General features: G+C 38.7%; 2 protein-coding genes across 2 annotated transcripts; one reads left to right on the plus strand and one right to left on the minus strand.

Moving 5' to 3' along the window:
• The first annotated feature begins 51,230 nt into the window (after positions 1–51,230).
• SPMIP3 (sperm microtubule inner protein 3) lies at positions 51,231–80,353 on the plus strand. Its single transcript, XM_070734051.1, has 5 exons — positions 51,231–51,275; positions 74,636–74,711; positions 77,344–77,436; positions 78,788–78,963; positions 80,155–80,353. Exons 2-5 carry the CDS (start codon positions 74,644–74,646, stop codon positions 80,265–80,267), a joined length of 450 nt encoding a protein of 149 aa, XP_070590152.1. The 5' UTR covers positions 51,231–51,275; positions 74,636–74,643; the 3' UTR covers positions 80,268–80,353.
• A 1,567-nt stretch (positions 80,354–81,920) lies between these two features.
• Positions 81,921–121,470, minus strand: ADSS2 (adenylosuccinate synthase 2). Its single transcript, XM_070734050.1, is given in 15 exon segments — positions 81,921–84,114; positions 84,917–85,066; positions 85,516–85,613; positions 88,179–88,303; positions 89,524–89,678; positions 90,445–90,571; positions 92,268–92,349; positions 92,561–92,668; positions 95,548–95,614; positions 96,996–97,046; positions 97,867–97,935; positions 100,800–100,902; positions 121,040–121,333; positions 121,335–121,358; positions 121,360–121,470. Coding segments are annotated over 15 exon segments (1,617 nt in total). The 3' UTR covers positions 81,921–84,061.
• Positions 121,471–127,050: the final 5,580 nt, after the last annotated feature.

Here is a 127,050-nt window from a genome sequence, read left to right on the forward strand (position 1 = left end):
GTCTCCAAGGAAGGAAGGAAGGAAGGAGGAAGGAAGGAAGGAACTTGAAAAACATTTTGACAGTATTCAATTGTTGGCAAGATATAATACTGATTGCCAACATATAATTCTGTTTTTTTTAAACTCCATATATCTGATATATAACATGCGTTGGTATTTAGTATCTGATGACATTTAATTATCAAGCAATCAGCATTAAAATTTGCCAGTTGACTGTTTAGTGAGATCTCATATATGATGCCTACACCCATTCAAACACGAATTGCCAGTATCTAAAGTGGACTTTCCTAACCTAGTGACCACCAGATGTACTGGACGGCAAACCTGCCAGCAGAATTTATGGAAAGCTGGGCTGAAAGCATTCGCATTTCAAATGCTGTGTTCCAAATCTTAGTGAATTTTTAATATTTGCAAATATTTGTTTCATCCCTGTACAGATGAGAGAATCCTGCTGAATAGTGATGTGAATCAGGCCCTGTTCTTCTTAAGGAAGTGAAGTATATATGGGCAACAACAGATGGTGATTATGAGAAATCCTGCTCTAACAAAGTATTTCCCTTCCCTCCTACCTACTGCCAAAGCTACAAGAGTGGGTGGGGAGCTGCCCATAAATAGTCTGGCTGCTGTTTGTCAAAAACAACAGTTAAAACATCCTTTCAGAATTGCTACTTCAGCATGTGCTGGAAATGACAAAGCCATCCAGATTAAATGGCTCCACTGAGAATCTTCATTCCAAGTCACTGCAATAAAGCTATTGGTGGGTGGCCTACATCACTGATTCCCCTCATTATAATTTCATTGTGTTGATATGGCCGACTGCACTGTGGAGCTCCCTAGTATTTGACTGGGGCAGTTTGACATTCATATTTATACTTCTTTGTTGCATTTCAGTGCGTTCTTCTTTTATCCAGATCCAAGCCTTTTCTAAAGCAATGTACAGAAATGCATTCAATTCTGGGCCTGCAGTTTGGATTATAAAGAAATGAGGACAATGTTCAAATCTCTCAAGCTTGAGAAATGTTTTTTTTCTTGCCATTATTTTCAAAGTAAACAAACTTAAAAACTAAAATCCAGTGCAGGATCCATAATGTTAGTCTAAATTTAAATATTAATCAAACTCAGCCAAATGTATCGATCAGTGAAACTGTAGACAAATATGTGTCTATGAGAAGACAAGGATGCTACAATAGTACACTTTTGAATTTTGCTCCTTTTCATTAGGCTTATAGATTTGCTAAACGTTGCCATTCTAGCTATTTTGCAAGGCTAACAAGATCCCTGTTGCAAATGATATTAAAGGACAAAATGTGGCATTTCCAGTTATTAATTTCCCAGATTATACACAGTGTGGCCCTTAAATTTTGAAAACCATTAACTTAAATTGTGGTCATCTACCAAGATACCAAAAGAGATAAAATGAATCATTAATTCACCAGTGCATTATAAATCACTTTCTACTCATATCCACTCTAAAGAATGTTCTTTCAATTACTGTTTCAAAGTATTATCCAAAATCCACCAGTAGTTCAAATCTATATCTTCGGAGTCTTCGGAGAGGGGCGGCTTACAAACCTAATAAATTATTATTATTATTATTATTATTATTATTATTATTATTATTATTATTATTATTATGTCAGTACAATACAGCAAATGAGATCACTATGCTGGATTTCGTATTTCATCACCAGTCGGGCGCTTCCCAAGCACCTAGGACTGCGTGATGCAGCGGCGAATTATGTTTGCCGATCCCAGTAAAACGGCCTTTTGCAATTGACAGATGGAGATTTTGTCAATTCCAATGGTTTTCAAATGTCCGCTGAGATCCTTTGGTATTGCGCCCAGCGTGCCAAGTACCACTGGGACCACTTTTTCGGGCTTATGCCAGAGTCATTGCAGCTCAATTTTTAGATCTTCGTATTTCACTAATTTCTCTAGCTGCTTCTCCTCAATTCTGCTGTCTCCTGGGATTGCGATGTCGATGATCCATACTTTCTTTTTCTCCATGATCACAATGTCTGGTGTATTATGCTTCAGAATTTCATCAGTCTGAAGTCTGAAGTCCCACAGTAGTTTTGCTTGCTCATTTTCAACCACTTTTTCGGGCTTATGATCCCACCAGTTTTTTGCCACTGGTAAATGGTAGTTCCAGCACAAACAAGTTCCAGTGGATCATCATCATATTATTATTATTATTATTATTATTATTATTATTATTATTACTATTATTATTATTATTATGTCAATACAACACAGCAAACGAGATCACTATGCTGGATTTTGTATTTCATCACCAGTCGGGTGCTTCCCAAGCACCTAGGACTGCGTGATGTAGCGGCGAATTATGTTTGCCGATCCTAGTAAAGCGGCCTTTTGTAATTGACAGATGGAGATTTTGTCAATTCCGGTGGTTTTCAAATGTCAGCTGAGATCCTTTGGCACTGCACCCAGCGTGCCAAGTACCACTGGGACCACTTTCACTGGCTTATGCCAGAGTCGTTGCCAGTGAAAGTGGTCCCAGTGGTATTATTTATTTATTTATTTATTTATTTATTTATTTATTATTACTACTACTACTACTACTATTATGATTTGTAAAACATCAAGCTAAAACTTTATTTTAAAAGTTAGAACAAGCATGGTCACTATGTTTGTTCCTGTTGGGGACTACAGGCTCTGGCAGCTATTCAAGTAACTCATCTACTGATACGCTCATAGTTAAGACTTTCTACATATATACTGCATCTCTTCAATGGCTGTTCCTGGTCTTTAAATTTTTTCTCCTTGCTTGTTTTGTTAACAGTAAAGAAAAATATGATGATGAGATGCTATCCTTTGCCAAAAATATGAGATATGGTAAAACAAATCACAAAAGTGATTTGGCATTACAAAATAGATACCTTTGCTGAGAAGGACATGCATAAGTGCAGGGGCGTGCATAAGTGCACCTTCGTGCCTACCGTCCCTGTCCTAATGTCTTTTTATCTTTTCTATCTCTACTTTATACTTATATTATGTTAAACATACTACAATACTATATTTGTATGACAAATAAATAAATAAAATAAATAAAAAGTGAATGCCTCTCACATATTTAATCATCATCATCTTTAACATTTATGTTTATATAAATGCCCAGCATTCTTTCATAGAGAAAAATCTATCTATGTGGTTGCTAATAGTTGACAACAATTTAATGGCACATAATCAATCAAAATCAATGAACCAAACTGCTTCCTTTGCATTGTTCTAATCCAACAAAGTCTTGGCGTCTTGGCCTGTCTTTCCCACTCCCCCTTCTATTCATGCAAATAAGGTATGGAAACCTGGCCTGCCAAATCTTTGCAGACTTTATGAACGAAGTTTAAAAAGATAGGCCTTTAAAATTGTGTACGAATTTACCATTCTAATTTTTTTTCAAATTTACTTGCTCGTAAAGTTTATTTATTTAACTATAAAGTTTATTTTTAATCATTCCTGTCCTAACTCATTATTAAATAATAATCCCAAAATACATCTTGGGCTTTTTTTTTTGTATGTTCAGCCTGACCAGAAGATACAAATCTGTTTATCATTGAGGGAACCCACACATTGTAGCATCTTCAGATGTTGCCAGCTTGCCAGGAGACCGGAGTACCTCTGCCATCTTAAAGATGAAGAAAAACTGAATGCTAGTGCTGGGAAGCAAAATATTATTGAAGAATCCATCAAAAGATTTGAAAAAAAATGGTTTGGTCAAGATGAGCAGATTCCTGGAAAGCAGCTTGGGAGACTGAGGCCAGCTTTTCTGCCATTTAGTGATGGGTGTGACCACAACTTTCATTACCAATGAACAAGCATGACCTGTCTGACACTGGACCTCAGAATCACTCATCTCAGAGAAAACCCCAGAGAAATTAATCTTCAAATATCCTAATTACTAGGGCCAAAGCCTCACAAAAATGACCAATTTAAGTTCTGCATTCCATATGCCTGTACCCCTAAATGAAGTAGAAGAGAATCTCTAATCTCTGGAGGTGGAAGACTGTCAGCTTGCTTTGAGAAAGAACTAAGACCAAGAAATGGAGGAAGGAGGTGAGACACATGATTGTCAGAGGATTGTGCTTACTTGGAATTTCTGGAGTCCTTAATCCTGGGTCTATCTGCTGTACTACACTTCTCAAAAAAAAATAAATAAAGGGAACACTTAAACAACACAATATAACTCCAAATAAATCAAACTTCTGTGAAAATTGTCAAAGCGTGGAACTCATTACCAGACTCAGTAGTGTCAACCCCTAACCCCCAACATTTCTCCCTTAGACTATCCTTGATTGACCTCTCCAGGTTCCTAAGAGGTCAGTAAGAGGCATACATAAGTGCATTAGCCTGCCTTTCGTCCCCTGTCCAATTGTCTCTCCTTATCTCATATATCATATATCTTTTCTTCCTTTCATATATCTTCTCCTCTACTTTTATATCTTTTCTTTATATATAATACTTCATGTCTATCCTCTTCAATATGTATTGTGTATTGGACAAAATAAATAAATAAAAAATAAATAAAATCAAACTATCCACTAAGGAAGCAACACTGATTGACAATCAATTTCACATATTGTTGTGCATATCCAACTTGGTACAGAACAAAGTATTCAATGAGAATATTTCATTCATTCAGAATTAGGATGTGCTATTTGAGTGTTCCCTTTATTTTTTTTGAGCAGTGTATATTGTTCTCAGAGGAGTATTTTGTCTTATCAAATGCCATTGTTAGCAGACAGCAACAATATAACCCTTAGAACTGAAATCCATTCAATAGTTTACAGTATTTATTTTAAAATGTTAGTACTAGCAACAGTAACAGAGAAGGGGGAAACCAATAGCTGATATGAAAAGTTGAAGAAATCATGAATGACATTTTAAGAAAGAACCACATTTTTAAGATGTATTCCTTGCAACTCTGAAGGCTGAACCTTCAGAGGTACATAAGGTACCTAAGTTGCTGAAGAGCACTGATGATTTGAAAGGGCCAATAAGACCAAGTAAGAGGCAAAAACAAAAAAAATGTTGTAACCCTGTAATTGGTAGATGGGTTACTTTTATCATATCTGTCACTCAGTACATTATTACAACTCCGTTATTAAAGCTACACTTGTTCAGCATCTATTAACACATTTCAGAAGTTTGGTTTGTCAAACCAATGAGAGGTAGCAGAAAAGAAATAAACAAATAGTTGAATTACGTGTTTTGTCAATCATGATTTTTAGCAAGGCATGCTCTCCACTATCCCAAGAACTGTGGACTCAAACACCCAGAATTCCCCAGACAGTTGAAGTCTACATGTCTTAAAGTTGCCAAGGAAATTGGCCTGGTGTTTTATTCTAACCAGACATATGTCACTCATGCCCTCATAACCTCAAGGTTCAACTACGGTAAAGCTCTCTACATGGGGCTACCTTTGAAGAGTGTTCGGAAACTTCAGATCGTGCAGAATGCAGCTGCGAGAGCAATCATGGGCTTTCCCAAATATGCCCATGTTACTTCAACACTCCACAGTCTGCATTGGTTGCCGATCAGTTTCCAGTCACAATTCAAAGTGTTGGTTATGACCTATAAAGCCCTTCATGGCACCGGACCAGATTATCTACGAGACTGCCTTCTGCCGCATGAATCCCAGTGACTGGTTAGGTCCCACAGAGTTGATCTTCTCCGGGTCCCATCGACTAAACAATGCCGTCTGGCAGGACCCAGGGGAAGAGCCTTCTCTGTGGCGGCCCCGACCCTCTGGAATCAGCTCCCTTGGAGATTAGAACTGCCCCCACCCTCCTTGCCTTTCGTAAACTCCTCAAAACCCATCTCTGTCGTCAAGCTTGGGTAACTGAGACACTTTCCCCTTGCCTATGTAGTTTCTGTGCACAATATGACTGTATGTATGCTTTTATTTACTGGGGTTTCTCTTTTAGATTTTTTATATGTATAATTGCTATTTTAGATTCTAATTATTAGATTTGTCATTATGTATTGTTTTTATCACTGTTGTGAGCTGCCCCGAGTCTACGGAGAGGGGCGGCATACAAATCTAATTAATAATAATAATAATAATAATAATAATAATAATAATAATATGCCGATACAGATGCAATAAATGTATTGTGAAGCTACATTCTTCTCCTCATGCTCTGCTGAGTTCAGAAAGTTTAGAAGGCGTTCCAAGAAGAGAAATGGCTACCTTTTGTGAAACAAGTTCCTTGTGATTTCTCAATATGCCCTGCTGAGGACTCTTCATGTAAAGGGGATGTAGACACAAATGCTAAAAAGGCAAATGGCATTGCAGTGAAAAGTTTCTGATCCAGTCCACACAACCCAGAGGCAGGCAGCATGGTGGACACAGGACATGTTTTCAGAGCTTCATTTTTTAAGAACTTTTGAATAATTTCCCAATTTCTTCATTTGAGTTTAAGAGGAAGATCTAAACTAGGATCAGATCACAGTAACTAATAACTTGTTTTGTTAAATGCATTCCTGAATAGCTCGAGAAACAGTATAGATGTTGGAGCACACATAAATAATTAAACTGATTAAATAAATCATTAAAACATTCTTTAAAACTTGTAATGCTCTAAAGCAGAGGTCTCCAACCTTGGCAACTTTAAGACTTGTGGACTTCAACTCCCAGAATTTCTCAGACAGCAAAGCTCTGAGACCTCTGCTCTAAAAACACCCATTTCATCAGTCTGAATTCCTGAAACCTTGGGTCTGGCCCATCCTCTCCCTGAGGTATAACTTTCAAAATCTATTAGCTGAAGTTGTGTATTCCAAATTTAGAATTTGCAGATTGTCTGAGAGTCAGTTTAAGAAAACCAAACAATAATTTTGAATCTCAAAACAAAAATGTGCCTATTTGGCAGTGGTTAGGCTTTACATCTAATATCGCTATGGACAAAATTTAGATGGACAGAGGTTGCTTTCAAATTTGGCTTCACAATCTATTCCCCCAACATTAGCTATAGGTGATACCATTGAAATGGAAACTTACGTTCATATGTTTTCCAAATAAGTGGTGTCTGCACAAGTTTCATTTAAAAAAAATCTTGTTGAGGATGAATATTGGGATCATTTCTCCCCTAAGGCCTTTGTTCAAATCCTCTATCACAGTGATTTTTAACCTTTTTTGAGCTGCGGCACATTTTTTACATATACAAAATCATGGGGCACACTGAGCGGGGGGGAGTGGGGGGGCTAAAAAAAAGTTTGGACAAAAAAACTCTCTCTCTCTCTTCCTCCCTTTCGCTCTATTTCTCTCCCTCTTTCTCTCTCTTCCTTCCTCTCTCTCTCCATCCCTCTTTCTTTCTCTCTTCCTTCCTTCCTCTCTTTTTTGCTCTCTATCTCTCCCTCCTTCCCTGCCTCTCTTGCTCTCTCTCGCTCTCTCTCTCTCTTTCTTTCTTTCTTTCTTTCTCTCTCTCTCTTGCTTTCTTTCTCTCTCTTTTTCTCTCTCTCTTGCTTTCTTTCTCTCTCTCTCTTGCCTTCTTTCTCTCTCTCTTTCTTTCTTTCTCTCTCTCTCTTGCTTTCTCTCTCTCTCTCTCTCTCTCTTGCTGAGCTTCGCGGCACACCTGACCATGTCTTGCGGCACACTAGTGTGCCAGGGCACACTGGTTGAAAAACACTGCTCTATCACACCAAATCAGTTCATTTTCACCTAGAAACCTTAAAGCCCTTCCTATAATGCAGAGGTCCTTTGTGGATTATGACCTTGTCTGTCTTCTCTTATTACATAGTTGTTTATCTATCACAATTATACCCTGTTGCAATCCAATGGCTATAGTTGACTTACCTAGAACATATCTGTAAGAATCCTCTTATTTTAAAAACATATTTTCCCTCTTTATGTTATTTATATTGATTTCTAAGAATTCCTTCTTACTTAGTACTGCAGACTACTTCTGCTGATCACCAGCTGCCAGCAGTTTGGCAGATCGAATCTCACCAGCTCAAGGTTGACTCATCCTTCCATCTTAAGGTCTTAAGCATAAAACGTATCAGGAAAGACTTAATGAACTCAATCTGTATAGTCTGGAGGACAGAAGGAAAAGGGGGACATGATTGAAACATTTAAATATGTTAAAGGGTTAAATAAGGTCCAGGAGGGAAGTGTTTTTTAACAGGAAAGTGAACACAAGAACAAGGGGACACAATCTGAAGTTAGTTGGGGGAAAGATCAAAAGCAACATGAGAAAATATTATTTTACTGAAAGAGTAGTAGATCCTTGGAACAAACTTCCAGAAGACCTGGTTGGTAAATCCACAATAACTGAATTTAAACATGCCTGGGATAAACATAGATCCATCCTAAGATAAAATACAAAAAAATAGTATAAGGGCAGACTAGATGGACCATGAGGTCTTTTTCTGCCGTCAGACTTCTATGTTTCTATGTTTCTATCCTTCCAAGATGGGTAAAATGAGGACCCAGATTGTTGGGGGCAATATGCTTACTCTCTGTAAAACTGCTTAGAGAGGGCTGTAAAACACTGTGAAGTGGTATATAAGTCTCAATGCTATTGCTATTCCTTAGTAAGGAACAGGAAATTATTTAACTTATCATTTTTTGAGTGTCTTGTCCCCAGAAATGCATAGATACATGTTGAATTAACAAAGAAATACTGCGAGCATGAGTACAACAGAACTCACTTTCAACTGGCTGCATAGGGGTATGGATTCTAAACCAAGACTCTGAAATGATAGATCTCAACTCCAAGGAACCGTATTTCATTCCAAAATGATTGCTATATCAAAAGTGAGGAACAAATCACAAGTTAACCCTTTGCCCTCCCTCCCTCCCCCCAGATACATTCCAGTAACATCTAACATGGTTTTATTTCAGTGTTGCATTATATCCAACTTCTGCTGAGGAATAATCCAAGCTCACATTTAGGAAAATAATAATAATAAAACTCTATACTGGATAGTCACTTCTGGCAATTTCATTCTCTTCTTTGAACTGATGGAATGGCAATCTCTTTAATCCCTCCTCTCCGCCCCCCCCAACCCTGCTTTTCTAATTCTAAATATCAGGATCAGTTTGGATGGGCCTGTATTCACAAATGAATAAAAATGAGTAAAGTCTTCAAAATCAAAGGTAAGCCAAAACTGGAACCCAGAAGCACAAGGCAACCCAGAGAGCCCATCTGCAGCCAAATCAGGCAGCCGATCCAGACACAGCTTAAAGGCTGGCAACAAGACCGCTTGCAAAATCTGCCAAGGAGCCAGATGCTGTTGCTTCCAAAGCTTGGCATGAGGGTCCCCGATTGCCATCCAACAGAGAGGGAAAAAGAGGAATGATCTAATGTAGTGGGATACAATACATCCCACCTCAACCTATTTTATTGCTCACCTCCCCCACTACCACCAAAAAAAAGCCCAAGAAGTAGAAGATAGTATTGGAAACCTATCGTTGTTTTTGAAATACATGCATTAGCCACAACAGAACATATGCCAGTTGGGAAATGGAGCACTTGCCTAAATGTATAAGCCATGAAAAAATATTATGTACATGATACATTTGGTGTTATATATGAGTGTGAGAGAGAGGGAGAGGGAGAGAGAGAAAAATACTGTCAGAATGGTTATTCTCAGAATGAATATATGTATATCACAGATAAGATTCAGTCTTTTAATGCTAACATTTCACATTTTATTACCTTAGACAGCTGATCTCGTTCTATACATTTTTTTTTTTACTAGATTTGGAACATCAAGAAGCAAGCTGCCATTCTAAAAGTGATTGAAAGAGAGAAACACACTTGTCAAGTTCCAATATAAGCAACTGTATTTGTGATAATGATTCCAACTTTCCAATACATACATAAAATACAAATATTGATCTGGTTTATGCTTAGATCAAAAATAGCAATAAAAACCCCCAATCCTGTCATACGAGTCACCTCAAAAATATATGAACAGCAACTAATTTCCCACAAATATTTCAAATGGCTGTATTTTTCTTATTACTCCAGCAAAGTTTTTCTCTAGCATACTGTACTGTGAAAAACAATTCAAATGTAGCGTAGATAATGCCTCAAGGAATATCCCCTCTGTCTATATGGGCACCTTCATAGGGCAGAACAATTCATGGGGTGCCCATTATTAGTTATTGGGTGACTTCACTCGACACATTTGACTTTGAAAAGCTGACAAAAAACTCAATCATGGTTTGCTCGATAAACCAACGTTTCATAATATTCAGATCTACAGTCAGCTTCAGTGGCCTGCAGTACAGTACTCTACCTGCTGCGCCACCCCGGCCCTTACTTATGATGCTAAAATGTAGTTGGTCAATTTATTATTCTGTATGTTAAGCTAATATAGCCTGTGAATGCAAATTCTGGTTTTACTTCCAGCATGATTGGTTGCCTAGGTCAGCTAAGAATATGTCTATAAATTCTATGCCAGTGTTTCCCAACCTTGGCCACTTGAAGATATCTGGACTTCAATTCCCAGAATTCCCCAGCCATCATTCGCTGGCTGGGGAATTCTGGGAGTTGAAGTCCAGATATCTTCAAGTGGCCAAGGTTGGGAAAAACTGTTCTATGCAATGCTGAGCAGACCCTGAAGTCTACTTTAGACTCCTAGCATGCTTGTATGCTTTTCTTCTTAACACAAAATTAGTGTTTAGAGAGACAAGACATGCAAGGGAAGTGAGAGCAATTCAGAGGCACCACCCTTAAGGTGACTATTACATAATAAAATACATTGCATCAGCATCAGCCTGGAGTGGAATATCTTATAGCACTGCCCCTGGTCTTAGCTTTGCTGAAAAAGCTAGAAAGACTTGTAAAAAAGGAAGGAATATAGATCTAGTTTATTTGATTAAGGTTAAATTAGACACTTTATGTTGCTGTCTCTGGTAATCCTTAATGGACTTTTGCTAATCAGGACTGAATATCAAAGCTTTAAGGATTTGTTTATAGATAAGGTATGGTAGATGGAAAGAAGATACTATTTGTTGTGTTTTAAAAGAAAGTCATAAGTTACTAAAATTATTTAAACTTGCGATGAAGGGGAAAGTCATTTTTAAGATATTTCTTTTTCTTTACTGTCATCTGATGGTTGGCTCAAGAATTCTGGGAGTTGAAGTCCACAAATCATAGAAGAGCCAACTTTGCCTACCCCTGCCCTAGAAGATAGGCTCAAGATCCAGAGGGAAGTTTACAGACTTGAACGCTGGGTCCTATCTAACAAAATGAAATTCAATATAGAGAAAAGAAAAGTCCTACACAAGTTTTAAAAAACTCAAAAGTATATATATAAACTGGGTGAAACAAGGCTTAATAGCAGTGACTGTGAGAGGGATCTTGGAGACATAGTGGACAACCATCTAAACATGAGCTAGCAGTACACAGCGGCAGCCAAAAAAGCCAGTGCAATCCTAAATTGCACCAATAGAGGAATACAATCAAGATCCAGTGAGGTACTAATACCACTCTATAAAGCCTAAATTAAACCACACCTAGAGTAGTGCATCCAGTTTTGGTCACTACACTAAAAAAAATGTTTGAGACTCTAGAAAGAATGCAAGGAGAGCAACCAGGATGATTAGAGGACTGAAGACCAAGACATATGAAGAACGGTTACAGGAACTGGGCAAGATAGTCTAGTGAAGAGAAGGACCAGGGGAGACATGATAGTAATGTTCCAATATTTGAGGGCCTGCCATAGAAAGGAAGGGATCAAGCTATTTTCCAAAGCACCTGAAGGCCAGACAAGGGATAATGGATGGAAACTGATCAAGGAGAGATTCAACCTAGAAATAAGGAGGAACCTTCTGATAGTGACAACAGTCAACCAATGGAACAGCTTGCCTTTGGAAGTTTTGGGAGCTTCATCGCTTGAGACTTTCAAGAAGAGATTGGATTGCAGAAATGATGTAGGGTCTCCTGCTTGAGCGGAGCGTGGGGGTTGGACTTGATGACCTACATGATCCCTTCCAACTCTGTTAATCTGTTATCTCCTTATAAATGGTAATTTCTGCCTTTGGTTCTCAAGGTCCATTGTCCCCACCATGATGCTAGTATTAGTTTCTGCCTTTGAGAGACTATGTTCCAGAAATATCCTAATCTTCTTTTAAAATATCTAAAATAGTTGTGCCAGTCAATTACATAAATTAATGTATAATGTGATTAATTTCACTGTAGACCTCCATATTGCAGACTTAGAGGGGGGGAAGCTCTCATCATCCATTTCCCCATGTTTTTTTATCATCTGATGAACCCAAATCCCTTAGTCCTTCCATTACAGAGAGAAACCTCCAGTTTTGTTCATTCTGCTTGCTAGATTTTTTATTTATTTGTTTGGTTTTTTGATTGATTGATTGATTGGTTAATTGATTGATTGATTGATTGATTGATTGATTGATTTATAGGCCGCCCCTCTCTAAGGACTCGGGGCAGCTTATGCCATATAAAAGAAAACAATGTGATACAATGTCATAAATCTAATTAAACTAAAATCCCAATTATTAAAAAGTCAAGCATTCCCACTCAAACCACAACATTCATTGATCAGGGGGCTAGAGTCTAATAATCCCAGGCCTAGTGGCATGGAAGAGTCTTCAGGCTCTTACAGAAAGCGAGGAGGGTGAGGGCACTACAAATCTCGAGGAGAACTGATTCCAGAGGGCCAGGCCCCCCACAGAGAAGGCTCTTCCTCTAGGCACCACCAAGTGACTTTGCCTAATTGACGGGACCTGGAGAAGGCCAATTCTGTGGGACCTAACTGGTCGCTGGGACTCATATGCAGGAGGCGGTCCATAAGTAATCTGGTCCCATGCCATGTAGGGCTTTATAGGTCATAACCAACACTCTGAATTGCATCCAGAAACCTATTGGCAACCAATGTAGTCATGGAATGCTGGACAGACGTGGGCATGCCTAGGGAGGCCCTTGACCACTTACGCAGCTGCATTTTGCATGATTTGTAGATTTTATGTGACTGTATATCATTTGTAGTGGAATTTTTATTTTTATTTTTTTTGCCATATCATTCTCCATTTACCCGGCCTGGGAAGATAGTTTCCAAGCTGTTCATACTTTACTTACATTTTCATTACAGTATTCTGAAAAACCAGAGGATTAATTGCAAATAGACCATCTATTGTTCATTTCTATTTCCTGATCACTTGTGAACAACGCCTTTTGTCTCTTAATATATATTTTTGAAAGTCCCCACTGATTATTTTACTCCACTGCAAAATTTATCCCTTTCTAAAGACATACCTTCTGCTCCTTGTGTTGTGATTTTTATTAATGTGTAATAGGATTGAAAAGCTATTCAATTAGGCTCTCAGTATCATCATCCAGTTTTTCTTGGTTTGCTGAGTTCCTGACTACGTAATAATTAACTGATCGATAGAAGGGCTAAAAGATTTTCAGATCTTATTGGCATCACTATGTGTTTTGTTTAAGTAAAAGTTAATAACAATTTTAGGATTTATCTTAGTGGTAGACAGAAAATATGAGGGTAGCATTAATGAAAGATGTACTTTGTTCAACTCTGACATGGTTAGCTAAGAAAGCAAACACTGTATATTTTTACTGTAATAAACTGATGGCTAAGTATCCTGGGGCTTCTGCCTTGTAAGGCAGAGAATTAATCTCTAGGCCACCAGATCTGATCCCTTCAGCCTTGTACCAGGGAAAGGCTGTGTGTGTGTGTGTGTGTGTGTGTATTTGTTTTCGTAAATTTCGTAAATATATATATATATACAAGGCAAGGTTGCAGGTTCAAGTCCCAGTGGGTATGGCTAGCTGATGAGGCCTAAATAAGGCCGAAATAGATCTATCCTAGTCTCCCTTAATTTTCAAATTCAGCAAAAAAACATGTGACATATATATATATACTGTATGACGGTCTTAGTGTATTCGGGTTTCTTCCTGTGTAGGATTTGGGAATTTCTGGCGACGTTTCGACGAGGTCCCACTCGTCATCTTCAGGCTGGTGTTTCTGTCCTTGTTCTAAGGCGAACACTGCGAGACCTGAGCTGCCTTCCTTCTATAAATACTGGTGGTTGAGTGTGGTTTGATGGCTCAGCAATTGCCTGCTGTGTAGAAACTTCCTGGTGAGTCAGTGGGGTAACATCTGGGGTCGTTGATGTAGCTGAAGTATGCTGATATATATGAAGGTCTTGGCATATTTGGGTTTCTTCCCGTGTAGGATTTAGAGATTTGTGGCGACGTTTCGACCAGGTCCCACTCGTCATCTTCAGGCTGGTGCTTCTGTCCTTGTTTTAGGACAAACGCTACCAGAAATCTCTAAATCCTACACAGGAAGAAACCCGAATATGCCAAGACCTTCATACCTGTACCCATGAAAATCTACGAAAACACACACACACACACACACACACACACACATATATATTTACATCAATAGCTTGAGCATATAGAATTTGATATTACTTTACCAATTGTTTACATATATATATACAAACTAACATTTTTAAAAAAATAATTGTCAAAGGATCTAACAGTAATGTCCTCTAGTGTCTGAACTATTTGGAAAGAAAATAAAACATTTTAAAAAATACTTGGAATATGAATTTCATTTTCTCCAGAGCAGAGCTGACAGGACACTAACTCATCGGATTAGATCAGCTCCAATCCAAAAAGTGTACACTTCTCTTTATTCACAGCTTGAACGTGGGCTTGTTGTGTCGGAATAAGTCTACCAAACCCAAACAGATGAATGTACTTCAGTACTTGGAGAACATTTTATACTCATTATGAATGCAATGCGATATCAAAATATGTCCCTAGGACCAAAATATAAGGTAAGGACATACTATGAGCAAGGTCCTTTGCATTTTAAAAACAATATTGATAACTTAAGAACATGTACTAAAACCTGTCATTCTAACATAAAATAAGAACTATCTGAGTTTTTTAAAATGTCATTAATTTTCAAGATTTTAAATAGTGAATGCATGGCAAATAATCTGTTGGTGCTAGGATAAGAATTTTTATAAGAATCTGGATAAGATAGTCAACATAATTTACATCTGGCATGCCTTAAGTTAGCATTCTCTAGATAGAATGGATTACAAATTCCAGCATACCCAGCCAGTTTGACATTTGTAATGTAGTATACCCAAAGGACACCTTTATACAGAAGATTGCTCAATGCCAATCCCTATCATCAGAGAATTCCAGAAACAACCTCGCTAAAGATAATAGTAAGGTCAGAAGATACAGAGTAGTAGATATGCAGATGAAACAAACATTGGGTCATAAGTAAACCAAATCTTCATGTTGATCACTTCAGCCATGCTTACACTGGAAAATATCTCAAGTTTCTAAAAGCTTCCACAAACTGTCTTACCACTATTCACAAAACAGCAAAAGCATCTGTGTTCATCTTAGAAGTAGGTGGAAGTAAATCATAAACAAGAGAAGTAAGTGAAAGGAAAACATCAGATAAACCTCCCCAAATGTTATGACCTAAGCACAAAATTAATCACTGTCACAACTAAGGGACCATACATTCTGGCATGTCATGAGCTATCCATGATTTGTGTCATTGCCAAGGATGATAAATCATTGCTAAGGACATAACAACCAGCCTCATCACCACAACATAATAGATCATGATCTGAAATATTATTTACAGTTAGTAGGGGGTTGGAATGGCAACACAAAGCTGATATTAATTTTGCTTCTAATGTGCCAATGTGTGCAGCCAGATCCTTGCCTTAAGAGCCACAGAAGTCATGTTTTGCAGTTGTAATAAGAGGCATCTGTAAGGAATTTACTGTCGATCAGTATCTCTGGTATAATAAAAGTGGAGAGAACTAAAACTAATACTGTATTAGTAACACTGTCTTCTTAAATCTAATTCTATATTATAATATGATTATCTCCTTCAACCAAGGTAAAAGAAGTACAGATGAAACTTGAAAAATTAGAATATCGTGCCCAGAACAGCACAATTCCAATGAGAAAGAAAAACAAAAAAATCCAAAAGGAAAGTAGCATGGCTACACAAAGACCTCACTGACAAATTAAATATATATAAAAAAGACAAATACAAAAAATGGAAAGAGGGACACATAACTAAGGCAGAGTATCAACAGACAGCCAGAATCTGCAAAGAAAAAATCAGGATAGTTACAGCCCAGAATAAACAAAGACTTGCAACAAAAGTCAAAGATAATTTTTAAAAAAGTTTATTCCAACACATAAACAAGAGAAAAATGAAGGAAACAGTTGGTCCACTAAAAAGACAGCAAAGAAATAACTGACAATAGAGAAAAAGCAGAACTACTTAACACATTCTTTGCATCAGTCTTCACACAAAAAGAAACTGCAGATCAACAAATCAGTAACACAACAGCAAAAAACAGAGTTGAAACAAAATTCATCATAAGCAAAAATACAGTAAGAGACCACCTGTCTGAACTTAATGAATACAAATCACCAGGACCAGAGTCCTAAAGGAACTAGCAGACATCAATCATTTCAGAACCATTGCACCACATCTTCCAAAAATCCTGGAACACAGGAGAACTACATGAAGAAAGGAAACAAGCTGACATGGTCCCATCTACAACATAGGCAAAAACCCAGACCCGGGTAACTACAGACCAATCAGCTTAACTTCAATACCTGGGAAAATACTGAAAAAAATAATTAAGAAACAGATTTGCCACCATTTAGAAACAAAGTAATAACCAACAGCCAATATGGGTTTGTTAAGAACAAATCATGCCAAACCAATCTCATTTCATTCTTCAACACTGACCAAATTAATAGACAAGACAAACACAGTGGACATAGTATACTTGGACTTCAGCAAAGCATTTGACAAAGTGGACCACAAGCTTTAAAAAAGTAGCATAGACAGCTGCACAACCAGGTGGATTAACAATTGGCTGACCAACCACAGGCAACGAGTAGTCTTCAATGGGTCCAAGTCCACATGGAAAGAAGTAAGCAGTGGGGTACCACAAGGTTCCATCCTAGGCCCAGCACTCTTTAATATCTTCATTAATGTCCTAGATGAGGAAATAGAAGGGGACCTAACCAAATTTGCAGATGACACAAAGCTGGCGGGAGTAGCCAATACCACAGAGGACAGGCTCAGGATCCAGATGGATCTTAACAGATTTGTACACTGGGCCCCAACAAATAAAATGAAATTCAATGCAGAGAAAAGAAAAATCCTACACCTAGGTAAGAGAAACCAAAGATATACATATAAACATATAAAGTGAAACCACACTCAATAGCAGTGACCACGAGAGGGATCTTGGAGTCTTGGTGGACAGCCAACTAAATATGAGCCAGCAATCTGCAGCAGCAGTCAAAAAGGCCAATACAATCCTGAGTTGCATTAATGGAGGGGTACAGTCTAGGACTAGGGAGATACTAATATCACTCTATAAAGCCTTAGTTAGACCACACCTAGAGTACTGCATCCAGTTTTGGTCACCGTGCTACAAAAAAGACATTGAAACTGTAGAGAAAGTGCAGAAGAGAGCCTGATTAGCACAAGCCACCGTTATCTACCTCCCAACACTCAGCTGATTGGTTAAAGTAACAGGCAAGCCCAGTGCTAAAATGAAAGTGAAACTAAAGCAAAACAGACAAATTGCTCCATGGAGACGCAAAGGCTGAAACTGGCTGTTTGTTTTTTGCTTACAAGGAGGTAAGTCAATAACTATAAATTCCTATAGAATGTCCAAATTATTAGACTTATTTTTTTAAAGATTGCTTTATTATTGTTTAGACAATTTAACAAAATGAAGAAGCTTTTAAAAATAAATGCATGATCTGAAGAGGCCCAGTGTTATGGTTTATATTTTAAATAGCAGAGAATACTTCCAGAAAGCCACATCAATTTTAAAGATCTGTAAAAGTATAATCTGAAATGTACTGTTTTAGTATTAAGTATTAGTATTGAGATAAAGCAGCTGAATTAAACCCTGACTTAATCGTGTTTGGAATAGATCTATTTAAATAATTGGGAGGAGTTAGTGTGATTATATTTAAGAAAATTTTCTGGGATTAATATACTGCCATAATGTACATTTCTCCAATTCTTTGCTATTTCTATGGGTCAGGCACGAATACACAGAAATACACAGCAAACAGTGTATATTATCTGTGCTGTTTGCTGTTTGGCAAATTGCTTGGGGGGCAGAGGCCTTTTTTCCTTGTTTTCCTCCCTCAAAACTAAGATGCGTCCTGTACTCTGGTGCATCTTATATTCCAAAAAATACGGTACCTCAATTTATATTAACTTTTCCTAAAGGAATTATAATTGCTTTGGACAGTACAGTTTCCTGTAGAATCTTTAACTGTCTTGTCATATGTAAATCTTCAAAGCTTAACTATATAAAGGGGGCATTAGAAAATATGTTGGGAACAATCCAGGTTTAATAAATGTGCAAAGAGAAATTATGCATAATGGGAATGTGTTAACAGAAATAGTTCCAGGAAAAAGAGCTTTTTTTCTACATTTAGGGAAGTGTGCATGTGTAAGAAAGAGATTAATTCACACAGGAGGAAGCTGCAAAAAATGTGCTTCGAACTTTTTACCCACTATTTGCTGTATTTCACTTGATTATTTTTCTCTCTCTAGGTTGGATGGAATTAAGGCTCAGCACAGGCCACCTCCCCACTTAGTTTTATAATCGTAGAATTTGAAGCAAAGAAAAAGTGTGTTTCAAGTTCTCAATGTTCTATATTTCAAACACCCAAGATTTGCTCTATCAGAAAATACATTTTTATTCTTCTTCTGTTGGAGCCTGCCCGGCTCCCCTCCAGCCTCACATGGCCACCTCCCGCCTAAGGTACAAGCAAAAGGCGTGAGTGGAAGCGGCACTGGCAGCATTTATGTTTCTTGCAGCAGTCGTTCACCTGCCTGAGGTAGGGGGGCGACCCAGGAAGGAGAGCACGGGAAATGCGAAGCAAATTGTCACCCCAGCGAGCGACACTGGTAAGGTTGTAAGTCGATGAGTTAACAGTTTACTTGAACGATGATGATGGTTAAAGCAACTCCCACCTGGTCACATGACTGGCAAGCTACTCCTACCCAGTCACATGACCATTAAGCCACACCCACAAAATAAGCCACACCCACAGTGTGGCAGTAAAAAATTTGTCTGCTCATTATTGGAGCAGGGGTCCCCAATTCCTAGTCCATGGACTGGCACTGGGCCACAGCATGCCAGAAACTAGGCCGCACAAACAAGCAAATCCCCATCTTCAGGATGCACGCACTGCACAAAATCATGCTCCCTCCAGTCTACAGAAAACCTTTCTTCATGGAACCAGTCTCTGGTGCCCCAAAGGTTGAGAGCTACTGGTATAGAGATTGACCCAGAGATATATTTTTTTAATCACAACTTGTTACTGTTTTGCTGTTAAGAAAGAAGTACATTTGAACTTGCTTTAAATAGTGAGATGGGTGGCATATAAATTTTACAAGTTATCTTTTCTTCAAGGTGAATGAATTTAAGGTAGAGAAGAGCCAAGTTAAAATATTTCTAAATGAGTCAGTGGGCTCATTGGGTTCAAAATGACAAACATATCAGACTTATTACATGCAAGAGGCTTGAAAGAGCTTGTCATAGTCATCCTAGTCCCCTTTCTGTGACAAATTATGCAGGACCGGTATAATACCTGACAACTGGAGAAGGACAATTTTTCTTCCCATCTTCAGATAATGGAAAAAGAAAACAGCCAACCATAGACTGGTTAGGTTAGGTTGAGATTGATCATGGAAAAAAATTTGGAAGTGATGATCAAGCAGTTGGTTTGTGAGCATTTATAAAATAATGCATTGCTTGGCCGAAATTAGCATGGGCTTATGCCAACAAACCCAATTTCTTTTTATTAGAGCAATCAATTTAGTTGACTACAGGAATGCAATGGTCATGGTGTAGCTGATCTCGATGAAGCATTCAACAAAAGCAGTTCTCATGGTTCAATAATGTTGTGTTTTACATAGTTCTAATTAATAAAACATAGTTATGCGATTTGAAATCTGACCATGTAGCCTTAGGAACATACAGCTATTAGGATGAATTTAAATTAGCTATTAGGAGGATTTTAACCCATGCTCCATATGAGACACCACATCTGTTTACACATCTTTTTCCAATCCTCTTTTAAAGCAAGTAAATAGTACCGTAAAATACATACAATCACTCAGTATAACAATAGTTACAATATTTTTAATAAGCTACTTGTAGAAAAAAGGGAGTTGTTTTATACATTTCCATCTGTAGAATTGAAATGGGCCTACATGCCAGTTTTCTTTTGATTTTCAGACCTTACTTTCTAATTGGACACAAACCTTCGCTAATGATGCTGCTTAAGACTTTACAGTCCTAATTGTCTACAGTCCCTCATTTGTTTTCCTCTAAATTATCCATCTTTTGTTCAGATTCATGAAGTTTAATTTTTGTTCCCTTCACAGAAATAGGGAGAACATCCAATTTTTGTTTTGTCATGAAGAGCAGAATACAAAAACAAAAATGTCTTTGCTTCATTGTCCCAGACTGAATTTAAAACATGAAGTAACAAAATCTCCAGTTTCTAGACAGTTCAATTGACTATATATTACACTGACAAACATTTTTTTTTCGCATGGTAAACCTACTTTTTTTTTCCAATTTTTTTTATTAATTTTCATAAAATAGACAAACAGACATACATACATTCAACATAGAAGGTGGGGATGTATTTTCCCCACTTATCTCAAAAGTATAAATTCAAATACAGAAAAAGAATACATAGTTGAATACATAATGAATGTTAAAGAGTAATTTTGTTAAACTTTTCATTAGAGTTTTTTATATTTAATCTAATACTAAAATAAAATCAAAATTCTTCTCATAATAGTTCTTTGTATATAAACTAATTCTAACATGTTTCTAAACCAAACTTAATTTATCTAATACTATTATAACCTAACAATCTTATCTTTACCAAAACAATTTACGCATTTATTTGTTTACATATCTTAATTTTCTATTGTTTTTTCTTATCTATCCATATATAAACTTTGTTCCATGTTTCATAAAATTTCGTATCTTCTTGATCATTTAAGCGTCTTGTCATCATATCCATTTCGGCGCAATCTAATATTTTTGTGATGACTTCTTCTGGTAAGAATACTTTTTAAAAGCCCACCTTTCACTGACTTGAAAATGGTCTTTACATTTCGAAGCTGTTGTTCCAAAAATTTTGTGGCAATCCAACATCGCCTGAAATGACTGCAACAGTGGATGATTACAACATTGCATCAAGCAAGATGAAACTGAAATATGTGACATTGCCTATGCAATTCTTTTAACCAGACTAACCATCTTCCACATGAATTAATTCGATTCTTGCACAGTAAGATAACAATCTTCTAATGCATATCTCATTTTTTTGCCATGATCATCTGTTATTACATTGGTAAAAATGAAGCAATAATTATCTATCATTGTTAATACCAAAAAACCAACCCAAAATCTACAATTTTCTCTTAGCATCCATTATTTACATAGAATCCATTATAATTATTTCAGTAACTATACAGCCATAAAGTTATAGAAACATAGAAGACTGATGGCAGAAAAAGACCTCATGATCCATCTAGTCTGCCCTTATACTATTTTTCTGTATTTTATCTTAGGATGGATATGTTTATCCCAGGCATGTTTAAATTCAGTTACTGTGGATTTACCAACCACGTCTGCTTGAAGTTTGTTCCAAGGATCTACTACTCTTTCAGTAAAATAATATTTTCTCAGGTTGCATTGGATCTTTCCCCCAACTAACTTCAGATTGTGTCCCCTTGTTCTTGTGTTCACTTTCCTATTAAAAACACTTCCCTCCTGAATCTTATTTAACCCTTTGACATATTTAAATGTTTCAATCATGTCCCCCCTTTTCCTTCTGTCCTCCAGACTATACAGATTGAGTTCATTAAGTCTTTCCTGATACGTTTTATGCTTAAGATCTCCCACTATTCTTGTAGCCTGTCTTTGGACCCATTCAATTTTGTCAATATCTTTTTGTAGGTGAGGTCTCCAGAACTGAACACAGTATTCCAAATGTGGTCACACCAGCGCTCTATATAGCGGGATCACAATCTCCCTCTTCCTGCTTGTTATGCCTCTAGCTATGCAGCCAAGCATCCTACTTGCTTTTTCTACCGCCCGGCCACACTGCTCACCCATTTTGAGACGGTCAGAAATCACTACCCCTAAATCCTTCTGAAGTTTTTACTAACACAGAACCGCCAATACAATACTCCGATTGAGGATTCCTTTTCCCCAAGTGCATTATTTTACATTTGGAAACATTAAACTACAGTTTCCATTGCTTTGACCATTTATCTAGTAAAGCTAAATCATTTAACATATTACAGACGCCTCCAGAAATATCAACCCTATTGCACACTTTAGAGTCATCGGCAAATAGGCAAACCTTCCCTACCAAACCTTCCCCTATGTCACTAGCAAACATATTAAAAAGAATAGGACCCAGAACAGACCCTTGTGGCACACCGCTTGTAACCTGTCTCTGCTCAGAATACTCACCATTAACAATAACTCTGGTGTCTACGCTTCAGCCAGCTGCAAATCCACTGAACTATCCAGGGATTAAGTCCAATCTTCACTAATTTATCTATCAGCTCTTTATGTGGAACCGTATCAAAGGCTTTGCTGAAGTCCAGATAGGAAATATCCACAGCACCACCTTCATTCAACATCTTTGTGATATAGTCAAAGAAATCAATGAGATTAGTCTGACATGATTTGCCTTCAGTAAAGCCATGTTGATTATATATACCCATAAGGGTATATATTCAACTGTATGTCCAGTATTTATCCAAATGTGCCAGTTGTTAAAAGTGTTAGTTGAAACTATCAAGAACTTCACTTTTCAAAACAGAGTCATGCTTAAGTTTTAACTGGAATACTAACCAGTTAATTTGCCAAATTCCAAATAGTAAAAGAAGGCATGTCAAAAATAAAACGAATAAGAGCAATACCAAAACAAATAATTATTATTATAGTTGCTAGGATGATTCCTTATATATGCAATGATTTTATTCCTTCTTTCATGCTAAAAACTGCAAATCAGGGGAAACCTTTTGGTAGGTTCTTAAGGTTACGCCAATAGTTTTTGAAAATCATTTGAGCTGCTGATTTGGTGCTCCTGGTTTAATATATGGAAATTAAATGAAACTGCAGTCTTCCACTTAGCTTTAGGAATAAACATGTTTAAACTTGGTGGGGCTTATTTTTGAAGTTGTACTATGTACACAGGCACTGAAATTCTCCAGATCATATTTCAGTCACATTATTTGACCATCATAACTGCACGCTATCCTGATAGTGTTTCAGAATAAAGAGGTTGGCACTATGTCTCACATACCTCAGTATCCATGGATATTGCAAGAGTAATCCATGAGAGATATCGAGGAAATAAAAAGTACAGTGTATACCAAACAGCTTTTTCCACACCCCCAAATAGTTATGCGGTTGCCTGTAACTATGGCAACTCCTTCTTTACTCTTCCTCTGCCTTTTCCAGGTCTACGCAACCTTACTAAGGATTAAAGATTGGGCACATTAATATTATTTGTGGGCAGTTTAAGACAAGGTAATATTCTATCATCTTTAATCTGTATCAAATAAGTAAAATCTCAAATCTGGCTCTCTCCCTAGGCTTTGGTTTAGGGCAGTGATGGTGAACCTTTTTTGGTGCATGTGCCAAAGGGAGGGGGGCGCAGGCTGTGGCACATGTGATGCCCACACCCATAATTCCATGTAGACATGGAATCTTCATAGATGTATTTTAACATCCCAGTCAATTCTTCATAAATACACACCTCCATCTTGTCAAGTTCACAAATCACAAAGTTCATAGATTTTTTTTTTACTTGCAACTTAAATTCATATAATCTCTTTGTATTTCATTTCAATTCAGTTCAAAAACCTCTTATCTTCTATCATCAAAACGGTGCACCATCAAACACAATAGCCACAAGACCTTAAAAGATGTAGAGTAATCAGGTCAACAGATAAGTTGACACTATTTATGACATTTGATAAACTCATAGATGAACTTATTTCTTCTTTCTTTCTTCTTTTATTTTTAATTTTTTCTTCCCTCTTTCTCCCCCTTTTCTCTCTTTTTCTTTCTCTCTTTAGCTTTTCCTCCTTATTCTCTTCCTTTATGTAAGTGTGTATTTTATTTTATAACTGCATACTCTAAATTCATATAAATTTGTACTAATATTTACATAGTCCTTTTGCTTTCTGTATCCCCTCCCCTATTTATTTTCAATAAAGATTATATTTTATTTTTTTTAAAAACACACACTAGCACAACAAACACTGCTTTCAAGTCCTTTCAAGCTCCTAATTATCTTCTTATGGGCAAGGTCAGTCTCCAACTGTCAGCTAATTCAAGCTTTCCACAGTATGTTGCAATATTTTCTTTTAACCAGCAGATGGAGTTATGTTCTCAACATAACAAAACAGCTCTTTTACAAAAGTCTCCAAAGTATTTTAAGTTCACTTAGCACTTATAAGATATTTTCTTCAAAGTCTTAATTCTTTTTCAATCTTTTTAACTTCTACCAAGTCCAATTAGAGAGACATCCTCAAATTTGGGCTTTTAAATTTGTTCCTTTAATTCTCTCTATGGTATCTACAATTGTTAGATAGCTACTCATTCCATTTTATAATCACTCTTATCTCATTTAGAATTTTAAATTTCTTCTTTTGTCATTAAATTGGCCAAACACTCAACCAGCTTCAGTACTTTTTCACCTCTCTCCACCACAATGTTTAGATATTGTCACCCAGGCAATCCACGATCTCTCCATTTCAATCATTTCAATCATGGCCATCCCAGTTAATGATGACAGAGTTGTTCACAGCTGCTGGCCAAGAGGTTGGTGCCAGCTACCTGAGGGTTTTGCAACCACCCCCAAAGCCAACAACTGGTGCCTCTCTTCTTCAACGCCTCTTCAGGGTGTATCTGACCTGGTTCCAATCTGGTTCCAGGTCTCCAAACAGCTGGAATTTTGCATTTCCCATGGAGCAAGGGAGACACCTGTAGTGCTGCAGTGTTGGCCACACCTCCACCCAAACAATTCAGTTCCATCTGTGACAAAAAAAATGTGGCTTTCCAATGTTACTTCATGTTCTGTCGAGCTCTCTGGTAGAATCCTCCCAAAATAGCGCCGGCGGACTTACCCGCCAGCGGCGTTTGCGGGAGGGGCCGGGAAGACACCGGACCCCATGGCGGCCGCCATCTTTGTTCTCAGGCGAAGTCTCGCGACGCGAGACTTCGCCCGAGAGTTGGGCCTGCATAGGCCCGGCTGCTGATTGGTCCGGGCGGGGCTTGCTCGCCCTATTTAAGGGCGGGCAGGCCCGAGGCTCTGCCTTTTCGCCCGGACAATTGCCCCGAGCAGACGCTTGCCAGTTCTGCTCGCGGCGGCCATTTTGGGTGCGGCCTCGTGCGCGGCCGCCATTTTATGGCCTGGTTGGTTCGGCGAAGAGGGCCTCTCGAGTGTCGGCGGCATTTTGGGCGGCAGGAGCAGCTTCTACAATAGCGGAGCCAGCATCGGCTGGGCTCCGCTCCGGTTTTACCCTCCGGTTGCCCCGGGATCGGGGGCGTGGGGGGGGTGCCCTTTGGGGGGTGCGGCCTGGTTTTCCCTTCAAGGTTGGGGGGGGCATTTCTTCGCATCCAGGGAGCCCTTAGGGTGGGCTAGTTTCTCCAGGCCCCCTTGCTGAAGCGGTGGGCGGTGAGGCCTTGCTCCCACTGCTGAGGGGGGAGTGGATTGGCCTTCCTGGTGAGGCCTACTGTACTTAGGCCAGCCTTGCTTCCTGGCTCAGGCCTTTTTTGGGTCAGGGTTTTTTCATTGGATCGTATTAACTGTGAAGGTATGGCCCCAAAGAAGAGGCAAGCTCAGGGGCCCCCCGGCCCAACCGGTGGTGCGGCCTAGGAGGGCTTTGAGGCCTTCTGCCCTGGCTTGGGCTGGTATGGAGGGGCCCCCTGGGGTGGCCCCGTCTGAGGGGGCGGTGGGATTTATGCCCGCAGCCACTCAACCCGAGGTTTCTCCCTCTCTCTCTTGGGCCAGGGTCCTGGAGAGGCTTGATGACCTGGAGCGCTGGCGGTCCGGAGCGGGCCCAGGCGGACTCCCCCTGGCGGCGGCGGCGGCCTGGGGAAGGGATCCAGAAGAGGAGGCGGCCCAGGCCAGGCAGATGGCCCAGACTGAGCAGATGGCCCAAACCGGGCAGATGGCCCAAACCGGGCAGATGGCCCAAACCGGGCAGATGGCCCAAACCGGGCAGATGGACCAGGCCGGGCAGATGGACCAGTCGGGGCAGATGTCAGCTTTCCAGGGCCCAGCTCGGATGGGCCCTCCGTGGATGTCTTCCACCCCATATGGGGCAGGTGAGGTTGCACCACACTTAGCCAATACACCGCTCCTCCCCGTGCGGGGTCCGGGGTTTAGCCCGCCTGCGTTGGGGAGTGGCACTAGTTTTTTGGGGTCCACTTCGGGCACATGTGGTCAGGTGTGGGCTCCGCCGGCCCCGCCAGCAGTAGCACCGGGGATAGCTTTCCCACCTGGGGCAGGGGTGGGGGGTTGGATCCCTCCAGCGCCTGCTATTATGCCCCCGCCCCCTTTGGTGTATCCACTGGGGCTAGGATTGCTGGGAACAGGGGTATCCACCGTGTGGGACCCGTTCGCCAGCATCAAGCCTGGGGCCATCCCATGCGGACTCCCCGCTACGCCTTTAGGGTACCACCTCCACCCATCAGTGAAGGAGGCAATTTGGCGGGGGGAGTATGTGGACCTCTTCTCCCTATTAAATAGGGAGATCCCCAAGCAGGACAAAGATGTCGTGCCCGGGGAAAAGGTGAAGAAAACGAAAGTCACAAAGTGTTTCAGCTCTTGGCTGTACGCTTTTTTGACTTTCGCGTCCGTAGTGATTCAGAGGCAGCCGGTTAGGGCTGCTGCTCTGCTTAAATACATCGATTTAATTGCCAGGGCTAACTTTGAGTACGGTGGCACCATTTGGAGGCATTACAATAAGGGGTTTCGGATGCGCATAGCACATGACCCCTCCTTGCCCTGGGATATGGTGGTCCCGGACCTGTGGTTCCAGGCCACTTATATGTCCGGCAAGGAAGGTTGTGACAGGACCGACAGTGGTCACTTCATGGAAGAGGAGCCCGTGTCTTCCACGCCAGCCAAGGCGGCTGCGGGGGGAGCTGGAAAGGGGGTTTCCCAGGCGTGCCATGAGTTTGCCGCAAAGGGGGCGTGTTTTCGTCCCTTTTGCAGGTTTAAGCATGCGTGCGGTAACTGTGGGGGGAACCATGCCTCTTCCGTGTCCACCAAAGCCTCCCCCACCGGCTGGGGGTAAAGGGGCCCAGCCCAATTAATTTACAGGTGCTTGAGGGTTGGTTAAAGGACTACCACCCTCGCTCAAGAGCGGCTGCTCTCTTGCTAGGTTTCTCTAAGGGATTTAGGATCCCTTACGTGGGGGTTAGGAAGGCCTTCATGTCCGACAACCTCAGGTCGGTTGTTGGACATGAAGACATTGTTAGAGACAAGATTCGGAAGGAGGTGGCTGAGGGCAGGGTCCTTAGGCCCTTCCCGGAGCCGCCCTTCCCGAATCTTAGGGTGTCTCCCTTAGGTGTTGTCCCCAAAAAGGCGAGTGGTGAATTTAGGTTGATTCACCATTTGTCTTTTCCAAAAGGTGAGTCAGTGAATGACTACATTCCTGACGAGCTTTGTTCAGTCCGGTACGCGTCCTTTGACGCTGCCGTGGCTATGGTTAGGAAGTGTGGGGTGGGAGCCCTTATGGGTAAATGCGACATTAAGTCAGCATTCCGGCTCCTCCCCATACACCCAGATGACTTTGAGCTGTTGGGCTTCCATTTTGAGGGAGGTTATTACGTGGACAGAGCTTTACCCATGGGTTGCTCTGTCTCGTGCTCTCTTTTTGAGAGTTTCAGTACCTTCTTGGAATGGGCGCTCAGGAGGCATAGTGGTCTGGGTTCGGTCGTTCACTACCTTGATGATTTCTTGTTGGCGGGGCCTGCGCGTTCGGAGCAATGTTTTGCTCTAATGCGGGACTTCGAAGCCCTTTGTGCCTTTAGCCTCTGAGAAGACCGAAGGCCCCACCACCAAGATTACCTTCCTCGGTATTGAATTGGACTCAGAGGAGCAATCTTCTAGATTGCCCCTCGATAAGTTACTTAAAATTAAAGGAAAGCTTGATGAGGTTCTGGGTTGCCGGAAGGTTACTCTCCGGCAGCTCCAGGAACTAGCGGGGATTCTCAATTTTGCCTGTTGGGTGGTGGTCCCGGGCAGGGCTTTTTCAAGGAGATTGTACAACGCGATGAAGGGGCTGCGTTTGCCCCATCATCGTACCCGCCTCTGCGCGGGGGTCAGGGCTGACCTCCGCGTGTGGCGGGAGTTCTTGGACAGGTTTAATGGCTTGTCTTTTTGGAGGCATGAGCTTCTTTTGGAAGCTGAGTTGCAGCTCTGCTCCGAAGCTGCGGGGACTTGCAATCTTGGGGTAGTGTTAGGTGACCAGTGGTGCTGGTCGGCGTGGCCTCCGGAATGGAGTGCCTCTTCTCTGGTTAAGGACCTGACTTTCTTAGAGCTCTTCCCCTTGATAGTGGCCTTAGAGCTTTGGGGGCAGCAGTTTAGGGACAAGACTGTGCATTTTTGGTGCGACAACCTAGCGGTTGTCCATGTTGTGAACACCCTGTCCTCTAAGAGCGACAGGGTCATGCGGCTTGTCCGCCATTTTGTGCACAGGTCCTTGTCCCTAAACACGTTGTTTTTGGCTAGGCATGTCCCCGGGTTGGATAACGGGGTCGCTGACGCCTTGTCCCGTGGTCAGTTGTCCAGGTTTCGGACCCTGGCCCCGTGGGCCCGAGAGTTGCCGGAGGCATTCCCCGGCCACCTTTGGAGTCTGGGGGGGCTCCCGAGCGGTGGAGAGATGAGGCATCCAGGGAAATCTCCCTATCTGTAGCGCCCGGCACCCTCAGGGCATACCAGCATGCAGGTAAGGAGTTTGGGGATTTCAGGCAGGGTAGGGGTTACCCCCTTAGTTGGCCTGCCCCTGTTGAGCACCTGGCGGAGTTTTGTGTCCAGCTTAGGCAGCGTGGCCTCTCAGTTAGGACTATTAGGTCCCGGTTAACCGGCCTCACCTTTCTGTCTAAGGCGGGGAGGTTTGCGGATTTTTCAGGTGACTTCTGCATCCGGAAGATGCTGGAAGGCTGGATGAGGGAGCATGCGGGGGGCCCTGGTGACACTCGTCGGGCTCTGACGGTTCAGCAGCTGTCTTTGATTAATGGGGCTTTTGACAGTCTGTGTGCCTCCTTGTATGAGGCCCGTCTTTTTAGGGCAACGACTTGTGTCATGTTTTTTGGGGCCCTCAGGGTCAGTGAGGCCATGGCATCATCTCAGGCTGACACGTCGCTCCGTGCCTTCCAGTATGCTGATCTGGCCTTTAGGTAGGGGGGGGTATCCCTTGTCATAAGGCATTCTAAGATGGATCAGCTGCACAGAGGGGTTAGCATCCAGCTTAGTGCGGCCGCCGACCAGTCGGTGTGTCCGGTGGCCGCCCTACAGCTTTATTGTGGCTTGCAAGGGTCTGGGCAAGGGTACCTTTTTAGGCATTGGGACGGTACCCCCCTGACTCGTTACCAAGTTTGGGGTGTTAGTGTCCAGGGCAATGGCCCAGGTAGGCATGGATCCCGGCGGTTATGGAACGCATTCGTTCTGTATCGGCGCCGCCACTAGCACGGCACTTTCTGGTTTCCCGGCCCATCGGATTCGGGAGATCGGCCGCTGGCGGTCAGCGGCATATTTGGGTTATGTTAGGCCCGCTGAGGATTCTAGGCAGGGCTTAGGCTAGGTAACCTCTCTGTGTGTGTCCTGTTGCAGGTCCCCATGCCAACGCGAAACCGACGGCGCTGCTGTGTGGCCACAGCATGATTTTTTGGGCCGGCCGCTCAGCAGCCAGAAGTGCCATCGGGACCCAGTTGTCATTGGGATGGTGGGTCACTGTCGTTTGGATGGGCCGCAGAGGTATGCGGTGGGAGGGACTCCTACCGTCTTTGCTGGGAGGGCGGCATCCTGTGGCTGCGCCCAGATGGCTGGTCTTGCACCTGGGTGGCAATGACCTGTGCCTTCTTGGGGGTCTACCGCTGATCGTCCAGGCGAGTGAAGACCTACGACGGCTTCGCGATGTGTGGCCCACCATGCAAGTGGTGTGGTCAGAGATCCTCCCAAGGATCGTGTGGAGGGATGCCCTTTCCCTTAGGGCCATTCACCGGGTCAGGCGTAGAGTGAATAAGGCCCTGGGATGGATAGTTAGGGAACTAGGTGGGGTTGTAGTGGCCCATCCCCTCATCACTGTAGATCGGCCGTGGCTTTACTGGGCCGATGGCATTCACCTGTCAGAACAGGGGAACGCCATTTTCTTACAGGACCTGCAGCGGTCTCTGCGTGAGCTGGCGCAGCTAGAGGGGGGAGTCGGGTGGCCACGATAGAGATCTGACCCCCGCTCCGTGGCAGGTTAGGGGCGGAAAACTGGGTGGTGGTCTAGCAACTGGTGTTCTCCCTTGGGCATCTTTGGGGATGATTGACAGGTTCTCTCCAAGCTTGTGGTGGAAGCGACCTGAGCAGTTGGGGGGAACCTGTCTTTGGGTCACGCACCTTTAAGTCCCCTGTTAGGGGTTAGCCGGCGTGACCCCCCTCATGCAAGGCATGGCAGGGTCTCGGGTGAGGGAGGGGTCCCTCACCTGGACTAGCATCGAGCTACGCCCATAAGTTGCCCAGGAAGTTTATGTGACGTAACTTTTCCGCTCCGGAAGCAATTGTTTGACCCTGCAGGTCCATTGTTTGGGTCATAGTTGTTATGCAAATTTTATGCTAATTTATGCTAATTTATTTGAATAAATTATGCTAATTTAATTTAATAAAAATGACCCAGTTAAATCCAGCTCTTGTGTCCGTGTCGTTACTCCGCCTCTCCTGCAAATGCACAGATACAATTTCAGACACACACACGTTTGAAAATTCAAAACAATGTTCTTTATAATGAAAATTCACTTAAACCAAGCCCTCTTTTGGGATAGCAAAGAGCACTTGTCTCCAAACAAACTGGTAATTTGTCCAAGTCCCTTATCAGTTCTGTGATACTTAGCTTGCAGCTGTGAGGCAATTCACAGTCTTTCTTCTTTCACAAAGTGAAACACACTTTGCTCTGGTTTAGTTTCAAAGCGGGAAAAAATCAGCACACAAAAGGTCAAAGTCAGTAAAGCAGTCACGAAACACAACGATCAGATAATCCTTCACAATGGCCAAACCCACAGGCTGCTATTTATAGCAGCCTCACTAATTACCACAGCCCCACCCAACCACAGGTGGCCTCATTTTCTTTGATAATAATCGCTCAGTTGTTGTTGCCTATGCATCGCTCTCCGCATGCGTGGCTGTATCATTAACTCTTGTTCTGAGTCCAAGGAGGAGCTAGATAATTGATCTCCTTCTGAGCTGTCTGTCACGCTCTCCTCCTCCCTATCATTCATGTCTTCTTGGTCAGAGGAGCCTTCATCAGCAGATTCCACCAGGGGGGGGGCAAAACAGGCCTGTAGCATGTGGATGTCTCCCCCACATCCACAGTCCTTGGGGCAGGAGCTGGGCCAGAGCTAACCACAACACTTCATAGTGGCACATTTCATTGGTATCAAACTAGCAGTTTGCACTGGTACAAAGCATTTTTAGTAATCAATTTAATTGGTTTTTTGTTGTTGTTTTTTTTGCTGTGCAGCCTTACAATTCCTTTGCCTTCAGTGAAAACTCCTTCCATTTCTAGGAGGTGAATGAATGTTTTGCAACCCACATGTAATTCAGGGCATTCCTCTCTTGCTAAATGAAATTTCTGGTAGTGTTAGAGTCAGTGCAAATGCCTCCATAATGCTTTTCAGAAGCAGTGCCAAAAATAATTGTCTGCCAGCTTTCCTTCTATTGTCCGGTGTTGCGTCATTCCTTCTGGAATGCAGCTTGACTGGTTTCTCATCAGCAGTTCCTTTTCTCTGGGCGCCCTTGATTTGCATATGCTTAGGATGACCATAGAGGTAGCAGCTTCTATCTCTGGTTTTAGCTGAAGCCTCTTTGATCCCTGCTGATTTCTTTTCAGCACCTCTGATACTTTAAAATCATTTGACTAGCTTATTACAAATTGTGAGTTTGCAACTTTCCTTATCTACCATTCACAAAGCACACAGTTGCATCCATAATTGTTTCAAATGATTCTGGGAAGCTGTTTAAAGATAACATTTCTTTTGAATGGAGTTCAATTTTGGTGTCCTTTTAACGACAATACAGATATGGCATCCCACTGTCATCTTCCAGCTGTATTTTTACTTTCCAGCCTCATCTACATACTTGGTATATCCTGACTATCATACACAGAAGTACTAAAGAGGCCTAATCCTATTTAGCTTCTGTGTCAGTGTTTCTCAACCTTGGCAATTTTTAAGTTGCATGAACATCAACCCTCCCAGAATTCCTCAACCAGCTTCATGGAGTGGAAGTCCACAAATCTTAATTGCCAAGGTTGAGAAACATTGTTCTAAGTCTACACAAGGTAGAAATGTGTCACTTACTAAGATTTGGGAAGCTATTTAATTTTAATCCAATTAATACAGTTTCGTGTTGAATTACCCTTTGCACTTCAAGCAAGCAGCATCCTTTGCATGTTTCAAGTATAAAATAGATATTCTTTTAATAAAGGATTATATTGAAAGCATGACAGGGGAGATGGCATTGAGCACAGCCGGTCGACTGTATGACGGGGCAATCCACTAGTCCGGGAGCCAGCTGAAAAGTATGCCAGCTGAAAATTTACTGCCCCAGCGACTAAGCTCTTTCTGCTTCAAGTAATGAGACTGGCAAGTGATGGTGTCACTATAGTTTCAAGTTAAGAAAACTTTGTTTTCTGTCCTGCATCAGTCAAGCAAGAAAAATGGTCACCAGCAACTTTTCTTAACGTATGCAGCAAGTCGGAGTGCTTGGAGTGGCAGTTTTACCAACGCATCAAGTTGCTCAATTAACAGGTTTCAGGTGCTGAGGTTTATCAATTAAACTATTTTGAAACATAAGTTGGGTGCTGTTCTGAAAGTATAACAGACTTGTAACTCAAAATAACCAATTTGAAAAGTCAGAGGGGCACAGGAAGGGTGCAGGATAGAGTGGGAGGACACACTATTGGGGCATGGAGAAATTCCAGGAAGTTCTGGAGTTGCTACCTACCACTCCAGAGGTGGGTTCCTCCTGGTTCGGACCAATTTGTACAAACCGATAGCGACCCGCTAGTGACATCATCATGATGTTATGGAACTGGTTCAGTCTTTTTTTGATTTTTTTCCCCCTCTGAACATGTACAGAAGCCAAGTTTCCATCACTGTGCATGTGGTCATCATCTTGTTTTTGGCTTTTTTAATTTTTAATTTCTTATTTATTTGTGTGCGCACACAGCCATGCAGTGCAACCACACAGCACGGGAGGAAGAAAACCAGCAGCAAGGTAAGTTAGAACCCACCCCCCTGTACCACTCCATCCCATATCCCACCTTCATACCTGTGAGACAATTTACCAACCATGGAGGGGCCAAGGTGTGATGGGAGGAAGTCATTTATAATACAAGATAGCCAAGGAACTTATAAAACATGTTGGACATATCACAGAGGGGAAAGAATGCTGTGTCAACTCCTGACTACAATGCCTCCAGAAAATCAAAGAGAAATAGAAGAAAATGAAATTATGGTTTTATGCAATATCTGAGCAATATACATATTTATGTCCATAGATCTACAACTAGCAAAAGAATCCACAGCAACAGTACTCAACCTAATGCACTAAAATCAAAATACACTGAATCACAGACCTGATTGGAGAAACATCTTTCAGCTGTGGCGAGGGGGGCGTTTGCCCAGGTTCGCCTGGTGCACCAGTTGCGGCCCTATCTGGATCGGGAGTCACTGCTCACAGTCACTCATGCCCTCATCACCTCGAGGCTCGACTACTGTAATGCTCTCTACATGGGGCTACCTTTGAAAAGTGTTCGGAAACTTCAGATCGTGCAGAATGCAGCTGTGAGAGCAATCATGGGCTTCCCTAAGTAAGCCCATGTTACTCCAACACTCCGCAGTCTGCATTGGTTGCCGATCAGTTTCCGGTCACAATTCAAAGTGTTGGTTATGACCTATAAAGCCCTTCATGGCATCGGGCCAGAATATCTCCAGGACCGCCTTCTGCCGCACGAATCCCAGCGACCGGTTAGGTCCCACAGAGTTGGCCTTCTCTGGGACCCAGGGGAAGAGCCTTCTCTGTGGTGGTCCGACCCTCTGGAACCAGTTCCCCCCAGAGATTAGGATTGCCCCCACCCTCCTTGGCTAGGAGGTTGTACCACTGATTCCTTCCTTCCTTCCTTCCTTTCTTCCTTCCTTCTTTCTTTCTTTCTTTCTTTCTGCTTCTTTTCATTTTTGACCTTTTAATTGCCAGAACATATTATATTATGTTGTAGGCAGTACGTATTATGTACTGCCTGCCTCTCATATAAAACACATTTAAGAAGATGACACAAGGCAAAGCGGCACCTGAAAGTTAGGAAATAGCAGCAGGAAAGAATAAGTATTGCCAAGCTATGCAATCCTGAAAGTTTTTAGAGGAGAAAGTTTGAGATCTTCAGATTTCCATCTATAGATTCAGTCATTCAGCTACAGTGTCCATGGCAGAAATTTTGTTAAGAGAAAAGGAGACATGATAATAAATCTATTGTCTTTTCTTTACAGATTGATTGTTCTACTGACCATTTTTAGAGGCTTTTGGATTTCAGTGTCTTCACATGCTACTTTGATTGAATTCCATAAGACAAGAATATAGACATTTCTGGGGTGAAAATCTCTTTTTCTTCTGAGCAAAATATAAGACTTTCTGGTTTGTAAGCCTGCTTCTCATTTTAAAAGATTCCTGATTTGTTCTTTAACTTCTGAAACATCGGCAAACTAAATATGTCCATTTGGTTTATCCCATCATACAGATTAGGTGATACAGTTCCTTGTTTTATTACCCAAAAGCAAAATTGGGGGGCAATCTCTTAGCTGATTGCTGTGGGATTGTAACATGTTTATTCATAAGTATATTACATGGAATTCAGTAGAACAATGGCAATTGTTGGATTCACCCCTGCCAAACCAATCTTGACAGATAACACTGATTGACTTTCCTCTCCAGCATAGTGCATTGCTAATGAGGCGAGGAAAAAACACTCTAAAGGCGTTCAGGCTGAGAGCCATGGAAGGTGGAAAGGTATGGTTTCAAGAGAATTAAAGGAGACACATAAAAATGGGTTTAGAAGTATGGGCATAAGTTATTTCTAAATGTTTAAGAAAATACCTTGTGGAATCTTAAAAATTAAGCCCTGATACAGTCCATTTATTTTGACTTATATATTATATATTACAAGCTAATAAGGTTTGTAAGACATGTTTAAACTTAACATAATCCTTATCACCTCGAGGTTTGCTCTCTACATGGGGCGACCTTTGAAGAGTGTTCGGAAACTTCAGATCGTGCAGAATGCAGCTGTGAGAGCAATCATGGGCTTTCCTAGATATGCCCATGTTACTCCAACACTCCACAGTCTGCATTGGTTGTCGATCAGTTTCCGGTCACAATTCAAAGTGTTGATTATGACCTATAAAGCCCTTCATGGCATCGGACCAGGATATCTGCGAGACCACCTTCTGCTACACGAATTCCAGCGACCGGTTAGATCCCACAGAGTTGGCCTTCTCGGGGTCCCTTCGACTAAACAATGTCGGCTGGCGGGACCCAGGGGAAGAGCCTTCTCTGTGGTAGCTCTGACCCTCTGGAACCAGCTCCCCCCAGAGATTAGGATTGCCCCCACCCTCCTTGCCTTTCGTAAACTCCTTAAAAGCCACCTCTGCCATCAGGTATGGGGGAACTGAGACATCTCCCCCTTGCCCATGTAGTTTTTGTGTATGATATGATTGTGTTTATGTTTTTATATATTGGGTTTTTTTAGACTTTTTAATGTAAAACTGTTACTTTTAGATTTTAAATATTAGATTTGTTACCATGTATTGTTTTTTATCACTGTTGTGAGCCACCCCGAGTCTACGGAGAGGGGCGGCATACAAATCTAATAAATAAATAAATAAAATAAATAATAATAGGCATAAAATAAGTGGTTTTATTAGTATTAGCCTTTTTAAAAAGGAGAAAATAAGGGTCATAGAGGTAAGGTATACTTTTGTTATACTAGCCAATATGTGTCCTGGATGTGTCTCAAGATCTGTCCAAAAATCTGTCCTAACTGAAAACAATGAATGCAGTTTATGGCATAGTTATGACTCAGGCCAGTCACTTTATCCACACCTACTTCATCTTAGAAAAATACATTATGTAAGAAGGTTTATCAACCAAGTCATGATGGGAGGCAGGGGTCAATCAATATTTGTGAGCCCATCTAGGGATGAATATTGGAATTTGGAATGAGTGGTAAAGAGTATGAATTATGAATGAACTGACAAAAAAATAAGTGTGCAGGCAATTGAGAAAAGGCAGGCTGCAGAGGTGGGGTTCAGCAGGTTTTGATCAGTTCTGGAGAACCAGCAGCAGAAATTTTGAGTGGTTCAGAGAACTGGTAAATACCACCTCTGACCGGCCCCACTCCATCTATTCTCTGCCTCCCAAGTTCTAGATGATTGGGAGGAAATGTGGATTTTGCAGTAACTTTCCCCTGGAGTGTGGAGGGAATGGAGATTTTACAATATCCTTCCCCTGCCATGCCCACCAAGTCACGCCCACAAGGCACGCCCACACCCACAGAACTAGTAGTAAAAAAAATACTAGGTAATATTGGAACAAATTTGAGTTAAGGTCATCTGATTGCATGGCATGGAACTGATGACTGCAAATAAGGAAGTAAAGTTGCAGCTTTAATTATAAATAAATGTAAGTGCACTTGAAAGTAGGAATTCAAGGTTAGTTTTGTTATGTATGCTATGCTACACTGAATGGAGATAATGACAGAAGCACAAAGAGGGTTTTTTTGGTGGGGGGAACCTGTGGAATGCAAAATGAATGTAATCCGGAGAAAACAGTAATTCTGCAGTTTGTTTCAAATACATGACTGAAGGTCATAGAGGGATGAGGATGTAGGAATAAAAGGGTGACTGCCTGGACACACCACTTAAGTTCATCTTAATGAAACCAGGGGTGAGCACTGTAGGAAATGAGGATTGCAAAGAAGTAGCGAAGTCAGTATCCCCATCAAACATAGAACAAAGCCTACAAAGGAAATTAAAGAAACAATTGGGGGTGGGGAGAATTGTTTCCTAAGGGCCACTCCAAACTATAGAGAGATTTATTTTTAATCATATCTTGCTAGAATTACAGCACTAGTCCAATTATCTCTTTATTTCCTTACTTGGAAAAAAGTCCTCCAGAGAATTCTGGAGGACTTCTTTCCATCAGTTCAAGGGTACCATATTCACATCATAAAAAACCCTGAATTTTTTGGGACCACGTGTACTGACATCCTTCATCATAATGCAGAAATAAATCTGAATAAGGTAGTTATAAGCAATCATGGCACCCGGCCCTCTCAATTCCTGGCAAATAGATGGAGAAGAAATGGAGGTAATGACAGATTTTATTTTCCTGGGCTCCAAGGGCACTGCAGATGCTGATTACAGCTAAGAAATTAAAAGACACTTGTTCCTGGGGAGGTTAGCAATGACAAATCTAGACAGCATACTAAAAAGCAGAGAAGCATACTGGAAGGGGCAATGCTCTCCAAATGTCTGTTTAGATGTTCGAGACAGGAGTCCCCCTGGAAATCACTATCAGTTGTATAAGATGCAGCAGTCATGATGGGCAGTGTTGGTGAACCCTAAGATATTTTCTGCCTTCTATGTCCAATCACTAGTTCAAGGTTGCCAGTTGGCGCCTGGATGCCATTCAAGAATTTGTTTGGTAGCACCTTGGCTCCAGGCTGAGGATCTGTCCGTATCTACAGAGCTATGCAGTTGGACCTGACAAGTGTTGTGGTTAGCTCTGGCCCAGCTCCTGCCCCAAGGACTGTGGATGTGGGGGAGACATCCACATACTGCAGGCCTGTTTTGCCCCCGCGGTGGAATCTGCTGATGAAGGCTCCTCTGACCAAGAAGACATGAGTGACAGGGAGGAGGAGAGTGTGGCAGACAGCTCAGAAGGAGATCAATTGTATGCCGCCCCGAGTCTTCGGAGAGGGGCGGCATACAAGTCCAACTAATAAATAAATTATCTAGCTCCTCCTTGGATTCAGAACAAGAGTTAATGATACAGCCACGCATGGGGAGAGCGATGCATAGGCAACAACAACTGAGAGATTATTATCAAAGAAAATGAGGCCACCTGTGGTTGGGTGGGGCTGTGTTAATTAGTGAGGCTGCTATAAATAGCAGCCTGTGGGTTTGGCCATTGTGGAGGATTATCTGATCGTTGTGTTTCGTGACTGCTTTACTGACTTTGACCTTTTGTGTGCTGATTTTTCCCCACTTTGAAACTAAACCACAGCAAAGTGTGTTTCACTTTGTGAAAGAAGAAAGACTGTGAATTGCCTCACAGCTGCAAGCTAAGTATCACAGAACTGATAAGGGACTTGGACAAATTACCAGTTTGTTTGGAGACAAGTGCTCTTTGCTATACCAAAAGAGGGCTTATTTTCATTATAAAGAACATAGTTTTGAATTTTCAAACGTGTGTGTGTCTGAAATTTGTACCTGTGAATTTTTGGGAGGAGTCTACCAGAGAGCCCGACAGAACAACAAGATACCAGAATTTATAGTTTGGTGATTTAGGAACCAGTGCAGAGAAATAACGAAGACACTTTTGTAGACAGTTTTACTCTTCAGTGTAAACAAAGCAACCTGCCAAAAAAAAGTGTGTATAGTCAAGATTATCGTTTATCCAGGGGCAAGGCATGGCTGTGAAAGTTGGACCATAAGGAAGACGGAATGTCAAAGAATTGAGGCCTTTGAACTATGGTGCTGCAGAAGATTCCTGCAAGTCCCTTGGACTGCAAGGCAATCAAACCAATCAGTCCTGAAGGCCAGATCCTGAAGATGAAACTCAAATACTTTGGCCACCTAAGGAGAAAGAAGGACTCACTGGACAAGAGCCTAATGCTGGGAACAATTGAGGGCAAAAGAAGAAGGGGATGCAGAGAATGAGGTGGCTGGATGGAGTCACTGAAAAGTCAGCGTAAATTTAAATGGACTTGGGGGATGGTACAGGACAGAAAGGCCTGGAGGAACGTTGTCCATGGGGCCGCAATCGGTCAGACATGACTTTGCAACTAACAATAACCACAAGCAATCCTTCCCTGGTTTTTCTTTTCTTTTTGGTAAATGAAGATATTTGGAAGAAGTACACAAATTAGAATTTAGGTGTCCAAAAGCTGATGATAGCACACGATTACTCAATCCTATTGACTTAGCTGTCAGTTTACAAAGTGACAGATCTGTTTATCCTTTTCTCTAGTGGTGGAGAAGCATATGCTAAAGCAAAAACACTGAAGATCAGGAGAGGATCTTTTTCTATCATTGGTATTCTTATTATCCCTCCATTCTTCTTTTTCATTTCATTTGTTGATGTGAGACTTGTCAATCCAAAGCATTTGTTTTGATATCAACATGGGAAATGAAAACATTTTGTAACTTTTTTTCCCTTGAACAATGTCCATGATTAATGCAAATGTGTTTTTTTCAGTACCCTTCCTTTTGTAAAGAAATTAATAGGTCATATTCTCCTGATAATCAGATTTCCTTCTTAGAAAATTCATTCATACAGATGTAGAGTTGCTTATATTGCATTTGAAATCCATATTCCATCAGAATTTGCAACTTGTAACTTAAACACTGTATCCAAAATCAACCAGTGTTATGCCAGCAAAAATTCAGCATATAAACTATTTTATTTATTTATCAGATTTATTTATTAGATTTGTATGCCGCCCCTCTCCAAAGACTCGGGGCGGCTCACAACAGTAATAAAAACAATATAGCAGTGGAACAAATCTAATATTAAAAAACATATAAAATCCTATCATTATTTTAAAAACCAAACAGCACATTCATACCAAACATAAAACAAAGTATAAAAAAGTGCTATTTTTCACACAGGATTAGTGTTCCACTGTAAAACAAGGAAGGGAGAGAGAAGACTGGCTACTAGAATAGAGGCAACCTGATTTTTTTTAACTTCACTAAGCTCCCAATAGAAACAAACAAGAAAGAATAATAGTTCCCCATGTATTAAACCTTAGTGAATCTGGGTTCAGTGTCCTATGGAGAAATGTCATCATGGTTCTGCTTTTATTATCTAGCTGTGCTTCATGCTGTCTGTTTCTCTATTAATCTCCATAAATATACAGTATTTATAACTAACAAATCTTTCCCTATGAGCCAGTGGTTGACATCCTTTCACCAAAGGCAGCTCATAGCTCTGCATGAGTTGACAACCTAAACTAAATTAAAATCTAAGAAAACAAATCAGAAATGTCACTGAAAAATACAAAATAAGCACTTCATGGATGACTTTTTAATCACAGAATGGGTTCACTTCTCAAGAAATTTCTAATTTAACACTGATGTCCTTTTCTCAATTGCTTTGTCTTTCGCCCTTAATAATAATACATTACGGTATCAAAAATCCAACTAAGAATATTTTATGCAGTTATTTTAGATAATTTTTAGGTATTTATGAATGCAGAGAAGATAGATACTTTTCTGGATCTTGAGTCTGGATGTTTAGAATTCATCATGCTAGTAGAATTTGCAACATGTTATTCACATCATAGAAGTGTTTTCGATAGTGATATTTCCATGATGAACTAGCCCATAAATGTAACAGGTTCAGGTTAAGTGATAAAGCATAGAGCACACACTTGATGAGAAAAATTCCAGGTCCTCAGCCATACATCCTAAGCTATGCTGAACCATTTGCCCAGACAGTAGACTGGGAAGGGTTACAGAATGAGGAATAAAACTTTTAAATCACATGAGTCCCAATAATGTTGGATTCCTGGTTAGCATCTTGGTCTTATGACTATGGGCTATTGTTAATGGATCACTCACATTCATATTTATTTATTTTATTTATTTTATTTTTCAAATTTATAGGCTGCCCTTCTCCTAGCAGACTCAGGGCAACTTATACCAATAAAATAGTAACAAAGATTAAAATACTACAATACATAGGATAAAAACAAGTAAAAAACTATACAAATAATTCAGTAATCCCTCATTCATACTACTGGCTGGAGGGAAAACTATCGCTCACAGGCCCAGACCTGCTGGCATAAATGTGTTACTCTTGTGGAGTAAGGCATTTGTACTGTTTAAGATAGGTCTATGTAAAACTCTTTATATATGTTGTTTTGTCGGGCTCTCTGGTAGACCTCTCTCAAAAATTCACAGGTACAAATTTCAGACACACACATGTTTGAAAATTCAAAACAATATTCTTTATAATGAAAAGTCACTTAAACTAAGCCCTCTTTTGGTATAGCAAAGAGCACTTGTCTCCAAACAAACTGGTAATTTGTCCAAGTCCCTTATCAGTTCTGTGATACTTAGCTTGCAGCTGTGAGGCAATTCACAGTCTTTCTTCTTTCACAAAGTGAAACACACTTTGTTCTGGTTTAGTTTCAAAGTGGGGAAAAATCAGCACACAAAAGGTCAAAGTCAGTAAAGCAGTCACGAAACATAATCCTCCACAATGGAAGATAATCCTCCACAATGGCCAAACCCACAGGCTGCTATTTATAGCAGCCTCACTAACCACCACATCCCCACCCAACCACAGGTGGCCTCATTTTCTTTGATAATAATCTCTCAGTTGTTGTTGCCTATGTATAGCTCTCCGCATGCATGGCTGTATCATTAACTCTTGTTCCGAATCCAAGGAGGAGCTAGATAATTGATCTCCTTCTGAGCTGTCTGCCCCACTCTCCTGCTCCCTGTTACTCATGTCTTCTTGGTCAGAGGAGCCTTCATCAGCAGATTCCACCGGGGGGGGGGGGGAAACAGGCCTGCAGCATGTGGATGTCTCCCCCACATCCACAGTCCTTGGGGCAGGAGCTGGGCCAGAGCTAACCACAACATATGTAAAAGTCTTTATATATGTAAACGTCTCTTTTAGAACTTTTCAGTCTTGAACTTGAAGGCAAAATGAAAGGTTTAAAGAAATGTGAAATACTTTCGCAAGTTTCAGAATAAAAATCATTGACTCACAAGATTTGGGTGATGTCTTTGGGGATTTGTAGCAGTTTCTGAGCTTTTCAGGTAAAATAAATGGGTTGAAAATAACAGAGTGAATTTGAAGTTTTTCACTACACAAAAATACACAAGCGTAGGATGGAGATAGCTGCTTTGTTAATGTTTAAGTGTGAAAAGAATCTAGGAATTATAGTTTATCGCGAGGTAATTATGAGCTGTGTGTCACGGGTGTTAAAATTCAAATGCACATTTAGCACAGTTGCTAAACTTCAAATGCACATTTAGGCTACTTCTACATTATAGGAAGTAATACTTCCAGTGTATTTTGCACTAGCCAGACGCTTGCCAAGAATTGTGTCAACTTCTGGGCATCAAATTTTTCAAAATATTCCAAGGCACTGAAAACATGTACATAAAAATCAGGGTTTCGTGTATTTGAAACTTTGTCTTACAAGGACAGACTAAAGGTCTGGGTATGTTTAGCCTTCAGAAAACATTACTGAAGGGCAACACCCTTGAAAATGTCCAAAGATATTTCACCAGAAGAGCCCTTCACTCCTCCACTCGAAACAGAATATCCTACGAAAATAGACTAACAATCCTGGGCCTAGAAAGCCTAGAACTGCGGCGCCTAAAACACGATTTGAGTATTGCCCACAAGATCATATGCTGCAAAGTCCTACCGGTCAATGACTACTTCAGCTTCATCCGCAACAACACAAGAGCACGCAACAGATTCAAACTTAATATGAACCGCTCCAAACTTGACTGTAAAAAATATGATTTCAACAATCGAGTTATCGAAGCGTGGAACTCATTACCGGACTCGATTGTGTCAACTCCTAACCCCCAACATTTCTCCCTTAGACTCTCCACGATTGACCTCTCCAGGTTCCTAAGAGGCCAGTAAGGGGCGTGCATAAGTGCACTGGTGTGCCTTCTGTCCCCTGTCCAATTGTCTTTCCTTTCTCTCACTTATCATATATATTTTCTTTCTTTCATATATCCTCTCCTCTAAGTTCACTTTACCCTTATATATATTACTACATGTCTATTTTTCTTCCTATATATTTGTGTATTGGACAAATGAATAAATAAATAAATAAATAAATAAAATAAATAAAACTGTAGCTCTTGGGGGATCAAAGAAAGTCAAGATGAAAGTCATAATAGTATGATTGAAGCCTTGTCCCTTTGCATGTGAGTGTTACTGCTGTGGTAGGATGTTATTACAGTAATTAAGTTTTCAAAAACTAGAAAGGCTCTCACTCAGAAGCCAAGGCCTCTTCTCTATCATCCCAGAACACAGGCCATAAATAATAGTTTGAAGCAGCAGTGGGTTCCTCCTGGTTCCTTGAACCAGTAGCAGTGGTGACGGGAGCTTTACTCACCCACCCCGGATGTTTCTGTGCATGTGCAGAGGCGTCGCTTGTGTGCGCGAAGCAGTAGCAATGGGTTTTAGAACCCACTACTGGTTTGAAATTACAAAATGGCAGAGTTGGATTGAAAAATTTCCAAAAGTAGTAGTAGAACCAGTTTACGTGCAATGTTCCTCTTCAGCGTACATGTCATCGGACAAAAAGCTGGACAACCATTCTAGGAAGGTTTCAATTTGGATTTCTGCATTGAGGATAATGAAAAGTCTGATGGCTTTAATGTCCCTTTCCGAGTCTGATTCAATTATTGGTTTCGATGGAAGCTACTGGTAGGAAATGTAATTGGAAGTGAGGTATCTAGCATGCCCTGACTTTGCTTTAGTTGGCGAAATGACTTGGTTAAGCTATTCCAGACAATATGAGGAAATATATCTCTCTGAAAGCATGAAGAGCCCCTCGAGCTGAATGCTTAATAGACCTTGGGAATATAAAGGAGGCAGCAAGACAAGAAGAAAAGAGTCTTGGGTCCAGGTGAGGGAGGAAGATTTGGAAAGAAACTTGAGGTAACTCTGCCTTAAGTATTTTTCTAAGCTTTCAAGTTTTTGTTTATCTACTAGAAATAAAAATATCTTTCCTGAATTCTAAGTAGTCCTGGTTTCCTAGGTTTGATAGTTCCTGACATTTTACAGCAGTGTGCCAGATGGAACAATGATCTACTTATTTATTTATTTATTCAATTTTTTTTTCGGTTTAAAGTGAGACGCCAATTTGCTACGGTAGTTAAAGTGTCCCATGCAACTGAGTTGGCCGGTAGCAGGTCGGTTAAAGTTTGAGCTAGGGCATAAATTTCTGAGCCGCAGTAATTTAGGAAAATTGCTCTCTTTCGACCGCTGTCAGCATTTTTCATACCTGCTGCTTCAAGAAAGACCTCGAATTTCCCCATGTAGTCATCCCAGGAAGACTTCTCGGGGTCGAAATGGTCTGGTGCTTTTCCTACAGGCAGGTTATCCATTCTGGAGTACGTAGGTAAGATCACCTTCGTCGCCAATGAAAAATACTGACACTGGAGTCAGATTAAGGCAAGGTTTATTCACCACATAGCAGAAACAGAGTTGCTATATGGAAAGTATCCAGGCGCAAACTGCTACAATAACAGCTTCCCGGCTTTTATACATTGTTTCTTCCTGCTCAAAATAACTGACGCGCATTTGAATTTCCCGGGCTAAGTTAAACCAATCACCATTCAGCAGTCTTGTGATGCAACTATTTACATGAGGTTAATGAATATTCAACACCACCCTTCTCCTTAGACTCCTTAGACTTACAACATGTTAGCAATAGCACTTTTTAACAGAGCCAGCATATTGCCCCCACAATCCGGGTCCTCAAGCATGGTTGGTTTTGGTATTTCTACAATACAGTAGAATGGTATTTTGGTATCTTCTTTGTCTGCTAAGTTCTAATGGCCCATTTCTAGAAGTGACTGAAGCTGGCATGAAAAGTCAGCCTATACAATAGTAGCCTGAATTAAAATTAAGAATCTTTAGTGACTCATGTATACATTTGAGAATAAAAGTTATTGGAACAGAATATGGAACACATAATGTTTGACCATACATCCTCAAAGCAGTGTTATCATTCATTCTTTTCCACATGCTTTGGTGGAATATATATAAAATATGCAAAAACATATATACATTATGCTTTCTTAAGCCTTATTATATTTGGCTCTAGTTACATGTGTCAAATGTTGTAGGCCAGTAATGACACAAAGTATTGAAGAATGGAAAGATGGGAAACAAACAATGGAAAGATGAGAAATGAGAAGTAGTTGGATTTTGGCTCAACACATAATAAAGATGATATGGAAAAGAAGAAGTACCCATTTATTGACTGATTTATCTATTTTATTGCTCCTTGTATCATTTCCTAAATTAACAATGAAGCAGTTTTTAAAATCCCATAATTTCTCTCTTTATATAAAGAAGTAAGAAACCCTCTGAATTTAGATTTCCCAACAAAACAACTACAATATAAATATGTGTGTGTGTATTATATATTTTGGGAAATAAATACATGTATACTTGAAGCATATTGATAAGTTTAAAATGTCAAAGTTGTCATCAGAAAATAGATAGTGTTGTAGGTAAATTTGGATTTTCAGAGGTTTTTTGTATAGTAACAGTAATTAATTTTTGTAAAGTAAATTGTTAATTGTAAAGTACCGGTAACTATATAATTGAACATACTAAATCTCAAATAATGGTTAAAATGGAATATGTGATAGGGTGCACATAGTGTGCGTGGGTTTGCTTGTTAACAAGCTTTTTAACTTGGAATAATGCACATATAGAGCAATGTTTTATTCTAATCCCATTCCATCTTGCCATTTTCATGCTTAAAGAATAATGATCTATTCATAAATATCACAACCCACAAAAATGCCTTTATAATATTTATTGGGCAGATGTATAGGAAGCGATACACTTAATTAGTTAATTAAGGCTTTCTTTATACTCTCATTCTATAACTTTAGACAGTTTGCAAAAAAAATTTAAAAAACCACCTCCAACACAACAATAAGTATACAGTACCATAGGTTGTAACAAAATATACATGTATGTATTACTCTAAGGCTTAATTTGTTAGCCTGTAATATAAATATTCCTGAACATGCTTTGACCAAGTACATGTGAATTTAGTGTTTCCTGGAAAACAAATGGAGCACATTTTTATATGCTTGATGTTGTTTTAAGATTTTCCATGTCTCTTCTGGAGATTTTCGACCTCCTAAAAATAAATCATTGAAAACACCATACTTTTAGGAAGAATGTACCTGTGCTTTCCATCTTTAAATTTGGTGGCCCAACTGAAACAAAGAACAAGTCATCAAGAAGGAAATGTCATCTACTGAATGCTAGAAGCATGTCTGTCTGTCCGTCCGTCCGTCCATCCATCCGTCCATCCGTCCATCCATCCACCCACCTCTCCATTCATCCATCTGACCATCCATCTGAATCATGAACTCCTGTTTGTCAGGTTCCATCAATTCCTCTCTATAAATGGGAGCTCCATTTCCCTCTCATTTGGTTAGAGGTGGATCCAGCTTTCATGATTGCCTGGTGATTTGGCAGCCAGTTGATTTCCATTTTTGTAAATTACCATCCAGACAATGATGACAAGAATTAACCCCCTGCCCACTCATTTGTAATCCAGGGTCATTTATCTAGTTCTTCTAACTAATTTTGGGAGGAGATATGAAATAACAGCCCTATAGGAGGCCTCCTGAATTATTTACTGTATGTAAACAAAGGGCTGCATTGCGTTTGGGGAAACATACAAAAATAAAAGTTTGGAATTTTTTCCTCCTATTCCCTTTTTTTAGAGGAGTCTTTGTAAGGAAAAACAGTGTTTTATAGATTAGGATATTAAAATTATTAAAATTAATAGTAGCTATTCATACTTAGCAATAATAAATAAGGACATTAGTAAAATATGCAATACATTCAGCAATGAGGTGTTCACCTTATGAAAATAAAATCTTAACATTATTACAAATGCAGCTTTTCAAATTGTGTCTATTGCTACATACAGTATATGGTATGGGGAAATTAAGATTTTGACTTTCCTTCTCTCCCATTTTCAAAAAAGTAGAAATATTTTCCTATTTGCTATTTAATCACTAATTTAGAATATTTTTGTATGAAGTTTCTTATATAATCTGCATTTAAGATCCCCATTATATTATATACTATATTGTAGAAATATTTTAAGATCCTTAGTCAACCATTAAAGTGCACTGCACCAAATCATAGAGGGATGAGTATAAATGTTACTTATTCATAAATATTACCCTGGACTATTCATTTATCAAAACTGACTAGATTTAAAAATATAAAGTACCACTCTACCTAGGTAGCATCTTTGAGAAGGTATACTTTATTTCCAAGAGATGACTTTGAATTGAGAGCCACACTAATTCTGTCATCTGTGTTAGCAAAAACTTCAGAAGAGAAGGATTGAGGGATAGTGATTTCTGACAGTCTCAAAATGGGTGAACAATGCAGTCAGGAGGTAGGGAAAGCAAGTAGAATGCTAGAGATATAACAAGCAAGAAGAGGGAGATTGTGATCCCTCTGTATAGAGCGCTAGTGAGACCACATTTGGAATACTGTGTTCAGTTCTGGAGACCTCACCTAAAAAAATTCAATTCAATTCAATTTATTAGATTTGTATGCCGCCCCTTTCCGAAGACTCGGGGCAGCTCACAACAATAATAAAAACAGTATAATAATGGAACAAATCTAATAATAAAATTATATTAAAAAACCCCAACAATTTAAAAACCATACAACACATACATACCAAACATAAAATATAAGAAAGCCTGGGGGAGATGTCTTAATTCCCCCATGCCTGGCGATATAGGTGGGTCTTGAGTAACTTGCGAAAGACAAGGAAGGTGGGGGCTGTTCTAATCTCCGGGGGGAGTTGATTCCAGAGGGCCGGGCCACCACAGAGAAGGCTCTTCCCCTGGGGCCCGCCAAACGACATTGATATTGATAAAATTGAACGGGCCCAAAGACAGGCTACAAAAATGGTGGAAGGTCTTAATTATAAAACTTATCAGGAAAGACTTAATGAGCTCAATCTTTATAGTCTGGAGGACAGAAGGAAAGGGGGGGCATGATCAAAACATTTAAATATATTAAAGGGTTAAATAAGGTTCAGGAGGGAAGTGTTTTTAATAGGAAAGTGAACACAAGAACAAGGGTGCACAATCTGAGGTTACTTGGGGGAAAGATCAGAAACAATGTGAGAAAATATTATTTTACTGAAAGAGTAGTAGATGCTTGGAACAAACTTCCAGCAGAAGTGCTTGGTAAATCCACAGTAACTGAATTTAAACATGCCTGGGATAAACATATATCCATCCTAAGATAAATTACAGTATAAGGGCAGACTAGATGGACCATGAGATCTTTTTCTGCAGTCAATCTTCTATGTTTCTATCTATTACATCTGATTCCACATTTTATACTCTCTCCATCCCCATAATTTATTTTATTTATTTATTTGATTTTTATGTCACCCTTCTCTTTAGACTCAGGCTGGCTTACAACATGTTAGCAATAGCACTTTTTAACAGATTGCCCCCACAATCCAGGTCCTCATTTTACCCACCTCGGAAGGATGGAAGACTGAGTCAATCTTGAGCTGGTGATGAGATTTGAACTGCTGGCCTACAGATCTACAGTCATCTTCAGTGGCCTGCAATACAGCACTCTACCTGCTGTGCCACCCCTGATTGCCTTTGATTATCAAATATTTCTTTGTCAAATATTTCATTGGCACTCAAAATTAAATTGTATGTTGCTTATATTTTACATCGGTTTTCTGTCTTTGCACAAATTGTTGTCTTACTGTGAGGTCACTGATAAGTCTAAGATCAAAAATGTTTTTGTAGTAATTTTCATCTTAACTATGTGTATAACTACAGACCTGGGCTGATTCCTAAAAGTGAGATGACTATTAAACATGGAATTCACAGAAGATATATGTAGCTGACACTGGATAAATCAAACCCATCCAGTTTCATAAGAATCTTGTTTATTTATTGAAAGGCTGCATATGAAATTTGGACTTTCCTCATATGTATAATATCTGAAAGAGCATTGAGTTGGGAGAGTATTGATGTCTTTTTAGCTGCTTGATGACTTTTCTCATCTTCCTTCCTTCCTCTCTTCCTCCCTTCCTTCCTCCCTTCTTTCCTTCCTCCCTTCTTCGATCAATCACCACAAAGAATTTCCTCAAAGCCTTTTATTTTGGCCAGAAAAATCTCTGGCTGCTGTTGGACATCTGGCAGATACACAATCAAGCACCTGTGTGCCAGATATGTACAGCTGTGTGGATGACACATGATCCATCTGCAATCCATATCAAATGCTGCTGCCAGTTGCTTTATTCTGGGTGGATTGGAAGGGTACATGTGCATGTGTGTGGAAAGCCATAACAGAATTGTAAAAATCGCATTTCCCTTCTAATTGATTTCTTCCTCTCTTTTCATCTCGTCGTGTTTCTTTGTTCACATTTTGTTGATAATGTGGCAATTGTGGTACTGATAGATGTGCTAGTTCTATAAAAGCCTGTTCTACATTATGCCAAGCAGTGTATGTCTGCTCAGAATAAGTAATGAATATCTTACAAAACTATTGCTCTATGGCTGAGCAGCTCAGTTAGCCATACTCAGTTGGAAGTTTTGATTCAAGTTAGGGAAAATACCATAGCTACTTTGGGTAGCTACTGCAAACAAATCTGACCTCTTGACACAGGTCAAGCTGTTCTTTCCTGCAAAGAATTATCCAATTGCAGGAAAGATAATGAAATCAGGCTGACTAGTTTATTATTACAATATTAGCAATGTTAGCATCTAAATCGATAAGTGAATTGTAAACTTTAAAAACCTTATAAAGATAACAAATGGTGCTTGTCAAGTAGTACTTCATACTTTTCCTAAATTTCATTTAGGAATATATTTACAATATTGCCAACTGTTACTTTTCCCTCCTGAGATTTCAAAGATTAATAATCCTTCTCCACTCCTGACCAGCATATCCACTGACTGTTCCTATTTTTAATCTTCCATTGCTCCTTAATTTCTCTATCTGGTCTTCTAAAACAGTGTATTATTTATACATATTTTTCCTGAAATCTAGAAAGTCTGGAGCATCATCTTGGTGTCAGTTATCTTTGTACCTGAACCTTTGATGGATATCGTCATGCCGAGTATAATTTACACCTACAATTGGAAAATCAATATTAGGAGATTTTAATTCCAAAGATTTGTAGTTTCTAATATAAAAGTGAAAATTAATCTCACCATGATTGTACCAAAAGCATTGCAACAATACTGGTAACATGAAGAAAGTCAGTCACCCGAGGAATAAATATAAAAAGAGAGACAACCTATCGCTCTGCTCTTGCATCAAAAATCTGTACTTTATTTTATTATTTTTTACTTTACTTTTATTTATATATATATCTTTAACATTTAAATCATGTTCTTTTGTTGCTTGTGCAGAGAAGCATAAACCCATTAACATGAAAGACTTTTCAAGCTTGGGGTGGAGAAGTGAATATTACTTAAAACAATAGATACGGCCAGTAAAAAGGAAAAGCTATCTTTCAATTCAGCCCTCTTGTTTGCTTGCTACCTTAGCTTCTTCTCAATGAAGTGATCTCCAAGTTGCTTAACAAACAAGGCACAAACAGAAATCCAAACCTCACAGAAGTGTTTAATCTTCTCACTGTGTCTTGGGTTTTCTGCTGTGCCTTTTCCTGCAGTTTGACCTTCCCAAAGCAACTTGCAATTGAATGTTCTTTCTGGCATAAGAAAATTACTTCCTGCTCCTCCCTTGCTGGCTGACTGATGAGGAGGCCTGTTCGGTCTTCCTGTTGCCATTACGACCTTCCTGTGAGTCAAAGCATGTAATGCCTCAGTGATCTTGGCCACTTCAGCAGAGGTTCGTGCAATGCTTTACTTCAAACCTCAGTTCCAGGCTATTAGTTCTAAATCCATTTATATTACAGCTAGAATAGAATTCTTTATTGGCCAAGTGAGATTGAACACACAAGGAATTTATTTATTTATTTATTTATTTATTTTTTGATTTGATTTGATTTGATTTGATTTGATTTGATTTGATTTGATTTGATTTGATTTGATTTGATTTGATTTGATTTGATTTGATTTGATTTGATTTGATTTGATTTGATTTGATTTGATTTGATTTGATTTGATTTGATTTGATTTGATTTGATTTGATTTGATTTGATTTGATTTGATTTGATTTGATTTGATTTGATTTGATTTGATTTGATTTGATTTGATTTGAATGCCGCCCCTCTCCAAAGACTCGGGGCAGCTAACAACAATAAAAAAGACAATGTAACAAATCTAATATTAAAAACTAATCTAAAAAACCCCAATTTAAGAGACCAATCATACAAACAAGCATACCATGTATAAATTCTATAAGCCTAGGAGGAAGGGGGAAAATTTCAGTTCCCCCATGCCTGACGACAGAGGTGGGTTTTAAGGAGCTTGAGAAAAGCAAGGAGGGTGGGGGCAACTCTGATATCTGGGGGGAGCTGATTCCAGAGGGTCGGGGCCGCCACAGAGAAGGCTCTTCTCCTGGGTCCCGCCAAATGACATTGTTTAGTCGATGGGACCTGGAGAAGGCCAACTCTGTGGGACTTAACCAGTCGCTGGGATTTGTGCGGCAGAAGGCGGTCCCGGAGATATTCTGGTCCGATGCCGTGAAGGGCTTTATAAGTCATAACTAACACTTTAAATTGTGACCAGAAATTGATCGGCAACCAATGCAGACTGCAGAGTGTCGGTGTAACATGGGCATGCCTTGGGAAGCCCATGATTGCTCTCGCAGCTGCATTCTGCATGATCTGAAGTTTCCGAACACTTTTCAAAGGTAGACCCATGTAGAGAGCATTACAGTAGTCGAACCTCGAGGTGATGAGGGCATAAGTGCATATGCTCTCAGTGTACATAAAAGAAAATATACATTTGTCAAGAATCATGAAGTACAACATTTAATGATTGTCAAAGAGTACAAATAAGCAATCCAGAAACAATCAATATTGATATAAATCATAAGGACACAAGCAACAAATTATAGTCATACAGTCATAAGTGGGAGACTGATGAGAAGACTAATAAGTAATGCAGCCCCAGTGAATAGTTTGAGAGTGGTGAAGGAATTATTTGTTTAGCAGATTGATAGAGTTTAGATAAAAACTGTTCTTGTGTCTAGTTGTTTTGATGTGCAGTGCTCTGCAGCGACATTTTGAGGGTAGGAGTTGAAACAGTTTATGTCCAGGATGCGAGGGGTCAGTAATATTTTTACAGCCCTCTTTCTGACTCATGCAGTATACAGGTCTTCAATAGAAGGCAGGTTGGCAGCAATTGTTTTTTCTGCAGTTAGCTAACTTATAACACAAGGGTCCCATGATTTCATTAGTCTCTTGATCCTTTTTCAGATCCCTTTCAGATCAAATCACCTAAAGGTGTACTTACTGATGCACACTGCTGCTTTGCATCACTGTGCTTTCCCCAATATCTAGGGCTGCACAAATCTAAACGATTGCTAAATGAGTGCAAAGAGACACAGGAAAACATCCAAGACTTTGGTTCCATCTAGTGATCACCTGGATTTTGTAGCCCATATCTGGTAGCTCCGCCCATGGGGCCAACCCAGCAGCTGGGGGGAGGAGAAAAAGGGATGAAATGGATAAATGTTTTGCTTGTTTTACCCTCGCTTTCATAAGAAAACAAGGCAGTCTGCAAAGTCTTTGGGTCTTCTCCTTCTCCATTCTTTTTCTTCTTTTCCTTCTCTCTTTTCCCCCCTAATGAGACTATCATATTTTATATTTGTTTTGCCAGCATTTTTCTCTTCCTCCAAAGGTTTTATTACTTCTTTATTATTAATAATTAATATATAGAAGATAATAAAGATATTATTATAGATAATAATATTTATATTATTATCTTTATTGGAACTGTAAGACCCAGATTTCTCACAGGATGGCACATTTAATCTCAGCTCATCTGAAAAACACTAATCTAAGAAAAGTTATCATAAAACTTCCCTAGATTTCCCTTTTTAATTTCCTGGGCATGTTTGCATTGCATAATTTGTAAAATGTAGAAGAGAATTTATTGTGGGTGCTAACTGAATTGTTTTACACTTCTGTCTTATGGGTATACAAGAAATACAGGATTATAAATTCCTGTGGGATTCGAATTTTAAACGACCTTTAAGCTTTTTTGAAAATATCTATTTAAAATATTTTCTTTGAGAAAAACCCTCTTTGAGAATGCATTATGACTGCATTGAATTTTCTTGACAGTCCCATTCTTAGAATTTGACATTCAATGCAGTATTTCAAGTGTTTCTTTATTCTGTCTCTCATATGTCTTAAAGTTATGCATATTCTGGAGCAGAGGTGTTCAAATGTTCAATGCAATGAGATGAGTTGGCAATATGTTTCCTTCTGTTAAATTAATAATTACAATTTGGTGACTCCATTTGGAAGATCTCTGGGTATGGCACCCAATTATTTATAAGGCTACGTGCAAAGTTCGAGTTGTAAGTGCTTGCCCAAACTTGACAGTAATTTGTCATTGTTCTATTGTGGATTTTTCTGGATTACTTTTTGCATCTGCAGTTCATTGCCTAAGTTGAGTAAGTGCAATACAAAATTCAAAGTAAAAGTAAAGCTTTCCTTGAATTAAACTCAGTTTTTGTTGATTTCATAGACATAGTAGTAATTTTCATAACAAACAGTCTGGAAATGGTTTGCAATTGCTTTCCTCTGAGATTTTTTCCTGTCTAATTTATAGGGCTGGGCTCCCATTCAAGTACTAACCTGTTCCAACACTATTTAATTTTTCAAAATCCGTTGCTACAACATAGCTATCAATTGCTACATTTTAATTTGGAATCTCTACCCATTGTGAATCAAAGAATGCCATTGTTTCATCTGGAAAGTATTGAAGTCTTATGTGACATATGAGCAATGCAATACTGGTTACAACTCTACCCCCTTTTCATGGCATGCCCATTCTAGTTCACTTTTGCTTACTACATTGGGTTGGGCTTCTGAGCAACATCCAGAGTCACATATCTATATTCCTGGCTAATATCTCCATCCTGTTTTCTTGAAGTGGAAACTCCAACCCTGAAGTACCTCTGGGTGCTCGTGGCAGCAGCTGCCACACAACTGTATGAGCAAAGGTCCTCATTCAATCGCTAATGTTTTTGCTGATGCCCATTGTGAGGATATAACTGCTCTCAAGTTGGCTCTTCTGCAGATCAGATACAGAATTCTGAATCATACAATCAGTTGGACAGGCATATACAATAAATACTCTCAGTCTCTGACAGTTTGGCCTAAATATTCAGTGATTTTAGTGGTGTCTTTGCACATTTTTCAGCAGGTGGTGAAAAACTGATGCACAACTGCAGGCTTCTATATTGTCAGCAGTTTTGCATGTTTACAAGGTAATCTCAGCGTTCCCTTAGGAAGGGATGCCATGCACAAGTCCCTTTTCAGACACATATATCTTTGCCATAGTGGACATTCTAGCTTCTATAATATGTATCTTTCTACAAATATCAGGTTTGGATCTGGAATCTCATGAAAGGAATGCCATTGTTGTGAAGATAAAATAAATAATGATGCAAATTACATTTTGGATGCTTACATATAAAAACAACTTGTTTGAACTAAATTATCCTTCAGAAATATTGGAACGGAATCCACATAATGTTCAGCCAAAAGGGCCTTTGGGATTGATAAAACGTGGAGCCTAATATATTTGGAGGATAGAAGGCTAGATCAGGTTTTGAGGATTCATAGGTTCACATTTGAATTTAGGGGGACATCAAGAGTTGTGGACTCCTTTGCTTAGGTAACAGTCCAAATCATTATTTATTTAATATTGGAAGGAAAAATCTATACCTGACTTGCAGTAGTGGGTTATTGTATGCATTGTGTGTCAACACTGTATTTATGAGATAATTTTTATTCCCCTCCTTTATTATCATTATTGATCGCTTTCCCTCCCAGATAAATAATGTACTCCACTATGGCATCTATGAGAAAACTCATAGATATATTTCATTTCTGTTGTTGTTGAAAACCATTTTGGAGCGCTGAATTGGAAGAACAGGTTAATCATGCAATTATTTTCTTTGATTTATGTTGTCAAGATGTAATGTATAACTGCATTCCTATACATTCCTAAATTTGTAAATTGTACTCATCAAATTCGGAGGCAATTTTATCTCCCTTTTATTCTTATTGCACGCCATTAAAAAAAAAAGCAACCCCATTCATTTACATTTTTTTGTATTTGCCAAGCTCTACAGATTTATCTTAAGCTCCTTGATCGTGGCCCTCTGCATGATGAAGTAACACTTTGACAGTTGATATGATCGGCTGTCAGATCAGAACTGAACACACTGTGCTGCCTTTTGGGCCAATGAGAACGGAATGAAATGCTTCTGTCTGCCTACGTTCAAATGCCAACATGGCTTAGATCTGGAAGCTCACCAGAAAAAACATGGAACAAAAGTTCTCTATGACAGTAGTACTCCATGCTCCAAAGTATGTTTTGATGTTTATTGGCAAACAGAGCCAAACCCAACAATAACCACACTGTTTTCAGTCTTCTGAAGCGACTTCATTTCTTCACATTTGTTCCAGCCAGAATTGAGCTGGACAAATTAAACAGAGAGTTGGGTTTGCTTCATTGAACTTGTTTTGTTTAAAAAAAAAACCACACACACGCACAAAGAAACAAAAAGCTTTAGCAGTCACTCTGGTTCAAACACAGTTGACTACAGCCATGTATTGCTTCTGGAGACAACATTGCATTTATTATCTCTGAAGTTGTTGCACCATCTGGTGGTGAGACAACAGTACAAGTTCTTTCTTTTCTCTCCCCCCCCCCATTATTTATTTAATTTATTTGTTTCTTTTGTCAAGTACATATTGGATGTATGTAAAGATATAATAATATTTATATACATGATACTAGTAAAAAAAAAATATAAGGAAACATTAGGATGTTCACAAACCATTATTGTGGATGTGTCCAGCATAGGTAGAGGCAGAGGTGGGTTCCTCCCAGTTCCTCCTGGGCTGGTTCTTTAGAACTGGTAATAACTTGGCGGCCTGGGTCACTGGAACCAGCAACAACCCAGGCCTGCCACGTGCCCAAACTGGCTCTCAGGGACGCCATAAGCACCACCAGTGATGGGCTACCAAAACCTTTACTACCATACTGTGGGCATGGCTTATGCATTTTGTTTCAATATCTTTCAGTGCAAATTGGGTGCTCTGGGGTGGAGCTCCAAAGTTTGCTACCGGAACTGCGTTCCTGACCATTCTCGTAGGAGCCCATCACTGGGCACCAGCATCTTGGTTTTTGCTTATGTGCATGCACAGAAGCTGTGGTTTTAGTACTACGCATGCACACACGGGCAACACACCAGCACCCTGCACAGTACGGCACTGATCGAACCGGCAGTGAAGAAAACCGGAACCCACCCCTGGGTAGAACGTAGCTTGGAACTACTGACAGAATCTGAGAAAAGTGCATTAGATAAGTAAGCATTTCTCACAGCCAATAATTTAATATTCAAAAGCAAAAATCATTGTTGCTGTTGTTTAAATATTAAATATTTAAGAGTCCTTGATGCTCTCTGAGCTTGATTTTTTTCTTGCAGACGTTTTCATTGCCCAAACTAGGTAACATCATCATCACTGTCCAGGTTTGGGTAATGAAACATCTGCAAGCAAGCAAGCACATCAGCCCTGAGCTGCAAATATTCTCCCTTATTAGGTAAAATATTTCCTTCTTTCTCGGTTATTTTTTGCCTACCAAGATTAGAAATAAATGCTTGCTTTTACACATGCCTTTATAAAGTGAAGGGCTACCAAATTTTTTACTACCACACTGTGGGCATGGCTTAATTGGGTGCTCTGGGGTGGAGCTCCATTTTCACTACCCCACTGTGTTCCCCCCCCCCATCTGGGCAGCAGCCCACCCTATCTTTACATAAGATTACTTGCCATTTATAAAGTTTCATTCTAAAGCCAGAATCCATGTTCCGTGCAAACTCATTATGATGAGCTTTTCTTGTATATTCAAGTATATGCAATATATAAAGTGCTTAGGTTACATTGGTTTTATTATTAGCTTTATTAACTCTGAGCCACCATTTTACTCTTTCATCAGTCACTACTATGCTCCTGCATCTGGTGACTGGACCATGACATTGATTATGATTTTCATCAGAATAAACCCTATAAGCCATGTCACTGAATCCTTAGTGCTTGGTCTTGTTGCTTTCAAGATATTTTCACAGAGTGGCAAAATAGTCATATGGTAGCACCTTTTTGACTAATGTACTTCATTAAAAATATATAAACTCTCCTCTCAGAAGAATGATTGTCCCTATAAATCTGTGTGACGTGCAGTATTGCATACAAGATTCAACAACAACAGAGTTTCAGTTGGATAATGAGGAGTCTTCATCCATGGGTGATAGATTAGCCTTTTTAAAAAAAAATAATAACATTTGCTTGTGCACTCCACTTTAACATGTGCATTTAATGAAAAATAGATGAATCTGCCAGATTTTTAACTTTTTCCAAACTCCCTAGCATTCAAAAGGTGCATTTCTCCAAACATTATTTTTGCAGATGCTTTCTCCAAAGGCAGTTTTGCACCCTCGTAGAATGCTAGAACACAAGTTTTCCCTGATATATGTTTTCATAGACCTCTCTCTCTTTCTTTCTCTATCTTTCTCTCTCTCACACACACAAACACACTTATTATTTATTTATTTATTTGTCATTTTTGTATGCTGCTCAACTCCCAAAGGACTCTGGGTGGCTTCCAAGGAATAAAAACAATACATAAGAACAATATAAAAACAATATATAAAAATATAAACGTAATATAGAAATAGTATAAGCATCAATAAACCCAGCCAACATACATACTCTCAATCATATACCTAGTAATCTACAGTAGGATCTATTCACTCAAAACAATACTCTTAAAGAATGCATCACATTTTCACATCACAGAGAAATGTAAAACTTCATCAATTTGAAGTACTCCAGAATAAAATACAGCAAATTCCTATAATATGTCAGTTTATAACTTTTCAATTTAGCCAGAGCTTGAGTGTCCTTGGCAGCACTTCATGTATCTGGTACTTGTATGGACAAGTACCAAGAACAGCTGTTGTATGCACACTATCATGGAGAAGCTGTTCCCAGGGATGACATGTAAAATAGGACTGTTCATCCTTCAAAAGTAGCAAAGGATCCTGTCAACAGATTACCTACTGCTTCTCCAAAAGAGAAGAATTAGACCCAAAAATATTAATGACCACTCCAGATTCTCCATATGATCATGGTGAAGGATTACCACATAAAAAGCCACATTACAGATGCAGCTACCAGTATTTATTGCTGTTCTACCTTATCAATAATATCCATCACTGAAAGTTAACACCAACATATCAAATGTTGGCAAAGTGCTTGCTATTTTTCTTACTTTGCCAAAAGCCAAAAACCAGAGATTCAAAATAGTGTATTCAGAATAAGATGGGGTTCTAGAAACATTTAAAACATACCTGTCTGTGGAGAGGGGCGGCATACAAATCTAAATAATAAATAAATAAAATAAATACCAGAATATGTTAATGGTTCGTTAATATAAGAGAAACATTTATTAAATAACATTATGAATGGACGGCAATCACGTCATCTACTTTAATTTAAATAACATCTAAATGTAAATGAAATGAATTTAATTTTGTCTTGATCCATTGAGTACTTTCATTACATGACTAGTTAACTGCATTGCCTTAGTATGGAACATCTATAGAACAGTTTACAGTACTTTATAAGCAATGAAGAAGGCAACAAAACATACAAATGCTTCTATTAATCTTTTGGTGAATTATTCAACTTGACCAAAAGAGGTCTCTCTTACTCCACTTTTGTGCAAGCATAACTTGTATTCTTTTTTTTAAAGTACACTTAAATTGGTTTCAAAAACTATAGAGAAGTGATGGCTAACCTTTTGCATCACCATGTGCCAACCTGCATGCCAGAAATGGCACCCAAAACCATTCTGCCTGGCGACCTTGTGGCCTTCGCACATGTGGGACCACCAAAACCCAGAAGGTCAGACTGATAGTAGAGCAAGGGGAAGTAGCAGCAGTAATAGACACCAGCTGCACCTGATGCCTGATTATCTCCTCCATTGTTGAGCAGCTGGGCACAAGGACACACCTTTTAAACTGCCACATACGCTTTGAGCAGGTAGTTTAGATTAGGTTAGATTAGATTAGATTTATTGGATTTATATGCCACCCCTCTTCGTAGACTCGGGGCGACTCACAACAATGGTAAAAAACAATGCATAGTAACAAATCTAATATTTAGCAATCTAAATTACAGTTTTAGGTTAAAAAATCCAAAAGAAACCCCAATATATAAAAAACAAGCACACAGTCGAATCATACACAGAAATTACATGGGCAAGGGGGAGATGTTTCAATTCCCCCATGCCTGATGGCAGAGGTGGGTTTTAAGGAGTTTCCAAAAGGCAAGGAGGGTGGGGGCAATCCTAATCTCTGGGGGGAGCTGGTTCCAGAGGGTTGGAGCCACCACAGAGAAGGCTCTTCCCCTGGGTCCTGCCAGACGACTTGCGTGGCACCCCTGCTACGCAAGTCACTGAGCTTGTCAGAATGGAGCTGGAGATCCAGAGAGAACTCATCTGGTTCATGGTAGCCCCCTAAATGGCAGAATCAATCCTTCTGGGGCTCACCTGGCTAGACAAATGGGCCCCAATGATTAAATGGGAGGACAGTTACCGGAAAATCAGGATAGGTGTGGAACCCTTGCCGCCTGTCCCCCCTGAGGCAGGACTCACAGAGGTAAGTCCGCAGCCCCTCCCCCCCATAAGAGGCAATCACAATGCTCTTCAAAATCCTGCCTGGAACTCTCCAAGTCCCCAAGATATACAGGGAGCTAGCTGAAGAATTGAGTGAGGAAGAATTCAACATCTTTCCCCACATCGCCATCATCACCAGACCAACTGAACGATTGAGACTGAACCCGGGGCTAAACTCCCTAAACCAAAGATGTATTCAACAACCCCTTTGAGCTGAGGAAGTATGACGCCAACCCTGCTTAGGGGATCATCCAACCTGCAAAATCCAGAGTAGTTGTCCCGGTGCTAATTAAAAAGAAAAAGATGGGGGGGGGGAGAATAAGGCATTGATTTTTGGAGAATTAATGTAATGTGCTTGGAAAACACCTCCCCCTTCCCTCATGAAAAACATGCTGAACTACTTTTCAAAAGAGAAGGTGTTTACAAAGCTGGACTTGAGAGAAGCCTATTAGCGGGTGCACATAAGGGAGAGGGATGAGTGGAAGATGGCTTTCAACTGCCCATTAGGTAGCTTCCAATTCAAGGTTATGCCCTTTGGTTTCCAAGGAACCCCTACAGTATTCATGCAATTGATTGATGAGGTGCTGCATGAGCACTTACCATATTTTCAGATTATATAACGCACCAGAGTATAAGACGCACCTTAGTTTTTTGGGAGGAAAATAAGAAGACTAGTTGATTGGGAGGAGGGCGTGTCCAACTGCCGTGATGTGCTCTGCTGAGGAACCCAGATATCCCCGCTGCTAGGAGGTCCGGCTCAATCAGAACTGGACCAAAACTGTCCTGTAGGGGTGGGGGGAAAGAGAGACACCTGCTGGCAAACTGGGGTTTGTGTGGTAACCCCTCCCCCGCAGGGAGCCAACAAAATCCTCTCAGCTTGCAATGATGGAAAATGACATTGTCATCCTAGCTGCAATGGCCATGAACAGCTGGATTGATTGTTGAAGATTGAAATCACCTGGGAAGGAAGATATAAGAGTGTGCTGGAGAGTGGGAAGAAGGTAGTAAAGAGAAGCTGGTGAGGTGTTTTTTTTCACCAATAGAAGACAAAACAGATTGTTTTTAAAAATTAAAGGGGAACAAAAGGATAGTAAACTTAAAAAGTAGCTATCTAGCCAACAGAAGACCATAGAGAAATTGAAAAAGAAAGAGGTAAAATTGAACTGATGCCTAACGCTTGAGGATTCAGAATTTGGTTATTGAGGTGGTCGTTTAATAGTTTGTCAAAGAAGTTTTCTCAATGAAAATATTTTGTTGATAGAACTGATTAAAAATACAGATGAATACTATGGAATAAAAAGATTTGGAAGTGTGGGTACCATCTAAAGACTGGAGGAATAATTGCAATGGTGGCAAATTTTCATGGATGTTTTTACAGCTGTTGATCTGCAACAGTCCTCCGAATCCTCGGAGAGGGGCGGCATACAAATCTAAATAATAATAATAATAATAATAATAATAATAATAATAATAATAATAATACAACAAAGAAACTATTTTGATATCAGAAGTACTGTGTAAGGAATAATATGTTATTCTACTGAAAGACAACTTGAATCTGCCTGAATTAGATTGTACTTTGAAGAAACTTTAATGTTGAAAAAAATAAGAGATCAGGGCTGCAAAGGTATGTGTGCTGGAGCTGAAACATGGAAAAATATTTTGTGGCTCTTTGAGCCACTTGCCACAGGTTCGCCATCACAATCCTATACCATTTCAGACAAATGGTCATCCAATCTCTTTTTTAAAACTTCCAGTGTTGGAGCATTCACAGCTTCTGGAGGCAAGTTGTTCCACTGTTTAATTGTTCTGTCAGGAAATGAGAGAAGTATCCGAGAACTAGGGAAAAATCGTTAGCAACCTACTGGGAACATAGCATTGGCATCACAGATCCGGTTTTTCAGTGCCGGTCTATGTGTACCACCATCTTTTTTTCTGAATTTTCAGCAAATTTTCCTGTGTTTGGATGGCTTCTCCTCATTTTCCTCTTTTCCATCCCTCTAAATCAGTTAGAGTGGGCATGCACCAGGTCTCCTCCTTGAAATCTCTCCATCTACTAGGATTTTTGAAGTGTGCCTTTCCTGTGGCTGCTACCTCACTACCTTGTGGAACACTCTCCCACTGGCGATTCAACAGGCCCAGTGATGGGCTCCTATTGGTACGGTCAGTGTTCTGCTGGACTCTCTGGTAGGAGCCTCCCAAAAATTCAAGGGTACAAGTTTCAGAGACATACATGTTTGAAAATTCAAAACAATGTTCTTTATCACAAAATTCAAAATAAACTAAGCACTCTTTTTGTATTGCAAAGAGCACTCATCCCAAAACAACCAGGTAGTCTGTACAATTTCCCTTAAGCAGGCATTAAGTACTTAGCTAGCAGCTGTGAAGAAACTTCACACCCCTTCTTCTTCCAACGAAGTGAGACACACACACACACGTTGCTCTGCTTTAGTTTCAAAGGCGTGAAAAATCAACAAAGTCCAGAAAACAGCAACACGGGATTCCTGAAGAACTGTGATCAGATACTCTTCCACAACGGCCAAACCCATATGCTGCTATTTATAGCAGCAACCCTAATTACTGGAGCCCCACCCAAACACAGGTGGCCTCTCTTATCTCTTATAACATGTCCTTACTTGGTCTCTTCTACGCATAATTCTGCGCTTGTGTGGGTCCAAGACATCTTCATCTGAATCAATGGAAGATAATGGAGATTGACTGCCTAGGCTGGGTGCCAAGCCCCTCTCTTCCAAGTCACTCCCACCTTCTTCTTCGTCTGAGGAAACTAAACTCTGAACTGACTCTGTCAGCAATAACACGGGCCTATGACATGTTGAAGTTTCCCCTGCATCCACCTCCACATTCCCTGGGGCAGGAGTTGGGCCAGAGCCAACCACAACAGGTCAGGTATATAGAACCGGTAGAAAAAAATGATTTCTTTTTCTTTTTTTCCCTTCTGGGCTCTGGGTATGATTTTCCAGTAAATGAGGTTGAATGTGTATAATTTTAGAAGAGCTGTGTGTGTGTGTACATACACATACAGTTTATATAGTAGATAATGCATCTTTTTGTGTGCCCTTGTGTAATATGTATGTACACACATGGCATATATACATAGAATTAAATAGCATATTTTGGATATACTATTTAATTCTATGTATATTTGCCATATGTGTGACTGGCTTAAAGGTGGCCAACTTGACGTCACTCACATCAAGGGTTAGGGTGCCTGGTCTCTCCTCGCCTCAAAGAGATACAATTTCCCTATCTATTTATTATTACTGAACATTTTGAATGTTCAGTACTAGTAAAGAGATAGGGAAATTGTATCTCTTTGAGGTGAGGAGAGGTCAGGCACCCTAACTCTAACCCAAACCCAAACCCTTGACATGAGTGATGTCAAGTTGGCCACCTTTAAGCCAGTCACATGACCTTTAAGCCACCCCTGGTCACATGATCATTAAGCCACTCCCACCTGGTCACATGGCAGGCAAGCCACACCCACAAAATAAGCCACGCCCACAGTGTGGTAGTAAAAATGTTTGCAACCCTTCTCTGAAAAGGCCCCCACTCATCTAGCTTTTTGGAAGGCCATTTAAGACCCAACTTTTTATTGAAGCATTGAGGTAGAATTGTATAAGTAGTCACTATGGAAAGGGCAACTGAGCTTGGTGTGCACAAACCATGAGGGCTATTAAGACACAGGAATTTGTTTTGCAGTTTTACCTTTTTTATTATTTTATGGTTATTTTATTTCATGGTTTAATTGTTGTTGTTAGCCACCCAGACTTGCTTAAAATGGGTGGCCATATAAATTTAAGATTAAGATTTATTAGATTTGTATGCCACCCCTCTCCGAAGTACTGAAAAGGCTCTTAGACAAAAATAACTAACAGCTTTTTATTGCAGAAGTCATAGATCCAGCAAAGGAACCAAACGGGAAGCTCTCTCTTTAAATAGAGGACTGCCGGCTGGTTCAATCAATCAGCATTCTTAGTTTTCCCACTTCCCAGAGCGGACCTTGGAATAAATAGGTTCATTCAATTCAAACTTCAATATATAACAGTAACCTCTGACAGGAAAAAATTAAGTTGTGATAGGAGACAGAGAGAAAATATATACTGCTCAAAACAATAAAGGGAACACTCAAATAACACATCCTAGATCTGAATGAAATATTCTCATTGAATACTTTGTTCTGTACAAAGTTGAATGTGCACAACAGTGTGTGAAATTGATTGTCAATCAGTGTTGCTTCCTAAGTGGACAGTTTGATTTCACAAAAGTTTGGTTTACTTGGAGTTATATTGTGTTGTTTACGTGTTCCTTTTACTTTTTTTGAGCAGTGCATTTTGGAAAAATCTCAGGTGACAGAGCTTTCCCTGTAAAAACTGCAATTGGAATAAGATAGACTCCTTAAGATGGAATGCCAATTACCAGCCTTCATCTTTAGAGCCAAAACGTCCTGTCAGTATCACAGATCTATTTGACTAAATTGTAACTGTGGGAGCCCTCAGAACCTCCTCCCAGTAATACCTGATAATTCCTAAATGGATTTCTAAATCACATTGCATCACAATTTCACCCGCATCATAATACAATGCCCAGCTTGCTTTTATGAATAAAGACAAAGTTATTGTTTCTTTCTAGTCAAGATAAGCAGTTGACATGGAAATTTTCCATTAGGTTCACCTTGATTCCATTCCTAGGGTGTGCCTTCAAGCAACCCATAATAAAGTTAGATAGCTATATAATTAGCTATATAAAGCTAAAACAGAGCAGGTAAGTTCTTATTTATACCCCGTCTAGTTTAGAATCCAGAAATAATTCTTTAGAAAATTGTATGTATTGGTCTTGCTAGATATATTCTTAGCTCAATTGTAGGAACTTAGCAGTTAATTACTAAGAAACCAATAGATTTCTTAGAAACTAAAGTCTGTGTGAGAGTCTTGTCCAAGTTGGTGCCCACAATAAAAGTTTTTCCAGCAGGGAAAGTCACTCAATATCATTTGCTTTCATCTTTAGTGTTAAGGAACGTGTATCCAGTTCTTTCTATGGGCAGTTCTTTCTTCCATATCACAGAATTTGGCCTTGATGTTGGATGAAAATATAATGTCTAAGTCTTTGTAGGTCTGACAAATATATACATACATACATACATACATACATACATACATACATACATACATACATGTATATTTGTTTTCATAGATTTTCACGGGTACAGGTATGAAGGTCTTGGCATTCAAGGTATTCGCTCTAGTACAAGGTCAAAAGCACCAGCCTGAAGATGACGAGTGGGACCCTGTTGAAACGTAGCCAGGAATCTCTGAAACGTAAATGGGAAGAAACACAAATATTCCAAGACCTTCATATATACACACACACACACACAGAGAGAGAGAGAGAGAGAGAGAGAGAGAGAGAGAGAGAGAGAGAGAGAGAGAGAGAGAGAGAGAGAGAGAATCTTTTAAAGACAATGTGAGAAATCCTCTCTTACAAATTAAACTGGAAAAGATGTTTCATTTGTCAGCATCTTTCTTTAAGCAATTTTATTGGCAGTAGTATACCAGTTGCATAATATAAGTGAATCAGCACAGAGAGGATTATTTTAGGACAATGAGCTTGCCCACAGCAAGCTGACATGAGTAGTTTTGTTTCCAAAATCCTTTGAACAAGCTTCTCTCTCCCCATGCTTTGCTTAATTCTATCAAGGACTAAACCTCTGGGGCAGGGATGGGTTTCACTTACTTTCCCTTCCAGTTCACAAATGTAATTATGCACAACAACTCCTGATCCAGGAAGAGATCCAAATGACCCACAAGGATCTGTACAAAGGTCACAGACACCACTTTGTTTTCAGCAGGACTTCCAATTCTGAGAGAAATCCCAGATTCCAAACTAGCTCCCATGGAGGAGTACAAGTATACAGCCATCATGTTTAGATCCAGGATAGCTTTCAGTCTATAGCCATGTTGTCTTTTTAAAGGCTCAGCTAGTCCTTCCAGGTAAGCAAGATAAATAACAGATACCACTAATATACTTCAGGGTGGTTAGCATATTATAATAGAATCTTGAATGCCTGTCAAAGATGTCAACTTACAATGGAGACAGAGTTGTTTGAGTTTCTTTTTCTTGGTTTCTATTTTCCCAGGATTCAGATATCCTCTTTTGTAATAGCTCAGCATTCCTCTCCTCCTTCTTTGAATCAGACCCATATTTCTTCATAAGTTCACCCTATGTTCATCCCTATCCAGACCTTAAGTATGTCTGGGGTCTGGGTCAGGACTGCCACTCTGTCATTTTCAGCCTAGCAACCTTGATGTCAGCCTTGCAAGGTAGTCCAGACAAGAAACATCACCCGGGTGAACTAATCCTACTTTATTCTAACATAATTTTCTAGGATTGAAAGTATTTTTGCTCTTCTCTCTTTTTAGTCCCTGGATCCCTTTTGAAATGGTTCTCATGCCTTTTCCCCCACCTGCAGACTGAGCTGCCTCTTATCAGATGGTTTCCCAGGCTATAGGTCAGTGATGGCGAACCTATGGCACGGTTGCCACAGGTGGCAGGCGGAGCCATATCTTGGCACAAGAGCAGTTTCCTTAACTCAGCTCCAATGTCCATATGTGTGCCGGCCAGCTGATTTTTGGCTCGCACAGAGGCTCTGGGAGGGTGTTTTTGGCTTCCAGAGAGCCTCCGGGAGGGGAAGGCATATTTATCTTCTCCAGCTCCAGGGAAGCTTTGGAGCCTGGAAAAGGCAAAACACAAACCTACTGGGCCCAGCAGAAGTTGGAGAACAGGCTATTTCCAGCCTCCAGATGGATTCCTCTAGGGCAGGGGAAGCTTTTTTTGCCCTCCCCGGGTATTGAATTATGGGTGTGCGCACTTGTGCATGTGTGATATCGTACACACACACTTTCGGCACCCGAGGGGGGAAAGGTTCACCATCACTGCTGTAGGTCATTTCCAAATACCATTGTAAAAGCTTTCTTGTCAATTCTAGAATTGGTTAAATGGATACCATCTTCTACGCTCATAAAATTTCTGACATAAATTTCAAAACTTGATGTAGTGCTGTCGAAATGTGGATGCATTTTCCTAAACCCAGCTTTAAATTCAAATACCCCTCTTTGTCTGTGAAATTGAACTGAAATTGTACTGAAAGACATTTACATGCATGACCAGAATATGAATGTACAATACATATAATATCAAAATGGACTACGAAAATCAATCAATAAATCTACAGTTTACAGAAAAAGGGTAGGAGCCCAGTTCAGAAATGTTGATGATGATGATGATGATTATTATTATTAATAATAATAATAATAATAATAATAATAATAATAATAATAATAATAATAATAATTAGATTTGTATGCCGCCCCTCTCTGCAGACCCGGGGCAGCTCACAGCAGTGATAAAACAGTATACAATGGCAAATCTAATATTAAGTCTAAAATAACAATTTTACATTAAAAACCTAAAAAAACCCTTATATAAAAACATGCACACAAACATTCCACACATAAAACTACATAGGCAAGGGGAGATGTCTCAGTTTCCCCATGCCTGACGGCAGAGGTGGGTTTTAAGTTTACGAAAGGCAAGGAGGGTGGGGGCAATCCTAATCTTCGGGGGAGCTGGTTCCAGAGGGTCGGGGCCGCCACAGAGAAGGCTCTTCCCCTGGGTCCTGCCAGCCAACATTGTTTAGTCGACGGGACCCAGAGAAGGCCAACTCTATGGGACCTAACCGGCCGCTGGGATTCGTGTGGCAGAAGGCGGTCTCGCAGATATTCTGGTCCAGTGTCATGATATTTGGTGTGATGCAGAACTGAAAGCTCATTAATGAAAATTACGAAGACATATGGTAGCTGGATGGCAAGTATATAAAAAGATGAATATGAAAGTGTTGATAAATGCAGCAGATCTCAACAGTTCAGGGTTTGTCTGTGCATGTTGGATCACAAACTGTCAGGTTTGAATACTATCCTGCTAGATGTTCTAAGGCTGACCAGCAAGGCTTGAAATATTTTGTAGACAACAGTTGCATTCCATTCAATAATATCATGTAAGCTTTATTATGTTCATTCAACTTAAGGCAGCAAAGTATATAACTTGTTAAATTAATTATAACTAGCACTCGGTGTTTTCAAGTGGTTTTAGAGTGGTAGCTTCCAGCAATATTTTTACTGTAAAGTGTCCAGAGAAATAATTAAATGAATGGTTTATAAACACAATACATGTGTCAAAGCAAAGGTCAGGTAGATTTTTATTGAAAGACAAAAAAGGGAGTGACTTTATTTACTTAGGGAAGAAACATGGGATTTTTTACTGCTCAGGCTCTGATTCACTCAGCTATTAGATTTATATGTTGCCCATGTGGCTCTTGTCATGGAACAACCAAAGTATAACATATCCATATTGTTTGACAGATAATTTATAATGTTTTCTAAATGCTTGTTGTTGTGTCATTTCTGCTGATCGAATAAAAGCACTTGAATAAGGGGCAGGGGGGTTTGTTGCTTGCTTCACTGAAATTTATAACAGCACTAACTCCAGTGTGACTAAAAATTGTAACATATACAGACAGGCAAAGATAACTGAGATAAGATCACAGGTGTGTTTACATGCTTCATAATATCAAGAGGCCAGTACAAAATACCACTCCTCATCAAGTTTTTTTGAATATGTGCCCCATAGCTCCTGCCCCAAGCAATGTGGAGGTGGATGTGGGGGAGACATCCACATGCCGCAGGCCTGTTTTGCTTTCAGTAGAATCTGCCGACGAAGTCTCCTCTGACCAAGGAAGCGTGAGTGACAGGGAAGAGGGGAGTTTGGCAGACAGCCCAGGAGGAGATCAATCATCTGTATCATCCCTGGATTCTGAACAAGAATTAATGACACATCCACGCATGCGTAGAGTGATGCATAGGAGACAACAACTGAAGGATTATTACAAGAGAAAATGAGGCCACCTGTGGTTGGGTAGGGCTGCTGTAATTAGTGCTATAGATAAAAAGTGCAGCCTGGTGTGTTAGCCTCATGGCAGTTTATCTGATTCATTGTTTCATCAAGACCGTGGTTTTTGTGCTGTTCAAGATTGTGTGTGGACTCTCTGGACTTTAGAATTGGACTCAATTTCCCAGTTATTGGGTGAGCAATTGGATTGCATTTAACCTGTGCCTGGTGTTTACCAGAAAATCCCTTTGACATTTAAAAAGGAAGCTGTTTCTGTTTTTCTGTTTATAAAAACTTTTGGGTTTTCCTTTTATCGTGTAGTGTGTGTCTTCCTGGACTAATTACCCTGTAATTATGGGCGGTTGAAACACGCCGGCAGAACATGTGCCATTAGGCTAATGTTGATTCTTAGTAATCACAGATAAATTTTCTCTGTGATGATAAGTCCTCCAGGCCTTCCTAATGGTAAACCCAGAACTTGCAATTGAGTCCATCTGTCTTTCTCACCTCGTTCCAACTTTGCTAGCATTCTTGTCTTTTCAAGAGAACTAGGCCTTGACTTAATGTGCACAAAATATGATAATTTTGGAATGGTCATTTGGGTCTCAAATAAGGACTCATTTTTATTTTTTACAAATAACTCAAGGAGGTAAAAAGCATACATAACACTCCTTCACCCTCCTATTTTCCCTACAACCCTGTGAGATGGGTTGCACTGAGAGAGAATGACTGGCCTAACTCACCAGCTTTCATACCTAATGTGGGACAAGAACTGCCTTCTCTTTTTTTAGCCATTTAACTGTCCACATTAATCTCAGGAATCTGTGAACATCCAAAGTTCAAAAATATAAATACTCTTTTTATATTGCTTTCTTCAACTTTTACTTTTACTGATGTCACAGAGGAAATAATTGCCTGCATAATTTGGATCTTTGTATAGACACGTTATAGTAGTAGAAACTTTTCCAATTCTTTCATTAATATTCAAGATCCTCTCTTTGCCTAGGATTTGTATATCTGTTTTATAGAAGTTACTTTTTAATGTATCTTTTGAATTATAATTAGATGGCTCATCAGAGAAAAAATGGGGTCTTAATCCCTCTATATAGGACATTAATCAGACCACATTTGGAATACTGTGTCCAGTTCTGGAGAGCTCACTTTAAAAAATGGTATCGATAAGATTCATGAGTCCAAAAGTGATGCAAAGTATAAAAGAGGAAACACATCGGAAGAGATTGGAGGAACTGAATATGTAGAGCCTGGATGACAAAAAAGGAGTGACTTGACTAAAACTTTTAAATATATTAAGGGTGTGAATAAGTAAGGCAGCATTTTCAACATTAAGCAAAAAAATCAAGAATCACAGGGACATAACTTCAAACTGACAAGAGGGAATATTCAAATTTAATGTTAAAAAGTATTACTTTGCAGAAGTAGTAATGGAAGCTTGGAATCAACCTCCAGTGAAGTTAGTGGATCAATCATAGGTAATTGAATTTAAAATGCTTGGGATAAATACATATTCATCATCCAACAAAAAATAAAATTAAATAAAAAAATTAAAACTGCAAAGGGCAGACTTTTTCTTCCAAAAAATTTCTATGTTTCTATATTTTTATATTTGTTACTTGTATCTGTTTACACTGCCCAATCACTTTTGGTGAAAACAGGTAGCTACACAAATCTGATAAATAAAAATAAAATGCATTTTTAGACTGCTGGTTCCTTTATGCCAGTAGTTTATCCTAAAAGTATTTTAATCATCCATTCTAGGACTATTTGCTATGTCTTTTGTCATTAACTTGGTCTTTTATTCAATCTTAGTCCCATCTTTTCACTGTGGTATCTGACTTCCATGACTAAAACTAGCAGATCCTTTGCATATTCAGCTATTAGAACCATGCAATTTGCATAGCTTAGGCTATTGATGTTTCTTACTCCAATTTTAAAACCATGCTCATCTTTTAATCCAGCTTCCTTCAATAAATATTCAATATAGAGGTTGAATAAATAAGGGAGAGTATTCAGCCTTGTTTCACAATCTGAAACTAATCTGTTTTATCATGTTCTATTAGTTTTCTGTGGCTTATGACTGATTATAGCTTTTGAGTAAAGCCCATGAGATGTTCTCGTGCTAAGAATGTTCCACAACTTGACATGATCAACACCCCCATCAAGATATAGATGCTGTTGCGTTTATAAATATGGAATTCTACTAGCTTTGTACGATAATGAGATCATCTTTATTACTTTATTACCACAAAAAAGAATGTGGTATTCCTTGGGGATAACTGCCTCAGGTGGTAATTCAGGACTTATCATTGAGTCTCCCTCTATATCAGTCACCGCTTCTTTCAGTATTTCTATTTTATTCAATGTATTCTTCTGAGTGTCATCAGGAACAATTTCTACAATATAATAAAGAGGTCCTATTGCTGCTGCTGCTGTTTTAAGCTGCTTATTGTTCACTTACACTCCCTTCTATAGTTTCTTTTAATTCAGTTTGTCCAATGGAAAATTATGTTTCAGCATAGATTTCTCATCTTATTTCTGCTGTTTGTCTTGTACACTTCTCAAATTAGGTTTTGAGAAAATCTGATTAGAATACGCAGTACAGCCCAATATTGTATTGTTGGCATTTGATTCATTGTGCTGTGCACTGTGCTATAATATGCAAGAGTTTTGATTCAGTGCCATGTTTTTTTTCAGACATTTATGCAATGGATTTACAGCCGGATGATCATTATGGGTGTAACATTATGGGTATATTGTTTAAGCATAATGCCTGGTATTATAATGGAAGCTTATTTGCAGGGCTTTTTCCCACTGCCATAGCCCTCCCCATTTGTAGTAAAGTGTTCAAAAGATATAGTGGGTAGTCAATTTGTCAGGAACCTATAACAATTAACCAATCCAAGCTGTGACAGTTCTTGTGGACTTCAGGCATGCCAACTTTTGAACGTGCTTGCTTCACTTGGTTAGGCCTTGTACATAAGCGGTGTGACCATAATATGTAATATTATGTTTAATGAACTCTGATTTGTTGCATTGTACTCAAATGCCAAGTCATCCAATTGCTGCAGTACTCTGTTGAAGTTTCCAAGATATATTTCATCACATTCTCCAGTGCCAATAATGTAATGCAAATAACACTAGGACAGTGATGGCGAACCTTTTTCCTCGGGTGCCAAAAGAGCATGGGCGTGCACTATCGCACATGCACGAGTTCCCACACCCATAACTCAATGCCTGAGGAGGGTGAAAACAGCTTCCCCCGCCTTCCAGAGGCCCTCTGGAGGCAGGAAATGGCCTGTTTTCCAACTTCTGCTGGGCCCAGTAGGCTTGTGTTTTGCCAGCCCCAGGCTCCAAAGACTTCCCTGGAGCTGGAGGATAAAAATGCCCTCCGCCATCCCCCCAGAGGCTCTCTGGAAGCCAAAAATTTCCTCCCAGAGCCTCTGTGCGAGCCAAAAATCAGCTGGCTAACACACACATGCATATTGGAGCTGAGCTAGGGCAACAGCTCACGTGCCAACAGATATGGCTCCACGTGCCACCTGTGGTACCCATGCCATAGGTTTGCCATCACTGCACTAGGACATAGCTAGCTCTTTAATACTTGGTGCAAACTGCTTATGCAGACAGTTCTCCAAAATGAGGGGTCCCTGGTGTTCTCTGACCTTTTTAAAAAAAGACATTTCTTTACCTAAACTAGGTAATAACATCAATGCTAGGTAACTCATCTAGCACTTATGAAGTTTATCTAGTTTAGGTAATGAAACATCTGAAAGAAAACAACCACAATCAGAGAGCATCAAAGACATGTCCTTTCAGGCATAGAACTAGAATGGTGGGCATAGCTCCAAATACAATCAAAATATATAAAAGACAAGAAAGAATGGGGAATAAGATTAGAGCATACAGAATTAGAGAAAATCCTATTAGGAACAGAGGATAATGTGATAAAAAAGTTATATCATCACTTACTGAAACAAGATATGTGGGAAGAACAAGTAAAAGACATGATGCTAATTTGAAGTACAAACTTTGGATACAGCATTGATTTGGACAACTGGCAAGAACTATGGGAAAGGAATAGGAAACTCACGTTAGCAACTGCATATAAAGAAAATATTTATAAAATATTCTATAGGTGGCATCTTCCTCCTATGAGATTAGCTAAAATATATAAAAAGAATTCACCAAAATGTTGGAAATGTAAAGAAGCACTGGGAACCTACTACCATATGTGGAGGGAATGCCCCAAAGCCCAAAAGTTCTGGTATCTGACATAACGCTGTCTGGAAGAGATTTTAAGGCAAAATATCGAGTTGAAGCTAGAGCTTTTTTTATTAGGCATAACCAAGGACAAATTCAACAAAGGAATTATTACACATTATCAGCAGCAAGACTAACCTTTGCTCAGAAATGGAAAGATAAAGAGACACCTTCAGGAGTAATAAGATATTATCCTGTGCTGAAATAGGTTGACATTAGAGCTCAAGGAGAAGAGCGAAACAGATTATTTTGAAATCTGAAATTAATTGCATAAATGGTTGAAATCAAGAAGGAATGCTGGAATAAGTGATAATAGATAAGCTGAAAATCTAGGAATTTATGTGTTAGTATTTTATGAAAGATAGAATTGGAATATGTATAGTTATGAATATAATGTATAAAATTGAAAGAAATGGGTTTTTTTTAAATTGATAGATTGTATATAATACTTGCAATGCTATAATGAGGAAAAAAAATGATTTTCTGTAAGGTCATACTGAATAGAATTGTTTAAACCAGGGAAGTTTCGCCACTTCCAATGTTTTTAAAAATAGTATTAATTAAAAAAACTTTTTAAATTAAAAAAATTAATCATTTCAACCACGAGCTACAAATATTCTCCTTCATTGGTACTATCCAAAAAGAAGTTATAATTTGTTATGGATAGTTCTACTAAGAAACACCTTGGAATTTTCCTGTTTCCATCTGTTAATAAGCTTTGCCATGCTGATTTTTGCTGAAATATTATTCCCCAATGACATTAGCTATTTTAGAGAGTAAGCATAGTAAGATTGCCATGTAATATCAATTTCTATCTTTTTGCGTATGGCATTTGTTTATAAGTCCATGCAGATACTGTAAGCCTTCTCTAGAATTTTCAACCAAAACACAATGGAAATTGTAGGTTGGCTTATCTCTGAGTGGTGTTTTTCATATATTTTGATTAAAAGTATGAGGGTTAGTTTATCTATGGATGGGCTTCTACATGAGTATATATAATATTATGAGACTATGATTTTATATATTGTGCAAATATTGAATTAGTAGCAGTAGGTATTACAGGTTTTTTTTCCCCTCTAGGAATTCTCATGGCAGGACAAGTTGCAGCAATAAAATTACGACAGTTTATAGATCCAGCACCAGAGACCATACCAGGGTAAAGTATAAAAAACAAACAATCCCTCAAGGTTGATCCAGGCTTTCAGAATAATTATTTTGAGGTTAAGTCATCTTATTAAACATAACATTAAACTAATTACAATGAAGCAGTCTAATTACAAATCTCAAATGACTTTTTCATGCATCAGAAGGGACAGTAGGATTAAAAATCTACTTCAGAATACTTTTAATATGATGAAAATATTTTACAATCAATATCATATTTGTCTTGCGACTCATATCAGAATACCCTAATAATCAGTTGAATTGTTTTAGATTGGTGGGAACATTTGAAAATTTAAAAACCTGATGTAGGAAAGCTTGACCAAAAGATAATGTAAACATTTGCTCCACTGGTGTCTGTTTTCTATTCATCAGCTTACTTTGCTTTTTTTCCCTGAGTAGGCAGGCAAATGTTTAATATTTTTATTGATCAAGAATAGGATTTGCAGGACATTTGGAATGGAAGCCTATATAAACTTTATACAGGTATATTCCTCAACATATATCAGTTCATTTACAACAGCAGTGAAGGGGGGGGGAAGACTATTTTTCACTTACAACCATGAAGAAGAAAAGCTCATTCTGGAAATTATGAATTTATTGAAAATTATGAGAAAAGGAAAAAAGAAGGCACTGAGAAGGATGTGATTGAATTTTTTAAAGCAATGACCAAAGAATCTATTTAAGAAAGGGGAAAGGTGTCAGCGGTAAGAGTAGACAACGAGACAAAAAGAGAAATAGATAAGGAAAAAAAAGAAAGAAAAACAAAAAAGATAGGGAGTTAAGGATTTGGGGGTGGAGAAAGTTAAAATATAAAAAGAATAAATGAAAAAAAAGTAGATAGATAAAGGAGGCTAGAACATTCTGACTGCATTTTGTCCTGTGTTTTAAAGGGGAAAAAATACTTAATTGGAAAAATTGATAGTAAGTAAGTAGATAGATCTTTGAATTTTGATACATATGATGAATCTTAAATGATGGCAAGTAATGTAGGTAGTTCCCCCCCCCCTATTCTTTACTTATATACTACAAAATTATAGATTTGAAGCAGAATACAAACTAAATTAGGGATGATTATTTGGTTAGCTATTCTTTTTTTGCTATTTGGGGTGTATCGATTTTTCTTTTTGATGTTTTTTGGGGGGTGGTCTAACTGGCAACATAAATGGAAATATTTCAGAGAGGTAAGGCTTGTCTAATGTAAAATGAAAAAGTATATGAAAATATGGAGAATTGAGTGATTTAAAGCAATATAATGAATATTATAATACATTAGTAGAATGAACTTTGAAATTACCATATTTTTCGGTGTATAAGACGCACCCTTTTCCTCCCTAAAATAGGCTGATAATTAAGGTGTGTCTTATACTGAATGTAGCTTTCCCCCCCCCAGCCCTAACTAGCTGCTAACAATCTTTCCAGCTCTTACCTTGCAGACTCTTTCATTTTTTCTCCCTGTGAAGAATGTTTTCCAAGACCTAAGTCTTTGCAGGGTTTTTTTCATTTCTCTAACTTGCTCTGAGTAAGTTTCTTTCAGACCTAACCAGGTGCTAACAATGTTCCCAGCTTTTACCCACTTGCAAGCTCTTTCATTGTTACTCTCGGCAAAGAAGAATGTTTTCCAAATCCTAAGTCTTTGTAGGGTTTTGTCCATTGCTCCACTTGCTCAGACTGTTTCTTTCCAGGTACTAATGATGTTCCCAGCTTTTATTGGCTTGCAAGCTCTTTCATTGTTACTCTCAGATTTTTTTTTTAAATAAGCCCTTAAACAGGGGATAAAATAATGTGCTGAAGCTGACCAGACTAAGGATTCTAGCCAGATGAAGACCTGGTAAGCAGATTCTCCTCCCTATTTTCCTCGCCAAAAATTAAAGTGCATCTTATATTCCAGTGTGTCTTATACTCCAAAAAATATGGTAGCTATATGATTTAAATGATTATGATCAATTATTTAAAATGGAAATAGACAAACAATTGAATGATGTACAGTCTGCAGAGAGGGGCGGCATACAAATCCAATAAATAAGTTAGGAGGTTAGAAATGATCCCTTTAAAGGAAGCCTAAATGGGGAAATTGAACTTATTATACATAAAGTCTGTGTTAACAAATTGATCCAGGATAAATGTATAAGTTGAGGAATAATTAGATATGCTGAAATGTATAACTACCATTGACACAAGATAGCACAAGAAAGGGGAGGGAGCAATAAGCCCTAAAATGAAAAGAAATAAGAAACCATAAGTATCTTGGAATGTAAAAAGGATAAGTATTAAATTTGGAGTTAAAAGTGAGTTCTAAGCAGAGGAAGAATCCAGATGACAAAATTAGCTTTTTATTGGAGGAAATGAATTTGACGTTATACACCCAAAACAAAAAATTATTTTTGGAGTCACAAATAACAAAATAGAATATTAATGATTATATAGATTTCAGCAGAAACCTTACCGTTTCCACAATGGCATTTTCATTCTATGATAGTCATAGAAAAAAAAATAGTGCATTTTTTGTCAGTTTTATGATGAATTTTATTTAATAGCTGGATGTCTAGCCATTCATTTAGTAGGTAATATAAATTATAAAAATCTATTTCAAATGTAAATGCTCATTCATTCATTCATTCTATCAGAACTATTTTTCATCCAGGAAAAGATGTTATTGGTTACTTTCCTGGACAGCTGGCACGAATTTTTATTGCATATCCTCCTCAAGGACAGTTCAGGTAAAAAAATTTCATTATTCTTCATTATCAAATTTCCTTTCAGTCCTAATTCAGAAAATTTATTTATTTCACTTCTATGCCGCCTAATCCCAATGGGACTCAGGGCAGCTATGAATGTGGAAGTAGGAAATTTGTGTTACTCCCCACCCCCAGATTTGTCCTACATTCCTAACAAGGAATGTAGTTCTTTACAGTTGCAAAAAATGTATTTCAAGATATTAAGTCACGTTTAATTGTCGCAGCATCCCTACAGTCAGGTGATTAATATTTGGGCACTTGGTAAGTAGCAGGTTGAATAAAAATTAATGATTTTTTTAAAATAAAAAATTATTTTTTAAAAAATAAAATAAAATCATATTAAAATACAGTATATATATATTGGATTTTTTTAAAATCAAATTTATTTTAATAAAATGTTTTTAGAGTAAAAATCCATCCAAGGATAATTTTCTATTTAAGATACATTAATAATTTAATTTATTCAGCATGAAATGGAGCTTAGTTCTGTATCACGAGGCTGTGTATATTCTGCAATATTTATATTTTTGGTAAAATCATTCAACGAATCTAAGCTCTGCAAGCTAAATGGGAAACCTTCCATTTTGTTTGCAAATGTACTATTAAAAATTCTAACTAGCAGCAAGAATGAGTCCTTACATTTAAAGAGCACCTGTCATTTTAGATCCATCATGGCAGCACCTATTAGTGGGCCCTCACTCACCTGCTGCCGCCATGTCCCTCACCATTTTGTGTCACTGCCGTGTCACCAGTCATTCCATTCAAGTGAATGGGATTGTTGGTGAGTCAACAGTGGGTCAGAGGTCGAGCCACTGCGGGACAGAGATGACAGGTGCTCTTTAAAAATTATGATTTAAATCGAGTTGCTTTAAATCAAGCTTTTTAAGTGATTTAAATCGACTTGATTTGAATCAAATCCACCCTGGTAATTAACAAGTATTTATGATGGTTGCAGCATCTGGGAGTTATGTGACCGCCATTTGAGATCTTCCTAGCCAGCTTCCAACAAACACTGTCAATGGGAAAAGCCAGATTTGCTTAACAACCACATGATTCACTTAACAAATGTAGTGATTTGCTTAACAACCATAGATTTTTTAAAAAGTCATAAAATTAGCTGTGATCTTAATTGGTAACAGAAATTCTGGTTCCAAATATGATCATAGGTGAGAATTATCTGTACGCCATAATCCTGATTACTGCGTTGGCAGCATAGTCTTAATTAAGATCCTTAGACAAAGATTTGGACATGGAGTTATTCTTATGGGTAGTCTACAATTTAACAAATTAGACTATTTTGACAAACAGTGGACTATTTATGCTTTTCATTTAGACCTTTTACAAAACTACCACCAGCTCCCCCAAAAGAAGAAATTATATATCCACACGAGTTTGATTATTTAATACTGCACCAGTATATTCATTATCAAAATGCAAAGATGAAGGGCCTTGACTGGTACACACAAACTACATACAAAGAAGCATTTACATTACCATGTTTCAAATCAGGTGGGTAAATTCATAACTTGCTAGCACATTTCATATACAAACATATATTCTGTCAGGACACTGGAATAGAATTATCTATGATCAACAGACCATTTCAAGATTACACAAAACACAGTTGAAGAACAATATTTCTGTTTGTAATAAGGCATGATGTGTATTGGACTTTTAAATGAAATCTTTTCTGGATTTAATATACTGACATATTTTACATCAGTATTCGATATATCCTGAAATTGAAAAGGTGACATGTATTTTCAATTATGATAGACAAGATGTACGAAATCACTAGACCAATTAAGCATAATTACTGAAGCAAAATTTAAAACTCATAACTTATTGAAGAAATAAAAAAACCAAAGCCAATACAGCTCATGTTATAGTGGCAGGGCACCAATAAGATATCAGTGAATTTTGGAAGTATCAAAATTCTCAACAACCTTCCCTTAAAAAGGAAAGTTGGAAACTTGATGAAAGTTGTGCAGTATTGTTAGGTTCAAGGAAGTTTTGGGGAGGGGAAGAAACCACTGGCCTGCCAGTTCCAAACAGGCAGAATCAGCCTCTTATGATACTTGTCGTAAGATAATTCATATCCTAGAACTCCTTGGAAAATCAGGAAGTTCCATGAGATGCCAGACCACATAATCCACATACGTGTGATCTGATCTAAAGCCTGTCGTCATCTGAACATTCCAAATAGTAACTATACCTTAGCCAAAACATGCAAGAGTTTCAGGAATATTCCCACATTTCCTTTAAAACTCCGATGGGTTTATTAATTGGCTGGGGTACACTGATTAAATAGGTCCTTCCTACCTCCCATAGGAGACAGAGTACTTCAGAGCTAGAAGGGAGCGATCTATTCATGGCAAGGAATGAGATCACAAAAATGAAAACCAGGTCAAAGTGGGACTGTAACCTTGGTGTAAATTCAGCCCACTTCCCAATCCTCAATTCCACACCCCAGACATGTGAGAAAATGCAAGTAACAGCAAATCATGAATTAAAAAATAAAGACACAGGGGACAAGACATTTAAGGGGAATTTTATCTGGAGAATTTGAAGTCTGCTTATATATTAGTACAGATATGTAGATAATGGAAATGTTACACATTGCTACTAAGTCTTGTCAAATTTTAATTTTGTCTTTTTTAAATTCAGGAGCAAAAATTTTTTTTTCTTTTAAAATTATAGGTAGTGCAGATACCTATCGCCACAAATCAGAAGCTGAAATACTGTCACTTTGGAAAAGCACATCTGCTATGAAGAAAGAGAGAATTAAACCTTCTTTCATGGGTTTTGGATAACTGCTAACTTCTGAAGTTCTTCTCTTTTTTAAAGCAGCAATATGAAAGGATCCTATTAGACTTCTTCTAATCCAAATGTACTAAAAGGTGACTACTAACCCTATGCAAAAGCTGTACAATATGGTTAGATTCAACTATAGAACCCTTCAAAAATTCCATTGTAAATAATGAAAAGATAAAAAATATTTCAGTTCAATGGAACTTCAGCAAAATAATGGATTAAGAAGCAGCATTGCAGCCTCTCACTGTAGTAAATAGCAATCATTGCTATAGGAAGCTTTTTATGAAAAAAATGTTCTATTTCATCTCAAATAGACACAAAATTAAAAATAAAATTTCAACATTCCAAGGAACATTTTCCCTCACTATTACACAGTCACAACACAATTATTACAACAATGTTTTTTTAAACTATCTGCCTGGATAATTTAATAAAAAGTTTGATGGAGTCATCACACATTTTGAACATTTAAAAATGTTATTGGCACCATTTATTTTTATTTTTTCAGAAATTTTATAGCACACTGAAGGGAAATCATTTAAGAACACAGAATAATTTTGCAAAATAATCAAGAAAATAATACCTGTTTGGTGGGTGCCTGGTTCAGTCTTATTTTTTTCTAATCACAGAACTGTTCCAGCATACAATAGACATGAACAAGAAAGATTGGCAGCTTTATAGATTTGTAATTATGTGCATTGTATGCATTCTCTTTGTAGTACCACTGTAATTTAAGGATACATATAATCAACTTGCCAAACTACTTAATGAAAAGTTGTATTCTTATAAAAAGAAAAAGAGACACTGAGAAAATATATCTATGCTTCACATAACAAAACAGTACAAGAATGTGCCATTCTTTAAACCACTTTGCAAGCAATTCCATGGCAACTTATCTTATTGAGAAATGAAAGCGATATGCCCCTTGCATGTTTTCTGGAATGTGTGCTTATTTCACTCTGGTTTTCAATGTACATTTTTCAGTTGGATGTGAGGATCATGGCCATCTTTGAACTGGACTTTCTTGGTTGCATTCCTTGAAAACATTTCACTTCTCATCCAAGAAGCTTCAGTTCCTTTCAAAGCAAATGAATTTTTTTTTGTACTCAAACATAATTGGTTAGAGTCTAAAACTTGGGACAAACACTAATGTGTAATCAGTAAAGTTGTTATAGATTAATAATGGCGAACCGTTTCCCCCTCAGGTAATGAAAGTGCCTGCGTGCGTGCTACCACACATCTGTGAGTGTCCACACACATAATTTGATGGGAGGGGTAAAAATTTCCCCGCCCCCCCTAGAGGCCCTCTGGAGACTGAAATTGTCTGTTTCCTGACTTTCAGTGAGCCCAGTGGGCCTGTTTCCGCCCTCCCCAGGCTCCAGAGGTTCCCCTAGAGCCTGAGGAGAGCTAAAATACCCTCTCTGCCTCCCTGGAGCTCCCCCGGAAGCTGAAAAGACCCTCTCAGAACTTCTGTGTGAGCCAAAAGTCACCTGGCCGGTGCCTTACTCTAGTAAGAAAACCAGATATACAAGCCGCCAATATTCCAAAATGTAAGTAGAGGTAATTTTGAAAGCAAAACTATCAAATCTTTGATAGTTTTACTTTACTTTACTGTAAAGTACAATTCTGCTCTATAAAAAGCAATCTAAATCCAGGGCTGAAGGGTTTATTTATTTACTTTTTAAGTTTAAGTTTCAACAATCAGGAAAATGAATCTTTGACACAAATCAACTCAGGGTAACATTAAAGAAAAAGGCATATGTGACAGCTGGAAAACTGTTGTAATATTTACATGCAAAAGCATCAAGGCCAGCACTTATTTGGGTCAGAAATCCTAAGAATAACATAATACAAAGAAAACTTGGGAAACTTTGGTTTTCTAAAATACTTTATCTTGTCAATAACAGATGACTTACAATTTTCGCAAGGCCATATTTAACAACAAGCAATTTTCTAAAAAGGCATTGTGGCACCAGCGTTTCCATTTATCTTGTCTGGAACATCTTCAAAACTTCTAGTCTCTGAAGTATATAATTTTTCCGACATAGACAGCTTAATCTAACAGTCTGAGATTATTTTGATAATCTTGATGTGCCCCTTTTACTGTAAATTTGCTTTTATTTTAAAAAAAAAATCCATGTGCAAAAAAAACAACACTCCTCTCTAAAGTAAAAAAGAAATAACAGCTATTACAGTGTTGAATCATGGTTACTTTACAGTGAGGATTTTCTATGTATGTTAGAACGTTATCATGTTTCTTCATGCAACAACTATATCGGTCTAAAGTTTACTGCTAACTTTCCCAGAAAGTGAGGTGGTATTTTCATAGAAATTTCTTAAAAGCTGCTGTTTCCCCTCCATCCTCACATTTTATCAAAAGGAATTAATACATTATTTTTAAGAGTTCACACTCCAAGATACTTTTTTCAGAACTCACAACGATCATGAAAATGTACTTCAAATGGCATGATTGCATACATTGCAAATATGAACAGGACTGGAAAACTTAAGTTAAATTCCCTGATGTTAGCATCTTGTTTTTAGATACTATGCTGTAAGACAGCTATTAAATATAACCTATTAATAAAATGTCAGTTAAAAATATACATGTATATTCAATTATTGCGTCCTACGTGAAGCTGTGGTTCACCCCTCCTAAAATACTGCAGAAATAAAGATACAGAAAAATTACATAGAAACAGAGGGAAAATCAACATTCTTCATCTTACAAAATAATGCCCACTGAGTAAGAAATGGTCATGAATGGTGTTAAGATTAAAGAGTATAATTGGCTTGAAGCTACTTCGATTTCTACAAGCTAGATCAGTATAGACATACAATACACTAAAAAAAAGTATTTAGCAAAGCACAACTAGAAACTACAGAATATATTGTCTTGAATATCTGCTAATGATGAATTCAGTTCTTTAAAAAGTCAATTTACATAAATATTATCTCCGATGCCTATTTACAAAGTCATCTTAACCCACGAGGATTCTCCGTATTAAGAAGCTGATTGGGTGATATTTAGGTCATCCTTTTTTCCAGTCATCCTCTGAATGGGTGTTATTGAATAGAGTGGGCAATAGACCAATGAAATGATGAATTGAACTGAATGATGAAACTCTGAATTGTGAAAGTATCAATAAGGGGAGAGGGAGAAAAATGGACTCCATACGAGGGTATTAGCACTTCCAATATTTATCATTTATAAATTAAGTTGTACTGTATACATATTAAGCACCCCATCTACACTATGGTTCATTATTCTTTTAATAAAAACTGTAACAAAAAATTAAGTTTTGTCATCATTATAAAATCACCCCTCTCTTTAATCACACAATACATCAGCAACCATACAAGGTATAACAGCTTTAAGAGTACAAATGAAGATGTAAAACTCTGTGCAAAACTGCATTATCTTAAGCATCCAAAATTTCAGGAAGTAATACCACCAAAATCAGATGTATAGTAGAATCAGAAACATAAACAGAAAAAAGGCCTGGGGAATACATCTGGAGAAAAAGTATCAGTGGCAAATGGTGGCAGTACTTGCCATTAGAATTTTTGACAAACTAAGATAAATGATACTGATCTGCCAATGTTTTATAGCAACAACTGTTTTTTCCCAGACTACCTCTAGTTGTTTTATATCGTTGTTTTACAAGATGTTTCCAATTTCCTCATCCAAATAATTGCTTATTGGGTTAAGACATGTGTGTCTGTGTAGGTATGTATGTGAACAAGCAGTCTTTGTGGAGTGTGCTTTCCTTTCTTCAAATTATCCAATACTTTAGAAGAGCTGGATCATCGACTCCCTGGATCTCCCCACTCCAATCCATTTAACTATAGAAACAAAAATATTTTTGCATCATATTTTGGAAGAAAGTCTTTCTTACGAACTAAAGTATATGCAAATCAATAGGAGAAAGCATTATTGCTTAAAATTTCAATTATCATTCCATGAAGCACATGAAAGTTATTCAGAAAAGCAAGTTTTATTGTGATTTATTTGCTGGCTCAAGCTACAGCAGATACCAACTTTGGCACACAACTTTTTGCAGATTGGCACACTTTTAAAAAATATAATCAATATTAAATAGTCCTTTGGTAATTTGGTCACACTAATTTATTATTCACAGATAATTTATATTAGTACTTTCAGTTGGTCAATGGCATGATTACTGGATTGTGTGATGCCCCGTTCCTTAATCCTTGTTGTGTTACTAATTAGGATCATTATTTTTTTCAAGGAATTCTGCAGTACTGATGCAGGGGGGAAATAACTAGAAAAACTGATATTAGGACAATCATTTTTAACTGCTCAAAATTCAAAAGCTTCTTTTCATTCAATCAATTTAAATTATTATTAAATACAACAATTTCCCTTTTGAAAAGTACATCATATGTTCCATTTCTCCGAGTCTACAGAGAGGGGCGGCATACAAATCCAATAAATAATAATAATAATAAATAATTTCTGATTTCTTAGTGCTTTTTATTCAAAAACCTAAGATTTACTTAGTGCTTCTTATTCAAAAACCTAAGATTTACAGAAGATGATTTGATTGCTAGAAGTAGCTAACAACAAAAATATGAACTGTTGTACAAAAGTATCCCTTCAAACATGCAGTTGTGTTGCACTTACCTGGAATTCCGAGCTCCATTTCTATAAATCGAACAAAGTTTTGTGCATTTACTGGCAATTCATCAAATGTCCTTGCATTTGATATATCTTTCTTCCATCCCGGGAGAGTCTCATACTGTACCTCTACTTTATTTAAGACTTCTTGGTTTGCTAAGAAGGAAAGAGAGTATTTGTTACCACAACGTAGGACTAATCAATTATTGTGCTCAGGATTTCTATAGCTGATCTAACCAAATAATTAGTTATTAAGGGTCCAAAACAATTGTTTTGATCACAGAAAAAGATTCATAAAGATAAAGTTAGCTATCCAATCACTGAATTGTAAAATATAAGTCCATCTTAAAATGGTAACTGAATCATTCCTTTGGTAGTTTACAAAATGAATGAAAAACAACTGAAGTCTTATATCTATTAAAGAGGGGAAAGTTCTCTACCCAAGTAATTAATGCAAGGAACTGTATTTTCTTTATAGGGGAAATATATGGAATTGTATCAAAAAACCCTACTGAAGCTATGGAGTACATCTAATAGTAACTATATCTTTTTAATGGTAGTAACATTGTGGAATGAACTTATTTGGTACATTTAAATTTTCTTACCTGGGAAATGAGGTATGATTTTATTATCTAATCTGTAGGCAATCCCAATTTTAATTTCAGGAAATACATCCAAAATATCCAATTTGGTAAGAGCGAGTCTGTTTAAAAGAAATGTTCAAATTTTAATTATTTGTAGGCAAATATAAACTCTTGGATTTTAAACTGAGATTTACCTTCCTAAAATAGCATCTACTCAATATTTGACTGATTATCAAATTATATCAAATAAATTGCACTGTTAATCAATATAGCCGATATACCGGTTAGCTGCCTGCAGATGTAATTGTGGTTCAATATTCTATGCTGCCAATTTTACCACTGAGAAGTGGCAGGTTTCTTATTTACAATCCGCACACAGCTACTGCTGTTACTTTTCTTCAAAAATATACAGTACATTTAAAAGCAATTCTTTTTGCTAGGGCAGCATACACACTATTTTAAGATGCAAAATCTAAAATTAAACCAAAAACAAAAGCTGAAAACACAATAATTATTTCTAAAGAGCAAAAATGGAATAACTGCAGTAACAAATTTTAATTAAAACCAGCATGAAGACACTTTAAAAAATATTACTGTATGAAAAGACTTATAAGCATTAAAAGTATTATTATTTAACTAGGAAATACTTCCCTTTCTAGGAAAGAGATTCCAGAACAGGACGCCACTACTGATGGGTATCACCTTTGAAAATTTCTATAATTATATTAACCAAACAAGACCTGTTTGAGTAGAGAACTCAATGGTATGTGGGAATGATTTGGAACAAAGGGCAACCAGATAAAACAAAAGGAACAGACAGATAAAAGGCAGCTTAGCCTGCAGTAGAAATGTGGGCGGGACAGGGCGCTCAGAAGATATTTCTCTCTCTCCCCCCCCCCCCCCCTCTGTTTTTTGAGCTGTGAAGGAGATGCTGGTTGGGGAGAGATTTCTGAGTTGTAAGATTCTGTTAGTACAACCTTACAGTAAAGAATTGGCTCATTCAGTCATGTTTTCTGTCTGATCTACCCCATGAGGCTGACATGCAACCAATATGTCCCCTTGCTTAACTCTGGTGCTGTGCCCTCCACTTTCAGAAAAAAACTACTATTCTTCTAGAACAATATTTTTAGGCACCATATAATAAGGAAAATGTAAATCAATTGGGGGGGAAATCCAAAAAAAACATCCCTAAAACTTTAATTAATGCACAACATATTCTCAACTATATTGATTTCTATCAACTCACGTGAATCACATTTTCTTAAACGTAAACTTAAACTCAGAACAGAAATTCAGTGGTAGAAAATAGATATAATTAACTACTTTTTTTAAAAAGCTGCTAATATCATTAACCATCTGTCAAAGCCCTGTCTAAACCTAACTATTCCCTATTTAAATTAAAACAGACAGTCCACTGTTAGTTAGAATGCAGCTGCGAGAGCAATCATGGGCTTTCCCAAATATGCCCATGTTACACCAACACTCCGCAGTCTGCATTGGTTGCCGATCAGTTTCCGGTCACAATTCAAAGTGTTGGTTATGACCTATAACGCCTTTCATGGCACCGGACCAGATTACCTCAGGGACCGCCTTCTGCTGCACGAATCCCAGCGAACAGTTAGGTCCACAGAGTGGGTCTTCTCCGGGTCCCGTCAACCAAACAATGTTGCTTGGCGGGACCCAGGGGAAGAGCCTTCTCTGTGGTGGCCCTGGCCCTCTGGAGCCAACTCCCCCCAGAGATTAGAATTGCCCCCACCCTCCTTGCCTTTCGTAAGCTGCTTAAAACCCACCTCTGCCGCCAGGCATGGGGGAACTGAGATACACTTTCCCCCTAGGCCTTTAAAATTTTATGCATGGTATGTCTGTATGTATGATTGGTTTTTATATACTGGGTTTTTAGTATTGGATTATCGTTATACACTGTTTTATTACTGTTGTTAGCCGCCCCGAGTCTGCGGAGAGGGGCGGCATACAAATCCAATTAATAATAATAATAATAATAATAATAATAATAATAATAATAATAATAATACTGTATAGCATACAACAGTTCATTTAGTGACCTTTAAAAGTTACAATGGTACGGAAAAACTGACTTATGACCATTCTTCAGATACAACCGTGATCACGTGATCAAAATTCAGATGCTTGGCAACTGACTCAGATTTATGTTAGTTGCAGTGTTTCAGGGCTATGTAATCTCCCTTTGTGACCTCCTGACAAGCAAAGTCAATGGGAAAGCCAGAGTCACTTGACTAAATGTCTACATAAAATGTACATAAATATTACATACATAATAACGTACGCAATAACATGTAATTACTACATATGCTACTAAATTAACAACACAGTGATTCACTTAACAGCAGCAGCAAAAAAAAATGTTGTAAAATGGGGCAAAATTCACTTAGCAACTGTCTCAGTTCGCAACAGAGCTCAATTGTGTTCATAAGTCGAGGACTACCTATATTACATTCCCAACCTGAAATATATAAAATTAGTGTACATACAAAAGTCTTACAATAACATCCATTTTTAAATCACGAATGTCTATGAGGACATTAAAAAAACAATTTTGTTACTTGGAGGAATGATTATTTTCATCTTTTACTTTGGAATATTTTACAAAACATGTAATATATACCAGTCAATAAGGCCATATGAAAGCAGTACACATTACTCACGCAGTGAATCCATTAATCATATGAGCATATCTAAGCAATACGAGATCAAGCCAGCCACATCTTCTCTTCCTCCCTGTGGTCACACCAAACTCTTTTCCTCGTGTCTGTAACAATTCCCCAATTTCCTAAACAAACAAACAAACAAACAAACCCCAACACAGTATTACTACTATCTCTGAAGAATTTTATCAACTTATAAACCCAATTTATTTGTAACAAAATAAAGTACATTTTACATTCTATCCCAAGTTAACATATATGAAACAACTTCAGATCATGCAGAATGCAGCTGCGAGAGCAATCATGGGCTTCTCCAGGTATGTCCATGTTACACCAACACTCCGCAGTTTGCATTGGTTGCCGATCAGTTTCCGGTCACAATTCAAAGTGTTGGTCATCATCTATAAAGCCCTTCATGGTATCGGACCAGAATATCTTTGGGACTGCCTTCTGCCGTACGAATCCCAGTGACCGGTTAGGTCCCACAGAGTTGGCCTTCTCCGGGTCCCGTCGACGAAATAATGTTGTCTGGTGGGACCCAGGGAAAGAGCCTTCTCTGTGGCGGCCCCGACCCTCTGGAATCAACTCCCCCCCGGAAATTAGGATTGCCCCCGCCCTCCTTGCCTTTCATAAACATGTCGTCAGGCATGGAGAAATTGATTCCCCTGGGCCATTTCCGTTTCATGTATGGTTTGTATGAGATGTATGATTGGGGTTTTTTATATTAAGGGTTTTAAACTGTTTTAATTATTGGATTTGTACTGTTTTTGTTGTTGTGAGCCACCCCGGGTCTTAGGAGAGGGGCGGCATACAAATCTAATTAATAATAATAATAATAATAATAATAATAATAATAATAATAATAATAATAATAAAATATATATGTGTATATATAGAGAGAGAAGCAACCTTTATTGTCAGGCAATTTAAAAATACTAGCAGAATAAGCAATTTTCTCACAAACCTATTAATGGCATTTAATGTCTATATGCTAAGAGAGATCTTTGTCTTTCAAATTTAATCTTGTCCTGATGGGACATTTTAATTGGGGCAAAAATCATAAAGACATAGGTCACAAAGTCTTTTCAGCAGTCTCAAGAAGCAGTTCCATTTTGTATTCTGATTCAAGTGACCCTGAGGGTAAAGATAAAACCTCCAAGAGGCCTCAACAACATTGAGACATGTCTTTGTCTTTGGGACAACCATGGCCTGTAGAGATGACTGAGAATCTCAACAGACATCTCTACCATTGGAAAAATAGCTATTAAAATCTTTATTTAATTTTATGTAAAATTGCCTGCATGACACTTGAGGCCACGTATATCTCTTTTAACATTATACTTACATTGTTTTGTTCTGTAGGAAAGGCACCAATCCCAACTCTAGTCGTATATGCTTTTGCAACTCCATATACTTCACCCACATTCTGAGGTGGCATACCTAAGCCAGTGCAAACACCTCCCACAGTACAGTTTGACGAAGTCACAAATGGATAAGTGCCTATTAACACAGGTTAATAAAGGGTACATACATTGTACGATCTGTATTATTACAACAAAAGTTCTTGAACAGTATATAAATTGTGTCATACTCACAATTTTGCTGCTTTTTTATAAGAAAAAACATTTCCACTGAGATATATAGAGGTAGTTCTTATTCATGCTTTATTTAGCACCTATTTATTCCATACAAAATTTACAGCTAACCATAAGGATATTTTTACACTTCTGCTTTTTAGTAAAAACTTTAACTAATGTGCTATATGTGCTATCCAACAGATATTTAATTATGTTCCATCATATCACCATAGTATCTATCAGAAAAAAAAGTATATCTATTTCTCAGCTTTTGGAATGTAGGATTTTTAAAGTATATTTCTGAATTTAAATTTGAAGGGGAAAACTAGTTTACATTCCAAATTCTATACAATTTTATTAAAGCATATTTTCATCTCTATCATCATTAGAATAGATAATAGAATAGAAAAAAATCACAGAGTTAGCAATCACTTTCAATATGTTCTAGTTAAAAATAGGTTTTTCAAAAGTATTTATCTTACCTAGAATTTATAACACTACCAAAATAAATTAAAAGTTCTATGGCACATTAAAGTTGTAATACAAGCTTTAATGGAATATATTATCCTATGTGGGATAAAACCACTCATCTCCTAAGGACATGAAAAGTAATTTAAAAAAATAACTATTATGTTATTTGCATAATAGTCACTTTTCAAAAGTGAACACATTTTGTTATTCATACTTACCAAAATCTATGTCCAATAATGTTGCATTTGCGCCTTCCACTAAAATTTTCTTTGGAGAGCCATGCAAAGCTTCATGCATAAAATATACCCCATCCTTCACCATTGGTTTGATTCTTTCAGTATAGTCCTAGGCAAATATATAATAACAATAATAGTTAAATGTCTTCCCAAATAAGATATCCTTTTGAAATTCTGAGTACTGGATTGTGCCAGTTTGGTGAAAGCTGGTTTAAGTGCCCTGCAGTTATGATGCCACCAATGAAAGAAATAGGTATGTATGAGTGTGACTAAGTAGTAAAATATTTAAAGGAAACAAGAATGTTCTTTCTTGTACTAAAAATTAAGAACATTCCCATGGGATCAAATAAAAAGTCTATATGATCAAACTAATAATAGTTACCAACTAATTACTACCAACAAAATAGCAAATAAGACAATCAGTTATTTCCTCCCCTCTGACTCATAATAAATAATATTCTGGGGTACTTTTTTTCTAAATCTGAACGCAGATTTCAGTGTCATCTTAGAGATATTATTCCTTTAATAAATATGACCTGTAATCTTTAAAATTAATGGTCACCACCACATCCTGAAACATTACATTCTCTAAGGATTCATTCCTCTTTCTTAAAGAACAGTGGAATGCCTTATTACTTTTCTGTTTGAATTTAGCACTTTGTCATTTCCCAGTTATCTTCATTAATACACATTGTTATTAGTGGAAAAGCATAATAAATTATAATGATCTTATTCTAAGGAAGGTATAATCTCTCTTTAGCAGTGGTTGTCTTTTCAAGCGCCATTCATGGGGTTCTAGTTTGATCAGGTTCCTGGTTCAGAACTGATGTTTACTGTTAGGTAGCTATTAGTCAAAGTTTATGCTTCCAATTCTGGTGATTTCTCCTCCTGGCCACTCAGGTTTATCTTGAATTGAATTGAATACTGTGTTTGGCCGTGTGATTAGATACACAAGGAATTTGTCTCAGGTACAGAAGTACATGCAATATAACAGAATAACCAATAAAAGGGGGCAATAAAGAACAAATAAGAACAATAAATAACACTACAACCACACTACATGAGTTAATATACAGACATTAGACAGCATTGTGAGAATTAGGGTGTTCCGAAGAGCAATGAGAAAAAACTGCCCCTGGAACTAGTTGTTTTGGCATACAATGCTCTCTACCTCCATCCTGAGGGAAGGAGTTCAAATAGTTTATGTCCAGATGTGAGGGTTTTCCAGATATATGCTCAGCCTTCCTTTGACCTGCACAATATATAAGTCTTCTATGGCAGGCAGATTGGTTGCAATTGTTCTTTCTGCAACCTTAATTATTAATGGAATCTGTACCTGTCCTGTTTGGTTGCTGTATTAAACCAGACAGTTATAGAAGGACAAATGACAGACGCAAACAGACTTTGTTGTACCAAATTTTCTATCAATCAACTCCACTAGGTGATTCTGAGTTCTAATATTAGAAAGGATTGTATAGTATTCTGATATTATGAAACAAATGTCTATCCATCCATAAGACATGGATCCTAAAATTCCAATCACAATTTTTTACAAAAAATATCAGCTTCTAAGAGATAACTTCCTCAAACAAACTTGACTGAAACAAAGAATTTACTATGAAACAATTTAATTACTAAATACCTTTTCACAGCAATACACAATGACAATCTTTTGGTAGAATCTCTGAAATCTTTATACAGATATTTATTACTGTTGCAACTTTCTGTTTTCTTTAAAGCTCTTTCATTAGAGGAAATGTACAAGAAAAAGCCATCAGTTTAACAGGCCATTTCTGTGTTTTTACCTTTAATCTTTTCAATTCTCCTTCAGTGTCAATCTCTAATGTAGGGTAAACAGACTTGTATTGATTGGCCAGCACTTTGAATCTAAAAAGTAAAAAAAGTTTATATTCTATTATGTGTAGAACATCCACACAAATTTTTTATATAGACTTTGCTTTTAGAAAGTTAAAAGAGAGAAAAGTATAAGTGAGAAATCCAGCAAGGAGTATGAAAATCAGAATCTACAAATAAGAAAACTGATGGCCCTAGTAATAAATATACACAGAATGTAACATTACACTAGAGAAATCGTTACCTTTCTGAAAATTCATTGAAGTCAGAAACTAGATCACACATTCTGAGCCCACTTCGAGCTGCTTTAGAAGAATACACTGGACCAATTCCCTTTTTTGTGGTTCCCAAGCTTTAAAACACAAAAAAATAAAAACACACACACACATACTACACAATCTGATTGACTCTCAAATGTGATAACTGATTTCTTGTTAATATTTTTTAAAAATAAAATTCATGTTGATGGATTTTATTCGCCACTCATATGAGTTAAACTTGCTCTAATGTGAGCATCCAAGGGGAGGATTGAAAAAGGGCAGAAGTCATGTAAGTGGATAAAAGGCAGACAACCACTGTCAGTGGCAGATTTTTGCAAATACTGATATAAATAATTTAAATGTATGTATGTGTATGCAAGTGTGTGTTGGTATATACACCCAGTTTAAATACTAAATTTCTGTTGTTAAATATGATAAACATAAAAATATACATTTATTTTACATTACTTGAAAATTTACACAAAGTTTACATAGCTTTCACTGAATTTTAATAGTATGATCATTAGCATGCTACATATTATTTTAACATAATGGGATGTGTGAAAAAATTGCAACACTGTTAAATTTTAAGGCCACTCAAATTAAAATTATATAGATATTATCATTCAAAGTGGTCAAGAAGTCTCCTTTCACAGTTGGAAGTAAGTTTTGTTACCCTAAGTCCTACAGTATATAGGACATACATCTATATCTGTTATCTATATTCTTACCTGACCCTCAAACTATTCAGCTTTTGGCCTCTAACCACAAATAAAGGAAACAGTTTATATATTGTACTAAACTAAGGGGTTTTTTTTAAACTAAAATTTGGATAAACTAACATTTTGAATATAAATGTCAGGTCTTTCAAGCCACAATGTCTGAATTCACATATCATTCCAGGTACAGTTGGGTTCGGACCGGTTTGCCCAAACCAGTAGCAACCCGCTAATGATGTCACAATGATATCATACAATCAGTTCTGTCGGTGTCGGTCCATGGACACTAACATCTTTTTTTTGGAATTTTTTTGGGGAATTTTTTCCGGGTTTTTTTTTCTGCGCATGCGCAGAAACCAAGTTTCCAGCACTAAGCATGAATCACCATCTTGTTTTGGGGAATTTTTTTTAAAAAAATTCAGCGCTGTGTCCGTGCACCGCCGCCATACAGTATGGGTAAAAGTGAACCAGCAGTGACATAACTTAGAACCCATCCCTGATTCTAAGCCTAAATCAAACAAATCAAATCATACTGAATTAATGTAATGTATGAGCTCAGCTGCTATATATACTGCTCAAAAAAATAATGGGAACACTCAAATAGCACATCCTAGACCTGAATGAATGAAATATTCTCATTGAATATTTCATTTGCACAACTATTCCATTTGCACAACAGCATGTGATGTTGACTGTCAATCAGTGCTGCTTCCTAAGTGGACAGTTTGGTTTCCCAGTTTGATTTACTTGAAGTTATATTATGTTTTTTAAATGTTCCCTTTATTTTTTGAGCAGTGTATAAAAAGTAGAGAGTTCACTATACTCTGCATCAAAATTCTATATTACTCAATTACGGTAATCTGTATATTCAATAAAAGCTTAAAGCACTAAGCTAATGTAAATTAAGCATAAAATATTCTGCGTTTGCAGTTACTATATTTTAGTTTAGACCACTGAGTCAAAGTTGATCTACACTTCAGATATTGAAGAGGAAAGAAAACCTCAATCCCCAAAATCAATCTTTTTTCTGTGTTTCTGTAGTTTTAAGTGTGACATCAGAGAACACTTATTCCAACATAAAAATCTTAGTAATTAATAAATAATAATGTAGTATACTAATATAATACGTTGACAGCTTAATATGAATCAAATGATAAAAATACATTTGCCAATTGGTAGGCGCAATTGAGTTTTATTTTGTTCATTATTTGATATCAATAGCTAAAAACCTTTCTATTCAAATAACAATATTTTAAAACATAGCAAATATTAAAACACAACTAGCTAGAGCTGTTGTTATAGGATTTTTGTATGCAACAATTTAATGTACATACAAAAATATATCACAATAATTTCAATTTCAATCTCCTCTTCCTATATTGTGATAAAAAGCAATTTTCCATATTTTTATTTTGCATCTTTAAAGGATGGCAATGGTGTTTTTAAAATGGACTTATCAAATATTTGAAAAAATTATTTGGCACTGCATGGATGAAACTAAAATTATATTTTTAATGTATTTTGCTACTGTATGGGAAGGAACATATCCAGAAAAAATAGCTCTACAAATTTGATCATTTGTTTTTAGCATGACAGATAGAAACATACACAAATAAAATAACAAGCAAACGAAGAGTGCTGTCCCTTTCCTCCTTGAATACATCATTAATGATTAATGCTGCCATTTCAACACTTTGGCAGTCTCAAACAATTTTATTTAATAACAGCTTTTTTTCCTGATCCTGATCAATATTTCATGATTGTATGTATTAGGTTTAGTTCAGTGTCCTTAATCTTAGAATGCACTGTTTACAACAACGTGTTGCATTCTGATTCTGAAAGTTCAGATACTGGTCAAAAAGTTTGTTACTGGTCAAAAACAAGATTTATATACCTAACTGGTCTTTACAATCATATTCTACACTGGAAAACAGTGTTTTTCTAATATATTCCTTGAGTTTTATGCAAGCCTCCGGGCTTACAATTTAAAACCAAGTTTACTGAACAAACCATATGTTGTGTATTCTACTTGTACAATTTGGGTTGCTGAAAAATCTTACTTTTTAAACCTTTGAACTGCCTGCCCCATCAATTTACCAAAAAAAGTAGGAATTTTTAGATATTTCAAACACCCAATAAAAAGTTTCTGGATCGTCTTCTTATAAAATGTCCTTAAAATATTCTGGAAAAATTGACAAAAGGGACTTTCATGACATTAAAAAGAGTAAAATATTTGACAAAGCACAACATACTTTTTCCCTGCTTGCTCTTGTCTTTGTTGTTCTTGAATGCCATCAGCAGCTTGGTGGAAGTCAAATACTAAGGAATTTCAAGAGTACAAAATGAATGGACCTACACAAATTTATACAAATTTAAATTTTGGAGTTCCTTATTTTCATTAAAAACTAAATATTCAAAAGATCCAACAGAAAACACCAGAAGACAAAATTATTTATAAACTATACATTTTGAATTTGGCAAGACTGGAATTGTAAACTATATTGTACAGTGCTGCAAATAAAAATATATTTTCAAATATTTTTTTAAACTCCTGCTCGAGCAGAATCTAATAATGTGACAATTGTGAACAGTCTCAGAGTTAAATTGATGAGGCTCTCCTATGCAATTTCATATACAAACATACGATAACACAAAGAACCCTTTGAAATTAAAGTTATAAAAAAATCTTTCATGGGCTGTAATGATTGCTCCATTCCAATTTTTCTCTTTAATTAACAATCCACACCCAAATTACTGTTGCATAGCCATTTACTTGGTAAACAAAAAACAAAAAACTTTTGGTGCTAGTGGAAAACTTTTAAAAATCTATTTAATGAACTGATGTGGATGAGTTGCCATGAAACAGAACAAGAAGTTTTCCGGATGGCAGACTGCTCATTCCTTACATGGTTAAGCAATAAATCTTTAGTGTAGCTTATCAGAAATAATAACTGTCATGGAGAAAATCTATGTGATCTATAGGTTTGAAAGAACCCGATGGCCCATAATCATAATCAGTAACTACGATCTTGGAAGTGAAACTGTTTAGGATACCAGCTGGTAATTCTTCCTCTTTCATTATAGTACTCCCAATACATGATAAGAAAATGACACTTTTGGAAGCCTACATTTCCCAGAATATCAGGTTTTTTTACTAGTTTTTTCCTCCCTGAAAAGGTTCTCATTGCAATTGATTGCATGAATGGAAAGTGCTAAAGAATTAATTTTAAAATCCATCTGATGAAAATATATTTGCTTGAGTCAAGATTTGATTAAGAAATATAATCAGTCAGCACTTGTTACTGTGAATCTGATGCTAAGAATAAGACTGCAGAAATAAACCTGGATTAAGCAGTAGTATTCCCCAGTTAACCAATTTAGTTGCCAAACTAACTGGAGAGAAGAATGACCCTGTTGAAAAAGTTATCTTAAAAGATAAAAAAAGCCAGCATTTGATTCTACAACACTAAGATAATTTTAGAATCAAAATCTCAGTGTGATTAAGTATAATCAGAAAAAAATGGCTTGAGGCATTAACTTAAATCATATTTTTCTCTGAATGTCCTAGGATACTACAGATCCCCAAAAATGGCATTTGGAATTGCAACAATTACTTTAAGAATTGACAAGTAGTTCATCCAGCAATCATCATTTGATCAATACATATATTGATGTGAGTGCAATTAATACAATTACTTACCAATATGGGCTCTGTCCGATATAATTAGCCTTTTTTCCCAGCCTTCTAAACCTTTTGAAGGAATTTTAGGAAATACTAATTAATGTTATTTGTCAGTGTTTAATAATGCAACCCCATGCATATTTATGCAAGAGTATGTTCCCCTGAGTCACTTTTATTACACTCAAGCATGCATAGGATTCCATCTAACCATCTGGTCTGATTTTAAAAAACTATGAAGTATTAGTCCGGACTAGTGCTTAGATGGAAGTTCATTTGGGAATTCCAGGCTTTTAAGCTACAGCAGAAAGAAGAAAAAATCCCAGAGAAAGACAGAAGCAAACCATTTCTATATTGTTACCAAGAAAACTATATATTGCCACTGCAATTGATGTGTTAATTTTTTTTAATTATCCATTCTAAAACGTGCCATTTTCATAGCGGCACAATGTAACTTCTAAACCTTGAATCCTATGTCTTTCAAAATTGTTCTGAAAAAAATCTTCCTAGCTGATAAAGTTAGTTAGAGAACAGGACTGTGGGATGCTTTTGAAGATTGTTTCAGATACATCTGTTCTTCCACATGTGTATTTCTATATTTTTCAAATGTCTAGTATTTTTATTTTTGCAACATGCTATAGGATATTATCTATTGTAGCATCATATTAACATATTTCCCAGTTTGGAATACTGTACTGCTAGATATTAGCTGCATGAAACAAATATTTTCTTTTTTAAAAAGCCAAAAGGAATTGTTTATCAAATTGCTAATTGAGTATAAGGCAACTGAATGAGAACAGCACCTTATCAAACACTCAGTCCTAGTATACTATTGTGAGAAGACCATGAGAACTACTGTGCTTCAAATAGTAGCTTACCAAGGTATCCTCACCTTTTCCTTTTTTAACATTTTTTTCTGCTTCTTCAAACAATCCTGGCAGGTGAATTACTACACCATTTCCTGGAGAAAAACATTAAAAAGAAAGTTCAAAATAATGTGAAGTCTCTTCCAAAGGTCAGAGTTTGAAGTATGATAAAATGCAAATACTATTACACACATCATACATTTATCATGTATTGGTGATTTTTGGTTTGCAAGAAACTACTTTTTAATCACGTAAGGCAAAGCACTGTCATTGTACTTTCTCTCCCCCTCTCCCAACTGCTCTTCCACTAGAGCTGCAGAAAGTTAAAGCACCCTTTGAAATAATAAAGACATGGCAGGGTGGTTATTCATTGTACAGAGATTAACACAGATATACAGAGCCAATGTACCTAAGAGTAAGCAGTCTCAAGCAACATAAACCAGCCACTGGATACAGACCGAAGATTTTGAAGATCTTACTTTTACATTATAGCTGGTTAATATGAACTAATTGTATCAGAGCTTACAATTTAACCTGGAATTACTTCAATGGTATGTATACTATTTTTAAGGTTGTCACCACTTAAGACTACCACATTAATAGTAATTTTGAAAGAAAAAAAACACCCCTGAATTTAAAACTTCTTTCTTCCCCCCAAAACCAATAACAGATAAATTGAAATGGATCTACCATTTCTTTGGAGAACGTAAGATATCCTTCTCACATGTTGGGGGTAAATAATATTATTTTCATGTAAACACAGTAATGCTATTCCATAGTGTCCCACAATGGTATAATATGTGCCTTAACTTCCCCCTCTCCCCCCAATACACACACAGACACAGACACATGACTTCTGGAATGAAGGATTCATCTAAGATTTTTGTGACTGCCTCACAAAATGGCCATCACATAGGGGCATATCATTTATTGTATGATCAGTGGCAATCACTGGGTAAAATACAGAATTTCCCACCTGTTTTTATCATCCTCACAATTATAAGCAGCAACGTAACTTTGTCTTCATATTGGACAAGCAAGAACCTTCAAATTGGCATTTTATTTTCTAACAATGTCTAAAGTATGTAAAGTCAAAATACATTGTCTCAAAATAAAACTAATAATGCAGCTCTTTGCTTTGTGCCATCTTCCCTTTGTGTAGATGGGTGCATTGGTTCTTATAGATGTCATTATGGGAATTTTCTTTACCTCTCTGGTGTAACTACTGTTATGTTTCAAAAATGTGAAAAAGAGAAGCTATAATGTTTGCAGGCATTCCTGAAAGTTGTATCTTCCAGACTGCAACTTCTATTGTGATGGTTGAGGTTAAGGTGAGATGTAATCCAAGATACCTAAAGAAATGTAAGGTGGGTTCCTCTATAACTGTTATTGAATGAATTTGCTTAATTGAAGAATACATTTGATTCCTGCCTGCCCTACTGCCAGATTTGCATGACTGCATATCGTGACTTTTACTTGTAAATGTTCCAACAGACATGGGGAGTTTACTTAGACATGGGCGACCTGCTATTTGTGCACTTTAACCAATTCAAACTTGATTTTTCATGTACAAAACAGATAGAAAATATATATTCATGTATGGAAATAGGAATGACTCAGAGGAGGGGGGGGACCCATTCCTGTTCCCCACTATGCATTGCAGTTACATTTGCTAGGGAAGACAGATGGTAATTCATTCAACCCTGAATTCTGAGGTCAAAATGGATCACCCTGTGGCACACAGCAAGAGATATGCAATTCCTTTTGCTTAGCATTCCTATAAGAGCACATTTGGTGAAAAAAAAATCTTATCTTCTGCAACGTACTGCATAATAGTAAAACAAATTGTTTCATCTAACAAAGCCTTCTCCCAAATCTAGCATTTGTTGTGGTTAGCTCTGGCTCTGCTCCTGCCCCAAGGACTGTGGATGTGGGGGAGACATCCACATGCTGCAGGCCTGTTTTGCCCCCGGTGGAATCTGCTGATGAAGGCTCCTCTGACCAAGAAGACATGAGTGACAGGGGGGAGGAGAGTGTGGCAGACAGCTCAGAAGGAGATCTACTATCTAGCTCCTCCTTGGATTCAGAACAAGAGTTAATGATACAGGCACGCATGAGGAGAGCGATGCATAGGCAACAACAACTGAGAGTATTATCAAAGAAAATGAGGCCACCTGTGGTTGGGTGGGGCTGTGGTAATTAGTGAGGCTGCTATAAATAGCAGCCTGTGGGTTTGGCCATTGTGGAGGATTATCTGATCATTGTGTTTCATGACTGCTTTACTGACTTTGACTTTTTGTGTGCTTTGTGTGCTTTTCCCCACTTTGAAACTAAACCAGAGCAAAGTGTGTGTCACTTTGTGAAAAAAGAAGGACTGTGAATTGCCTCACAGCTGCAAGCTAAGTATCACAGGGCTTGGTTTAAGTGAATTTTCATTATAAAGAACATTGTTTTGAATTTTCAAACGTGTGTGTCTCTGAAATTTGTACCTGTGAATTTTCGGGAGGATTCTACCAGAGAGCCCGACAGAACAGCATTAAGTATCACACGTGGAATGAAAAACAATAGCAGTACCCAAGTAAAATATGGATACTTTTTGTTCTTTTCTCCGTTTTAACTTGAGAGGTTTCCAGGCATTTTTGCAATGATGTATTAACTTTTTGCATCTAGTCATAAATAAAGCTACACATCAGAATTAGAAAATAGTGTGGTCCTCTGAGGAAACAAAAGCAAACAAATCATCTCCATAGATACCACTAATGTGGGGGGTGTCTATAAATGTGTATTTCCTTCTTTATTTGCATAAATATTGCAGCAAGTGAGATATGTCCTTGTGTATTTCCCCGCTGTAGTTACTGAACAATGTATCTCAATTTTTTTTCAAAAACATTGAGGAAACCTTCAAGATCTTGTCTAACAAAAATGGTATTTTTATACAGTAGTAAAAAAAACCACTTACCAATAAATGCTGTGACTTTTGGATTGATGATACCACTAGGTAACAGATGAAAATCATATTCCACAGAATCTACAACAACAGTATGCCCAGCATTATTGCCTCCCTGTTAAAAATAAAATTGTTAGCTTTATTTAAAAACAAATATTATAAAATTATATGCATTCTAAATATATTTTAATTCTTTCAATGTCCCTTTTTACAGCTAGAAGACAGATATCTTAGTAACCAAAACAAATTTGAATATGAATATTCTTGAGTGCACTGATATTCACTTGACTGCTTTTCCCAACCTGTCTTTTCATTTATATTTATTAATAATGAAAAAAAAATATTACCGGAGACAATACGTTGAAATACATTTAGGGCTGAAGTGTGTTATTTTAATGAAAGATCTCATTTTTAAAGCACTGACATTTTCAAAAAGATGCATTTGGATTAAGAATTTATGGATAGTTTCTCCAGAAATCAAAAACATCTAAAAGAAAACTAAAAGGCTCTGTCTATATTTTGTGCTCTATGGAAATCAGAATTGAATATAATGCTTAGCAAAGTTGGGCATCTATTTTGTATTTGGTTTAGGTATTTCTATAGCAGCTGTCAACCAGGTGCTATTTAACACTATGTAGCATGTTGCTCATTAACAATTGTCGTCATTCACATCTGTTTACTGTTTTAGGCAGATTGTATTTTTACATTATCTTGCACTGTGAGCTGCCAAGAGTCAAACTGAATATATTTATCTATTGTCTGGGCAGCATCTAAATAAACAAATTAATGCAGCATTAAAGTAGAGCAACTTTTTATAAACATAAAATTACTACAGCAGTGACCATGCACCATTTGTGCAAGTATGCCATCAAATATAATATTACTGCTCAGATAAGTACACACAAACAGACATATATACACGCACACAATAACAGCAACAACCAAAAAAGAAAAGAAAAACTTTGAAGAGTACAATAGTTATTTTTATAGCTACCTTACTTGATTTATAGCTTGCCTTAATGCTCTAGTAAGGACTCAAGACAAACTATTAAAAAAATTAAGAAAAACAGAACAAAAGATATCAATGTACATTAAAATTAAAGATCAACAAATACTAAAATCATGTAACAGTTCAAAGCTAAATAAAATAGTTTCATATTCACAGAAGTGGCGAGACAGCAGGGGTCAAAAAACAGTCCCCGCTGTTTCCTGGATATGATCCAAACAACTGTAAAAACATTGCCCCCCTCCATTCCATTTCAACAAGCTTTCCAAAACGATATTAAAGTTAATAATAAAAAAGATCTACCAAGAAATACCTAAAATATAGCAAAACTGCATTCTCACTCCCCTCAAGTTCTTCATGTAAGTCCTATATCATATGATAAATAAGGGGTATATTTAGACTACAAAAGAGGCAATTAAGGGGAGACATGTGTAGGAAGTTAGCACCTCTCCCACCCCACCCCATGAAATGTTTTAGAAGATATTTAAAAAGGCAGAATCTTATTATTTCCCTGCATGAAAAAATGGAGAAACATGTTTTAGGCAGAAAAAGATTCACTCTTAGTAGCCACCACCTTTGTCAATGGACCATCAAAACCTGAGTCCAGCTCATTCATTTCACCCAACCTTTGTCAATGGGCAGCCTATACTGTACTTCATAACAAAGATGGGATTAGCCCTCTGCCCATCTCACCATATGGCACCTGGTAAGATTTCATCAGCCAGCACTCAAACTAGCCTGGGACACAGACAAAGTCTACGAAATTAGCTAAGACCCCTCCCTCTGGGAGTCTGACAGCCAATGGGATACATTTCTTACACAGGAACAGGAAAGTCTTAAGGTGGGGTCCAACAGAGGGTATACAACTCAGGCACTCTCAGCATCTCAGCCCTTCTCTTCTTCAACATTTTCAAGGCATGTGGTTCCCCCTTTTCCCCTGGACCTCAAACCATGTGGTCCTGCTGTCCACCATTAAACCACCTTTCCAAGCAGTCACCATATATCCAAAGTCTTTTTCCCCACTTGGAACTGAACCCAGAAAGGATATTCCTTAAAACACATTAGCAGACTCTCTGTTCTTGAATGGCTCTCGCAATAAAGTGTGTGGATTTATTCTAGGTAACATCCGAGGGCAGAAAAAACCAATGGGTAAAAGCCATATAGAGGAAAATAAGAAATAATTTCCAGACTATGAGGGTTACTAAACAATGGACAACCTACCTTCTAGAGTTTTGGGTTCCTAACCCAGGGCAGAAGGGTGAAAAATTCCCTTCCAAATCACTGAGGTGCCAGGGCATACTAGCTAAGAAAGGTTCCTTGATCATGATGGTATAGATGTACTCCTGAATTGCTGGTACAGGTAATCTTTGCTTAACAACCATTCCTTCAACATCTGTTTTGAAATTATGATGACGTTGAAAGAAGGGACTTACCACCCATGCTTAAAGTTTGCAGCCACTGCAGCACCCCTGCAGTTAGGCAAGTGAGATCTGGGCTCTTGGCAAGCTTTCAGACCTACAGTGGATTTCCAAGCACCCTGTGATTATAGGATCACATTTGAAATCTTCCCTGCCAGTAGTGTCCATTAAGAATGTCAATGAGGGAAGGGTACAAACCACTGCCATCTGCTGTCAGGACCTCTTCTGGCTGTGGGAGAGAAGGGGGGCTAGCTGAAAAACAGTATCCATTTTGGGACAAACTGTTTTCAGCATCTTGTCTGGGAGTAGAAGATCGTCTGCCTCCAGATTGGTTTCACCCAACGTGAGATGGGAGTTCCTCTGGCCAGCAGCCCTGTTACTATTAGGGTCAGAGTTTGGCATGAGGTGCTTTCAGCAAGGGACATTTAGAGCCAGGCAGGCAACAAATCCCCAGTCCAAAATTTCACTTGGAATGGCCTTTTCCCACCAGTTGTCTTTCAAAATGGAAGGACTACGTGTCAGATTGATTTTGCCCCTCATTGACCCTCACACAGCCATTCTGTGCATGAAAACTCCAGTACTCGGATGAATAAAAAGTTCAGATCTCAAAGATCCAAGCTTCTTTTCTCCAGCCCAACATTGCAATTCCCTTCTGCCCATAGAAGAAAGCTGCTTGCCCCCCTTCGTAGGCAGCAATTTTGCCTAACCTGCATAACAATCCCAAGTGAGAGGTCTGGGATTGTAGTCATTGAGCTAGGTGTTCATGTTGGGTGTGTCATTTAACCATTACAACAACTTACAACCAAAATTCAAGGCTCAAATATGATCCTAAACCAAGGAGTATTTGTAAGTAGCAACTTCAGCATGGCCATTGAAAACCACTGAGAAAGCCAAGAAAGAAGGCTTATAACTATGCTAGCATTAAATATTTGACAGTATATTAAAAATTTCTAAAGCAATTTTTCAATATAATATTGTTTACTGTGATATTTATAAAAATAGATTACATTATCTCTGACATACTTTAATATCACAAGTACGGTTAATTCAGAAAGTCTCTTGTGCATCTGTCTACACTTTGAGAATCTCATTAATTCATTTTATATTTTTTCTTCCATTCATCCAAAACAAAATATTTAATTTGCTATTATCTAAAATGAGATAATCGTCCATTAGGGTTATGTGCTTTGTGAAACCTCTTCGGGTGTGGCAAACTGAAAAATGAGAAATTAAAAATTAGGCTGAAAGATGAGAATTCTGAATTACACATTAACTAGAATATTTCTAGTCCATGTACGATATGTCATACACTAAATAAATAATATGTTTCCTCTAAGTTATAATTGCCTCAGAATCTCTCATGAATCAGAAAAAACTAAAAAAAAAGCTTCATATTCTTTTAATTCCATGCTATTTGAGTAATTTTCCATTTGACTACTTACAGTCTCAGCAAAGAGAATCAGAGTGTTACACAGCTAAAATGTTGATATATTTGAGCATTTGCGGGAGAGGCAGCATTTGCATGTCTTCTTATCCTTATTATTTTCTGTCTGTGAACTCTCAATTATTTAAATCAACATATTTTCACTTGCACACAAATCTTGTTAGCATCTATCATTATCTGTTGTTTGCAACTATGAGCTAAGATTTCACAAATGGGTGTATCAAGATACAGGGAAGCATTGTTTTTCATTTAACAAATGAAACTGATACCACACTCATTTTTTATTCAGACGTAAGAATCCTCGACACTCCTTGGGACTGATTTGAGGCTTAATATATGTGATAGGTTGATCCAATGATAATTCTACCCCCACATCCCATGCTCATGCTTCATCAAATTCAAATGGTTAGTGTTTGGATGGGGAACGTTTAAGAGTTTTTATTTATTGGGTTTGATGTAAAAGATTAACACAGCTACCACTCTGAAGACATGTCAAAGCTGATCCTCTTTTGTTTATTTTAGCACAGGCCTAAAACACTGCTCAGGTAACATAAACCAGTGTACAATTCAGAATGTAAACAGTGACAAACAGCTCTTCTCTCTATAACAGTGTTTTTCAACCAGTGTGCCGCAGCACATTAGTGTGCCGCAAGACATGGTCAGGTATGCCGCGAAGAAGGAAGCTCGGGTTCCAGTCTCGCAAATTTTGCTGAGGGCGTGAAGACCAAAAAGTTGCAAGACTGGAAGTTGAGCTTCCTTCTTTGCGCCTTCCAAGTTTTCCGGCAGATGCAGCACCCCGCCCGGCTGGAGTTTCCCTGGTGGCAGTGGCAGATGAGCTTTGGGGCCCGGCGGGAGGGCAGCAGGAGGGCGCCAGCAACAGCGGCACTGGGCAGTAGTCGCAGGGCACCAGCTGCGAGTGGTCAGCAACAGCGTACACTATGCCAGCAACAGCGGCATCGGGCAGTAGCTGCGGGGTGGCAGCAGGGTGGTCGGCTATGAGCAGGAGCTCCAAGGTGAAGGCACCGATGGCGGAGACTGGATGTGTTGCTGGATCTCATACATGATGGCGTCCAGCAACACGTCCAGCTGCCGCTGTTGGTGCCTCCGCCCTGAAGCTCCTGCTCGCAGCCAACCACCCTGCCACCGCCCCGCGGCTACTGCCTGATGCCGCTGTTGTCGGTGTGGTATATGAGAGAGAGAGAAAGAGAGAGATAGCAAAAGAGAGAGAGCAAGAGTGAGAAAGCAAGCAAGAGAGAGAGAGAGAGAAAAGGAGGAAGGGAGGGAGAGAGAGAAATGAGAACAAAAGGGGGAGAAAAAAAGAGAAATGAGAAAATGATTGAGGCAGAGAATGAGAGGAAAGAGAGAGAAACAAAAGAGAGAGAGAAGTGATTTAAAGCATATGATAAAAAGCACCCAAAGAATAAGAAATAAAGAAAAACCCAGCCCTCATCTGTTTTTAGAAATGGTTCAAGAGTGTATACACACACACACACACAAGGGGGGGGAGACAGGGATGGAAAAAGAGAGGAGAGTGTCTTAGAGTGTCATTTTGGTTGGTGGTGTGCCCCAGGATTTTGTAAATGTAAAAAATGTGCCGCGGCTCAAAAAAGGTTGAAAATCACCGCTCTATAAGAATCTAAATCCCTGTGAATGCCCTTATATGTACAGTACAGCATTGCATGTGACACTTTCCTAGTTATAAATATGGCCATTATATTTGTAGATAATCAACATTAAAGTATGATTTACAGAGCAAAGAGGCTATTTATTACCAGTTATATGGTTGAGTGCTCCGAAAATTTGTGTCACCTATCATATTGTTTAATGATATTACGCCTTTCTTTACAATATCATTTTTTCTATTTATATTTAACTAAGCGACAGCTGCCTTGTTTTTCAGAATTTGCTGCTGAATACAAATAAGTCTGAAACTTAGGTTGCTGAAATAACATCTATGGTCCATCTCTTTTCCCTTTTTTTTTTCAGATACCAAAACATAATGGCACCACTTTTGATTTTATTGATAACATGAGGATTCCAAGAGCAAACACGAGAATTCTGAGAGTAACATCCAAAGACAATTATCTGTAACCATTAGACCTCAAAAGTGACAAAATAATTACTAGCTTAAAGTTCTATATGTGTAAACAGGCTACAATATGAATTTCTCTGCTGTGTACTTATCTATCTGATACCAATATCCAGGAATTTCATTAATAAATGGTAAAAAAAAATCATGTTTAGGTTTTAAGTACAGTACTAGAAAATACATTGCAGGATCAAAAACATATTCCTCAAATCATCATGGATGTGCCCTGCTTACTTTTAATTTCATAACCTATAGCATTACTTTGTCCTTATATTTATATCAGGGTGGATAAAAATCAATGATTTCTTTTTAAAAATTGTATTTTTAAATTTAAATTTATTTTAATAAAATGCTTTTGGAGTAAAAAGCTATCTAAATATAGTTTTCTATTTAAGATACATTAATAATTTATTTATTTATTATTATTTATTTATTACTTGGATTTGTATGCCGCCCCTCTCCGAAGACTCGGGGCGGCTCACAACATGTAAAAGACAAATCATAAGTAATCAACAATTTAAAATTTTAAAGATTTAAAAAAAAAACCCCACAAACTAACAGACTCACACACAAGCATACCATATATAAATTCAACGTGCCCAGGGGGGGGGGATGTTTCAATTCCCCCATGCCTGACGGCAAAGGTGGGTTTTAAGAAGTTTGCGGAAGGCAGGAAGAGTAGGGGCAGTTCTAATCTCCGGGGGGAGTTGGTTCCAGAGGGCCGGTGCCGCCACAGAGAAGGCTCTTCCCCTGGGGCCCGCCAACCGACATTGCTTAGTTGACGGGACCCGGAGAAGGCCCACTCTGTGGGACCTAATTGGTCGCTGGGATTCGTGCGGCAGGAGGCGGTCTCGGAGATATTCTGGTCCAGTGCCATGAAGGGCTTTAAAGGTCATAACCAACACTTTGAATTGTGACCGGAAACTGATCGGCAGCCAGTGCAGACTGCGGAGTGATGGTGAAACATGGGCATACCTGGGTAAGCCCATGACTGCTCTCGCAGCTGCATTCTGCACGATCTGGAGTTTCCGAACACTTTTCAAAGGTAGCCCCATGTAGAGAGCATTACAGTAGTCGAACCTCGAGGTGATGAGGGCATGAGTGACTGTGAGCAGTGAGTCCCGGTCCAGATAGGGCCGCAACTGGTGCACCAGGCGAACCTGGGCAAACGCCCCCCTCGCCACAGCTGCGAGATGTTGTTCTAATGTGAGCTGTGGATCGAGGAGGACGCCCAAGTTGCGGACCCTCTCTGAGGGGGTCAATAATTCCCCCCCCAGGGTAATGGACGGACAGATGGAGTTGTCCTTGGGAGGCAAAACCCACAGCCACTCCGTCTTATCCGGGTTGAGTTTGAGTCTGTTGACACCCATCCAGGCCCCAACAGCCTCCAGGCACCGGCACATCACTTCCACCGCTTCGTTGACTGGGCATGGGGTGGAGATGTAAAGCTGGGTATCATCAGCATATTGATGATACCTCACCCCATGTCCTTGGATGATCTCACCCAGCGGTTTCATGTAGATGTTAAATAGCAGGGGGGAGAGGACCGACCCCTGAGGCACCCCACAAGGGAGAGACCTAGGAGTCGACCTCTGTCCCCCCACTAACACCGACTGCAACCGGCCAGAGAGGTAGGAGGAGAACCACTGAAGAACAGTGCCTCCCACTCCCAACCCCTCCAGCCGGCGCAGAAGGATACCATGGTCGATGGTATCGAAAGCCGCTGAGAGGTCAAGGAGCACCAGGACAGAGGATAAACCCCTGTCCCGGGCCCGCCAGAGATCATCCATCAACGCGACCAAAGCGGTTTCCGTGCTGTAACCGGGCCTGAAACCCGACTGCTGGGGACCTAGATAATCGGCTTCTTCCAAGGACCGCTGGAGCTGGAGTGCCACCACCTTCTCAACAACCTTCCCCATAAAGGGAAGGTTGGAGACTGGACGGTAGTTATTAAGCACAGCTGGGTCCAGGGAGGGCTTCTTGAGGAGGGGGCGCACAAGCGCTTCTTTATAGAGTGATGGAAAAACTCCCCTCCCCAAGGAAGCGTTGGTAATCTCCTGGGCCCAGCTCCGTGTCACCTCCCTGCTGGCCGAGACCAACCAGGAGGGACACGGATCCAGTAAACAGGTGGCGGAACTCACAGCTCCAATGGCCTTGTCCACTTCATCAGGTGTCACCAGATCAAACTCTTCCCAGACAGGTGGACAAGTACGTGCCCCAGTCACCTCGACTGACTCGTTGTCAGTCGACTCTGCTATACAATTGGAGTCGAGGTCGGCCCGAATCCGAGCGACTTTATCAGCGAAAAACGAGTTAAAGTCCTCGGCACTACTCTGCAAGGGTTCCCCAACTCCCCCCTGATTAAGAAGGGAGCGGGTCACCCTAAACAGAGCGGCCGGGCGGGATTCCGCTGATGCAATCAAGGCGGCATGGTACGCGCATCTTGCTGCCTTGAGCGCCACTTTGTAAGTCTTAATAAAAGCTCTTACAAGTGTTCGATCAGATTCAGACCTACTCTTCCTCCATCGCTTCTCTAGACGTCTCTTCTGGCGTTTCAACTCCCGGAGCTCCTCGTTGAACCATGGAGCTCTACGGGGTCTAGCGCCACGGAGAGGTCGCAAAGGCGCAATCCGGTCAAGGGCCTCTGCTGCAGCCTCGTTCCAGGCTTTCGCAAGAGACTCTGCCGAACTGTGGACAAGTGCCTCTGGTATAACCCCAAGCGCCGTCTGAAAGCCCTCTGGGTCCATCAGGCGTCTGGGGCGGAACATCTTAATTGGTTCCGCCTCCCTGCGGGGAAGGATTGGAGCCAGGAAGTCAAGCCGTAGTAGAAAATGGTCTGACCATGACAAAGGCACTGCTTCTAAGCCCCTTAGTCTCAGACCATTACTCAGTTGCTCGGAAAGGAATACCATGTCGGGTGCGTGCCCCCCCTCATGAGTCGGACCCCGTACTACTTGAGTCAGGTCCATGGCTGTCATGGTGGCCATGAACTCCTGTGCCAACCCAGAGGTTTCGCCGAGTGACGGCAGGTTGAAGTCCCCCAAGACAATAAGTCTGGGGAACTCCACCGCCAACCCGGCTACCTCCTCGAGTAGCACAGGCAGGGCTTTTGACACGCAGCTGGGAGGCAGGTACGTGAGAAATAAGCCCACCTGAACCCCTAGGTCCAACTTCATCAAGAGTGACTCGCAACCCGCAATTTCCGGAGCAATGAGTCCACGTAGGCAAAGGCTCTCCCTGGCTATAATAGCCACTCCTCCCCCCCTTCCCTGGGGTCGAGGTTGATGCCATATCTGAAACCCAGCTGGGCAAATTTCAGAGAGAGGAACACCTCCCTCCGGGCCCAGCCAGGTTTCAGTAATACATGCCAGGTCGGCCTCCTCATCCAGGATCAGATCCCGGATGAGGAGAGCTTTGTTTACCACCGACCTGGCATTAAGCAGCAGCAACCTGAGTCCAGGGCCAGTGTTACACTCATCACCAGTACCCAAGATTGGGCTCACGGAGCCAGAACAAGGGATCGTTATTAAGCAACGGTCCCTCGTTCCCCTGGAACGGCTAACTCCGCGGCCCCCGCCATATCTGCCTCTCCCCAGCAACACAGGAATATTCCGACCCTCTGCCACCCCAGAGATCGATGCCCCATCCCCTCCCGCCTCTTGAGCGTCAGGTGGGCCAAATCTACCATTCATACTCCCACCATTCATCTCATCCATACCGTAACCCCACCCACCCCAGTCATCCCAATCATACCGGCCATTCAGCCCATGCACACAAGTAATTCTGTCCCAGTCATCCATTTAAATTTTAAACCCCCAATACTAAAAATAGATTAAATTTATAACAGTTAAAACAGTAAAAACGCTAATAAATATGTAAAAAATGCAGTTTCCAGTAATTAATTAGTTAAATATTAAACAACTAAAAATATAAAAATATAAAAATAGCTAAGAATAAAATTTAGTTTATTTAGCATGAAGTGAAGCTTAGTTATGCAGCATGAGGCAGTATATTCTGCAATATTGGGACGGTTAGTGAGTCAACAGTGAGTGGGACAGAGGAGGAGCTGCTACGGGACATAGATGACAGTTCATCTTTAAAAATTATATTTTAAATTGAGTTGATTTAAATCAAATCCACTCTGCTTTATATTCAAACTTTTCCTTTTCCAACCAACTAATCTTGGTTGATTAATGGAACTAAACTTGATTAATTTTTAGAGTCTACGGAGAGGGGCGGCATACAAATCTAATTAATAATAATAATAATAATAATAATAATAATAATAATGGTAGGTAGGTAGGTAGGTAGGTAAGTAGATAGATAGATAGATAGATAGATAGATAGATAGATAGATAGATAGATAGATAGATAAGATAGATAGAGGTAAACCAAGAAGTAAATTGTTCGTAGGCTAGGATGGAAAGCAAAAATCCTGAAAATGTAGCAACAGCGAACAATTTCTATGTTGTTTTTCTCCTAAGATTATACAGAAATGACTAAAGATCACTAGGAGTCAATTTTGATTTAACATAGACTTTCCCTGAATCTGATTGCTTCCTCTTTGCCCAGAATATTCTTATCATCCCAAATTCTGTATTCAAGGATCTTCTCTTTTTATAGAAAGATAAATATATTTAAAAAACCTAAATCTAAATTTATCTTGTCAATAGCAAGTAAAAGAAAATGTAATCCGATATTACTGATTATATTGCTGACCCAGAAATATCCACAGGATAGCAGGAAGATAAAAGCAGCATTGCACAGTTGGGGCAAACTCCCACAGCGTTTGTATGTAAAACATGGAAGTGGCAGGCACATCCAAAAGAGATGGAGTTACAACGCAACAGCATGTCACTCTTTTTTATCATTTTGACAAAGCAAAATCCTGAAGACCCTCTTGCTTTCAACTACATTTATTTTTATGAAACATTAAAATCTTGGATATATATCTATTATATTATATTAAATCATATATATAAATACACACATATATATTACACATATACACACACACACACGCACACACACAGAGGGCATATGTTTTTTATGTCGGATCACCCTGGTATATTGAACATGTGATACATACAAAAATATAGTTTCTCCGCTATGAATAAATTAACTGCCTTGAAATGGCCCTGGGTTGGGCCTAGAGGCAAAAAGGAACTGTGACGTTCCTTCAATATACCAGGGTGATCCGACACAAAAAACATATAGCCCCTCCCTGGTACAGAGCTGAAAGGGATCAGATCTAGTGGCCTAGAGGTTCATTCTCTGCCTTACAAGGCAGAAGCTGCCAGATCAAATCCCAGTAAGGGTGTGGCTAGCTGATGAGGCCAGAACAAGGCCAAAATGGTGCCATCCTAGTCTCCCTTAATTTTAAAAATTCAGCAAAAAAACACGTGATATTTAATCTTTAACATGTGATAATTGATTCATTTTCACTGACTAGAACTCCCCAAAACATTACACGCATACGAAAATATCTCCATGCTTATTATTCTAGCTAATTCCTTGAGACAAAGGAATTAACTATTAAGAGCGGTAAATAAATAGTAAGCAACTTGTCTGAAGTCTCAGTGGAGCCACTGATATAACGAAAGCAACAAAACACATAACATTAAACTCCTTTTTAGTAACAGTCTAATCTAGCCATCTCTCTGAGGAATACAAGCTAGTTAAAACTCCATTGACATTCCATATTGTACTTCTGAAAGGACATTTCAACTTTTAGTATCAGTCTCACATCAATAACATAGAAAGAGGAAAGAGTGCATTCCACACATACTAAATGTATTTAATTTAGAATAGAATAACAGAGTTGGAAGAGACCTTGAAGGTCTTCTAGTCAAACACCCTGCTCAGGCAAGAAACTCTATATCATTTCAGACAAATGGTTGCCCAATCTCTTCTTTAAAACTTCAAATGTTGGAGAATCCACAATTTCTGGAGGCAAGTTGTTCCACTGATTAATTGTTCTAATTGTCAAAAAAATTCTTCTTAGTTCTAGGTTGCTTCTCTCATTGATTAGTTTCTATCAATTGCTTTATAAAATATAACTATAAATTTAAAATATATTAAGAGGGTTTTTTTTCTAATCATGTCCATTTTCTGAGTGTACCAGCCAAATGTAATCTAAAGGTCAGTTGACACCACTAGAACAAAAAACTGAAACCCTGATTTAGACATACCAAAGGTCAAAATTTTATGTAGTAAATCAGGGGTCTCCAATCCCCAGCCCGTGGACAAAATGTACCATATTTTTCAGAGTATAAGATGCACCTCCCCCCAAAAAAACCTAAGTGAAAATTTAAGTGTGTTTTATAGACTGAATACGGGCATTTTTGGCCTCTCAGGCCCTCGGTGCATCACGTTTTCGCCCTCCTCAGCCCCGGGAAGCACTCTGCAGTTGTTTTCACCAAAAGAGGACCCATTTTTGGCCTCCCAAGCCCTCCACGTGTCACATTTTCACCCTCCCTGGCCCGCAGAAGGATTCTGTAGGCCAAAAACAGGCATGCTTTGGCAAAAACAGGCCCTGGAGAGCTTCTGGGGCAAGGGAGGCCAAAAGTGCAATACACAAACAGCTTGGGAGCCCAAAAATGTATGAAGGCTTCTGGGGGCTGGGGAGGGCAAAAATGCAATATGCGGATGCCCAAAACTTTTTTTTTTCTTGTTTTCTTCCTGTAAATTTAGGCACTTATTATAGTTCAAAAAATACCTAACATATTGTTATGACTCTGCCCATAACAGCTGGGTTGACAATTTATAAACCAACAAATATGTATTATAACTGAGCTATGTCTGTTTAGCTGAGGTGTGACAGACTGTCATAAGAGGGAGCTAGAGTTCATAGCCTATTTCTCTGTTTTTCTTTGTCTGGATACTCACTTTAATGGCTACTCACTGTTAGGTTTGCTCTGCATTTTCTTTGCAATCTCTCTGTATTGTAGTTATATATCATAACAAAAATATGTTTAGGCATGATATCTTTGTTTACTGATTATGACAAAGACAGACTATGTGCTTGGTGATATTTGGATTGTTATTCTAACTTATTATGTGTATGACTTATGACTGTTTATCTGAATATGTTATTTCTCAAAGTAAACTTTAGTTCAAGTTAGTATCTGTGTGTGGCTGAGTAGTTATTCACAATTAATCTCAATATAAACGTTTCTGTACGTGCACAACCTTGATAAACAAGGATTACTCTGCTCATACATTAATACATATGATACTAATACAGATCTTGCAGATAGAAATACTAACATGCACAGAATCCCCAATAGTTTTTATTGTAGATGAAATGAAATGAAAAAGAACAAATGATATCAACTGTAATAGCTTGATTCACTTGGATCAGAAAGATGTTTAGATAACATCCCCAAATTATTTTCCCTGTCAAGTTCATATAGTTATATGCAATCAGTTTAACATAATCAGGAGATATTAAAATTATCAACAGCCAAATATATCAAATCTAAAGAAATATAACTGCAAGAATAGGCCATTCTCTCATTGCAGCTACAGAGCACTGCACACCAAGACAACTAGACACAAGAACAGTTTTTTCCCGAACGCCATCACTCTACTAAACAAATAATTCCCTCAACACTGTCAGACTTTCTACTAAATCTGCACTTCTATTCTACTAGTTTTCCTCATCATTCCTATCACCCATTTCCTCCCATGTTGACTGTATGACTGTAACTTGTTGCATATATCCTAAGATTTTTATTAATATTGCTTCTTCATTGCTTATTTGACCCCTATGACAATCATTAAGTGTTGTACCACATGATTCTTGACAAATGTATATTTTATTTTATGTACGTTGAGAGCATATGCACCAAGACAAATTCCTTGTGTGTCCAATCACACTTGGTCAATAAAATTCTATTCTATTCTACTCTAAAGGCAAATAAAGGATAAAACGTCATTATTTACCTCTGATAGCAATTTCTTACACAATGTGTTTGGAAATACTAAGTTTTATTGGAGGGGGAAAGTACAGTACATTATTAATATCTTATCCAATGTACAAAAACTGATTGTCCAAGATAACTATGGTAAATTTCTAACAAAGATTCAAAGAGTCCTTGAGCAATATTGCTTGAAACATTATTCTATAGTAGGATAGTAGATTAGGGAGCGCTGTTCTAAAAAAATAAGTACACGCACATACCCAACACAAAATCGTAGTCATGACATATTATTTCCTGATCAAATTTGTGGCAAAGAATTTGAATAAGAGGATAGGCATCTCAATTTTGTTTCCTAACTTTGAACAAAGCATATTTACATATTTCAGAGGGAGTACTATCACAAAGTAGCTGGAATTGAAAAAGACAAATAACCTTGTAAAATGTTTCTTTGAATAACACATTATTTTTGGAAAAAGAAATATAATCCTTCTCTAATTTCCAAGTTCTTTAAGTTTCATGTTCAAATCAGGCCGTAGATTCAGAAATCATTATAAAACGTGTAACCCCGGCTGATATCAGAGGCTAAGCAGGCTTAATTTTGATTAATATTTGTATGGCAGAGTGGCTGGGAATCTGACAGCTATAGGCTAGATTGGGAAGTTGGAAAAAATATGAGAAAGCAAGAACAAATTACTTTCATAAGAAAACTGCAGTCCTAAATAGAAATTGTTCAGAATAACTCAATAGAAAAAGATTGGCCTTTCCATACCAAAATTATTTTTGTCAATCAGCAGTTGATTAAATAATTTCAAAAGAAGTATCAAAAAAGCATTAAGAAAATTTAAGGGCAAACATTGGAAAAAAAGGTATTGTAACCGAATAAATATTTTTTTTTTAAAGGATTTGATTGATCAATCCAGTAATACACTAAGACAGAATAGAGGAACAAACAAAATGTATATATGACATAATAAATATATTTACCATATTTTTAGAGTATAAGATAGACTTTTTTCCTCCCCAAAGGATGCCAAAAATTTGGGTGCATCTTATACTCCAAATGTAGCTTTTTCTAAGCTTTTTTTCCCAGCCTAACTAGATGCTAACGATCTTCCTGGCTTCCTACTCCCTCTTAAGAAGGTTTTTCCAGCCCTAAGTCTTTGCAGGCTTGTTTTCATTCCTACTCCCTCTGTAAAATGCTTTTTTGGCCCTAATGCTATGCTAATGATCCTGGCTTGCACATTTAATTTTAATCCTACTCCCTCCGAAGCAGTTTTTCCTGCCCTAAATCTTTACAGGGTTGTTTTCACTCCTATTCCCTTTGAAAAAAAAAATTAACCAGGGGATAAAATAACGTGCTGAAGCTGAACAGACTAAGGATGCTAGCTAGATGAATACCTGGCAGGTAGATATTTTTTCTCTATTTTCCTCCCCCAAAAGTAAGGTGCATCTTATACTCTGAAAAATACCATATACAGTACAGCCCTTTCCAGACAACTGCATTGGTATGTGGAAATGACCTTAGGAGACAAGGTAAGGGCACTATCAAATAACAAATAGCATACCCCACAGTTGGATAGTAGGTGGAGCAAGACCCCTAGTTTCTCATACAGTAAAGAAAATTGGGGGAATGTGTGTGTGGGAGGGGTATTTTTCAAAATTCAGTCAATATAGTTCTATAATAAAGTAGAACTGACTCATCTGATCATGCTTCCTATCTGGTTGCTCCAACAAGACCAATGTGAAGTGATAGGCATTTTAAAAACATCTGAAAGATGTTATGATAGACATCTAACAAAGAACAGGATCTCCCAAATGATCTTAAAGATTAACCAAGTCTGTAACAATCCCAAGTTATTTAGTGATGTATATATTATTTTTAAAAATCCTTGAACTTGGTTCAATAGCTATTTAGAAGTCAGCACAGTTGCTTCAAATGAGGTGTAACATGACTACAATATAAGCAGGTGTCCCATCCAACAACTTGACTACTACTGCATTCTAAGCAGCTATAATTTGATCGAATGGAAACTCTGCATTCAGCATAATAATCCAAATGCAAGGGTACTGATGTGTAAACATTAGCCTAGGCTGCCTCTGCCCAAGTTGCTATAACAACAATTACTATCCTAACCAAAACTGATGACAGGCAATCTCTGGCTGCAAAGACCACCTAGGCTTCCAATGACAATGATTTCAAACACATGCTCAAACTACTTATCACTTTCTGAAGAAGTGCAACCCCATTTAGAATTCCTATACTCGCCCACATGAGCTCTCCATGTTCTCAAGATTCAAACTGTTTACTATATATACCACCCCATCACTTTTATCCTATTTCAGAACCATATAGTCTCTCCTGTACAAGGAAGGAAGGAAACAAGGAGGGAGGGAGGGAGGGAGGGAGGGAGGGAGGGAGACAGGAAGGAAGGACTGTTTTCGGGGCGGGGAAATTTTTTTTTCTCTTAACATACATTCAAACAACAGTGTACCATCTAATTTTCCATGAATAAAAGGTGGTATTTTGTTAGTAACTAATATCAATTATCAAAAAGTTGCAAAAGGTTTTTTTCTAATTTTGTCATCCAGTTACATTCATTTTCTTTTAATTAAATTCCCTCCTTAATGTTCCTTCAAAAAGTACAACACCAATTATATTTCTAACTTATTAACCATTATGCCAAAGTGCTTCCTTCTTTCTTTATACATTTTTCTATAAGCCAAGAAAACCTTGTATAACCAATCAGGTGTTAACAAAAGAAAATTAAAAACAAAACATATGCATATATGAATTTCAGACTTCTTCCCCATATTGATTACACTTAGCCCCTGAACTACTGACAACCATCTCTAGCAGTTTCATTATAGATTAAATAATAGTGGGGGGGAAGCAATGATACATTATAGATTGTTGCCAGAATTCCAGAAATAACTGCTCTCTCAGATATCCCTGCAAGTAGTAACAGCATAACACAGGTACGGTTATTAAAAGACCAAGCAAGATTAATAACATAACAGTTCCTTTGACTCCACCTCACAAGAAGTACACTACTTGGCTTGGCTGGTTCTACCTCAAACCATGTCTGAACCTATATCAAGGCTCCTCAAGAACATCTATAGCTGCACAAATACAGTACTACTTTTTCAAATAGTGTAATTTCCTCAAAAAAAATGAAGAGAGGGGGGATTTATTATTAGGATAGAAAAAAAAAACCAACCTCTGGTCCTAGAGGGTATATACAGGAATGGAAAAATCAATGCTACCTTCATCAGTCCATCATACAGACATTTTTTCATCTATTAAGTCAAAATTATCAGAAGTCAACACAGCATATGGGAGACCAGACGCATCCTTACCTTACGATTTAAAAAACTGAAATAATCTCATATATTAATCTCATAACCAAAAAGTACTGAATACTTTGTAGTTCGTATGCAATGTACTGAAAGCAACATTCCAGTCAATATCAGTACAAGTGATTTATCCTTGAAGCATTTCACAAATTTATTCCATGCCAAGGTTTTATAAACTGGCTTTATTATTAACACAAAAACCTCTGGCAGATCTGGAAGCTTCTCTGACTTTCTGAGATGTCTTCCAAGAGAAGTGTTAAAAATCTCTTACACGAACCAATATCCAAGACCATTTTTTAAACATTATTACCTGCTTGATACTCACGCTGCAAACAAGAAAGGACTAATTCAAACTCATCCTTTAAATTTATGATCTTTGTTTCTATTACCAAAATGTCCATAGTTTTCAGTGCTCCACTCCTGCAGTTAGAGGAGGGTTTTTTTCAGTCATTCTGATAAATAGCCATAAAGTAGATGATTCCAACAAAACAGACTCTAGTGTTCCTAAACAAGCCAGTGTGCTTTGTTTTTGTTTCTTCTTTAACAACAAACAAAAAAGGGTGTCAAGGTTTTGTCCTAAGATATTCGAAGCAAACAATGAAGCCTACTCAGTTTTTAAAATTAATCTTAGGCAATCCAGTTTTCAACTTCTAAGCATGAAACTTAGAGACAACTAACTATAAAGCCCTACATGGCATCGGACCAGAATACCCCCGGGACCGTCTTCTGCCGCACAAATCCCAGCGGCCGATAAGGTCCCACAGAGTTGGCCTTCTCCAGGTCCAGTCGACTAAACAATGTCGTCTGGTGGGCCCCAGGGGAAGAGCCTTCTCTGTGGCGGCCCCAGCCCTCTGGAATCAACTCCCCCCAGAGATTAGAACTGCCCCCACCCTCCTTGTCTTTCGTAAATTGCTTAAGACACACCTATATCGCCAGGCATAGGGGAATTGAGATATCTCCCCCAGGCTTATATAGTTTTATGTATGGTATGCTTGTGTTGCATGGTTTTTAAATGTTGGGTTTTTAATGTGTTTTCTTTTAAACATTAGATTTGTCACATTGTACGTTGTTTTATTATTGTTGTGAGCCGCCACAAGTCTGCGGAGAGGGACAGCATACAAATCTAATAAATTATTATTAATTATTATTATTTTGTGAAGGGAGGCATCAGGCTAGAGACCAGGAGACCTTGAGTTCTAGTCCTGCCTTAGGCACAAAGCCAGCTGAGGCTAGACACACTCTCTCAGCTCTAGGAAGGAATGAAGGACAAATAATTTCCAGAAAACCTTGCCAGGAAAACTACAAGGGCCAAGCATGACCAGAAATCAACTCTGACTCAAAGACATGCACAAACGCAAGCACCTGTGCCCACACAAGCAAACAAAAACCATTAAACTACTATTTCATGGCACTGCTTATGACTGAACAACCTTTTCCTTAGCCACAGCCTATTTTAAACAAACAGATGACAGCTTAGACACAGAACATTCACAGTACAGTACTTGCCATGGCTTTTCAGGTATTTATAACAGACTGTTCATCTCCCTTCTTTATCATTTTTTAAGACTGGACAAACCAGTGAAAATAAAATTACAAATTTCTTGGGCAGGGATGGATTTAGCTTTGAATATTAGCCTAGAGCAGTGTTTCCCAACCTTGGCAACTTGAAGATATTTGGACTTCAACTCCCAGAATTCCCCAGCCAGCTGGCTGGGGAATTCTGGGAGTTGAAGTCCAAATATCTTCAAGTTGCCAAGGTTGGGAAACAATGGCCTAGAGTTTAGCCTGGAAGTAAATTCCATTGCAAATGGTAATTTGTTTTGATGACGTCCCTCAATTATTTAATTTATTTATTCGATTTTTCTTTTAATGCCGCCCTCCTTAGATTCAGGGGTAGCTTACAACATGTTAACAATAGCCCTTTATAACAGAGCCAGCGGATCGCCCCCACAATTACCGCAAAATACCTAACTACAGACAACTCTTTGAAGATTAAAATCCTGAGGGATTGCACCGTCTGCTCCGATATCTCTCCCACGGCACCTTAACGTACCCAAACTGATAGGAATAACATCAGAAAGATCACAAAGAGGGAGGAGTGCGGAATCGCGATATATTTTCGCAGTTTTAAAAAATGTAAAGAAAAAAAGAAGGACGCGCCGGATCCCTGGTTGCCTTGTTCAGCTGGGAGGGGAACCTGCTGCTCTCTGTGCACACCGACGACGCAACGGGAAGGGAACCCATTGTTGTGAGCCGCTCCGAGTCCTCGGAGAGAGGCGGCATACAAATCTAATTAATAATAATAATGATGATGATGATGATGATGATGATAACAACAATAACAACAACAACCCAAATATTCATTCTTTGCAAATCGGCGAGTTTAAGAATGGGAGCAAAGCAAGGGCAGATCACTAGTAACGGGCGAGCAAGGGGCCACAGAGCCGTCTTTACTCCTTCTTACGTTTTGGTTCCCGCAAAAGGCTTTTTTCCGCCTCGCCCCAAACCGGCGCGCCTACTGCACTGCAGGAACAAGGGACTCCGGCGGGAAATGGCCGTAAACGGGGTCGCCGAGGGAGAAGCCGAAAGAGGAAGAGGGTTGCCCGCGATCCCGGTCCCGTCATAAAGCAGCGTCGTCGGGGAGGGTGATGGGGGTTGAGTGGGAAAAGACGGGGAGGAAAACGCGCGCGCGGCATCCTCTTGCACGGGAAAACTCTCCGGGGTAGCGGAAGGTTGCGGCGAGGCGGGCAACAGCGCGATCCGGCTACACGGTCGTCGTCGTCGTTGCCCCCCCCCCCCCCCCGTGGGAAGCCACGGAGCACAAGAGCGCAGAGACGGAGGGGGCGCGATGAATCGACCCCAACGCCCGGAAGCCTCCCTCGCAATCTGAAGGCGGGAAAGGCTCCAAAGGTGCCTCCGGATCCCGCCGCCGCCGCCGCCGCTTTTGTCTTGTGCCGGCTTCGCCTCCAGAAAGCCCCAAGGTGACACACACACACACACATCTCGGGACGCTCACCTGGCACCTGCAGACGATGTCCGCGTCCTGCGCGAGCAGATCCACCACTTTGCCCTTCCCTTCGTCGCCCCATTGTGCTCCCAGGACCACAGTGACTAGGTTGCCGGGATGCCGGGCGGCGCTCCCTCCATTAGGGATGGTGGTGGCGGCGGCGGCGGACGCGGAGCCGCTTTCAGACATGGCTCCCGCAAGCGACTGTTGCTCCCTCCTCGTTTGCAAGGCACATGCGGGGAGGCGAGGAGGAAACGGCTCGGCCGGCGAAGGCGCCTTCTTCCCCGCCTTCTCATACAGAAGGTAACACCGTTGCCGCATCCGACAACCCGCGCCGCCCGCCGCCTATTGGTCATTCTTCGATAGCCCTCTTGTACGCGGGCTCCAGAGACCCGCCTCCTCATCTGCATAACGTGAAAAGGATGCCGCTTCATGCCCATATATAGAAGACGGGACTACGCTGCCCATAGTTCTATTGGGCTAAACGTCGCCGCGGGTCATCCTGGGAAGCGTAGTTGCTGTTCGGAGTGCTCGGATGGGAAAGAACGGGATGGATGGGGCTACTGAGGAGCCATTTGCTCCGTTTTTAGGAAGCCTGCTCAGTCTAGGATAGCAAAAAAAAAAAAAGCGGGAGTAGTTTGGCAGCATCTTTCCAAAATGCGTTTTTCATTTCATCGGATGCATGACTTGGCTGATGGAGGATTCTGTTGGGAAGGGAGGGCAAGGTTTGCCTTGTGTGAAAATAGGTTGGGTAAAATTACAAATGCGTTATTGGTTAACGAGTGTTTGTTGTGAGTTCTGTTCAAGTCTTGTTTTTTTCTCTCTTGGAATTCTGTAACAGAGTTCCATAGGAATTTGAAATGTAATTATTTTGTTCTTTTTTCATTTATAAGTATTTTTTTTTCTCCATCCTTACATACATATAAAGTCACATACAGTACCTTCAAATTTCAATACAATACAATATAATATCAATCGCCAAATTCTTAATTAAAATTCTTAATTTATATCTATTTTGTTTCGGTATACATTATTTATTTTGTGCTACCTCCTTTTCTAATTTTGTGATCTGGATTTCAAAGATTGTTTTCCATTCTCATCCAAGTTCAAAACGCAATTAGCTATCAAAATTTCTATTGGCTATTTGCTTTTTTCTAGTAAATCCATGCCATAGTGCTTCAATCCATTTTCTTACTTCTTACTTACTTATATTCATGTTCTGAGTCCTGATGCCAGATTTTTTTTCATGAGTTCTTTTGTGCAAAATTTATCCTGTAATTATTATGATAAATCTTGATGGGTTTTTATATACATGTACATGTGCATGTATATGTATATATATATAAAAACCCATCAAGATTTATCATAATAATTACATAAAAATTATATATAAACTTTTTTATGGTTTTAATTGCGGTATTGTTCTTTGTTTCAGTCTATTGGATTGCCATGGATGGGCTATAGAAACTGACTACATACAGTACTGTAATTCTGTAGCTATTGACACTTCTGAAACAGGAGTAATAGATTTGCCTGTGGCAGAAAGTGCAGCTTTTAATTTGCAAATGCCATTTGAAGTGATGTGCAATTACTGAGCTTATTGCACAATGTGTATGCAAACTTGAAAAAGAAAATCCAATCATATTTCAGATGATTTGATGGAATATTGTATGATGTCTTATTTTTAATCTATGCCCATTTCAATATGAAAACCGGTGTAGGCTAAATGATAAGCTCATGTACATTGTGACATCTTAGCATGGAATTGACTTGGGATGGGGTGTGGTGAGGAAACAAGTTTGGTGGGGCAGAAGAGGGCAACTTGATAGTAGGGTCTTTTGTGAAGACGGTGTAGAAACTTTTCACCATTTTGGATTTTTCCTTTACATATGATTTTTCCATGTTTGACTATTTCAATATATAGGTTTGGGAAGGTATTTGCTTAAAACTGCATGTAGTACATTGTTTTGGAGTCTAAAGTTTAGACTGGAGTCTTAAAGTTTAGCATGTTAGAAGAAAAATCCAGTCCATTTCCAAGCCGGGAGAAAGATGCTGGAAATAAAATGGAGGCTGGGTGCAGGAAAGAAGGTCTCTGTTTATTTGGATGTCAGAAGTTTCAGTGACATTAGCATCTTTCTGGGAGGGCTGATAAACATTAGATTAGATTAGAATTCTTTATTGGCCTAATGTGATTGGAAACATACAGAATTTGTCTTTGGTGCATATGCTCTCAGTGTACATAAAAAGAAAAGATAATTTGTCAAGAATCATAAGGTGCAACACTTGATGATATTCATACAGTACAAATAAGCAAATCATACTAGGAAACAATCAATATAGATCAATATCAATATTATTTGGGGCTTTATGATTGAGATGACTGTTCCTCTCCTTTAATATTTTTATATTTTAATGGCTGTTCCCAGAGTCCTATGGGATCTTATAGGGTCATATTGGCTCTACTGGCAAAAGGGGAAATGCAAATCTTAAGTGTTTATCAGAGCTAATCTTGCCAGCTCTGGCTTGCCTAATTGTATTGCTTATTTGGAGTCACTTTGCTTATGAATAGATTGGCCCAGACTTTCTGAATGGGTACAAAATCTTCATTCCAAAAGACCAGCCTCTTCAACCTTGAGGCTGTTTCTGAGGGCAGGAAGACATGGACTGTTTTCTGCCTTTGTTAAGATTTTTCTCCTTTGGGGGAAATATTCTATCCTACCTCTTTTTATTAAATATTATTTATTAAGAATAAATACTAAACTGGAGAGGGGGGCATTCCTACAGGCGGTACTATAGTGGATGAAGTATTAAAACAATTACGGAGATAGGAAATCTGTATTGCCAAAATGTGAGACTATTTTATGAAAATCTATACCACAAAATATCATTAAATTTAATTATTCTAGGAGAAAAAAGACAGTTCATCGTGTATAATGTTGTATTTGTACCTATAGATAAAACTGAAACTTAAAATTTTGTGACATTCCAAAAATAACTAATCAATAATTTAAAGCTCCTTTTAAAGATTGTTGATGATAGAAAATACATAAAAATTAGAAGAATAACCGTTTAGTTAATTGGTATATAGTATTACTGATGTGAGAAATCTAATTTCTAAAAAATCTCCATAGTGATCTATTCTACATATTGAACTAGGGCTGACCAGGTTCAAGGGACTCTCAAAGGTGGAAACTCACTTGGGCTAATTGCTCTCTCAGTGCACTATAGCTCACAAAGTACTTGTGGGGAACAACTATTGTTATGCTGGAGGAAAAGGGCAATACAGTATAATGGTAACAAACATTTTAAAAATTACTAGTATGTAATTCAGAGCACTCAGTCCTATAGTAGAGGTACTAGTTGTGGCAAGTACAGTATGAATTCAGTAGGGATCTTAGTTTATTTAAATCTGTCTTCTCATATATTATTTATAAATTTGTTTATTAGATTTGATATCCCACGTTTCATTCAAGAGGCCAGGGTTCAAAATATAATTGAATACAGTGATCCCTCTATTATCGCGAGGGTTCCGTTCCAAGACCCCTCGCGATAATCGATTTTTCGCGATGTAGGGTTGCGGAAGTAAAAACACCATCTGCGCATGCGCGCCCTTTTTTCTATGGCCGCGCATGCGTAGATGGTGGAGTTTGCGTTCCCCGCCGCCCACGCAAAGGGGAAACCCCGATTCGGCTCCTCGCTGCTGCTGCGCTACCGAGCAGATCAGCTGCTGGGCGGCCGAAGGAACCTTCCCTGGGTCTTCCCCCTCTTGCTGGCGGGCGGGCGAGTGGCGGGCATCAGCGAGGAGCCGGGGTTTCCCCTTTGCGTGGGCGGCCGGGAAGACCCAGGTTGGGGGTTCGGGGGGGTGCTGGGAAGCCCCCCAGGCCGGCTGCGACCTTTTTAAACAGCCGCGCCGCTTCCCAGCTGACTCCCGAAGCCAAACCCGGAAGTGGTGTTTTTTTTAATTAATTTTTTTAAAAATCGCGATATAGCGTTTCGCGAAGATCGAGATCGCGAAACTCGAGGGATCACTGTATAGCGTTTCGCGAAGATCGAGATTGCGAAACTCGAGGGATCACTGTAATGTGAAATGAAGGTGACAATCTACATAATGGGAATTTGTAGACTTTTTCCAATGAATCCTCTTCTAAGCATGCCATTTCTGTAGAACAAACATTTTACACAATTTAGTTAAATTTCCAGTGTTAATTTTGAACAAATATTGAAATATTTTTACAAGTAACAATCTTCAATTTCAATCTTATTGTGTGTGTGATATGAAGATAATGTTGATGTGTTCAAATATTGGTGCTGTTATTTTTAATTTATTTTCTAGTTGTAATGATATACTATTTTAGGCTATATATTCTTTCAAGACAAAATTCATGAATAAAATTCTATTGCCAAAATAAGTATTTTTAGCAATAGAAATTCCTCTTGCTGAATGATTGTATGTGGGAAAAGTACAGTCCATCTGGAATATAAGGGAACTCTTGGGATTATCCTTGCTGGTTTTCCTGTTTTCTGGAACTTTTCCATAGAATCATTAATCCTTGACTGAAGATAGAATTTGGACTGACATTCCTTTTGTAGCTTTCTTCATTCTCTGTTTTTTTTAATAGGGCAGTTGGAAATGATCACATAAATGACTGCTGTGAGTGAGTTCAATAAGCATTATTGTAGCGGTAAATATGGAGTAAAATTTCCTCTCTGTGTATTTGCACTGTATTCTTAATCATGCAGAGAAGAAGAAGAAAATCAAGAGAAAACAAATATAGTACATAACAGAAAAATACATGCTGAGAAAACCCCCCAAGGGGAAAATATGTGTTTCTCCATTGCTTGTGGATAAAGCTGCTTTGTTTATTTATTTATTAGATTTGTATGCTGCCCCTCTCCGTAGACTCGGGGCGGCTTGTTGAAATTAAGAGAGTTGGGATGCTGGCTCATCTAATAATGAGCCATGATGATTTTGGTATTGGTCCTGCTCCTTCCTTCAAATATTTTTGGAAATACATATTTCTTCTCTTCCAGCATCTCCTGATATAAAAAATATTATGGTTATAATAAATAAGAAACAGGATGTGAATTTGGCTGAAAATAAGGCAAGAAAACATCACAGCAGGATCAAAAAAGCAGGATTAGAACCTGTTTTTACAATTATTCTAGTTTGTGTGTCAACTGCTCAAAATAAATATAAAAAACTAAAAACTAAATGATGCCATCTTTTGGTCTAATCTCATCTAATATTGATTATTGATAAAATGAAATTTCTAAATTTTAAAACGTCTTTTTTGAACTTTGAGTATAGAAAAAGATGCTGAATCCCTTGGTTTTATGACCTCTGTTGGACCCCACTTCTTAGTATCCTAAACAATGCACTCTGATTTTTTGTCAGATTTCCATGGGGCCATGCAGGAGCAACTCTGTAGGCTGTCTTGAGTCCAAGCTTGCTTGAGCTCTTCTGTCTGATGTAATCTTCCCAGGTCCCATGTGATGTAATGAAAGAGCTTTGGCCAATTGCTAACATGGCTCTGTTTGAAAGAGATAGATCTTTGTTATGTAGAATAGACTGGTGCAGGCTATTAAAAAAGGTGTGTGTGCGTGTGTGTGTGAATGAGCTGAGCCATTCCTTGATGGTACATTGACAAAGGTGGGGACTACTAAGAGTTTATTTTTTATTTTTATTTTATTTATTTGTCAAAATATGTACAAGATAACAAGTATGGTTTAAACATAAACAAAAACAAAGTAGGTACAGTATAGGTAAATCTAGACAATAGGACAGTAATAGCAATAGCATTTAGACTTATACATACCACTTCATAGTGCTTTTACAGCCCTCTCTAAGCGGTTTACAGAATCGGCATATTGCCTCTAACAATCTGGGTCCTCATTTTACCCACCTCGGAAGGATGGAAGGCTGAGTCAACCTTGAGCCAGTGGTAAGATTTGAACTGCTGAACTATAGCTAACAGTTAGCTAAAGTAGCCTGCAGTGCTGTACTCTAACCAATGCGCCAC

The sequence above is a fragment of the Erythrolamprus reginae genome, chromosome 1 (assembly GCF_031021105.1).
Source record: "Erythrolamprus reginae isolate rEryReg1 chromosome 1, rEryReg1.hap1, whole genome shotgun sequence".
NCBI classification, from domain to species: domain Eukaryota; kingdom Metazoa; phylum Chordata; class Lepidosauria; order Squamata; family Dipsadidae; genus Erythrolamprus; species Erythrolamprus reginae.

Excerpts from the sequence above, each read along its gene's own strand:
- SPMIP3 (XM_070734051.1), top strand. The coding sequence starts at position 74,644 with ATGGCAGGACAAGTTGCAGCAATAAAATTACGACAGTTTATAGATCCA. Across the intron at positions 77,437-78,787 it reads CCTCCTCAAGGACAGTTCAG|ACCTTTTACAAAACTACCAC; the intron begins GTAAAAAAATTT and ends CTTTTCATTTAG. Across the intron at positions 78,964-80,154 it reads ATTACCATGTTTCAAATCAG|GTAGTGCAGATACCTATCGC; the intron begins GTGGGTAAATTC and ends TTAAAATTATAG.